The 144,179-nt window shown below is 49.1% G+C and overlaps 4 protein-coding genes across 23 annotated transcripts in view; 3 read left to right on the top strand and 1 right to left on the bottom strand.

Moving 5' to 3' along the window:
- Positions 1-15,453: 15,453 nt before the first annotated feature.
- KIRREL2 (kirre like nephrin family adhesion molecule 2) lies at positions 15,454-43,628 on the top strand. Its single transcript, XM_075606140.1, has 15 exons — positions 15,454-15,867; positions 24,869-25,018; positions 26,269-26,418; positions 28,237-28,394; positions 28,746-28,896; positions 29,974-30,079; positions 30,658-30,803; positions 31,687-31,814; positions 32,678-32,804; positions 33,698-33,798; positions 34,167-34,365; positions 35,064-35,168; positions 35,612-35,709; positions 39,277-39,342; positions 41,348-43,628. Exons 1-15 carry the CDS (start codon positions 15,813-15,815, stop codon positions 41,768-41,770), a joined length of 2,163 nt encoding a protein of 720 aa, XP_075462255.1. The 5' UTR covers positions 15,454-15,812; the 3' UTR covers positions 41,771-43,628.
- Positions 43,629-73,055: 29,427 nt separating this feature from the next.
- APLP1 (amyloid beta precursor like protein 1) lies at positions 73,056-134,203 on the top strand. 2 transcript variants are annotated; one of them, XM_075606138.1, is made up of 17 exons: positions 73,056-73,738; positions 97,540-97,689; positions 98,899-99,028; positions 103,939-104,051; positions 105,280-105,452; positions 107,131-107,309; positions 108,516-108,637; positions 111,052-111,126; positions 111,909-112,067; positions 112,755-112,883; positions 113,395-113,494; positions 117,389-117,523; positions 117,733-117,756; positions 118,090-118,160; positions 118,250-118,309; positions 132,866-133,009; positions 134,090-134,203. In XM_075606138.1, the coding sequence occupies exons 1-17, from the start codon at positions 73,670-73,672 to the stop codon at positions 134,186-134,188; spliced, it is 1,932 nt and encodes a 643-aa protein (XP_075462253.1). In that variant the 5' UTR covers positions 73,056-73,669; the 3' UTR covers positions 134,189-134,203. The 2 variants fall into 2 exon arrangements, with proteins under 2 accessions (XP_075462253.1, XP_075462254.1); XM_075606139.1 differs by lacking the exon at positions 117,733-117,756.
- Positions 134,204-134,238: 35 nt separating this feature from the next.
- Positions 134,239-141,024, top strand: LOC142497797 (uncharacterized). Of its 17 annotated transcripts, none has more exons than XM_075606133.1 (6): positions 134,239-135,244; positions 135,559-136,484; positions 136,549-137,210; positions 137,305-137,624; positions 138,151-139,142; positions 139,175-141,024. In XM_075606133.1, exons 1-6 carry the CDS (start codon positions 134,695-134,697, stop codon positions 139,358-139,360), a joined length of 3,636 nt encoding a protein of 1,211 aa, XP_075462248.1. In that variant the 5' UTR covers positions 134,239-134,694; the 3' UTR covers positions 139,361-141,024. The 17 variants fall into 17 exon arrangements, with proteins under 17 accessions (XP_075462248.1, XP_075462245.1, XP_075462244.1 ...); XM_075606130.1 differs by having other exon boundaries at positions 137,305-138,918; positions 138,983-139,142; XM_075606129.1 differs by having other exon boundaries at positions 137,305-138,950; positions 138,983-141,024.
- A 1,654-nt stretch (positions 141,025-142,678) lies between these two features.
- UPK1A (uroplakin 1A) overlaps positions 142,679-144,179 on the bottom strand; it is a 9,115-nt gene continuing 7,614 nt past the window's right edge. For all 3 annotated transcript variants that reach the window (XM_075606116.1, XM_075606117.1, XM_075606118.1), the window contains exons 6-8: positions 144,029-144,179; positions 143,679-143,762; positions 142,679-143,069 (exon numbers count right to left, since the gene is read on the bottom strand). The exon at positions 144,029-144,179 is cut by the window's right edge and continues 29 nt beyond it. In XM_075606116.1, the coding sequence (XP_075462231.1) occupies positions 143,025-143,069; positions 143,679-143,762; positions 144,029-144,179 (280 nt within the window). In that variant the 3' untranslated portion in view covers positions 142,679-143,024. The remainder of the gene's footprint in view (positions 143,070-143,678; positions 143,763-144,028) is intronic.

The raw sequence follows: 144,179 nt of genomic DNA, 5'->3' as shown, positions 1-144,179 counted from the left end.
AAGGACCACAGCTGCTGCATGGCTGGTATAGGATCAGACACAGCTGCAGTAGGACTGGTATAGGGTCAGACACAGCTGCAGCAGGGCTGGTATAGGATCAGAGAAGGGCCACAGCTGCTGCATTGCTGGTATAGGGTCAGACACAGCTGCAGTAGGACTGGTATAGGATCAGAGAAGGGCCACAGCTGCTGCATGGCTGGTATAGGGTCAGACACAGCTGCAGTAGGACTGGTATAGGATCAGACACAGCTGCAGTAGGACTGGTATAGGGTCAGACACAGCTGCAGTAGGACTGGTATAGGGTCAGACACAGCTGCAGTAGGACTGGTATAGGGTCAGACACAGCTGCAGTAGGACTGGTATAGGGTCAGACACAGCTGCAGTAGGACTGGTATAGGGTCAGACACAGCTGCAGTAGGACTGGTATAGGGTCAGACACAGCTGCAGTAGGACTGGTATAGGGTCAGACACAGCTGCAGTAGGACTGGTATAGGGTCAGACACAGCTGCAGTAGGACTGGTATAGGATCAGACACAGCTGCAGTAGGACTGGTATAGGGTCAGACACAGCTGCAGCAGGACTGGCATAGGATCAGACACAGCTGCAGCAGGGCTGGTATAGGATCAGACACAGCTCCAGTAGGGCTGGTATAGGGTCAGACACACCTGCAGCAGGGCTGGTATAGGGTCAGAGAAGGGCCACAGCTGCAGTAGTACTGGTATTCGGTCAGACACAGCTGCAGTAGTACTGGTATAGGGTCAGACACAGCTGCAGCACGACTGGTATAGGGTCAGACACAGCTGCAGTAGGGCTGGTATAGGGTCAGACACAGCTGCAGCAGGGCTGGTATAGGATCAGACACAGCTGCAGTAGGACTGGTATAGGATCAGAGAAGGGCCACAGCTGCTGCATGGCTGGTATAGGATCAGACACAGATGCTGCATGGCTGGTATAGGGTCAGACACAGCTGTAGCAGGGCTGGTATAGGGTCAGACACAGCTGCAATCGGACTGGTATAGGGTCAGAGAAGGGCCACAGCTGCTGCATGGCTGGTATAGGGTCAGACACAGCAGCAGTAGGACTGGTATAGGATCAGACACAGCTGCAGTAGGACTGGTATAGGGTCAGACACAGCTGCAGCAGGGCTGGTATAGGATCAGACACAGCTGCAGTAGGACTGGTATAGGGTCAGAGAAGGGCCACAGCTGCTGCATGGCTGGTATAGGATCAGACATAGCTGCAGCAGGGCTGGTATAGGATCAGACACAGCTGCAGTAGGACTGGTATAGGGTCAGACACAGCTGCAGTAGGACTGGTATAGGATCAGACACAGCTGCAGTAGGACTGGTATAGGATCAGGCACAGCTGCAGCAGGACTGGTATAGGGTCAGACACAGCTGCAGCAGGGCTGGTATAGGATCAGAGAAGGGCCACAGCTGCTGCAGGGCTGGTATAGGATCAGACACAGCTGCAGTAGGACTGGTATAGGGTCAGACACAGCTGCAGTAGGACTGGTATAGGGTCAGAGAAGGACCACAGCTGCTGCATGGCTGGTATAGGATCAGACACAGCTGCAGTAGGACTGGTATAGGGTCAGACACAGCTGCAGCAGGGCTGGTATAGGATCAGAGAAGGGCCACAGCTGCTACATGGCTGGTATAGGGTCAGACACAGCTGCAGTAGGACTGGTATAGGATCAGAGAAGGGCCACAGCTGCTGCATGGCTGGTATAGGGTCAGACACAGCTGCAGTAGGACTGGTATAGGGTCAGACACAGCTGCAGTAGGACTGGTATAGGATCAGACACAGCTGCAGTAGGACTGGTATAGGGTCAGACACAGCTGCAGCAGGGCTGGTATAGGGTCAGACACAGCTGCTGAATGGCTGGTATAGGATCAGACACAGCTGCAGCAGGACTGGTATAGGGTCAGAGAAGGGCCACAGCTGCTGCATGGCTGGTATAGGATCAGACATAGCTGCAGCAGGGCTGGTATAGGATCAGACACAGCTGCAGTAGGACTGGTATAGGGTCAGACACAGCTGCAGTAGGACTGGTATAGGATCAGACACAGCTGCAGTAGGACTGGTATAGGATCAGGCACAGCTGCAGTAGGACTGGTATAGGGTCAGACACAGCTGCAGCAGGGCTGGTATAGGATCAGAGAAGGACCACAGCTGCTGCAGGGCTGGGATAGGATCAGACACAGCTGCAGTAGGACTGGTATAGGGTCAGAGAAGGGCCACAGCTGCTGCATGGCTGGTATAGGGTCAGACACAGCTGCAGTAGGACTGGTATAGGGTCAGAGAAGGGCCACAGCTGCTGCATGGCTGGTATAGGATCAGACACAGCTGCAGCAGGGCTGGTATAGGATCAGACACAGCTGCAGTAGGACTGGTATAGGGTCAGACACAGCTGCAGCAGGACTGGTATAGGGTCAGAGAAGGACCACAGCTGCAGCAGGGCTGGTATAGGATCAGACACAGCTGCTGAATGGCTGGTATAGGATCAGACACAGCTGCAGTAGGACTGGTATAGGGTCAGAGAAGGGCCACAGCTGCTGCATGGCTGGTATAGGATCAGACACAGCTGCAGCAGGGCTGGTATAGGATCAGACACAGCTGCAGTAGGACTGGTATAGGGTCAGACACAGCTGCAGCAGGACTGGTATAGGATCAGACACAGCTGCAGTAGGACTGGTATAGGGTCAGACACAGCTGCAGTAGGACTGGTATAGGATCAGAGAAGGGCCACAGCTGCTGCATGGCTGGTATAGGGTCAGACACAGCTGCAGTAGGACTGGTATAGGATCAGACACAGCTGCAGTAGGACTGGTATAGGGTCAGACACAGCTGCAGTAGGACTGGTATAGGGTCAGACACAGCTGCAGTAGGACTGGTATAGGGTCAGACACAGCTGCAGTAGGACTGGTATAGGGTCAGACACAGCTGCAGTAGGACTGGTATAGGGTCAGACACAGCTGCAGTAGGACTGGTATAGGGTCAGACACAGCTGCAGTAGGACTGGTATAGGGTCAGACACAGCTGCAGTAGGACTGGTATAGGGTCAGACACAGCTGCAGTAGGACTGGTATAGGATCAGACACAGCTGCAGTAGGACTGGTATAGGGTCAGACACAGCTGCAGCAGGACTGGTATAGGATCAGACACAGCTGCAGCAGGGCTGGTATAGGATCAGACACAGCTCCAGTAGGGCTGGTATAGGGTCATACACACCTGCAGCAGGGCTGGTATAGGGTCAGAGAAGGGCCACAGCTGCAGTAGTACTGGTATTCGGTCAGACACAGCTGCAGTAGTACTGGTATAGGGTCAGACACAGCTGCAGCACGACTGGTATAGGGTCAGACACAGCTGCAGCAGGGCTGGTATAGGGTCAGACACAGCTGCAGCAGGGCTGGTATAGGATCAGACACAGCTGCAGTAGGACTGGTATAGGATCAGAGAAGGGCCACAGCTGCTGCATGGCTGGTATAGGATCAGACACAGATGCTGCATGGCTGGTATAGGGTCAGACACAGCTGTAGCAGGGCTGGTATAGGGTCAGACACAGCTGCAGTAGGACTGGTATAGGGTCAGAGAAGGGCCACAGCTGCTGCATGGCTGGTATAGGGTCAGACACAGCTGCAGTAGGACTGGTATAGGATCAGACACAGCTGCAGTAGGACTGGTATAGGGTCAGACACAGCTGCAGCAGGGCTGGTATAGGATCAGACACAGCTGCAGTAGGACTGGTATAGGGTCAGAGAAGGGCCACAGCTGCTGCATGGCTGGTATAGGGTCAGACACAGCTGCAGTAGGACTGGTATAGGATCAGACACAGCTGCAGTAGGGCTGGTATAGGGTCAGACACAGCTGCAGTAGGACTGGTATAGGATCAGACACAGCTGCAGTAGGACTGGTATAGGATCAGGCACAGCTGCAGTAGGACTGGTATAGGGTCAGACACAGCTGCAGCAGGGCTGGTATAGGATCAGAGAAGGGCCACAGCTGCTGCAGGGCTGGTATAGGATCAGACACAGCTGCAGTAGGACTGGTATAGGGTCAGACACAGCTGCAGTAGGACTGGTATAGGGTCAGAGAAGGACCACAGCTGCTGCATGGCTGGTATAGGATCAGACACAGCTGCAGTAGGACTGGTATAGGGTCAGACACAGCTGCAGCAGGGCTGGTATAGGATCAGAGAAGGGCCACAGCTGCTGCATGGCTGGTATAGGGTCAGACACAGCTGCAGTAGGACTGGTATAGGATCAGAGAAGGGCCACAGCTGCTGCATGGCTGGTATAGGGTCAGACACAGCTGCAGTAGGACTGGTATAGGATCAGACACAGCTGCAGTAGGACTGGTATAGGGTCAGACACAGCTGCAGTAGGACTGGTATAGGGTCAGACACAGCTGCAGTAGTACTGGTATAGGGTCAGACACAGCTGCAGTAGGACTGGTATAGGGTCAGACACAGCTGCAGTAGGACTGGTATAGGGTCAGACACAGCTGCAGTAGGACTGGTATAGGGTCAGACACAGCTGCAGTAGGACTGGTATAGGATCAGACACAGCTGCAGTAGGACTGGTATAGGGTCAGAGAAGGGCCACAGCTGCTGCATGGCTGGTATAGGATCAGACACAGCTGCAGCAGGGCTGGTATAGGATCAGACACAGCTGCAGTAGGACTGGTATAGGGTCAGAGAAGGGCCACAGCTGCTGCATGGCTGGTATAGGGTCAGACACAGCTGCAGTAGGACTGGTATAGGATCAGACACAGCTGCAGTAGGACTGGTATAGGGTCAGACACAGCTGCAGCAGGGCTGGTATAGGATCAGACACAGCTGCAGTAGGACTGGTATAGGGTCAGAGAAGGGCCACAGCTGCTGCATGGCTGGTATAGGGTCAGACACAGCTGCAGTAGGACTGGTATAGGATCAGACACAGCTGCAGTAGGACTGGTATAGGGTCAGACACAGCTGCAGCAGGGCTGGTATAGGATCAGACACAGCTGCAGTAGGACTGGTATAGGGTTCAGAGAAGGGCCACAGCTGCTGCATGGCTGGTATAGGATCAGACATAGCTGCAGCAGGGCTGGTATAGGATCAGAGAAGGGCCACAGCTGCTGCAGGGCTGGTATAGGATCAGACACAGCTGCAGTAGGACTGGTATAGGGTCAGACACAGCTGCAGTAGGACTGGTATAGGGTCAGAGAAGGACCACAGCTGCTGCATGGCTGGTATAGGATCAGACACAGCTGCAGTAGGACTGGTATAGGGTCAGACACAGCTGCAGCAGGGCTGGTATAGGATCAGAGAAGGGCCACAGCTGCTGCATGGCTGGTATAGGGTCAGACACAGCTGCAGTAGGACTGGTATAGGATCAGAGAAGGGCCACAGCTGCTGCATGGCTGGTATAGGGTCAGACACAGCTGCAGTAGGACTGGTATAGGATCAGACACAGCTGCAGTAGGACTGGTATAGGGTCAGACACAGCTGCAGTAGGACTGGTATAGGATCAGACACAGCTGCAGTAGGACTGGTATAGGGTCAGACACAGCTGCAGCAGGGCTGGTATAGGGTCAGACACAGCTGCTGAATGGCTGGTATAGGATCAGACACAGCTGCAGCAGGACTGGTATAGGGTCAGAGAAGGGCCACAGCTGCTGCATGGCTGGTATAGGATCAGACATAGCTGCAGCAGGGCTGGTATAGGATCAGACACAGCTGCAGTAGGACTGGTATAGGGTCAGACACAGCTGCAGTAGGACTGGTATAGGATCAGACACAGCTGCAGTAGGACTGGTATAGGATCAGGCACAGCTGCAGTAGGACTGGTATAGGGTCAGACACAGCTGCAGCAGGGCTGGTATAGGATCAGAGAAGGACCACAGCTGCTGCAGGGCTGGGATAGGATCAGACACAGCTGCAGTAGGACTGGTATAGGGTCAGAGAAGGGCCACAGCTGCTGCATGGCTGGTATAGGGTCAGACACAGCTGCAGTAGGACTGGTATAGGGTCAGAGAAGGGCCTCAGCTGCTGCATGGCTGGTATAGGATCAGACACAGCTGCAGCAGGGCTGGTATAGGTTCAGACACAGCTGCAGTAGGACTGGTATAGGGTCAGACACAGCTGCAGCAGGACTGGTATAGGGTCAGAGAAGGACCACAGCTGCAGCAGGGCTGGTATAGGATCAGACACAGCTGCTGAATGGCTGGTATAGGATCAGACACATCTGCAGTAGGACTGGTATAGGGTCAGAGAAGGGCCACAGCTGCTGCATGGCTGGTATAGGATCAGACACAGCTGCAGCACGGCTGGTATAGGATCAGACACAGCTGCAGTAGTACTGGTATAGGGTCAGACACAGCTGCAGCAGGACTGGTATAGGATCAGACACAGCTGCAGTATGACTGGTATAGGGTCAGACACAGCTGCAGTAGGACTGGCATAGGGTCAGACACAGCTGCAGTAGGACTGGTATAGGGTCAGAGAAGGACCACAGCTGCTGCATGGCTGGTATAGGATCAGACACAGCTGCAGCAGGGCTAGTATAGTGTCAGACACAGCTGCAGCAGGACTGGTATAGGGTCAGAGAAGGACCACAGCTGCTGCATGGCTGGTATAGGGTCAGACACAGCTGCAGTAGGACTGGTATAGGGTCAGACACAGCTGCAGTAGGACTGGTATAGGGTCAGACACAGCTGCAGTAGTACTGGTATAGGGTCAGACACAGCTGCAGTAGTACTGGTATAGGGTCAGACACAGCTGCAGTAGTACTGGTATAGGGTCAGACACAGCTGCAGTAGGACTGGTATAGGGTCAGACACAGCTGCAGTAGGACTGGTATAGGGTCAGACACAGCTGCAGTAGGACTGGTATAGGATCAGACACAGCTGCAGTAGGACTGGTATAGGATCAGACACAGCTGCAGTAGGACTGGTATAGGATCAGACACAGCTGCATTAGGACTGGTATAGGGTCAGACACAGCTGTACCATGGATGGGAGAGGGTCATACATGGCTGCAGTAGCACTGAGAAGGGATCAGGCAGAAAGAGCCGTATCTGTAAAGATAATCAGACACCTTACCAAACATCCTGGGTTACTCGCACACTCCCGGTTTGCACAGATATGTAGAAAAGTGCAAGAAAGGCAAGAATAACTGCAGACAGCATAGAAAGCTTTTTTAAACCACAGAAATAATGCTTAATTTCAAATAAAGTATCCAAAAATGTTGAGCAGCCTCCCCAACCTGTCTGTGGCATATCGCCGACCCTCGCACACCTGTCCTGACTGAGCATTGCAGTTTGCGGACTTTAATATAGCGACAGTATGACTGGAAACGGGTCCCCTCTGCACGGGACAAAATCTGTGTAACGCCTTCGCTGCCATGTTTAACCTTCATTTCATCATTTAATATGAGCTGCAGAACTTTACATGTACCCCCCAACAACACATTGTGCACACGATGCATTACAGAAGAGGGGCCCTGTTCAATAAGTCCTCTTCCCCTTGCTCGGGAAGATGTCAACGCCATTTTGAGCATGAAACAAACATAAAAGCAGAGAAGGTGCTCCATGGCTGAGCGCTTTCCGTTTGCTGTGTGCCGTGGGCTGCACCTTTCTGTTTGGCTTTAATTTGCCTTAAAGTTGATTCATCTTGTTAGCTTTGTGGCTTGTGCAATTGTGTGTGTCTGATTGAGGTTTGTTGGGACGTTAGTGCAAATTAGCAGGAAGCAAACATGCATGGCTTTGTGTGTTTTGTGAAGGCGGGTGGAGGAGACACTGCCAGACAGGACAATACACGTTTGCTCTAGAAGTGTGTGTATATGTGTGTGTGATCCACGTAATGTGTGTACTGTATATGCGTGTGATCCAGGTAATGTGTGTATATGCGTGTGATCCAGGTAATGTGTGTATATGTGTGTGATTCAGGTAATGTGTGTATATGTGTGTGATCCAGGTAATGTGTGTATATGCGTGTGATCCAGGTAATGTGTGTATATGCGTGTGATCCAGGTAATGTGTGTATATGCGTGTGATCCCGGTAATGTGTGTATATGTGTGTGATCCAGGTAATGTGTGTATGTGCGTGTGATTCAGGTAATGTGTGTATACTGTATGTGTGTGATCCAGGTAATGTGTGTATGTGTGTGTGATTCAGGTAATGTGTGTATATGTGTGTGATCCAGGTAATGTGTGTATATGTGTGTGATCCAGGTAATGTGTGTATGTGCGTGTGATTCAGGTAATGTGTGTATATGTGTGTGATCCAGGTAATGTGTGTATGTGCGTGTGATCCAGGTAATGTGTGTATATGCGTCTGATCCCGGTAATGTGTGTATGTGTGTGTGATCCCGGTAATGTGTGTATATGAGTGTGATCCCGTTAATGTGTGTATATTCGTGTGATACAGGTAATGTGTGTGTATATGCGTGTGATCCCGGTAATGTGTGTATATGCGTGTGATACAGGTAATGTGTGTTAATGTTGGATCTGAATACAGTGTTTACAGGAAAGGATTAGTAGAAGAGAAGGGACATAGTGAGGGAAGCAGGTGAAATACACACGTACTGTAAGATGCTCCCAACAAAATATTTTCTTTCTTTTTTATAAATGCAGCTCAACCCCTTATAACGCTGTGCTTTGGGACCAAAGAATCACATCGCGCTATAAGTGGATCGCGTTAGAAATAATGTACAATTATATGCATTGTACAATAAAGTATGTAAGATACCAATAATCGTGTTGTAAAGTATTCATATATACGAAAATTGGGAGCCACGCTTGCATTGCGTTATAAGCGGATTCGCGTTGTAACGGATCACATTATAACGGGGTTGAGCTGTATAAGTTTTGTTTTATACATGTAAATGTCCTTTACGTTTAATGTGCATCTGAGCTTCACAGATAAATGGTTTAAACTACTATTTACAGGGATTCCTAAAAATGGTGATTGTTGTAAAGTTTCTGTCATCGCTTAGAATAGCAGTAATATTTCCTCCTGTTATCTATTTACATGTATTTCTGAACGATACAGTGGATAGAGTAATTATATAATAATGTTTTTTTTACATAGCGCTGTATATAGAATTGTGTAAGCACATGCAGTCTCTGCCCCGTTGAGCTTACAATCTTATTCTGTGCCTGACACGCAGGGAGATCATTTGACTTGCCCAAGGAGCTGACACTTGGATTTGAACTGGACTCACGTGTTTCAGACAGTGACGTTGTTTTTCAGAGGTAGTGTCTTTACTTACCGAGCCACTGTCCTCATGATATAGTATGTATTGTTCTGCTCTTCCGAGTCAGAGTTTTATTGACCTGACTGTGTGTGTGTGTGTGTGTGTGTGTGTGTGTGTGTGTGTGTGTGTGTGTGTGTGTGTGTGTGTGTGTGTGTGTGTGTGTGTGTGTGTGTGTGTGTGTGTGTGTGTGTGTGTGTGTGTGTGTGTGTGTGTGTGTGTGTGTGTGTGTGTGTGTGTGTAATAAAGTAAAAGAAGGCACTCCAGGGCTTGTTGGAAATTTAATAAGTTTATTACACAAGGTCAACATTTCGAAACGTGCAATAAACTTATTATTTTTTCCAACAAGCCCCGGACTGCCTGCTATTACTTTCTTCTGTGCCTTATCCCCTAGCAGCTAATACACCCAGGCAGTTAACCATATTTTAGGGCAGTGCGACTATAATCAATGAAACACTGCATTGTAATATAAATAAATAAATAAATAATTGTGCACTATAGGTATTATATACAGAGCTGTATACACTGCCAGCATCATACACTAGCATTGAATATGTTATGAAGTCCCTTTAGTGCTAGAGAAGTATAAACTCCATTCAAATAAATTGCACATCTTCTCCATCAGGGGAAATATAACTTCATACCATATTGAAAAGGATCTATAAACACTCAGCATTTGTTATGTATTTGTTTTAGCAGGGAAGATACACATACTGTAATTATAAGTCTTACTTTCCGCAATGGCATAAATATAGCACCCTGCATACTGCCAGCATTACACATGCATCCTGCGTGTCCAGAACGGTGTACACTACACGCATATGCATATATAAGTACACACTTACTTATATGTATATAAATATGCTCTCCAAATTTGGGTGAAAGCTATCAAATATGTATTTGCCCTGCAGCTGAAACACCACTCAATGTATAAATTAAAATATCCCAGGACTTTTATTGCCAAATGAGTCTTTATCATCATTTGAACTGGAGCAGAAAATTGACAAATCCTCATTATTCCCATAATGAGAGATAATAAAATGCTGGCTGCATCTTACAGTGAGAGACTGGAAGTATAGCATGGGGAGACGTGCCAAGTGAATTGGAGAGAAGGCAGAACATGAATAACACACAGTGTAAATTCCCCTGACTCCTCTGTAATTTTAGCTCCTCAGGATAAGTATGTGCTGTTGTCACCTTGTGATGTTGTTTGCTGTTGTTTTTGGATGATCTTGCCCGTAGCTTTTTCCACTCTGTGCAGGAGGTGCTGGGAAGGTTAGGGCTGTGTTTAGCTTTGAAGGGTGAGGCAATAGAACCAGTGAGGTCCTAGTTACCTGTCCCAGTGAGGGCCTTGTTACCTGTCCCAGTGAGGGCCTTGTTACCTGTCCCAGTGAGGGTCTTGTTACCTGTCCCACGGAGGGTCTTGTTACCTGTCCCAGTGAGGGTCTTGTTACCTGTCTCGCAGAGGGTCTTGTTACCTGTCTCGCGGAGGGTCTTGTTACCTGTCCCAGTGAGGCCTTGTTACCTGTCCCAGTGAGGACCTTGTTACCTGTCCCAGTGAGGGCCTTGTTACCTGTCCCAGTGAGGCCCTTGTTACCTGTCCCAGTGAGGGTCTTGTTACCTGTCCCAGTGAGGCCTTGTTACCTGTCCCAGTGAGGACCTTGTTACCTGTCCCATTGAGGGTCTTGTTACCTGTCCCAGTGAGGGCTTGTTACCTGTCTCGCGGAGGGTCTTGTTACCTGTGCCACGAGGGTCTTGTTACCTGTCCCAGTGAGGGCTTGTTACCTGTCTCGCGGAGGGTCTTGTTACCTGTCCCACGGAGGGTCTTGTTACCTGTCTCGCGGAGGGTCTTGTTACCTGTCCCAGTGAGGACCTTGTTACCTGTCCCAGTGAGGGTCTTGTTACCTGTCCCAGTGAGGGTCTTGTTACCTGTCTTGCAGAGGGTCTTGTTACCTGTCTCGCAGAGGGTCTTGGTACCTGTCTCGCGGAGGGTCTTGTTACCTGTCCCAGTGAGGCCCTTGTTACCTGTCCCAGTGAGGGCCTTGTTACCTGTCACACAAAGGGTCTTGTTACCTGTCCCAGTGAGGCCTTGTTACCTGTCCCAGTGAGGACCTTGTTACCTGTCCCAGTGAGGACCTTGTTACCTGTCCCAGTGAGGGCCTGGTTACCTGTCCCAGCGAGGGCCTGTTACCTGTCCCAGCGAGGGCCTTGTTACCTGTCCAAGCGACGGCCTTGTTACCTGTCCCAGCGAGGGCCTTGTTACCTGTCCCAGTGAGGGCCTTGTTACCTGTCCCAGTGAGGATGTTGTTATCTGTCACAGCGAGAGCCTTGTTACCTGTCCGAACGAGAGCCTTTTTACCGGTCTCAACAATGACTGAGTTACCTGTCCCAGTGAGAGCCTTGTTACCTGTCCCAGCGAGGGCCTTGTTACCTGTCCCAGCGAGGGCCTGGTTACCTGTCCCAGCGAGGGCCTTGTTACCTGTCCCAGAGAGGGCCTGGTTACATGTCCCAGCGAGGGCCTGGTTACCTGTCCCAGCGAGGGCCTTGTTACCTTTCCCAGTGAGGGCCTTGTTACCTGTCCCAGCGAGGGCCTGGTTACCTGTCCCAGCAGGGGCCTGGTTACCTTTCCCAGTGAGGGCCTGGTTACCTGTCCCAGCGAGGGCCTTGTTACCTGTCCCAGCGAGGGCCTGGTTACCTGTCCCAGCGAGGGCCTGGTTACCTGTCCCAGCAGGGGCCTGGTTACCTGTCCCAGCGAGGGCCTGGTTACCTGTCCCTGCTTGGGCCTTGTTACCTGTCCCAGCGAGGGCCTGGTTACCTGTCCCAGTGAGGGCCTTGTTACCTGTCCCAGCAAGGGCCTTGTTACCTTTCCCAGCGAGGGCCTGGTTACCTGTCCCAGCGAGGGCCTGGTTACCTGTCCCAGCAGGGGCCTGGTTACCTGTCCCAGCGAGGGCCTGGTTACCTGTCCCTGCTAGGGCCTTGTTACCTGTCCCAGCGAGGGCCTGGTTACCTGTCCCAGCGAGGGCCTATTACCTTTCCCTCCTAAAGCTCTACAGCCAGTGGTAAAAAAACAATATCCAAATGATATCTCCCTTTTTATCCTCACTTGGTGAAATTCTCCTGTAGCTTCCTGGATAAATATTAATGAATGAACATGTTTTGTGGGAACTATTGGGATTTCCTCAAATCTACTTTGCTCGCCAGCCCTGATCATTGCTACTTTGGAACTGTTACATAATTCTTTCACCCAGATAACTATGAAAACCCAATTGTCCCCCCCATAAAAGCAGGAAAATAATAGTTTTTTTTGGCTAAGGGGATATGGGTAAGGGGTTTATGACAAGGGGGTTTATGATAAGGGGTTTTTATGGGAAGGGGTTTAGGATAAGGAGTTTTATGGGAAAGGGGCTTAGGATAAGGAGTTTTATGGGAAGGGGCTTAGGATAAGGAGTTTTATGGGAAGAGTTTTTTAGGGTAGGGGGTTTGGGATAAGGAGTTTTAGAGTAAGGGGTTTATGATAAGGGATTAAATATTTTAGGGTATGGGGTAGCATTAGTACTAGAGGTTAAGATTAGGGGTCTCAAGGCTTAGGGGTAAGGTTAGGGACTCACCTTGGCGAAACAGCTCGCGGCGAGATGTCCCTGCAGCGAGGTGAGTGACGGCTAAACGCCGGCAGCGACTTGGTTGTTGTAAAACAGCAGTGACCAAATGTCCTAGACCTAGACCATGCACTGCTGGCCTCTCATGCACTGCTGGCCTCTTATGCACATCTGGCCTCTCATGCATAGCTGGCCTCTCATGCACAGCTGGCCACTCATGCACAGCTGATTTCTCATGCACAGCTGGCCTCTCATGCACAGCTGGCCTCTCTTGTACATCTGGCCTCTCATTCACTGCTGGCCTCTCATGCACTGCTGGCCTCTCATGCACTGCTGGCCTCTCATGCACTGCTGGCCTCTCTTGCACAGCTGGCCTCTCATGCACTGCTGGCCTCTCTTGCACAACTGGCCTCTCTTGCACAGCTGGCCTCTCATGCACTGCTGGCCTCTCATGCACTGACCGGCTTCACAACATCCGCGTGGAGACGCAGGATGACCTATTACTAATAATAAATCATTAGCAATAGGGTTTTATATAGAGCAGGCAGCTTACACCAACCTGTACATAGAATTTACAGACAGAATAAATCCCTGCCCTGAAGAGCTTGCAATCTAAATTTGATTCCCAGACTGCAAGGAGATAAAGTCAATTACTAATGATCACTGGTACAGCGACTGAGTGTCAAACCATGTCATACCACCTCAAAGACCAGTATGAAACTCCCTACATACCCCTATGTATTACCCACTGTGCTGCCCTCCCCTCGCCCCCTTTGCCCCTGAAGGTTATTAGGAGAGGTGCAGGCCACTCTCTCCACATCATCCCGTTCCCCCCTCCCTTCTGACTCCGGCCCCGGGGGTATCAGCGAATGGAAAATGATGTCTACGGGTGTTACATTTGCAGCTTGCCCCTGGGGTTTTACATCATGGTATTTTGCTAGTGAGTTTATTATTAGATCTCCGGATCTGTGTGACACGCCAGGGACACAAGCCCCAGTCACAGAATTTATCAATGCGCAACTTTCCGAGCATGCGTCAGTGCGTTTGTGCTGCCTGATGGAGACGGACAGTGCCTTAGTGTAACTAGACGTAGGGACCTCTGCATATAACCAATTCCTGGGGACCCACTTTATAAGGTGCTGTATCTACTGTGCGTGGCCAGGTCTCTGACAGTGACAATGACACGGCTCTAGAATTTTATTTTTGGTATTTTGTGTTTTATGTACCACCAACAGCCAACATGTTCCATACAACATATACACAGACTGTGAGCTCTTGAGGCAAAATTGTACATTTCCTATACAGTCTATGCACTGGACTGGGTACATTGACAGAACTATATAGCTATCACTGATTATGTATTAATATTAAAGGTGCATTTATAGTGTGATGTCTCGCTCGCTAAACATGCACTGCTGGCTGAAGGCATCGGCTGTGACGTCACGTGAGCCGTTCGCCCTCATTGGCTGGACCGCTCACGTGATGCGGCCGTCGCGCTACAAAAAACAATTTCATTTGTCTCCTCACCAGTCTGTTGCTCTGCAGCTCTTGGTCGCGCGCACCATGTGCGCCTTCATTGGCCACCATTAGTTTGTTCCGGCGGTGCAAGCATTGTGCGCACGCATGCCGCGAGTATAATCGCGGCCTTTACACAGAACGTTTTTATGTGTGATAAACTGCGCAGGCTAAGGCAGCGGTGCGCAAACTGAGGGGCGCAAATTTTCTTTAGGGGGGGCGCAGGCGGTTGCAGAGGCCCCGCGCTCTTCCCCAAGGCATTTAAATTAAATGCCGGGGTATCGCGCGAGGCCTCTGCGACTTCACTTACCGTGGTTCAGAAGCTTGGTGTCAGGCGTCGGCATGGCAACGTGGCGTCAAATGACGCAGTGGGGTCATGTGACATCATGGTTGCCAGGGTAATGTGATGTCAAATGACGCCGCGGGTGACGTGATGTCACACGACCCCGCAGCGTCACATGATGCCGCGCGGGGTAACGGGGGTGGGGGGGGGGGGAGGCGGTGCAAATAAACTTTGCGTGCCCCTGTGTTAGGGGATTGCTTGTTAGTATCTCTGGCTAACACAAGTAGAGAAGCGACAATATACTCACAAAATGTTGCAGGGTCTGCAATATATAACAATATGTAGAATAAGCATAACTACCCCCTGCCCTTTTACTGCCATTTAACCCATCTCTAATCAGACCTGACAAAACTCTGGATTGTTCTCAAGTGAAGACATTTGGGGGAACTGGTTGTATAAATATACTCAATATATACAATGTATCGTGTTAACCATTAAATTAAGTTTCTGCTGCAGATCAGTTCCAATTTTGTATCACAATATCAGGAAACACTAAGAAAGTTTTATTGCGTTAAAAATGTTGCAACTTTCTGCTGTTTGACTCAGTTTTTGTTTGATCTGGAATAGGATATGGTAACTTTGTGAGAGATAATGTAGGGGAGGGATGAAAGATCACAGGAAAAGAGAGAGGGAGGAAAGGCTAAGGAGGAGGGTGACAGACACCCCCAGGAGGGAGGAGGAGGAGGAACAGAGGAAAAAAATAAGGGACTGAAGAGACTCCTTTTATTCTATAATAGGATGAACTTTCTCACCAATGGGCAGAGAGGAGAGGAGGGGACAGCCCCAAACCTAGATCCACTGCAGAGAGAGGGAGTGAAGGAGACAGGAGAGAGTTGGGGAATAGAGAAGATGCAGACAGCAGGAGAATTAAAGTGAACCATTCAACCACAGGGAGACAGAGAAAGTGAAGAAGAGAAATAGCAATATATATAAAACTGCATATGCCCCAATAAAGTGGCAGAGAAGAGACGCTCTGGGGTGTCTTCTCCTCTCTGCAGCACCGGTTATTCTGCACTGGTGTTTTAGAGACTCAGGGACCAGTACCAAGGAATCCAATTGCTTTGGGGCTTTTTTTATATTTGGTGGGGTAAAGTGGACATAGAGCAAAGAAGAATTAAGGATGGAGGTGCAGTCCCTGCTACCCTGTGTCCTTCTCATCTCCCTGCTGGGGAAAAGTAAGTGCTTTATCACTATTTTTAAGGAGAGGGGTGATAGTATTTTATTGAGTCCATCTTAAAACTGGGGGGGTGTTGTAATAACGTTTTTTCCCCTATATAGGAGTAAAGCATGATGGTTTGTATGTTATAATGTGTGTTGCTGCAAATTGAACTTCTTGTTATCCCATAGGATCAACGTGTATTGGTTGTCAGACATGTTCTTATAATGGTTTTATTTCTATAAAAAGGTCCATAATGTATTGTATGTCTTTATTTATATAGTGCCAAAAGTGTACTCAGCGCTTCACAAAGAATACAGTACAGGGAATTTAAAAATACAATATGTGCAGCAAAATCAGACAATGGGAAAGGAAATCCCTGCCCCAAAGAGCTTACAATCTAATGGACATGTGGTTATATTTCTATACATAGAGAATAACAAGAATTTCTTATAACAAACATTTTCCTATAAAAGAGACGTACCCCCAAAGGGGTGAGTATGTTGGGGTCAGGGATTTGGTCATATACAATAGATTTGTTAATGTGTGATAGGGGTTGACCTTAGCAGTGGCACTTTCAGGCTAGGAGCTGATGTCCTTAGAGAGATGTTTTTACTTCTTATAATATCCCCAAATTGGTGCAGAAACGGGGACTTTGGCAAACAGGAACATATCAGAGATGTTCTTAGGACAGGGGACGTTGGAGTTTTACCATATATCCATGAAGGAGAGATGGGGTTATTTCTTAAGAACTCAATGCTGTATTAATAAAACAGCACCGGATTGATAAAATATGAAAACCCCACTGAAAGGCATGAGAATGTTTTTCTATACTAAATCTGGGGCTGTTTTTTATGCTTCATAATACACCCATTGCCTTATTACCGAAATTTCTCCCTCAATAGTGGGTTCATTTGGGCCCTATAAGAGAGTTGTTCTTATACTGATGTGTCTCCCATAGGAAGGAGCACATCCTTATCATACAATCTAATACTAATTAGATTCTGCTATTCACCTGCCAAGTTCTACTGCAGTAATTAAGCCCTGTGCTGCTGGAGACCTGCAGGGGATTACAGTTTCCATTGCGGTTATGGTGCACTTTGGACGGTTGGTTACCATCAGGATCTCACACATTTTCCTGCGCTGGTGCCTTATTGCCATGCTAGTTAGTAGTATATGACATGGCAGCGTGCAGTGCTGTCTATAAGCATGTGTATGTATGTATGATTATCTAGTACCTTGACTTCGTTGCTTCGGGGGCTTACAAGGAATAGTTCTGCAGCACATTCCCAGTGTCACACTGCATGTGGGACCCTGCAGGACTGAAGTACTTACAGTATATAAAGCATGAAGCACGTTGCTGTCACTGCAGGGCTGCTCTGGCAGTGAGAGGTTTAACCCCATCAAATAAATAGGATGTGGATTGTGTACTCTGCTCTTTATTCTTACCACTTACCTGTATGCGTACAGCAAAGACATGTGTATATATATATATATATATATTTATATATATTTATATTTATATATATTTATATATATATATATATATATATATATATATATATATATATATATATGTATATATAGTAATGGGAAAGTCTGTATGCAGTGCTGTATATGTATTTCCCCTGTACAACATACTGTAGCTGTGACTTCTTATTGTACTGCTTGTGCACCAGTGATGTTCCTTATGATGATGTAGGTATAGTGCTGGTCTGTACAGCGTGTGCTGACCAGATACTCATCACTGTATTATAGTGTAGCCATGTTCATAGTACTGGTTTGTACATTGCTCTATATCTGTGTTCATACTACTAGTGTACAGTAAGTGTCTGTGTACATATGTGCTCTTTGTGCTGCCAGTGTATATGGCACTAAATTCGTTTTTCCAATACAAGAAAATATAATCCATTCTGAACACTGGCACACAATATTGTAGTATTGTATACACTGTGTAGTAGATTATATGTCTTACGTTTACTGGTTCAATATAGACTATTCAGAGGGTCACCGTGTACCTGTATATTTATTTTCTGGTCCCAAGAGGAATATCTACTTGCACTCACTCTTCCACAAACAAAGTTTGGGTTGTCCAATTAGTGCCCACACATTGCTGGGCATTCAGCTGGGAGAAGAGACGGGGTCACCTTATCTGAGACAAGAGACAGGTGGGGGCAATAGGTCACATTGCAGAAATGCCTGCCCTTCACTCTGGCAGAGACCCTGCAAGAGATAACAGTGGCTCTCAGACAGACCCATGAAGAGGGTCTTTCATCTAAGGGGAGAAGAGGGGGAGAGCTAATATTAGAAGAGGAATGGGTTAGCTGCAGATAACACAAAGACTGCTGGGAGACAGCAGTTATGCGAGACAGAGAACAAGCCATGCTTATCAGCACTTGAAATAGTTTGGTCCCAGGAGAGTTAGGTGACAGTAACAATGCCACTGATTGTGCCCAGCAAGTCTGTGACATGCTGTATTATTGCAGCTCTGAGATGAGATTCTCATATGCAGAGCTGCTTGGAGATCACCTCAAACCCTTTCCCAGCCAGGGGGGCCTGTAACTCATTGTGTGACTGTGCAGTCCCACCAACTCTACCCACGCCTGAATTAAATAAACAAAAACTCCTCATTGTATCCTACCTTATAAAACCAACACCCAGGTGTTGTATGGCTGAGTGGGTTCACTTTACAGCATCTTGCTGCTATATGGGACGGAAAAACCCTGTATCATTATCTTTCCCTTAGGAATGATAGGCTGGGCCTTTTATTCCACACGCCTCGCACCTATTCCAGCTATTAGGGGACACAAGGCAGAAAAGACTTCCACATGGCAACATGAGACACACACAAGAAACACGTTCTAATTAGAGAGAGAGGGAAGCTATTGGATGCAGCTCCCGATGGTGCGAAAGGGTTTAAATTAAGCATATGTTGTAGATGGCAGAAAAGGTGTTACGTGGGCGAGTGCATTCACACAACTGAATCTGTTTTACACTTTGCTGCTCTAACTCCCTCCGTATATACGAGGCCTGTGGTGCGGACTCTCCTGTGCCAAATGGGTTAATGTGAAAGTGCGCTCTCATTTCTTCTTACAAGGCAGGGGCTCTCAACTCCCCCCCTCCCAAACAGGTCAGGTTTTCAGGATATCCCAAGACTGAGCCACTGATGGAGCCACCTGTGCTGAAGCAGGGGCTGATGGAGCCACCTGTGCGGAAGCAGGGACTGATGGAGCCACCTGTGCTGAATCGGGGGGCTGATGGAGCCACCTGTGCTGAATCAGGGGCTGATGGAGCCACCTGTGCGGAAGCAGGGACTGATGGAGCCACCTGTGCTGAAGCAGAGGCTGATGGAGCCACCTGTGCTGAATCAGGGGCTGATGGAGCCACCTGTGCTGAAGCAGGGACTGATGGAGCCACCTGTGCTGAAGCAGGGACTGATGGAGCCACCTGTGCTGAAGCTGGGATAACCTGAAAACCTGACCTGTTGGGGGGTGTCTTGAGGCCTGCCTTTGAGAGCTCCTGTTATAAGGGCCTTTGTATCACTTGAGTGGGGGAATGATTTAAGGCTCAGGATGTGCCAGCTCCTCTCACTCTAATCCCATTGACATCATGCTGGGCCCTGTTCATTTCTTTCTATAAGTGGAACCGCTCAACCCCTCACTGAGCAGGATCACCGCTCTGAATGGGAAGAGAAAGGGGCAGAGATCCTCTCCACACAGACATGAGGTCCCCCTCCTAATGAGAGGCCCTCCCTGCTATAAGGACATCCCATTATAACAGCATTACCTAATAGCCTTAACCCCTTTGCTTCCAGAGTGACCCACACTGCATTGCATCTGCTATAATGTCACTCCAGGGGCGGCCCATTTGACAATTCCCTGATATAAGAACACTTCCCTCCATTATAAGGATATATCTGTCCCAGGCCTAACATTTTTCATAGAGGAAGAATCCCTTTTATAAGAACACCCACAGCATACACACATCTCTGTATTACATCTGCCCCATTTGTATTAGCAAAGGAAACGGGCTGTGGTTTATGTGGCAATACCAGGAGATAGGAAGTTAGCCCTTTGATGTGCAGGTAACAGGGAAAGGTGCTGGTTTTATAGTCATGGTTTCCCCTTTTTCATTAACCCCTTCTCTGCTTTGCAATGCGTTGCTGAACCATCTGGCAGCAGAGGGGTTAAATGGTCAGGTCTAGCTTGCTTACTAACCGAGACCGACTTATAATCTCGTGTTAAACATCATAAAACTCACATTTTAAGGATGACACAGATAATATTTATTCAACATGCTGCAAAGTGGCTTCTCTGTGCTGGGGAAGAGTTCAGCTCCATTCTAACGAATGGGACTAAAATCTTCTCCAGAACGGGAAGAACAGCATATGAAATCAGGCCCTGACTGACCGTAAGGAATATTGTAGGTATATTGCAAGGCATGCAGACTCTTCCTTACACAGTCTCTCTCTCTCCCCCCCCTCTCTGTCTCTCTCCCCCCCCCCTATCCCCCCCCCCTCTCTGTCTCTCTCCACCCCCCCTCTGTCTCTCTCCCCCCTCTGTCTCTCTCCCCCCTCTGTCTCTCTCCCCCCTCTGTCTCTCTCCCCCCTCTGTCTCTCTCCCTCCCCCATCTCTCACCCTCCCCCCCATCTCTCACCCTCCCCCCCATCTCTCACCCTCCCCCCCATCTCTCAACCTCCACCCCCCCATCTCTCACCCTCCCCCCCAACTCTCAACCTCCCCCCATCTCTCTCCCTCCCCCATCTCTCCCTAGCCCCCCATCTCTCTCTGTCTCTCTGTCTCTCTCTCTGGGCCTCATGCAGAGAGCAGCGCTATTTACAATCTCGCCATTTTCCGGCGAAAATCGCGCTAAAAACAGCCGAAAATGGCGAGGTAGGAAAAAAGCGCCATTTTTTTTTCTATTTATAAATCTCGCCGCGCGGCTGGCGAGAACCTACATCTCGCCAGTCTGAAAAATATCCAAATTCAGAAAGGCGCGCTCGCCATCTAGCGGCTGTTTTTGGCGCGATTTTCGTCAATTTTCTCCGCCAACTAAAGTTGGCAAGAAGCAGGAGCTCGCCGGCTATAGGGAAAAAAAAATGCGCGATTTTTTTTTCTCCCTTTCAGCTGCGCGCATCTCCTCATTTACAATTCTCCACATGCAGTAATGCTAAAAATAGCGGATTTCGCCCATTTCTGCATATGGAGAATAAAACTCTCCATTAAAGCTACTTTTTCTTAAACTCTCCAATTTATTCTAGCGCTGCTCTCTGCATAGGCCCCTCTGTCTCTCTCTCCCACTCCCTCTGCTTCACCCCCCTCTGTCTCTCTCTCCCCCCCTCTGTCTCTCTCTCCCCCCCTCTGTCTCTCTCTCCCCCTGTCTCTCTCCCCCGTCTGTCTCTCTGTCTCTCTCTCTCCCCCATCTGTCTCTCTCTCTCTCTCTCCCCTCTGTCTCTCTCTCTCTCCCTCCCCCCTCTGTCTCTCTCTCTTTCCCCCCTCTATCTCTCTCCCCCCCCTCTGTCTCTCTTTCCCCTCTTCTCTCTCCCCCATCCCATCTCTCTCCCTCCCCTCCCCCACCCCATCTCTCTCCCTCCCCCACCCCATCTCTCTTCCTCCCCATCCCTCTCCCCCCATCCCATCTCTCTCCCTCCCCATCCCTCTCCCCCCATCCCATCTCTCTCCCTCCCCCCATCTCTCACCGTCCCCCCCATCTCTCACCCTCCCCCCCCCCATCTCTCACCCCCCCCATCTCTCACCCTCCCCCCCATCTCTCCCCATCCCCCCCATCTCTCAACCTCCCCCCATCTCTCTCCCTAGCCCCCCCTCTCTCTGTCTCTCTCTCCCACTCCCTCTGCCTCACCCCCCTCTGTCTCTCTCTCCCCCCCTCTGTCTCACCCCCCTCTGTCTCTCTCCTCCCCCCCTCTGTCTCTCCCCCCTCTGTTTCTCCCCCCCCCCCCCTCTGTCTCTCCCCCCCCCCCTCTGTCTCTCCCCCCCCCCTCTGTCTCTCCCCCCCTCTGTTTCTCCCCCCCCCCTCTGTCTCTCCCCCCCCCCCTCTGTCTCTCCCCCCCCTCTGTCTCTCCCCCCCCCGTCTGTCTCTCTCCCCCCCCCCCCGTCTGTCTCTCTCTCTCCCCCCCTCCCCCCCTCTCTGTCTCTCTCTCTCCCCCTCTTCCCCCTCTCTCCTCCTCCCCCCCTCTCCTGCTCCCCCCCCCCTCTCCTGCTCCCCCCCCCCTCTCCTGCTCCCCCCCCCCTCTCCTGCTCCCCCCCCCTCTCCTGCTCCCCCCCCCTCTGTCTCTCTCCTCTCCCCCTCTGTATCTGTATGGAAGGAGAGGCCCCTGACCCCTGCAGTATATCGGTGAATAGGAGGCATCACGCTCCAATAAACATACCACAAGGAACACAAGCAGCAAACAAGACAAACTGTCTCTTTATAAACACCATATGGTGCATTAACTTCCACTTAACACACCGCAACCCCCCACAGGCAGGGCTGGGAACAATGGCACTCAGTCCCTGTCCTGCAGAGCTTGCAATTACATTTCAGCCTGTACCTAATCAGTTTAGCAGGACAAGGACTAAAGGAAAGTGCTCTTAGCATCGTCAGAGATAGCTGAACATCATAGAGTGACATGAGAGATAGCTGTGTATTTAGTAACTCAAGTTACTGCATAATAGCCTACAATTGGAGATACAGGCGAAGAGATAGCTAGGCATGCTATAGATCACGGGTGGTCAACTCTAGTCCTGATGCCCCCTCAACAGGTCAGGTTTTCAGGATATTCCCGCTTCAGCACAGGTTCCTCACTCATTCCCTGCTTCATCACAGATTTCTCAATCAGACGCTCAGTCTTTGACCGAGCCTCTGTGCCACCAGTGCTGAAGCTGGGATATCCTGAAAACCTGGCCTGTTTGGGGGGTGGGGGGGGGGGGGGCTTGAAGGGCTGGAGTTGAACGCCCCTGTTACAGATAACGAGAGAGTGGGAGATAGCTACGCACCTCGGGATAATCAGAGGGAGAGATACATGTATGTCACTAAGCAGAGTGGCATAGCGTCTCACTGAGGGACAGATGCATGTCTAATATTGCTGCAGGTAACTGTGACTTCATTATAATAAGATGCTGGGGGAGAGAGCTGTGCACCTTATAATAAAAGCCAGAGCTGTGCACACGCATCTCATTTATCCCCAGGAAAGGCAGAGAGAGAGATTTTATAGAGAGAGTGTGAGGGAGAGATAGCTGAGCACCTCCATACTCAAAGAAACAGCTGCAAATTCTTTGGTGTCTCCACACAACTGTGTTCTTCTCTCCAGCAGAGGTGGGTTAAGCCCCATATTTGCACCATGAGGCTTCCTTTTCACGCCCTGAGAGATTAGGACCCCCCCCTTTCTTCAGCTCTCATTCACCCCTCAGTCCCATGCTGTCACTTTACACAAAGGCCCAGAGAGCATGAAAAGGGGAAAGTGGATTAACTCGGGAAAAACAGCTTTTAAAAATCTGTTAAAGCCACTCGGGGGACAGGAAGGGCTTAAGAGACAGACAGTGACACAAAGAGAGAGGCTGCACACAAAGTGAGAGACCCGCACAAAGAGAGGCGCTTTACAGAGATAGAGAACGGCGGGGTTTTTTCCGGAACATTCATCACACGGAGACATTCCATTTTGAAAACGCAAAACTCCAAAGTCCCCATCTCTACTACTCCCTCGCCGATCTGTCACAAGGTGTCCCAACCTGCCACGGACCCCTAACAGCGACTAGTACAACGACAGTATCGTCAGATACACCATCTCTTTATACGTCTCTGTCTGGGGTCGGTTTATCAAGCTCAGGAAAAGTGTTGTTTTCAACTGGTCAAAAAAAAATATATATATATATATTTGGTTTTGTTAGTGACTTTGTCAATTGTAGTAGCGTTGGTTACTCCAGATCAGAGGCCAACTCGGTCTTCAAGGGCCAGCAGCAGGTCAGGTTGTAAGGATATCTCTGCTTCAGCACAGGTGGCTCAGTCAAAGACTGAGCTACTGATTGAGCCACCTGTGCTGAAGCAGGGACTGATTGAGCCATCTGTGCTGAAGCAGGGACTGATTGAGCCATCTGTGCTGAAGCAGGGACTGATTGAGCCACCTGTGCTGAAGCAGGGATATCCTTAAAACCTGACCTGTTGGTGGCCCTTGAGGACAGGGGTTGGCCATCCCTGCTCCAGACGATTGCATTTGATGCACCCATTCGATGAAAGGCTTTTAAAAAAAGTAGTGACACTGCCTTACTACTTGTTAAATAAGAAGCAAGGGTATGTCCAGAGTGCCAGAGCATGTATGTGATATTATGCAGTAAGGAGAGAAAGAGCTGCTGCCCGCTTTTTTTAATTTCCTTTTTTTACCCTTTAATATGTGCATTAATACAATCCACACAATGATAAGTAATTAGCTAAGTTTGCAGATCGATCCGTTCTCCTGTGATCGATCAGTGAAGATTCGACTCGTGGGTACACTAAATGGCTGTCAGTGCAGCAGAAGAGGACCAAAGATGCAAAGTTCTGTGGGGAAGATCATGTGACCAGGCAGTCACTAGATACAATTGGTGCTCTGCTCTAGAGAGGGCAGGGCTCAAAAAGGGGTGTGCCAGAGCCTGTTCCAGAAGAGGAAGAGGATGTGACTTTGTAAATGGTTGCTATGGAAACAAAAAATGCTTGATACATTATAATACATTAAAAATGTCATTCTGAGTTTTTTTTTGTATAAGTATTTTCTCATAGTACAGAGCCGATTTATTTTAAAAAACAAAACACATAGGATATTGCTTGGTCGGCAGCTTTAAAGGGGCAGTTCAATGTAGCGGGTCAAAAAATATAAAGTACATTGCCTTAGAAGTGAGTTTTAGTGTGAAAAAGAGTACATTTAGCTGCTTGGGCAACTACAATAAAATGAAAAGTGGACAGTCCAGGGGCCACTCGATGACCCTCTGCAGGCCGCCCGCGAGGGAGCCTGGTCCTAGGACATTATTGACCTTTCCCCTTCTCTCTGGCAGGTTACGGGGCGCATTTCTCCCAGCAGCCCTCGGATCAGGTGATCGTAGCTGGGAAATCAGTCATTCTACCCTGTGTGGTGATTGGCTACCGAGGAGTGGTCCAGTGGACAATGGATGGATTGGCGCTGGGGGCGGAGAGAGACCTGCCAGGTAACACAGACACCCTTCCTAAAAGATAAATGCTCCATGTTTGTACTGTCCTAGAATAAGCAGGAGCCACAGAGACTGGCGATCAATCTCAACGCACTTCTTCCTCTCTGATACTCCAGTGTTATCAACAGCATCACATGGCTTCTCCCGAGACGAGACGCAAACACAGATATCTCAATTATTTGGGGTCATTCCTACAGATTACCCATGTGTGTGGGTTTTTTTTTGTTTTTTTTTAACCATTTTGTATCTGAAGATGAAAAATACAGACCATTAAAAACATTACGGGCCATATTTCCTAAGCAGTGCTACTCTGTGAGATATCTTCCAGCATGGGAGGTATCTTATGGAGTAACACCGCTTAGAAAATATGCCCCTATATCTGTGTCTCTTTCTGTCTTACTCATGATCATTGCACAATGATTTAGGTGTGTATCCCTTCACTGCCAGAGACCAGCGAGGCACTTACCAGAGCAAGGTTTTCCTGTGCCCCTGGCAGCGCAGGGGTTAATATGTATTCATTAGCATTTTTTTTCCTTTAATATTGAAACCTCCCAGTGATTAGTTTCCGTAGTGACTTTGCGCACGAGATGAGCGGTAACACACACTTTGCTTTAGAGGCACGGCTACCACCTTCTCCGAAAGACTTCCTGTTAACCCCGCGCCTCCCGTCTGGGATGCCCTTCCTGCAGCTGACGCTTTTGCTCGCGCTCAGCGGCAATGTCACTGCCTTTAGAGAGGTCGAACCCAGTTCAAATCCCCATTTGACCCATTGAGAGAGCTCCCTGTGACCTCGGGCAACAGATTTGGGGCCATATTTACTCAGCAGTAATTTTAGAAATATAAACTTTTGGTTTAACCCCAAAGTTTCTAAATAATAATAATGATAATAAAAATAATGATAATTAGTGGGCGAACCTTTCCTGCGTTTAGCTTGAAAATTCGTTCCGAAACCCACGAACCTGCCCGCCCTCACTGCATAGTAAGTATGTAGCAGGGGATCACAGCTATACATTAGGATAACACCATGCTTGTTTTCTCCTGGAATAACAGGGCCCTGTGTACCATTTACCCTTTCACTGCCAAACAGGTCAGTAATATGCATTGTAAGGGCCCCGCTGGAAGCCAAAGCGTTAATGGAACCGATAGCATTGCAGGGTTTTATTCCGTATCTCCCAGTGCACAATATATGCTGCAGCCCCCGCCCGTGGCAGGGAAGGTGTTAAACAGGTTGTGGGACTCTGTTCTAGGGTGGTCCCGTTATTCTGTCACCGGAGACCCTGCATTAGGGGAACATAACCTGCACATCGAGGGAGTGGAGCTCAGCGACGATGCTATCTACGAGTGCCAAGCAACGCAGGCAGCGCTGAGGTCACAGCGAGCCCGTCTTACCGTGCTGAGTAAGTGACAGGGCTCTGCTGTTTGACACTGTGATAGGACACTGCTGGGGGGAGGGGGGTGACACTGTGACAGGACACTGCTGGGGGGTGACACTGTGACCGGACACTGCTGGGGGGTGACACTGTGACCGGACACTGCTGGGGGGTGACACTGTGACAGGACACTGCTGGGGGGAAGCTGGTGACACTGTGACAGGACACTGCTGGGGGGAAGGGGGTGACACTGTGACAGGACATTGCTGGGGGGAGGGGGGTGACACTGTGACAGGACACTGCTGGGGGGTGGGGGGTGACAGTGACAGGACACTGCTGGGGGGAGGGGGGTGACATTGTGACAGGACACTGTTGGGGGGTGGGGGGTGACACTGTGACAGGACACTGCTGGGGGGAGGGGGGGTGACACTGTGACAGGACACTGCTGGGGGGTGGGGGTGACACAGTGACAGGACACTGCTGGGTGGTGGGGGGTGACACTGTGACAGGACACTGCTGGGGGGTGGGGGGTGACACTGTGACAGGACACTGCTGGGGGGAGGGGGGTGACACTGTGACAGGACACTGCTGGGGGGAGGGGGTGACACTGTGACAGGACACTGCTGGGGGGAGGGGGTGACACTGTGACAGGACACTGCTGGGGGGAGGGGGTGACACTGTGACAGGACACTGCTGGGGGGAGAGGGGTGACACTGTGACAGGGCGCAGTAGAAGAAATCCACGAAGGAGTGAAGCGCAGCACAGCAATAAAGTTGGGGGCTAGACACCGGTAGGTATAAAGTTAAAAATCCTTTAATCCATGGTTGACATCATGGTATGGTGGTAAGTAAATCTCTAACGCGTTTCGGGACGTCGCCCTTTGGCGAAACGCGTTAGAGATTTACTTACCACCATACCATGATGTCAACCATGGATTAAAGGATTTTTAACTTCATACCTACCGGTGTCTAGCCCCCAACTTTATTGCTGTGCTGCGCTTCATCCTTCGTGGATTTCTTCTACTGCTTCACATATTATGCGTGATGCACGCTGACGGACCGACCACCTCTCAATCGTGAGTACCCCCACTCCTTCAGCTAGTTTGTGGGGTCTTATTACTACCATATGTGTGCCATATGAGACCACTTATTACATTGGTGTATACATTGAGTCATGCATATATACAGCTGACTGGAAGAATTGATGACACACACCACAGGTCCCCCACATGTTAGGAGACTCAGACAGACACACTGGAAGCTGATTTACTCCAGAGGGTGGATTTCATTGGTTTCTCACAGACTATCCAATTTTAGTATTGTTCAAGATATTATTGCAATACAGTGACCCTGGACAGCTGAGCATCAATTGCTGGAATCATTTTCCCATTTTTTGCTGTGACAGGACACTGCTGGGGGGGGGCGGGTGTGACACTGTGACAGGGCAGTGCTGGGTGGTGACACTGTGACAGGGCAGTGCTGGGTTGTGACACTGTGACAGGTCAGTGCTGGGTGGTGACACTGTGACAGGGCAGTGCTGGGGGGGTGACACTGTGACAGGGCAGTGCTGGGTTGTGACACTGTGACAGGTCAGTGCTGGGTGGTGACACTGTGACAGGGCAGTGCTGGGGGGGTGACACCGTGACAGGTCAGTGCTGGGGGGTGACACTGTGACAGGTCAGTGCTGGGGGGGTGACACTGTGACAGGTCAGTGCTGGGGGGGTCACACTGTGACAGGTCAGTGCTGGGGGGGGTGACACTGTGACAGGTCAGTACTTTCTTCTTCCTTTCTCTCAGAGCCGCTATATAACTAGTCTTACTGACACCTCTCTCTGCTCTCACTCAGTTCCCCCGGGAGAGCCGCTGGTCCCAGGCTCCCCTGTGCTCAGTCTCCTGGTGAATGTCCCATACAATCTGACCTGCCTCGCTCCTGTGGCAAAACCAGCGGCAGAGATTACATGGTACCGCGACGGGAAGCAGGTGGATGGCGCAGTTTACTCCAAGGTCAGAGGTCAAACTACCTGACTCTTGCCCTATATGTCTACCTACTCTTTGGGGATTTAATACTCATTGGCTGTCTCTCTCAATCTGCCTTTTATTCCTTCTCTCTTGCTCTTTATCACTAGTGTTCTCTCTCTCTCTCTCTCTCTATCTATCTCTCTCTCTCTCTCTCATGCCATTATTTAGCATTTTCTTTCTCATTGGTCTCTCTCTTTCTCATTTGTGTAACACTCTCTTGCTGTCTCTTTCTTAAATGCTGTTTATCAGTCTTTACCCACCATTGCATTGCTTTCTTTTACTCTTACCTTATTCGGACCCTATCAGCTCACGTGACTGTCTCTCTGTTTTCTGCAGGAGCTGCTATCGGATGGTAGGAGTGAGAGCGCCTCTAGCAGTCTCTTGATAACTCCAAGTTTTGGTGACACCGGATCCAGCTATGTTTGTCATGTCAGGAACGCTGCACTTCTGGAGGGACGAGAGAAAGCGGTGGCACTGAGCGTGCAGTGTGAGTGCAACCCCAAACCAGGGCCTGTGACGTCACACTGCACCCCCAAACCAGAGCCTGTGATCTCATACTGCAACCCCAAACCAGAGCCTGTGACCTCATACTGCAACCCCAAACCAGAGCATGTAATCTCATACTGCATCCTCAAATCAGAGCCTGTGACCTCATACTGCAACCCCAAACCAGAGCCTGTGATCTCATATTGCCCCCTCAAACCAGAGCCTGTGATCTCACACTGCACCCCCAAACCAGAGCCTGTAATCTCATACTGCATCCTCAAACCAGAGCCTGTAATCTCATACTGCATCCTCAAACCAGAGCCTGTAATCTCATACTGCATCCTCAAACCAGAGCCTGTGATCTCATACTGAACCCCTTAACCAGAGCCTGTGATCTCACACTGCACCCCCAAACCAGAGCCTGCAATCTCATACTGCATCCTCAAACCAGAGCCTGTGATCTCATACTGAACCCCCAAACCATAGCCTGTGATCTCATACTGCACCCTCAAACCAGAGCTTGTGACCTCCCACTGCAACCCCAAACCAGAGCCTGTGACCTCATACTGCACCCCCAAACCAGAGCCTGTGATCTCATACTGCATCCTCAAACCAGAGCCTGTGATCTCATACTGCACCCCCAAACCAGAGCCTGTGATCTCATACTGCATCCTCAAACCAGAGCCTGTGATCTCATACTGCACCCCCAAACCAGAGCCTGTGATCTCATACTGCACCCCCAAACCAGAGCCTGTGATCTCATACTGCACCCTCAAACCAGAGCCTGTGACATCACACCTCACCCAAAAAGCAGAGCCTGTGGCCTCACACTGCACCCCCAACCAGAGCCTGTGACCACTCACTGCACCCCCAAATTAGACCCTGTAATCTAATACTAAACCCTTAAACCAGATTCTCTGATTGCAAACTATACCCAGATACAGGCTCTGTGACCTCACACTGCTCAGAAACCAGGTCCTGTACCTGTACACAGGTGAAACGAGGCCCCCTTACCGCAGCCCAATCTCCGTGACTCCGCACTGTCTCGTTCTAACCCCCGGCTCTTATCCTCTCGCAGACCTCCCCAGAGTGACGCTCTCCGTGGATCCTCCCACAGTCTCTGAAGGAGGCGCGGTCACTTTCCAGTGCAGCGCCGTCTCCAACCCGGAGGTGACGGGATATAGGTGAGGAGCGGTGGCGCGGATACTGTACAGCGCAGCGCGCCTGGCGGGAACATGGCTGGTGTCTTCTCGGTCACACGTGTATCCGGCTCTCGTGGGCTCCAGCTTACACGTGAGAGCACTGCTCATTATTTAACCTGTTCGCTGCCAGCCAAAATGCGTTGGAAGCCCCCCTGGCAGCGAAAGGGTCAGCATCAGTTTCCTACCCATTAATGCCACCCGGCATGATGGCCCTTACACGGTAAAGAGTACCACTACTCTTACTGTCACAAACAGTACCACTACTTTTTATCTTGGCACCAATAGTACCACTAATTTTTTTATTGACTAATTCACAATTCCGCTTTATTTTGACAAAATACATAGATTGCTTAAATCTTTCTACACGCCGTCCAATGAGCGGTACCCCAAAGGTAAATAAATGTAGCTCTTTTGTAAATTAGTACCGCTACTTTTTTTTTAACCCCGTCACTGATGCCGCCGCAGACCCGAACGAATGAATTGGACGGGAATAAAGTCAGCCTCTCCGTGTCTTGTATCCTGAAAGATGACGTCTTCCTGCTCTTTCTCTCTCTCCATAGATGGGCCAAGGGGGGCGAACCCCTGCCCGTGTCGGGCGATCGCTATCATGTGACCGTGGATCACACGTTTTTCACGGCTCCGGTCTCGTGCGAGGCCACGAACAGCGTGGGAGCCAGCAACATGAGCACGGCGGTCAATGTGCTGTGTGAGTATGGCGTGCGGGTCCAAGCTCTTGTATGGGTTGAAGGTGCAGCCTAGTGGTCCGGGGGCCGGTAAATCTTGCTCAGGTCCCAGTGTCTTCTTGTGGCCTCTGAGCTATGATGTGTATTTGGGGTCTGTGCACTTCATGTACCAGAATTAGATTGTAAACTCATTGGGACAGAAACCCAATGTGTCTACAACAGAGCTTCTCAACTCCAGTCCTCAAGACCCCCTACCCCACCCCACCCCTAACAGATCAGGTGTTGAGGATATCCAGCTTCAGCACAGGTGGCCCAATCCTGTGCTGAAGCTGGGATAGCCTCCAAACCTGACCTCTTGGGGGGTCTTGAGGACTGGAGTTCAGAACCCCTGGTCTACAAGATTCAATATATATGAAAAGTATTATTATCCCTCGGATGTACTAATATGTCACATTTATAACATTGAAAGGTGCAGACAGTAATACACTTGGTTTGTCGGCTTTTTAATAATTGTTTATTGATCATTTAACATTTGTAATTACCGCAGATTAACAAAAGGTAGCTCGTTTTATGCTGTGGCACTCTTGGTATATCTGTTCAATGTTTTGGAGAGTGTGTAAAATGGCTATATAGCAAGTAATGATGTTTCTGTCTATTGGCAAGAAGACTTTGCTGTGTTTTGCATGAGATAAAGGTAGAGAACGTATTACACGGCTGAGTGTTTCCATTTTGGGGCCTCTAATTTACCTTGCCAAGTGTGGCTGATTCATAAATAGCCCGATGTTCAAGTCCAACATCTCAATTGTGTTGGATGGGTAATTGACCCCCTCCCGTGGTTTTCGTTGGGAGGGTGCAAAGTTCCATCCAGTTGACCTATAACCCCTATGATTCTTCTGACCCTTGCAGTTGGGCCACGCCTCCTCACAGAGCCCCGCCCCATGACTGTGGATGTAGGTGGAGACGCGTCGTTCTTCTGCGGGTGGACTGGGAATCCCACTCCCACCCAGGTCTGGAACAAGAGAGGATCCGTGGAGGTGAGTCCCATGCAGGAGAACGGATCCCTGAAGAAGTTCCTGAGTGGCCCTAGCATTGAAAAACACATTACAGCTCTAAATATCCTGGATGCTGCATAGAGGGCCATATTTACTAAGATGTATTATGCCATAAGGCACCTTCTTTGGAGAATACATTAATATTCAAAGTCAATAGGCTCTCCTCAAAACCCCCCAGCAGGTCAGGTTTTCAGGATATCCCAGCTTCAGTGCAGGTGGTGCAGTCTTCTACTGAGCCTCTGATTAAGCCACCTGTGCTGAAGCTGGGATATCCTTAAGACCTGAACTTTTGGGGGTTCTTGAGGACTGGAGTTGAGAACCCCTGCATTAGGCTACAGACCTAGTGTTCACGGCTGCACGTGTGCAGTTGAGTTGAAGAGCAGGAGATCCGACGGGGGTGGGAGAGGGTGGGAGAGGGTGGGGGGGGGGGGCGGTGTGGTAGTAGTAACAAAGGAGGGAGAGGGAATAGGGGTATGATACCTTTTATTGGACCAACAAGTCGTTGATATGTTACAAGATTTCAAACCTCTCAGACTCCTTCATCGGGTTATCCTGAGAGGTTTGAAAGCTTCTTGCATATCAAGTCCTTGTTGGTCCAACAAAAGGTATCGTACCGCCTAGTCCCTCTCCCTCCTTTGTTACTACACCATATGTCTGGATCTATGCTGAATTTAGTCTGAGATTGGGTTGGTTTTACCCTTCACAAAGCTTGACTCATTTTTCTACTGAGTACATCGGATTGATACTTAGGGTCAAGCTCTTTGTATCTCTCTACATGAGGTTCAGGTGGTCACCATAGTTGGTGTGCGTCACTGTCTCAGGAGACCTTCTCTGCTGTCTCGCAGGTGCTGAGTAATGGAAACAGCCTGTCCATGACCAAGGTCACTAATGAGGACGCTGGAACATATGTGTGCAAAGCCATAGTACCACGAATAGGGACGATGGAGAGGGAAGTGACGCTCACTGTGAGAGGTAGGAAACTGCACGTTCAGACGGAACTGGGAAGAGAGACCACATGGGACTATCTACATGAAGAGAGACATGCTGAACTATCACAAGGGAATCCATTACTAAAGTCTCTCGGCAGCAGGACTCGGACACATGCAGAGCAGAAATAGCCCCATATTAATCAAAGGAGGATATTTATTATATAGCAAAGAAAATGAATTACGTTCAAAGCAATTGGAGTTGTTCTTTGATAAATATGGTACAATTAGCTTGCACTGGTTCTGTCCCAGTTTTCCAGCAGGGAGATTTGAGTAAATAACTCCCACGGTGTCTCTTAAAAGGTGGCGGGGTGAGAAACCCCTACTTTTTACATAATAATGTTGTGTCTAATGCTGTGTTTTTGGAAGAGACGAGGGCTGAGCTTTTGAAGTTGTAGAAAAGCAGAAGGTCAATCCTGTTATAGAACAGGGGTTTATTCCACCAATAGCGTCATTTATTATAATTCGTGGTCCCTGCGCACAAACATGAAAGACAACGTGTGTTTTTGAACATAAGTGGAACCATATATATCGGGGGCTGTTTTACAGGGAGACACAGTAATGGTTCCAAATTCATCAGAGTGAGACGATCAGAGCGCTCCACTTCTGAGAGTTCAGTGGATTAGACAGTTAGTAGGCAAACAACACAAAAGGAAAACCCCAAGAGAGGGATGAAAGGCCCCTACTGCGTACATAAGCCCTGGAGAGATGCCTGACAGATTAATCTGTAGACATTTCTGACTTCCATGTTGACATTAACAGGCTGAGTGAGGGACACCTGTCTGTTCTCAGTAGATAAACGAGACAGTAGGGTCTGTGAGCTTTGCTTCGAGGAGCACTCTGCTCAGTTAAGCTCACTGACTTGTAATCTTGTTTCAGGCCCTCCTGTCATCACAAGTGACACCCACTACGAGACCGCTCTAGGAGGAAAGGCACGACTGCAGTGTCTCGTTGAGACTACACCCGTTCCAGATAAGATTGTAAGTCTGACTATCTCCCCGCCTTTTCACCCTTCTCTCTCCCTACCTTCTTTTTTTCCCCAAGGCACTGTCAATATTTGATTCTCTCTCTCTGCCACTCATGTGCTCTCTCTCTCTCTCTCTGCCACTCATGTGCTCTCTCTCTCTCATTCTGCCACTCATGTGCTCTCTCTCTCTCTCTCTCTCTCTCATTCTGACACTCATGTGCTCTCTCTCTCTCTCATTCTACCACTCATGTTCTCTCTCTCTCTCTCATTCTGCCACTCATGTGCTCTCTCTCTCTTTCAAATACTTGCTACCATCCTACTTTCTTGCTCTCTACCCGTATCCTCCTCCCCCCTCCGTCGCTGATGGTCTCTGTTTCGTAGGTCTGGTCATGGGATGAGCACAGTCTCGAGGAGGGCTCATGGGGACGCTTCTCGGTGGAGACGCGAGTGACTGATGGGGGTGCCGTCTCATTCCTGATTGTTGATGGAACGGAGCAGTCTGATTTCCTGACTGAGTATAACTGCAGTGCTCAAAATCTATTTGGGGAGGACTCTGTTCTCATCTCTCTTAGACAGCAAGGTGAGCGCTCTTGCAGAGTGTCTGCCTGTCCCACTCAGGATGTCTCTGTGTCTCTCCCAAAACTCTCCAACCTAAAGCAAAGTTTCAACTCGAATAACTAGAGATGTGTGAACCGTTTCCAGATCTTTTCACGAAAGTTCCCGCAAATTTATAAATAAGTGACCGGCTCAGTCAGATGTTGGAGCGAAGGCTACTTATTGATTAGCAGATTTAAAGATGAGCTCTTCTCAATTATGATATTTGAAAAAAAATCACCAATGCAGGCTTGTATATTCGCCAATGTTCACCATCCATTTTGGCAAAACATTTGCCAAAGTTGGCACACGGTGGTCCCTCACTAACATTCGCAGGTGAGGATTTCTGGTGAAGTTTCACATCTTTGCAAATTTTTCCACCAGGTGCAAATGTGCAGAATTGGCCAAACTCACAAACTTGCACCAAGGTTTCGCAGACCTCAACCAATAACCATTATTGATTGTTAGCAACTTTTTAAGGCAATACCCGTGAACAATGGATAATGGCTGTTTCACACTAAATAAACTCGACCGTCTCCTCCACATATCTCCAGAAAAATGACGTCACTTGTCATTTCTGCCACGTCCCATTTGCCCCAGATTCTCTACCCCTTCGCTTCTCCATATTCATAACCCCCTGCGCCATAGCGACATGTCTCATTGGTCTGTGTCTCTCTCCCACAGCCGCTCTGCCTCTGACTCTTCTGGCCATCGCTCTGGGCTCCGGGATGCTTTGTCTCTTTGTCCTAGTGATGATCTCAGTGCTCTGCTGCCGGCGGCCCCGGAAAGGTGAGGACTTTATAACTTTCTCTCTAATGACATCCGGCATTCTCACTCTGACAGACTCTGTCTCTCTGATGGTCTGAAGCTGTCTCTATGATGGTCTACCTATGATGGTCATTAGCTGTTTCACGTATGTTTTCTGTCTCTCTCTCTCTCTTACAGTCTCTCTGCTTTTTTGAAGGCCTTGCGCTGATGTTCTCTATCAGTCTTTGATGTCCTCTATCTGTCTCTCCGATGGCCGGTTGCAGGGGTGGCCAACTTCAGTACTCAAGGGTCAGGGTTTTCAGGATATCCCTGCTTCAGAACAGGTGGCTCAATCAATGACTGAGCCACCTGTGCTGAAGCTGGGATATCTTTAAAACCTAACCTGTTAGTCTCCCTTGAGGACTGGAGTTGGCCGCCCCTGGTCAATTCCTTCCCTCTGACAGTCTCTCTGTTCCTCTCCCTAGCTGTGAAGGACACTCAGATTCTGGCTGTGGAGGTGTCGGGGAGTTCGCCCAGCGACAGGCACCCCAGTGATTCCGAGGATGACCTGAAGGAGCCACTGGTGAGAGAGCTTGAGCAACGAGGGGAGACTACATGATGGGGGAAGGAAAAGGGAAGGGAGCACGTGCGAGGAAAGGGGAAGGAGTGAAAGAAAGAGCAAAAAGAGACACGAGTGAGAAAAAACATAAAGGGAGAAGGGATGGAGTGAAATGGAGAGGGAGAAGGTGCACAGGGAGACAGTCAGAGACGGAAGGTGAAGAGACATTGTGAGGAGAGGAAAGATCCGTTGGGAGAAGGAAGGAGGAGAGAGGAGGGAGAAGACATGGGATGAGAGCAGGAAAAAAGACATGTTATGTGAGGTTGTGGAAGGGAGGAGATATAGATATATATATATATATATATATATATATATATATATATATATATATATATATATATATATATATATATATATATATATATATATATATATATATATATATATATATATGCAAATACAACTGTATGCTCATCTGCATGTCTTAGGCAGGTCTGCTACCCCGCCTTTCCCCATTATCACCCAGCATACAGCACTTTTTAACATGGTTCCTTGGCTGTGCTCAAAGCTGTGACCATGCAGCAAGCTTAAGCCTATAGGGAACCATGTAAAAATGGTTTTTGAGGCAAAAAGTGACACTGTGTGCTCATTTGCATGTCATTTCCCAGAATCCCTTGCTGCAGTGGAAGTGCTGTATGCTGGGTGATAATGGGGAAAGGCGGGGTTGCAGACCTGCCTAAGACATGCAGATGAGCATACAGTTGTATTTGCATATTTGCTTTCCTGTGGAGGGTTTTTGTCACTTTTTTTACTCACCATAACTTAACTCAGTATTATGGGATAGCCTATCCCATAGCCTCTCATGCATACCCAGTTAAAATCAACCCCACACTGATGAGACCCATCAAGGTCGAAACAGCTGTCTGTGGGTGGTTTTCTGGGTATGCACCTTAACCCTGGCTGTGCTCAAAGCTGTGACCATGCAGCAAGCTTAAGCCTATAGGGAACCATGTTAAAAATGGTTTTTGAGGCAAAAAGTGACACTGTGTGCTCATTTGCATGTCATTTCCCAGAATCCCTTGCTGCAGTGGAAGTGCTGTATGCTGGGTGATAATGGGGAAAGGCGGGGTTGCAGACCTGCCTAAGACATGCAGATGAGCATACAGTTGTATTTGCATATTTGCTTTCCTGTGGAGGGTTTTTGTCACTTTTTTTACTCACCATAACTTAACTCAGTATTATGGTATAGCCTATCCCATAGCCTCTCATGCATACCCAGTTAAAATCAACCCCACACTGATGAGACCCATCAAGGTCGAAACAGCTGTCTGTGGGTGGTTTTCTGGGTATGCACCTTAACCCTGGCTGTGCTCAAAGCTGTGACCATGCAGCAAGCTTAAGCCTATAGGGAACCATGTTAAAAATGGTTTTTGAGGCAAAAAGTGACACTGTGTGCTCATTTGCATGTCATTTCCCAGAATCCCTTGCTGCAGTGGAAGTGCTGTATGCTGGGTGATAATGGGGAAAGCGGGGTTGCAGACCTGCCTAAGACATGCAGATGAGCATACAGTTGTATTTGCATATTTGCTTTCCTGTGGAGGGTTTTTGTCACTTTTTTTACTCACCATAACTTAACTCAATATTATGGTTTATATATATATATATATATATATAAATATATAAATATATATATATATATATATATATATAAATATATATATATATATATATATATATATATATATATATATATATATATATATATATATATATATATATATATATACACACACAGTGTTCGACAAACCTATACATTTGCTCGCCCCAGGCGAGTGGATTTATATATATATATATATGTGTGTGTATATGTATATATTTATATGTAACGGGTATTCCCCCACCCAATCGCAGATAGTGTGTAATTGCGGAGAACTTGGCGTTACCAGGTGTGGTGCGTTACCTGTTAGGCTCACAGGAGGGCTGAGCTTCCGCTGCTGGGAACCTGGGGCACGTATAATACTATGAGTAACCGTGTACTCGGTGCAGCGCCTCCACCTGCGATGGCTCCCACCAGAGGGGGGGTGGTTCCTCGCAGGACAATATATATATATATCACTACACACACAGCATGTAAACCAACCAATGACTTTACTATTGCAAACGTACTTGTGCATATGATAAACAGGTGTCCCTCCCTAGAGGAGACACTAACTATGGCGTCTCGCAGGACGCAACCTCCTTCCACCGGGTGATCCCACCCTGTGTCCAGTAACCCCACACAATATGTCCCGTCAAGTGATATAGATGTGTGTGACTGCGCAGCCACTAGTCCCGTGTGAGTACTCTGTTGGTGCACTTTACAACGATACCTGCCCTGGCTCCAGCCACGGGTGCCGCTATGCCACTGGGGTTGAATCCGCCGTGATGTCCTCCTACACGTGGGGTGAATTCCAGCGTGGATAATATCACCGCAGCTCCGCACCGTCTGTAGCTTGGCGGGGGTCCGTCTGCCGCTGGGAGGCCGCAGTCACTGTTTGGCGTGGCCTCCGGGAAGATAGTCTTCCATATAATATATGTGGGTCTGAGCCCAGACCTCTAGGGACGTGCAGCGTCCACTGTGTCCCTAACTAACGGCTAAATGATATTAAAGGGGCAGGGTCCCTAACCTGGGGCCTGTCCCTTAAACAACACAGCACTACTGGTGGCTCAGGGCTATCTGGGGCCTAGGGGGCTGCTGGCCTAGTACAGGGAGTCACTGACTCCTGCACCCTACCTCCTTCCCCTAGCTGCTCCGGTCACCAACTGACCAACATGCTCAGAGCCCGCAAAATGTATCAATCCCTCTGTGCAGGGAGATACTCTAGCCCTATTGGCTCCCTGACGTCACGTGGGGCGCTTCTGAGGCTCATGGGACTTGTAGTCCCTTCCAAGAGCCTGTCCCTGGTAGGCTAGGGTTCGCGCGCTTGCTGCTCGCGCATGCGCAACTGTCCCGGCCAAGATGGCGGTGCCCTGCACGGGGAGCCGCCGAGAGCCCTAGCGACGCGCCCGCAGCCCTGACAACCGGCCGCTCGCGTCCCCGGCAACCTCCGCTCCGGTTCCCATCTGCCCCTCACCCCTGCAATCGCCGACGGGTCCGCCATTGGGCTCCACGGCACCCGCGATCGCCAGCCAGGTGAGGGAGGGCGACGGGCAGAGGGGGACCTGGCTACATATATATATACAGTCAAATAGAACTGTTGGCACTCCATAGGTGCTGATAGGCTGTAGGTGCTTGTCCCATATGGATAATATAGACATACGTTACCGTTCCGAGGTCTGGTAAAGCAAGAGACAGCACTCAATTGTAGAAAACTTCACAAAGTGTATTAGTGAAAATAGTGGTACATCAAGAAACCCAACGTTTCGGTCCTCCATTTTCATTCACCTAAGTGCTTTCTCCTTTTTGCTTCTATGCGGTAATGTATACTTTATATATATATATATATAGGAAAAGAGGAAGTATCAGGGGCATGTTTGCCATTATTAGAGGTTTGTGGTGGGCCTGCGGGCCTCAGTGAATTGTAGCGGCTAATTCCTGTGTCCCCCCCTCAGCACACGGACACAGAGTCTCGAGGAACATCACAGACGGAGCACAGCGATATCCCTGAGGAGACGCAGGTATAGCTATCTATCAATATATCGAACTGCAACAGGGGTGGGTACCTCCAGTCCTCAAGGGCCATCAACCGCTCAGGTTTTCAGGATATCCCTGCTTCAGCACACTGAGCCACCTGTGCTGAAGCAGGGATATCCTGATAAACCTGTCCTGTCGGTGGCCCTTGAGGACTGGAGTTGCCCACCCCTGATCTACAACAACAACCACACATGTAGCACTTTGCAGTCTAAGGGCCAGATGCAGTGCTAATGTACTTAACACAATGCAGTGCCAACGTACATAATACAAAGTAGTGCTAACATACATAACAAAATGCAGTGCTAACATACATAACAAAATGCAGTGCTAACATACATAACAAAATGCAGTGCTAACATACATAAGAAAATGCAGTGCTAACATACTTGACACAATGCAGTGCTAACGTACATAATACAATGCAGTGCTAACGTACATAATACAATGCAGTGCTAACGTACATAATACAATGCAGTGCTAACGTACATAATACAATGCAGTGCTAACGTACATAATACAATGCAGTGCTAACGTACATAATACAATGCAGTGCTAACGTACATAATACAATGCAGTGCTAACGTACATAATACAATGCAGTGCTAACGTTCATAATACAATGCAGTGCTAACGTTCATAATACAATGCAGTGCTAACGTTCATAATACAATGCAGTGCTAACGTACATAATACAATGCAGTGCTAACGTACATAATACAATGCAGTGCTAATGTGCATAATACAATGCAGTGCTAACGTACATAATACAATGCAGTGTTAACGTACTTGACACAATGCATTGCTAACGTACATAATACAATGCAGTGCTAACGTACATAATACAATGCAGTGCTAACGTACATAATACAATGCAGTGCTAATGTGCATAACACAATGCAGTGCTAACGTACATAATACAATGCAGTGTTAACGTACTTGACACAATGCATTGCTAACGTACATAATACAATGCAGTGCTAACGTACATAATACAATGCAGTGCTAACGTACATAATACAATGCAGTGCTAACGTACATAATACAATGCAGTGCTAACGTACATAATACAATGCAGTGCTAACGTACATAATACAATGCAGTGCTAATGTGCATAATACAATGCAGTGCTAACGTACATAATACAATGCAGTGTTAACGTACTTGACACAATGCATTGCTAACGTACATAATACAATGCAGTGCTAACGTACATAATACAATGCAGTGCTAACGTACATAATACAATGCAGTGCTAACGTACTTGACACAATGCATTGCTAACGTACATAATACAATGCAGTGCTAACGTACATAATACAATGCAGTGCTAACGTACATAATACAATGCAGTGCTAATGTGCATAACACAATGCAGTGCTAACGTACATAATACAATGCAGTGCTAACGTACATAACACAATGCAGTGCTAACGTACATAATACAATGCAGTGCTAACGTTCATAATACAATGCAGTGCTAACGTACATAATACAATGCAGTGCTAACGTACATAATACAATGCAGTGCTAACGTGCATAATACAATGCAGTGTTAACGTACTTGACACAATGCAGTGCTAACGTACATAATACAATGTAGTGCTAACGTAGATAATATAAGGTAGTGCTAAGTTAACCTGACGTTAAGCCTATGCTATTGGGCTATATAGCGGACCTTTTTTGTATATAATTGCCTTTGTGCAGATGAGTTAAACTCAGGGAAATATAGTCTGTTACTAATATAGGTAACCTGGCGTTATTGGACCTGATGAGCTTAGTGTACCTGGGCCTAAGCCACTGGAACAGTTATAATGCAGGGGAATATTCATATACTGCAGGGATAACATTAGCAGATGTAACAGTCATTCTAGCTCTGCAGAGCTTACATTCTAAGTAAATCCTGTCCGCTTCACCTCCCACCACACGGGGCCGCCACTCTGCCCGCGCTTCCTCTGGATGTCTTAGTAACTGGCTTCTTGTTTCTTCCAGGATCCGACCAACGGTTACTACAAAGTCCGAGCTCAGGAAGACTCCCGCCCTCCACCTGTCACTTACCCAGAATTCTCCTCTCCGCCACGTCCTCTCTACTCTGCTCCTCCTCCTCTCACCCCGCTCTGCCATACCGCATCCTTACCAGGACCTCCCAAACTCTATGACTACTCGCACCGCTATGCCACCACGCCCCGTCCTGGAGGTGAGCGCACCCACATTCCAAAAGGCCCCACTCAGATGCCGCCAGGCGCGGGCCACCTTCCTGCACCGTACGCTCGCGCCTTCTGCAGCTACATCCGTCCGGAGCGCTACGATTCGTTAGAAGCGGTGCCTACCCCCTCGCGCCTCTCCTACGCCTCTCTCTCCACACATTCTGACTATGGCCGACCCGCACAACAACGCATGCAGACTCACGTGTGACCTTCAACCCCAGCGTCTTTTCCCCCACCCCCCTCTCGTACCAAACAGGCCAAAATGGCTACCTTTTCTTATGGCTGAGGAGGCTCAAGTAAAGTGACTGTGGGATGGAAAGGAGGGGCAGGCCTGTGGCCATCTCATGTCTAAGAGGGTACAAAATGACTGCTTCGTGTCTTCCTGAGGACAAAATTGGGAAACTGCACTGACCAATTCTTTTTGCCCAGGTCAAATAGCTGTAATAATGACACAGGTTACGGGAGGTATGGCCAGCCTCGTGTATATAGCAAGGCTTGTGATGAACCTAACATAGAACAGGGGACAATGGATTGAAGACTTGCAGGAGCGAGTTCCAGGGCCCAAAATACAGCTTCTTTTATACAATCATCGTCCTATGGTGGAACAAGGAATTCCGTACTGAAAGTGTAGCCCCAACTTGGCTTGTACAAGGCGAGAAACACCCAATCCATGGAAAACATAGTATTCATCAGCTGTCCTGAGCAGTGTCACAGAAGAAAACCAATGATATGTCTCAGAGGGTATCCTGACACAACAGTGACACTCTGTGGCCACTCTGCGTATTTCTGCGTTAAATGCCCCTAATGTATGAAGATGAGATAGCAGCGCCCCCCGTGACTACTGTGTGTATTGCAGGCTTCATTATGCAGTTCTAGCTGTTTTTTTAATCCAATCCTTTTTTTTGTTTATATTACGATCCCTTGAAAAATAGCACAAACTGCAGGGATACATGTGAATTACCAATAGAGCCGTTTTCTTGAACAAGTGGAGGAGTGAAGAGGATAGGATCAATCTGGTGCACATAGGATGTTGTTTCTCATGCTGTTACATTTTTGGGGGGGTTATTTCTCGCCCACCTGCTCATCCAAAAGATCCGTACTTGTAAACAAATAATAGTTACCCGAACCCCTTCAGAGCCAGAGCATGCTGCAACGCATATAACATGACATATCGCTTTGGCTCATAGAGATGGCCCTCCCCAAAGACAGGAAACATTGAGAATTGGTGGTTCGGGGTCAAAAAAGAGCATCTTAATGGGAAGTAATGACTGTTAGCAGCGAGATCCCTCTGAAGTCTGCGAGATGCTGAGTCTAAATAATAAGTGAGACCGACTCCCAAGTCAGTGGGAGTTGACGTCTGCGGCACGGAACTGGTTAAATCTACAATCCCCAACCCTCCAAAAAACAAAAACAAAAATGAGGCCTGGATAGTTCATGTTTGTGTTGTGTTGATCTATGTCTTAAGTTTTCATTTTTTACGAAGTCTTCACTTTTGAGGAGTTTTCACCCCTTTATTATTTCGCTGACTTCAGCAGTTACCATGGCAGCCCCTGTTGTCCTAAGAAGCGTGGATGACAGTGGCCATTTTAAACTCCCAGTGAGGCCCATTTTCAGCTACAAATAACTTGGTAAAAAGAGCCAGAAAAGGACCATGCAATGGTAAAAAGAAAGGTTTATTTTTATAATGGGTAGAGCGGATTGTTGATTTATACGGATGTCACACACATTACACACACGCTGTAGGAATAATACAGAGTTACAAATGGCCTGCACAAAAGCATTATCCATATAGTGGAGGTGTACCTTTTATATAGGGTGAACTTCTCAGTGAATTTTGCACCTTTCTTTGATTGTTTTCCCCATTTCACTTTCCTGCCTTAATTGTTTTGCTCCTTTATTTGTATAGAATGAAATTCTGGCTATAAATATTATATTATATATATATAAATCATATTTCGGGCATTCCCTGGTATTTTCATATGCGTGTATTTTAAGACGCAAAGATGATGATGATTGTTTGGGTTTTTTTACATGTAAAGTTATGAAATATTTATATTTAATAAAAAAAATACTGCGAAAGCTGAACTTTTTGTTTTTTGTTTTGCCGGGTCTGTAGTGGGAGACGTACCTGGCTCACTGTGTGTGACCGTTTATGGGAAAGGTCTGACATACGTTTTACTGATGTCTCTGCTGGAAAGTTAGACGTATGGGCCCCTAATAGGGAATGGTCAGAGAAATGTGTACTTATGGGATGGATGGGAAGAGTGTGAGGTATGTGTCCCTAATGTCTATGGGATGGGAGAGTGAGAAGTATGTGTCCCTGATGTCTATGGGATGGGAGAGTGAGAGGTATGTGTCCCTAATGTCTGGAATGGATAAGTGAGAGGTAAGTGTCCCTAATGTCTGGAATGGATAAGTGAGAGGCAAGTGTCCCGAATGTCTATGGGATGGGAGAGTGAGAGGTATGTGTCCCTAATGTCTATGGGATGGGAGAGTGAGAGGTATGTGTCCCTAATGTCTGGAATGGATAAGTGAGAGGTATGTGTCCCGAATGTCTATGGGATGGGAGAGTGAGAAGTATGTGTCCCTGATGTCTATGGGATGGGAGAGTGAGAGGTATGTGTCCCTAATGTCTGGAATGGATAAGTGAGAGGTAAGTGTCCCTAATGTCTGGAATGGATAAGTGAGAGGCAAGTGTCCCGAATGTCTATGGGATGGGAGAGTGAGAGGTATGTGTCCCTAATGTCTGGAATGGATAAGTGAGAGGCAAGTGTCCCGAATGTCTATGGGATGGGAGAGTGAGAGGTATGTGTCCCTAATGTCTATGGGATGGGAGAGTGAGAGGTATGTGTCCCTAATGTCTGGAATGGATAAGTGAGAGGTAAGTGTCCCAAATGTCTATAGGATGGGAGAGTGAGAGGTATGTGTCCCTAATGTCTATGGGATGGGAGAGTGAGAGGTATGTGTCCCTAATGTCTGGAATGGATAAGTGAGAAGTATGTGTCCCGAATGTCTATGGGATGGGAGAGTGAGAGGTATGTGTCCCTAATGTCTGGAATGGATAAGTGAGAGGTATGTGTCCCGAATGTCTATGGGATGGGAGAGTGAGAGGTATGTGTCCCTAATGTCTATGGGGTGGGAGAGTGAGAGGTATGTGTCCCTAATGTCTGGAATGGATAAGTGAGAGGTAAGTGTCCCGAATGCCTATGGGATGGGAGAGTGAGAGGTATGTGTCCCTAATGTCTATGGGATGAGAGAGTGAGAGATATGTGTCCTTAATGTCTATGGGATGGGAGAGTGAGAGGTATGTGTCCCTAATGTCTATGGGATGGGAGAGTGAGAGGTATGTGTCCCTAATGTCTATGGGATGGGAGAGTGAGAGGTATGTGTCCCTAATAAAAAAAAATGGTACCGGGCACTTCTAATAGTGAATTAATTACAATTGTAAAAGTGATATAAACGTGATATATAAATGTGAACTTTAAGAAAATATACAAATATATATAGTGCATAAAAAAATCCTTCACCAAATGTGGAAAAAAATATATAAACAGCAGCTCTACACCCTTAAAGGACTGTCCAGGTCCAAAGTTCTTGCGTTGTCTTCCAGGTGGGGGGAGCGCTCAATTCTTGAGATAATATGCAGGGAAAAATGTGGAATAAATAATAGTGCAGACCATATAAATAATATGTGCAAACAGTAATCTCTAAATAGGTCTCACTCACAATAAATGGATAGGTAACAGACGTCTCAGAGATCCTTCTCTCTCTGACTGGAGCCCTTGTATAATAGAAGCCCTCTGATAATGGTGATATTAGGCCTGTGTATCTGGTGGGCTAGATGGGTCCATAAATGCTGAGTGTACCTCCCGAGGATATGATAAAGAGAGCACACAATGGTATAGTACATAAGGGTATAATGTGGCACAAACACACACAGGTAATGCACTCACATTTGTACAGTGATATCGGTCGTTGGAGAGAGCCGTAGGTGTCTCGTGGGAGGATGCCGCTGGTACAGTCACTCAGAGATTCTTCCGCATGCATCACGTCCGGTGACGTCACTTCCTGTGATGCGGCGGTCAGGGCGGAAGACGCTGTCTACCGCTGCGATCTCTCCAGCTCGTTTGCCAGCACCTCCTCACGTCAATATTCCCCAAACTTCATCATGATGATTCCTGAAGAAGTGGCAACAGCTACGAAACACGTAGAATCTAACGTAGCCGGTTGGAGGACACTGTTTGGGGAATATTGACGTCTCTAGGAGAAGGTGAGTGGTACTGTATGTGTACCTGATGTCTCTAGGAGAAGGTGAGTGGTACTATATGTGTACCTGATGTCTCTAGGAGAAGGTGAGTGGTACTGTATGTGTACCTGATGTCTCTAGGAGAAGGTGAGTGGTACTGTATGTGTACCTGATGTCTCTAGGAGAAGGTGACTGGTACTGTATGTGTACCTGATGTCTCTAGGAGACGGTGAGAGGTACTGTATGTGTACCTGATGTCTCTAGGAGAAGGTGAGTGGTACTGTATGTGTACCTGATGTCTCTAGGAGAAGGTGAGTGGTACTGTATGTGTACCTGATGTCTCTAGGAGAAGGTGAGTTGTACTGTATGTGTACCTGATGTCTCTAGGAGAAGGTGAGTGGTACTGTATGTGTACCTGATGTCTCTAGGAGACAGTGAGAGGTACTGTATGTGTACCTGATGTCTCTAGGAGAAGGTGAGTGGTACTGTATGTGTACCTGATGTCTCTAGGAGAAGGTGAGAGGTACTGTATGTGTGTCACGGGAGACTCCTGTGGCGGGTAGGATCTCGGTGGCCGGAACAGAAGGAGCGTAGTAGGGGTCACAAGCAGAGATCAGAGACAGGCGGCAGATAGCGAAGTCAGGTAACAAGCAGGGGTCCGAGGCAGGCGGCAGGTAGCGAAGTCAGGTAACAAGCAGAGGTCGGCAATGAGGAGACTGGAACAGGACAGGCGAGCAGGGACAGGTCTGGGAGCAGGGACTGAGAACGGGAACAAACAGGGACAAGCCAGATTACCAGCAAGGGCCTTACTGCGAACAGACTCAAATACAGGTACAGGAACAGGAACAGATCAGGATCAGAGGCATGTGCATAGGAGTCTGACTTGAAACAGAGGCAAGGGAGGAACAGGAATGGGAGGTTTATATAGGCAGGCTGGGAGGTGGAGCACAGGTGCAGAGGTGTCAGGTATCAGAGTCTTTAATGTTCCTTAGTTTAGCAGCAGCAATCCCGGTGGACAAGTATAGGTACTGCAGGCTAGAACAAGACATTGAGAGTGGCAGCAGTCCCGGTGGCCAAGCATGGGTACAGCAGGCTACAGAATATGACATTACTCCCCCCTCCCAAGAGCGTTCTCCGGACGATCCTCCAGGCTCTTCCCGGAGGCCTTGATGAAAAGTGGACTCAAGGTGACCCACCTCTGGTGGTTTGTCAGCGGGCAGAGGGTACTCCACAGGTACATTGGGTGCTGCAGGGAACCTCCGAATGGGTGCGCTCAACCCAAAAGCAGGGGCAGAGACATCAGGAACGTGGGCATCAAGGACGGGTGCAGCCTTTCCACATGAGTCAGTGGGGACACAGAGTTCGCTCTCCATGGTCTCCTCTTGCGACTGCCGTTTCGTGGCATCACCGAATGAAAGACCAGCTATTTGAGTTTTCGGCTCTTGAAGCTGTCCTTCTGCACTTCTTTTCCCACTCAAAGCAGTTGTCAGTTCAGCTTCTTTGGAGTTGAGTCGCGACTCCATATCTCCCAGCTGACTTAGAACAAGGCTTAAATGTATTTCGTTTTCTTTATTTCTGACCTGTAGCTGCCGGTACTCCTCCCAGACCTTGTCCAGCTCCAGCTGCAGCCGGGCCTTCTCTTGGGCTGTGTGATTCAACACTTTGCAGGCCTCAGCCATCTTGACCTGAAGCGCAGTGTCAGGCCAACCACTTGACGGACGGACACCTCCTCCCTCTTTTTTGGCAAGCTGTGTCTTGAGCTCAGCGATCAGCAGCGCTGTGAGATGCTGTGATGTGTGTTCAGCTGTCAGCTTTAGCTCTTCCTTTTTTAGGTATTGTTGCAATTTCCACTCCTCAGTGAGAGATCCCTGGTTAAGTGCATACTGCAATTCTCTTCTCAGGACTTTCATCTCTTCAATGAGATCATTTTGAACTCGCTTCCATGCATCCCTCATCACGTCTTGGAGCTCTGCAAATTCCTTTGCTATGATCTCAGCAGCTTGTCTTTTCCAGGTCTCTTTCTCTTGGGTGTACTGGCTGTTAGGGATGGAGCAGTGTCTCTGCTCCTCTAAGTCTTGCTTCAGTGTCTGGACCGCCTTGTGTTCCCTGGGTTACCTGGGCTCTAAGCTCCTCCTCCAGAGAGGCTCTGGTTATGCTCAGTGTGGCCTTCAGCTCCTCATGCTGCTCTTTGGGGACACAGTGGGTACTCAGATACTCTTGCAGCATTTTTACCTTGTAGGCAGTCTGGAAACTTTCTTCCTGCAGAACTCGCTGCTTTTCCTCAGCATTCACCCATTTCTCTTTCGTGTCCTGCAGATGTGTATGCAGTTCTTGCAGCTGACTCTGTAGCATATTTTCTGCTCGTGTGCGCTGCTCCAGGGAGACACGTTCTTCTTGCAGCACTCTCTCTGCATCCTGCAGTGCTGTCTGCACATCTATTTTATCCCGGGCCAACTGTTTCTTCTCCTCTCCTAATTCATGGAGTTTCTTATCTCCTTCACTGACTTGGACATAGAGATTCTTGCACTCTTGGGTTACAGTTTCAAAACTGATATTTAACCCTTCGAAGATTTCTCTCAATGAACATAGTTCTGTATTGAAGTGGCAACTCTTCTCCTTAGAGGCTTCCAGCTCTGTAGTAAGCCTGTGAACCTCTTTCTGAGATGCTTCCAGTGCTGCATCAACTTGAGCCATGAAAGTCTGGTACTGGGCAGAAACAGCGTAGGCCTTCTCCAGCTTACTTGACAAGATCACCCTGTCATTCTCCAACTGATATTTTTATTTTTCCCAGTCACCCTCTGCTTTTTTCAGTGCTAATTGCATCCTTGACTTTTCTTCAATCAATAGTCTCTTCTCCTCTTCTAATTCATGGAGTCTTTTATCTCCTTCACTGGCTTGGACAGAGAAGTTCTTACTCATTTGGTTTATAGTTTCAAACCTACTATTTAACTCTTCGGAGGCGTCTCTCATAGAACGTATCTCTGTTTTCAAGTAGCATCTCTCCTCCCGAACGACTTCCATCTCTTTTTTGAAGTAGTCAATCTCCTCCTGGGAGACTTTAAGCTCTGTATTAAGCCTGTCAATTTCCTTCATAGAGATTTCCAGGAATTCGTTACTTTTAGAAGCGAGGCGCTGATCCTCAGCAGCATCAGCATATGCCCTCTCCAGCTCACCTGACATGACATCCAGGTCACTCTCTAACTGGTGCTTTTCTTTTTCCTGGAGAACACACTTAGCAATTGCTGAGGATAGACAGCTCTGTAGTGCAGCCTTGGCTTCTTGCGCTTTATCTAAACGTCCATGAAGACAATAAATCTCTTTTCGTGCAGATTGAAGTGTCTGAGTTAGGGCATCTTTTCCTGGATTAAATACATCGTTCTTTTCTTCCACTATTCTTGGGATAAGTCTGTGAATTGCCTTAAACTGCAGCATATCGCTTTCATCAAATGCAGACTCTGGGGTTAAAGGTTCATCCTTAATTTCAACTTCCACAGTAATACCTACCTTCTTTTTCCTCTTCTTCCTTGCTTTGAGAAGTTCTGAAGAATCAGTGGTACTGTGTTCACATTTATTGCTAAAGACTGTTTTTTTGAGTGGGAGCCATAATTTCAGACATGGGGAAACCACACTTCCCAAGAAACCAGTAAAGAGGAAATGTGTCTTAAATAGAAATGTGAGTCTGAAAATCTGCAGTGGCCCACCCACAATGCAGAGACAATTCTTGTCCAGGTAATGAAAGTCTGAAAATGGCAAAAACAGGTACTGCAGGGAGGGGTTGTTTTTTTTTGTAAAAGGGAATTCTTCTCAGGGAGAAAGTGGCACAAAAAACCCTGCAGAAACCTTTGCAGCAACAAAATCTTCAGGATCCCAACTGGGATTTCAAAAAAACAAAAAAAAAGTACTTATCTTCCTCCAAGCGGATGGGGTTTGCTGAGGCAGGAATGCAGAGAATCTGTTCCAGCGAGATCCAGAAGTGCCTCTGTTTTCTGTCACGGGAGACTCCTGTGGCGGGTAGGATCTCGGTGGCCGGAACAGAAGGAGCGTAGTAGGGGTCACAAGCAGAGATCAGAGACAGGCGGCAGATAGCGAAGTCAGGTAACAAGCAGGGGTCCGAGGCAGGCGGCAGGTAGCGAAGTCAGGTAACAAGCAGAGGTCGGCAATGAGGAGACTGGAACTGGACAGGCGAGCAGGGACAGGTCTGGGAGCAGGGACTGAGAACGGGAACAAACAGGGACAAGCCAGATTACCAGCAAGGGCCTTACTGCGAACAGACTCAAATACAGGTACAGGAACAGATCAGGATCAGAGGCATGTGCATAGGAGTCTGACTTGAAACAGAGGCAAGGGAGGAACAGGAATGGGAGGTTTATATAGGCAGGCTGGGAGGTGGAGCACAGGTGCAGAGGTGTCAGGTATCAGAGTCTGGAATGTTCCTTAGTTTAGCAGCAGCAATCCCGGTGGACAAGTATAGGTACTGCAGGCTAGAACAAGACATTGAGAGTGGCAGCAGTCCCGGTGGCCAAGCATGGGTACAGCAGGCTACAGAATATGACAATGTGTTCCTGATGTCTCTAGGAGAAGGTGAGTGGTACTGTATGTGTACCTGATGTCTCTAGGAGAAGGTGAGTGGTACTGTATGTGTACCTGATGTCTCTAGGAGAAGGTGAGAGGTATGTGCCATTCATTTCTCTGCATACGGAGGGGTTAGAAATGTTCTTATGGTAGAGGATGCCTACTATCTAGGCAGAAGTGGAGTGGTCTCTGTACGTTCTCCCCACCAATTAGATTGTAAGCTCCCCGGAGCACGGACTCCTGTTCCGAAATGTAACTTATGTCTAACGCACTTATTCCCATGATCTGTTATTTGTATTATTTGTTATTTATGATTGTCACGTGTATTACTAATGTGAAGCGCTATGTACACTAATGGTGCTATATAAATAAAGACATACATATATAAATACATACAATTCCGGGGCAAAAAACCTGCACCGCATGTATCAAAGAAAAAAATCCTATTAAAAGTAATAGGGCTTTTTTTTTCTTCAATAAACCTGATGCAGTATTTTTGCCCCACATTTGCCTTGCCACATTTGCACCAAATATACGCCCCATCGTATGCTTCCTTTATAAGAACAGGTAGGGGACCCTCAGTCGCCAGCCGCTTCTACTACAAGGCACGTTTTAGGGAAGGCGCTTAACTTTAGGGGTTTTAACGGTTAGGGGTTAACTTTAGGGTTTTTAGCAGGTAGGGTATGGGGTTAATTTAAGGGGTTTTAGTGGTTAGGGTACGGGGTTAACTTTAGGGTTTTAGTGGTTAGGGTACGAGGTTAACTTTAGGGGTTTTAGTGGTTAGGGTACGGGGTTAACAAGGGTTTTAACTGCATGGGTAGGAGGTTAACTTTAGGGTTTTAGCGGTAAGGGTAGGGGGTTAATTTAAGGAGTTTTAGCGGATAGGGGGTTAACTTTAGGGGTTTTAGCGGGTAGGGGGTTAATTTAAGGGTTTTGGTTAGGGTAGGGGGTTAACTTTAGGGGTTTTAGCAGGTAGGGGGTTAACGTTATGGGTTTTAATGGTTAGGGTACATGGTAAACTTTAGGGTTTTGATTGGGGTAGGGGGATAACTTTAGGGGGTTTAGCAGTTAGGGTAGGGGTTAACTTTAGTGTTTTTTGGGTGTGGTTATGGTTTTGAGGGTAGGGGGTAGCGTTAGTATTCGGGGTTAAGATTAGGGAGTTTTAGGGTACGGGTTAGGGTTAGGAACTTACCTTGATGGCGAAGTGGCCGGCGGCGGCAGAGTGTCCCTGCGGCGAGGTCACTGGCGGAGATTTGGTCGCGGCGAAATGGTCGCGACCAAATGTCCTCGACCGGAGGTAGGGGTATGTATGTAGTTTTGTAGGAGAGGGGGGCGAGATGTATGGGTCCCTCCTTTGTGTTAGGAATGGCTCGAATTGTTCCTATAAGAGAGTGAGATGCGTAATACATGAAGCTCGCTGGTCTTGTGGGTGAGAGCTATGGGTGAGGACGAGGAATGATAGGTATGTGTGCCATGATGTGAGGGGTGTGTGTAATGTCTGGGGGGGTAGAGATTATGTATGTAGCTGAGGTGTGTGTGAGGAAGGGGTGATCTGTATATGTGCCTGATGTCGCTCCGGGAGAGGGTGTAAGGTATCTCTCCGGGAGAGGGTGTCGGGTATCTCTCTGGGAGAGGGTGTCGGGTATCTCTCCGGGAGAGGGTGTAAGGTATCTCCCTGGGAGAGGGTGTAAGGTATCTCTCTGGGAGAGGGTGTAAGATTTCTCTCTGGGAGAGGGTGTAAGTTATCTCTCTGGGAGAGGGTGTAAGGTATTTCTCTGGGAGAGGGTGTAAGGTATCTCTCTGGGAGAGGGTGTAAGGTATCTCTCTGGGAGAGGGTGTAAGGTATTTCTCTGGGAGAGGGTGTAAGGTATCTCTCTGGGAGAGGGTGTAAGGTATCTCTCTGGGAGAGGGTGTAAGGTATCTCTCTGGGAGAGGGTGTAAGGTATCTCTCCGGGAGAGGGTGTAAGGTATCTCTCCGGGAGAGGGTGTAAGGTATCTCTCCGGGAGAGGGTGTAAGGTATCTCTCTGGGAGAGGGTGTAAGGTATCTCCCTGGGAAAGGGTGTAAGGTATCTCTCTGGGAGAGGGTGTAAGGTATCTCTCTGGGAGAGGGTGTAAGGTATCTCTCTGGGAGAGGGTGTAAGGTATCTCTCTGGGAGAGGGTGTAAGATATCTCTCTGGGAGAGGGTGTAAGAAGGTATCTCTCTGGGAGAGGGTGTAAGAAGGTATCTATCTGGGAGAGGGTATAAGAAGGTATCTCTCTGGGAGAGGGTGTAAGGTATCTCTCTGGGAGAGGGTGTAAGAAGGTATCTCTCTGGGAGAGGGTGTAAGAAGGTATCTCTCTGGGAGAGGGTGTAAGAAGGTATCTCTCTGGGAGAGGGTGTAAGAAGGTATCTCTCTGGGAGAGGGTGTAAGGTATCTCTCTGGGAGAGGGTGTAAGAAGGTATCTCTCTGGGAGAGGGTGTAAGATTTCTCTCTGGGAGAGGGTGTAAGGTATCTCCCTGGGAGAGGGTGTAAGGTATCTCTCTGGGAGAGGGTGTAAGGTATCTCTCTGGGAGAGGGTGTAAGGTATCTCTCTGGGAGAGGGTGTAAGGTATCTCTCTGGGAGAGGGTGTAAGGTATCTCTCTGGGAGAGGGTGTATGGTATCTCTCTGGGAGAGGGTGTAAGGTATCTCTGGGAGACGGTGTAAGGTATCTCTCTGGGAGACGTATAAGGTATCTCTCTGGGAGAGGGTGTAAGGTATCTCCCTGGGAGAGGGTGTAAGGTATCTCTCCGGGAGAGGGTGTAAGGTATCTCTTTGGGAGAGGGTGTAAGGTATCTCTCCGGGAGAGGGTGTCGGGTATCTCTCTGGGAGAGGGTATAAGGTATCTCTCTGGGAGAGGGTGTAAGGTATCTCTCTGGGAGAGGGTGTAAGGTATCTCTCTGGGAGAGGGTGTAAGAAGGTATCTCTCTGGGAGAGGGTGTAAGAAGGTATCTCTCTGGGAGAGGGTGTAAGAAGGTATCTCTCTGGGAGAGGGTGTAAGGTATCTCTCTGGGAGAGGGTGTAAGAAGGTATCTCTCTGGGAGAGGGTGTAAGAAGGTATCTCTCTGGGAGAGGGTGTAAGAAGGTATCTCTCTGGGAGAGGGTGTAAGATTTCTCTCTGGGAGAGGGTGTAAGGTATCTCTCTGGGAGAGGGTGTAAGGTATCTCTCTGGGAGAGGGTGTAAGGTATCTCTCTGGGAGAGGGTGTAAGGTATTTCTCTGGGAGAGGGTGTAAGGTATCTCTCTGGGAGAGGGTGTAAGGTATCTCTCTGGGAGAGGGTTTAAGATATCTCTCTGGGAGAGGGTGTAAGGTATCTCTCTGGGAGAGGGTGTAAGGTATCTCTCTGGGAGAGGGTGTAAGGTATCTCTCTGGGAGAGGGTGTAAGATTTCTCTCTGGGAGAGGGTGTAAGATTTCTCTCTGGGAGAGGGTGTAAGGTATCTCTCTGGGAGAGGGTGTAAGATTTCTCTCTGGGAGAGGGTGTAAGGTATCTCTCTGGGAGAGGGTGTAAGGTATCTCTCTGGGAGAGGGTGTAAGATTTCTCTCTGGGAGAGGGTGTAAGGTATCTCTCTGGGAGAGGGTGTAAGAAGGTATCTCTCTGGGAGAGGGTGTAAGGTATCTCTCTGGGAGAGGGTGTAAGGTATCTCTCTGGGAGAGGGTGTAAGAAGGTATCTCTCTGGGAGAGGGTGTAAGAAGGTATCTCTCTGGGAGAGGGTGTAAGGTATCTCTCTGGGAGAGGGTGTAAGAAGGTATCTCTCTGGGAGAGGGTGTAAGAAGGTATCTCTCTGGGAGAGGGTGTAAGAAGGTATCTCTCTGGGAGAGGGTGTAAGATTTCTCTCTGGGAGAGGGTGTAAGGTATCTCTCTGGGAGAGGGTGTAAGGTATCTCTCTGGGAGAGGGTGTAAGGTATCTCTCTGGGAGAGGGTGTAAGGTATCTCTCTGGGAGAGGGTGTAAGGTATCTCTCTGGGAGAGGGTTTAAGATTTCTCTCTGGGAGAGGGTGTAAGGTATCTCTCTGGGAGAGGGTGTAAGGTATCTCTCTGGGAGAGGGTGTAAGGTATCTCTCTGGGAGAGGGTGTAAGATTTCTCTCTGGGAGAGGGTGTAAGGTATCTCTCTGGGAGAGGGTGTAAGGTATCTCTCTGGGAGAGGGTGTAAGATTTCTCTCTGGCAGAGGGTGTAAGGTATCTCTCTGGGAGAGGGTGTAAGGTATCTCTGGGAGAGGGTGTAAGATGGTATCTCTCTGGGAGAGGGTGTAAGAAGGTATCTCTCTGGGAGAGGGTGTAAGGTATCTCTCTGGGAGAGGGTGTAAGGTATCTCTCTGTGAGAGGGTGTAAGGTATCTCTCTGGGAGAGGGTGTAAGGTATCTCTCTGGGAGAGGGTGTAAGGTATCTCTCTGGGAGAGGGTGTAAGGTATCTCTCTGGGAGAGGGTGTAAGGCAAGGGTGGAGAACGTCAGGCCCTAGGGCCGTATAAGGCCCTCAAAATCATTTGGTCTGGCCCTGCTAAGGCAACTGCTATAACCGGGGTCACGCTAATTTAAAAAAAAAATGGCCGCCACGCACCCGATCGGGTGGAGGTGGTGTGAGGCGCCGGCAGCCCTACACGATCCCCAGCAGCCACCGTACCAGCCCCAGCGATCCCCCAGCAGCCACCGTACTTCCCCCGCACTCCCCCCGCACTCCCCCCGCAGCAGTCCCCGCAGCATTCCCTGCACTTCCCCCATGATTCTCCAGCAGTTCCCCCCGCACTTACCCCAGCATCCGCCCTACACGATCCCCCCAGCAGCAGCAACTACTACCAGAGGTAGGGGGCGGGGTTCTGTGTGCCTGCAGTGTGCCTGCCTGTCTGTGTCTGTATGGCCCGTGAACGATGTTATAAATATCCAAATGGCCCTTGGCAAAAAAAGGTTCCCCACTCCTGGTGTAAGGTATCACTAGGAGAGGGTGTAAGGTATCTCTCCGGGAGAGGGTGTAAGGTATTGCTCTGGGAGATGGTGTAAGGTATCTCTGGGAGAGGGTGTAAGGTATCACTAGGAGAGGGTGTAAGGTATCTCTCCGGGAGAGGGTGTAAGGTATTGCTCTGGAAGATGGTGTAAGGTATCTCTGGGAGAGGGTGTAAGGTATCTCTGGGAGAGGGTGTAAGGTATCTCTGGGAGAGGATGTAAGGTATCTCTCTGGCAGAAGGTGTAAGGTATCTCTCTGGGAGAGGGTGTAAGGTATCTCTCTGTGAGAGGGTGTAAGGTATCTCCCTGGGAGAGGGTGTAAGGTATCTCTCTGGGAGAGGGTGTAAGGTATCTCTGGGAGAGGGTGTAAGGTATCTCTCTGGGAGAGGGTGTAAGGTATCTCTCTGGGAGAGGGTGTAAGGTATCTCTTTGGGAGAGGGTGTAAGGTATCTCTCTGGGAGAGGGTGTAAGGTATCTCTGGGAGACGGTGTAAGGTATCTCTCTGGGAGAGGGTGTAAGGTATCTCTCTGGGAGAGGGTGTAAGGTATCTATCTGGGAGAGGGTGTAAGGTATCTCTGGGAGAGGGTGTAAGGTATCTCTGGGAGAGGGTGTAAGGTATCTCTCTGGGAGAGGGTGTAAGGTATCTCTCTGGGAGAGGGTGTAAGGTATCTCTCTGGGAGAGGGTGTAAGGTATCTTTGGGAGAGGGTGTAAGGTATCTTTGGGAGAGGGTGTAAGGTATCTCTGGGAGAGGGTGTAAGGTATCTCTCTGGGAGAGGGTGTAAGATATCTCTGGGAGAGGGTGTAAGGTATCTCTCTGGGAGAGGGTGTAAGGTATCTCTCTGGGAGAGGGTGTAAGAAGGTATCTCTCTGGGAGAGGGTGTAAGAAGGTATCTCTCTGGGAGAGGGTGTAAGAAGGTATCTCTCTGGGAGAGGGTGTAAGGTATCTCTCTGGGAGAAGGTGTAAGGTATCTCTCTGGGAGAGGGTGTAAGGTATCTCTCTGGGAGAGGGTGTAAGAAGGTATCTCTATGGGAGAGGGTGTAAGATTTCTCTCTGGGAGAGGGTGTAAGGTATCTCTCTGGGAGAGGGTGTAAGAAGGTATCTCTCTTGGAGAGGGTGTAAGGTATCTCTCTGGGAGAGGGTGTAAGGTATCTCTGGGAGAGGGTGTAAGGTATCTCTCTGGGAGAGGGTGTAAGGTATCTCTCTGGGAGAGGGTGTAAGGTATCTCTCTTGGAGAGGGTGTAAGGTATCTCTCTGGGAGAGGGTGTAAGGTATCTCTGGGAGAGGGTGTAAGGTATCTCTCTGGGAGAGGGTGTCAGGTATCTCCCTGGGAGAGGGTGTAAGAAGGTATCTCTTTGGGAGAGGGTGTAAGGTATCTCTCTGGGAGAGGGTGTAAGGTATCTCTGGGAGAGGGTGTAAGGTATCTCTCTTGGAGAGGGTGTAAGGTATCTCTCTGGGAGAGGGTTTAAGGTATCTCTCTGGGAGAGGGTGTAAGGTATCTCTCTGGGAGAGGGTGTAAGGTATCTCTCTTGGAGAGGGTGTAAGGTATCTCTCTGGGAGAGGGTGTAAGGTATCTCTGGGAGAGGGTGTAAGGTATCTCTCTGGGAGAGGGTGTCAGGTATCTCCCTGGGAGAGGGTGTAAGAAGGTATCTCTTTGGGAGAGGGTGTAAGGTATCTCTCTGGGAGAGGGTGTAAGGTATCTCTCTGGGAGAGGGTGTCAGGTATCTCCCTGGGAGAGGGTGTAAGGTATCTCTGGGAGAGGGTGTAAGGTATCTCTCTGGGAGAGGGTGTAAGGTATCTCTCTGGGAGAGGGTGTAAGGTATCTCTGGGAGAGGGTGTAAGGTATCTCTCTGGGAGAGGGTTTAAGGTATCTCTCTGGGAGAGGGTGTAAGGTATCTCTCTGTGAGAGGGTGTAAGGTATCTCCCTGGGAGAGGGTGTAAGGTATCTCTCTGGGAGAGGGTGTAAGGTATCTCTGGGAGAGGGTGTAAGGTATCTCTCTGGGAGAGGGTGTAAGGTATCTCTCTGGGAGAGGGTGTAAGGTATCTCTTTGGGAGAGGGTGTAAGGTATCTCTCTGGGAGAGGGTGTAAGGTATCTCTGGGAGACGGTGTAAGGTATCTCTCTGGGAGAGGGTGTAAGGTATCTCTCTGGGAGAGGGTGTAAGGTATCTATCTGGGAGAGGGTGTAAGGTATCTCTGGGAGAGGGTGTAAGGTATCTCTGGGAGAGGGTGTAAGGTATCTCTCTGGGAGAGGGTGTAAGGTATCTCTCTGGGAGAGGGTGTAAGGTATCTCTCTGGGAGAGGGTGTAAGGTATCTTTGGGAGAGGGTGTAAGGTATCTTTGGGAGAGGGTGTAAGGTATCTCTGGGAGAGGGTGTAAGGTATCTCTCTGGGAGAGGGTGTAAGATATCTCTGGGAGAGGGTGTAAGGTATCTCTCTGGGAGAGGGTGTAAGGTATCTCTCTGGGAGAGGGTGTAAGAAGGTATCTCTCTGGGAGAGGGTGTAAGAAGGTATCTCTCTGGGAGAGGGTGTAAGAAGGTATCTCTCTGGGAGAGGGTGTAAGGTATCTCTCTGGGAGAAGGTGTAAGGTATCTCTCTGGGAGAGGGTGTAAGGTATCTCTCTGGGAGAGGGTGTAAGAAGGTATCTCTATGGGAGAGGGTGTAAGATTTCTCTCTGGGAGAGGGTGTAAGGTATCTCTCTGGGAGAGGGTGTAAGAAGGTATCTCTCTTGGAGAGGGTGTAAGGTATCTCTCTGGGAGAGGGTGTAAGGTATCTCTGGGAGAGGGTGTAAGGTATCTCTCTGGGAGAGGGTGTAAGGTATCTCTCTGGGAGAGGGTGTAAGGTATCTCTCTTGGAGAGGGTGTAAGGTATCTCTCTGGGAGAGGGTGTAAGGTATCTCTGGGAGAGGGTGTAAGGTATCTCTCTGGGAGAGGGTGTCAGGTATCTCCCTGGGAGAGGGTGTAAGAAGGTATCTCTCTGGGAGAGGGTGTAAGGTATCTCTCTGGGAGAGGGTGTAAGGTATCTCTGGGAGAGGGTGTAAGGTATCTCTCTTGGAGAGGGTGTAAGGTATCTCTCTGGGAGAGGGTTTAAGGTATCTCTCTGGGAGAGGGTGTAAGGTATCTCTCTGGGAGAGGGTGTAAGGTATCTCTCTTGGAGAGGGTGTAAGGTATCTCTCTGGGAGAGGGTGTAAGGTATCTCTGGGAGAGGGTGTAAGGTATCTCTCTGGGAGAGGGTGTCAGGTATCTCCCTGGGAGAGGGTGTAAGAAGGTATCTCTTTGGGAGAGGGTGTAAGGTATCTCTCTGGGAGAGGGTGTAAGGTATCTCTCTGGGAGAGGGTGTCAGGTATCTCCCTGGGAGAGGGTGTAAGGTATCTCTGGGAGAGGGTGTAAGGTATCTCTCTGGGAGAGGGTGTAAGGTATCTCTCTGGGAGAGGGTGTAAGGTATCTCTCTTGGAGAGGGTGTAAGGTATCTCTCTGGGAGAGGGTGTAAGGTATCTCTGGGAGAGGGTGTAAGGTATCTCTCTGGGAGAGGGTGTAAGGTATCTCTCTGGGAGAGGGTGTAAGGTATCTCTGGGAGAGGGTGTAAGGTATCTCTCTGGGAGAGGGTGTCAGGTATCTCCCTGGGAGAGGGTGTAAGAAGGTATCTCTTTGGGAGAGGGTGTAAGGTATCTCTCTGGGAGAGGGTGTAAGGTATCTCTGGGAGAGGGTGTAAGGTATCTCTCTGGGAGAGGGTGTAAGGTATCTCTCTGGGAGAGGGTGTAAGGTATCTCTCTGGGAGAGGGTGTAAGGTATCTCTCTTGGAGAGGGTGTAAGGTATCTCTCTGGGAGAGGGTGTAAGGTATCTCTCTGGGAGAGGTTGTAAGGTATCTCTGGGAGAGGGTGTAAGGTATCTCTCTGGGAGAGGGTGTCAGGTATCTCCCTGGGAGAGGGTGTAAGAAGGTATCTCTTTGGGAGAGGGTGTAAGGTATCTCTCTGGGAGAGGGTGTAAGGTATCTCTCTGGGAGAGGGTGTCAGGTATCTCCCTGGGAGAGGGTGTAAGGTATCTCTGGGAGAGGGTGTAAGGTATCTCTCTGGGAGAGGGTGTAAGGTATCTCTCTGGGAGAGGGTGTAAGGTATCTCTCTTGGAGAGGGTGTAAGGTATCTCTCTGGGAGAGGGTGTAAGGTATCTCTGGGAGAGGGTGTAAGGTATCTCTCTGGGAGAGGGTGTCAGGTATCTCCCTGGGAGAGGGTGTAAGAAGGTATCTCTTTGGGAGAGGGTGTAAGGTATCTCTCTGGGAGAGGGTGTAAGGTATCTCTCTGGGAGAGGGTGTAAGGTATCTCTCTGGGAGACGGTGTAAGGTATCTCTCTGGGAGACGGTGTAAGGTATCTCTCTGGGAGAGGGTGTAAGGTATCTCTCTGGGAGAGGGTGTAAGGTATCTCTCTGGGAGAGGGTGTAAGATTTCTCTCTGGGAGAGGGTGTAAGGTATCTCTCTGGGAGAGGGTGTAAGGTATCTCTCTGGGAGAGGGTGTAAGGTATCTCTCTGGGAGACGGTGTAAGGTATCTCTCTGGGAGACGGTGTAAGGTATCTCTCTGGGAGAGGGTGTAAGGTATCTCTCTGGGAGAGGGTGTAAGGTATCTCTCTGGGAGAGGGTGTAAGATTTCTCTCTGGGAGAGGGTGTAAGGTATCTCTCTGGGAGAGGGTGTAAGGTATCTCTCTGGGAGAGGGTGTAAGATTTCTCTCTGGGAGAGGGTGTAAGGTATTGCTCTGGGAGATGGGGTAAGGTATCGCTGGGAGAGGGTGTAAGGTATCTCTGGGAGAGGGTGTAGGGTATCTCCCTGGGAGAGGGTGTAAGGTATCTCTCTGGGAGAGGGTGTAAGGTATCTCTCTGGGAGAGGGTGTAAGGTATCTCTGGGAGAGGGTGTAAGGTATCTCTCTGGGAGAGGGTGTAAGGTATCTCTCTGGGAGAGGGTGTAAGGTATCTCTCTGGGAGAGGGTGTAAGATTTCTCTCTGGGAGAGGGTGTAAGGTATCTCTCTGGGAGAGGGTGTAATGTATCTCTCTGGGAGAGGGTGTAAGATGGTATCTCTCTGGGAGAGGGTGTAAGAAGGTATCTCTCTGGGAGAGGGTGTAAGGTATCTCTCTGGGAGAGGGTGTAAGGTATCTCTCTGGGAGAGGGTGTAAGGTATCTCTGGGAGAGGGTGTAAGGTGTCGCTCTGGGAGAGGGTGTAAGGTATCTCTCTTGGAGAGGGTGTAAGGTATCTCTCTGGGAGAGGGTGTAAGGCAAGGGTGGGGAACGTCAGGCCCTAGGGCCGTATAAGGCCCTCAAAATCATTTGGTCTGGCCCTGCTAAGGCAACTGCTATAACCGGGGTCACGCTAATTTTAAAAAAAAATGGCCGCCACGCACCCGATCGGGAGGAGGTGGTGTGAGGCGCCGGCAGCCCTACACGATCCCCAGCAGCCACCGTACCAGCCCCAGCGATCCCCCAGCAGCCACCGTACTTCCCCCGCACTCCCCCCGCAGCAGTCCCCGCAGCATTCCCTGCACTTCCCCCATGATTCTCCAGCAGTTCCCCCCGCACTTACCCCAGCATCCGCCCTACACGATCCCCCCAGCAGCAGCAACTACTACCAGAGGTAGGGGGCGGGGTTCTGTGTGCCTGCAGTGTGCCTGCCTGTCTGTGTCTGTATGGCCCGTGAACGATGTTATAAATATCCAAATGGCCCTTGGCAAAAAAAGGTTCCCCACCCCTGGTGTAAGGTATCACTAGGAGAGGGTGTAAGGTATCTCTCTGGGAGAGGGTGTAAGGTATCTCTGGGAGATGGTGTAAGGTATCTCTCTGGGAGAGGGTGTAAGGTATTGCTCTGGGAGAGGGTGTAAGGTATCTCTGGGAGAGGGTGTAAGGTATCTCTGGGAGAGGGTGTAAGGTATCTCTGGGAGAGGGTGTAAGGTATCTCTCTGGGAGAGGGTGTAAGGTATCTCTCTGGGAGAGGATGTAAGGTATCTCTCTGGGAGAGGGTGTTAGGTATCTCTCTGGGAGAGGATGTAAGGTATCTCTCTGGGAGAGGATGTAATGGATCTCTCTGGGAGAGGGTGTAAGGTATCTCTCTGGGAGAGGGTGTAAGGTATCTCTGGGAGAGGGTGTAAGGTATCTCTGGGAGAGGGTGTAAGGTATCTCTGGGAGAGGGTGTAAGGTATCTCTGGGAGAGGGTGTAAGGTATCTCTCTGGGAGAGGATGTCAGGTATCTCTCTGGGAGAGGATGTAATGGATCTCTCTGGGAGAGGGTGTAAGGTATCTCCCTGGGAGAGGGTGTAAGGTATCTCTCTGGGAGAAGGTGTAAGGTATCTCTCTGGGAGAGGTTGTAAGGTATCTCTCTGGTAGAGGGTGTAAGGTATCTCTCTGGGAGAGGGTGTAAGGTATCTCTCTGGGAGAGGGTGTAAGGTATCTCTGGGAGATGGTGTAAGGTATCTCTCTGGGAGAGGGTGTAAGGTATCTCTGGGAGATGGTGTAAGGTATCTCTCTGGGAGAGGGTGTAAGGTATCTCTCTGGGAGAGGGTGTAAGGTATCTCTGGGAGATGGTGTAAGGTATCTCTCTGGGAGAGGGTGTAAGGTATCTCTCTGGGAGAGGATGTAAGGTATCTCTGGGAGAAGGTGTAAGGTATCTCTGGGAGAGGGTGTAAGGTATCTCTCTGGGAGAGGGTGTAAGGTATCTCTCTGGGAGAGGGTGTAAGGTATCTCCCTGGCAGAGGGTGTAAGGTATCTCTCTGGGAGAGGGTGTAAGGTATCTCTCTGGGAGAGGGTGTAAGGTATCTCTCTGGGAGAGGGTGTAGGGTATCTCTCTGGGAGAGGGTGTAAGGTATCTCTCTGGGAGAGGGGGTAAGGTATCTCTGGGAGAGGGTGTAAGGTATCTCTCTGGGAGAGGGTGTAAGGTATCTCTGGGAGAGGGTGTAAGGTATCTCTCTGGGAGAGGGTGTAAGGTATCTCTCTGGGAGAGGGTGTAAGGTATCTCTGGGAGAGGGTGTAAGGTATCTCTGGGAGAGGGTGTAAGGTATCTCTGGGAGAGGATGTAAGGTATCTCTGGGAGAGGGTGTAAGGTATCTCTGGGAGAGGGTGTAAGGTATCTCTGGGAGAGGATGCAAGGTATCTCTGGGAGAAGGTGTAAGGTATCTCTGGGAGAGGGTGTAAGGTATCTCTGGGAGAGGGTGTAAGGTATCTCTCTGGGAGAGGGTGTCAGGTATCTCTCTGGGAGAGGGTGTAGGGTATTTATCACTGATATCTCTCTGGGAGAGGGTGTAAGGTATCTCTCTGGGAGAGGGTGTAAGGTATCTCTCTGGGAGAGGGTGTAAGGTATTTATCACTGATATCTCTCTGGGAGAGGGTGTAAGGTATTTCTCTGGGAGAGGGTGTAAGGTATCTCTCCGGGAGAGGGTGTAGGGTATCTCTCCGGGAAAGGGTGTAAGGTATCTCTCCGGGAGAGGGTGTAAGGTATCTCCCTAGGAGAGAGTTTAAGGTATCTCCCTGGCAGAGGGTGTAAGGTATCTCTGGGAGAGGGTGTAAGGTATCTCTGGGAGAGGTGTAAGAAGGTATCTCTCTGGGAGAGGGTGTAAGATATCTCTCTGGGAGAGGGTGTAAGGTATCTCCCTGGGAGAGGGTGTAAGGTATCTCTCTGGGAGAGGGTGTAAGGTATCTCTCTGGGAGAGGGTGTAAGGTATCTCTCTGGGAGAGGGTGTAAGGTATCTCTCCGGGACAGGGTGTAATGTATCTCCCTGGGAGAGGGTATAAGGTATCTCTCTGGGAGAGGGTGTAAGGTATCTCTCTGGGAGAGGGTGTAAGGTATCTCTCTGGGAGAGAGTGTAAGGTGTCTCTCCGGGAGAGGGTGTAAGGTATCTCTGGGAGAGGGTGTAAGGTATCTCTCTGGGAGAGGGTGTAAGGTATCTCTCTGGGAGAGGGTGTCAGGTATCTCCCTGGGAGAGGGTGTAAGGTATCTCTGGGAGAGGGTGTAAGGTATCTCTCTGGGAGAGGGTGTAAGGTATCTCTGGGAGAGGGTGTAAGGTATCTCTCTGGGAGAGGGTGTAAGGTATCTCTCTGGGAGAGGGTGTAAGGTATCTCTCTTGGAGAGGGTGTAAGGTATCTCTCTGGGAGAGGGTGTAAGGTATCTCTGGGAGAGGGTGTAAGGTATCTCTCTGGGAGAGGGTGTCAGGTATCTCCCTGGGAGAGGGTGTAAGAAGGTATCTCTTTGGGAGAGGGTGTAAGGTATCTCTCTGGGAGAGGGTGTAAGGTATCTCTGGGAGAGGGTGTAAGGTATCTCTCTTGGAGAGGGTGTAAGGTATCTCTCTGGGAGAGGGTTTAAGGTATCTCTCTGGGAGAGGGTGTAAGGTATCTCTCTGGGAGAGGGTGTAAGGTATCTCTCTTGGAGAGGGTGTAAGGTATCTCTCTGGGAGAGGGTGTAAGGTATCTCTGGGAGAGGGTGTAAGGTATCTCTCTGGGAGAGGGTGTCAGGTATCTCCCTGGGAGAGGGTGTAAGAAGGTATCTCTTTGGGAGAGGGTGTAAGGTATCTCTCTGGGAGAGGGTGTAAGGTATCTCTCTGGGAGAGGGTGTCAGGTATCTCCCTGGGAGAGGGTGTAAGGTATCTCTGGGAGAGGGTGTACGGTATCTCTCTGGGAGAGGGTGTAAGGTATCTCTCTGGGAGAGGGTGTAAGGTATCTCTCTTGGAGAGGGTGTAAGGTATCTCTCTGGGAGAGGGTGTAAGGTATCTCTGGGAGAGGGTGTAAGGTATCTCTCTGGGAGAGGGTGTAAGGTATCTCTCTGGGAGAGGGTGTAAGGTATCTCTGGGAGAGGGTGTAAGGTATCTCTCTGGGAGAGGGTGTCAGGTATCTCCCTGGGAGAGGGTGTAAGAAGGTATCTCTTTGGGAGAGGGTGTAAGGTATCTCTCTGGGAGAGGGTGTAAGGTATCTCTGGGAGAGGGTGTAAGGTATCTCTCTGGGAGAGGGTGTAAGGTATCTCTCTGGGAGAGGGTGTAAGGTATCTCTCTGGGAGAGGGTGTAAGGTATCTCTCTTGGAGAGGGTGTAAGGTATCTCTCTGGGAGAGGGTGTAAGGTATCTCTCTGGGAGAGGTTGTAAGGTATCTCTGGGAGAGGGTGTAAGGTATCTCTCTGGGAGAGGGTGTCAGGTATCTCCCTGGGAGAGGGTGTAAGAAGGTATCTCTTTGGGAGAGGGTGTAAGGTATCTCTCTGGGAGAGGGTGTAAGGTATCTCTCTGGGAGAGGGTGTCAGGTATCTCCCTGGGAGAGGGTGTAAGGTATCTCTGGGAGAGGGTGTAAGGTATCTCTCTGGGAGAGGGTGTAAGGTATCTCTCTGGGAGAGGGTGTAAGGTATCTCTCTTGGAGAGGGTGTAAGGTATCTCTCTGGGAGAGGGTGTAAGGTATCTCTGGGAGAGGGTGTAAGGTATCTCTCTGGGAGAGGGTGTCAGGTATCTCCCTGGGAGAGGGTGTAAGAAGGTATCTCTTTGGGAGAGGGTGTAAGGTATCTCTCTGGGAGAGGGTGTAAGGTATCTCTCTGGGAGAGGGTGTAAGGTATCTCTCTGGGAGACGGTGTAAGGTATCTCTCTGGGAGACGGTGTAAGGTATCTCTCTGGGAGAGGGTGTAAGGTATCTCTCTGGGAGAGGGTGTAAGGTATCTCTCTGGGAGAGGGTGTAAGATTTCTCTCTGGGAGAGGGTGTAAGGTATCTCTCTGGGAGAGGGTGTAAGGTATCTCTCTGGGAGAGGGTGTAAGGTATCTCTCTGGGAGACGGTGTAAGGTATCTCTCTGGGAGACGGTGTAAGGTATCTCTCTGGGAGAGGGTGTAAGGTATCTCTCTGGGAGAGGGTGTAAGGTATCTCTCTGGGAGAGGGTGTAAGATTTCTCTCTGGGAGAGGGTGTAAGGTATCTCTCTGGGAGAGGGTGTAAGGTATCTCTCTGGGAGAGGGTGTAAGATTTCTCTCTGGGAGAGGGTGTAAGGTATTGCTCTGGGAGATGGTGTAAGGTATCGCTGGGAGAGGGTGTAAGGTATCTCTGGGAGAGGGTGTAGGGTATCTCCCTGGGAGAGGGTGTAAGGTATCTCTCTGGGAGAGGGTGTAAGGTATCTCTCTGGGAGAGGGTGTAAGGTATCTCTGGGAGAGGGTGTAAGGTATCTCTCTGGGAGAGGGTGTAAGGTATCTCTCTGGGAGAGGGTGTAAGGTATCTCTCTGGGAGAGGGTGTAAGATTTCTCTCTGGGAGAGGGTGTAAGGTATCTCTCTGGGAGAGGGTGTAATGTATCTCTCTGGGAGAGGGTGTAAGATGGTATCTCTCTGGGAGAGGGTGTAAGAAGGTATCTCTCTGGGAGAGGGTGTAAGGTATCTCTCTGGGAGAGGGTGTAAGGTATCTCTCTGGGAGAGGGTGTAAGGTATCTCTGGGAGAGGGTGTAAGGTATCGCTCTGGGAGAGGGTGTAAGGTATCTCTCTTGGAGAGGGTGTAAGGTATCTCTCTGGGAGAGGGTGTAAGGCAAGGGTGGGGAACGTCAGGCCCTAGGGCCGTATAAGGCCCTCAAAATCATTTGGTCTGGCCCTGCTAAGGCAACTGCTATAACCGGGGTCACGCTAATTTAAAAAAAAAATGGCCGCCACGCACCCGATCGGGAGGAGGTGGTGTGAGGCGCCGGCAGCCCTACACGATCCCCAGCAGCCACCGTACCAGCCCAAGCGATCCCCCAGCAGCCACCGTACTTCCCCCGCACTCCCCCCGCAGCAGTCCCCGCAGCATTCCCTGCACTTCCCCCATGATTCTCCAGCAGTTCCCCCCGCACTTACCCCAGCATCCGCCCTACACGATCCCCCCAGCAGCAGCAACTACTACCAGAGGTAGGGGGCGGGGTTCTGTGTGCCTGCAGTGTGCCTGCCTGTCTGTGTCTGTATGGCCCGTGAACGATGTTATAAATATCCAAATGGCCCTTGGCAAAAAAAGGTTCCCCACCCCTGGTGTAAGGTATCACTAGGAGAGGGTGTAAGGTATCTCTCTGGGAGAGGGTGTAAGGTATCTCTGGGAGATGGTGTAAGGTATCTCTGGGAGAGGGTGTAAGGTATCTCTGGGAGAGGGTGTAAGGTATCTCTGGGAGAGGGTGTAAGGTATCTCTCTGGGAGAGGGTGTAAGGTATCTCTCTGGGAGAGGATGTAAGGTATCTCTCTGGGAGAGGGTGTTAGGTATCTCTCTGGGAGAGGATGTAAGGTATCTCTCTGGGAGAGGATGTAATGGATCTCTCTGGGAGAGGGTGTAAGGTATCTCTCTGGGAGAGGGTGTAAGGTATCTCTGGGAGAGGGTGTAAGGTATCTCTGGGAGAGGGTGTAAGGTATCTCTGGGAGAGGGTGTAAGGTATCTCTGGGAGAGGGTGTAAGGTATCTCTCTGGGAGAGGAGGTCAGGTATCTCTCTGGGAGAGGATGTAATGGATCTCTCTGGGAGAGGGTGTAAGGTATCTCCCTGGGAGAGGGTGTAAGGTATCTCTCTGGGAGAAGGTGTAAGGTATCTCTCTGGGAGAGGTTGTAAGGTATCTCTCTGGTAGAGGGTGTAAGGTATCTCTCTGGGAGAGGGTGTAAGGTATCTCTCTGGAAGAGGGTGTAAGGTATCTCTGGGAGATGGTGTAAGGTATCTCTCTGGGAGAGGGTGTAAGGTATCTCTGGGAGATGGTGTAAGGTATCTCTCTGGGAGAGGGTGTAAGGTATCTCTCTGGGAGAGGGTGTAAGGTATCTCTGGGAGATGGTGTAAGGTATCTCTCTGGGAGAGGGTGTAAGGTATCTCTCTGGGAGAGGATGTAAGGTATCTCTGGGAGAAGGTGTAAGGTATCTCTGGGAGAGGGTGTAAGGTATCTCTCTGGGAGAGGGTGTAAGGTATCTCTCTGGGAGAGGGTGTAAGGTATCTCCCTGGCAGAGGGTGTAAGGTATCTCTCTGGGAGAGGGTGTAAGGTATCTCTCTGGGAGAGGGTGTAAGGTATCTCTCTGGGAGAGGGTGTAGGGTATCTCTCTGGGAGAGGGTGTAAGGTATCTCTCTGGGAGAGGGGGTAAGGTATCTCTGGGAGACGGTGTAAGGTATCTCTCTGGGAGAGGGTGTAAGGTATCTCTGGGAGAGGGTGTAAGGTATCTCTCTGGGAGAGGGTGTAAGGTATCTCTCTGGGAGAGGGTGTAAGGTATCTCTGGGAGAGGGTGTAAGGTATCTCTGGGAGAGGATGTAAGGTATCTCTGGGAGAGGGTGTAAGGTATCTCTGGGAGAGGGTGTAAGGTATCTCTGGGAGAGGATGCAAGGTATCTCTGGGAGAAGGTGTAAGGTATCTCTGGGAGAGGGTGTAAGGTATCTCTGGGAGAGGGTGTAAGGTATCTCTCTGGGAGAGGGTGTAAGGTATCTCTCTGGGAGAGGGTGTAAGGTATCTCTCTGGGAGAGGGTGTAAGGTATCTCTCTGGGAGAGGGTGTAAGGTATTTATCACTGATATCTCTCTGGGAGAGGGTGTAAGGTATTTCTCTGGGAGAGGGTGTAAGGTATCTCTCCGGGAGAGGGTGTAGGGTATCTCTCCGGGAAAGGGTGTAAGGTATCTCTCCGGGAGAGGGTGTAAGGTATCTCCCTAGGAGAGAGTTTAAGGTATCTCCCTGGCAGAGGGTGTAAGGTATCTCTGGGAGAGGGTGTAAGGTATCTCTGGGAGAGGTGTAAGAAGGTATCTCTCTGGGAGAGGGTGTAAGATATCTCTCTGGGAGAGGGTGTAAGGTATCTCCCTGGGAGAGGGTGTAAGGTATCTCTCTGGGAGAGGGTGTAAGGTATCTCTCTGGGAGAGGGTGTAAGGTATCTCTCTGGGAGAGGGTGTAAGGTATCTCTCCGGGACAGGGTGTAATGTATCTCCCTGGGAGAGGGTATAAGGTATCTCTCTGGGAGAGGGTGTAAGGTATCTCTCTGGGAGAGGGTGTAAGGTATCTCTCTGGGAGAGAGTGTAAGGTGTCTCTCCGGGAGAGGGTGTAAGGTATCTCTGGGAGAGGGTGTAAGGTATCTCTCTGGGAGAGGGTGTAAGGTATCTCTCTGGGAGAGGGTGTCAGGTATCTCCCTGGGAGAGGGTGTAAGGTATCTCTGGGAGAGGGTGTAAGGTATCTCTCTGGGAGAGGGTGTCAGGTATCTCCCTGGGAGAGGGTGTAAGGTATCTCTGGGAGAGGGTGTAAGGTATCTCTCTGGGAGAGGGTGTAAGGTATCTCTCTGGGAGAGGGTGTAAGGTATCTCTCTGGGAGAGGGTGTAAGGTATCTCTCTGGGAGAGGGTGTAAGGTATCTCTCTGGGAGAGGGTGTAAGGTATCTCTCTGGGAGAGGGTGTAAGGTATCTCTCTGGGAGAGGGTGTAAGGTATCTCTCTGGGAGAGGGTGTCAGGTATCTCCCTGGGAGAGGGTGTAAGGTATCTCTGGGAGAGGGTGTAAGGTATCTCTCTGGGAGAGGGTGTAAGGTATCTCTCCGGGAGAGGGTGTAAGGTATCTCTGCGGGAGAGGTTGTAAGGTATCTCTCCGGGAGAGGGTGTAAGGTATCTCTGCGGGAGAGGGTGTAAGGTATCTCTCTGGGAGAGGGTGTCAGGTATCTCTGGGACAGGGTGTCAGGTATCTCTCTGGAGAGGGTGTAAGGTATCTCTCTGGGAGAGGGTGTAAGGTATCTCTGGGACAGGGTGTCAGGTATCTCTCTGGGAGAGGGTGTAAGGTATCTTTCTGGGAGAGGGTGTAAGGTATCTCTGGGAGAGGGTGTAAGGTATCTCTCTGGGAGAGGGTGTAAGGTATCTCTCCGGGAGAGGGTGTCAGGTATCTCTCCGGGAGAGGGTGTCAGGTATCTCTCCGGGAGAGGGTGTCAGGTATCTCTCTGGGAGAGGGTGTAAGGTATCTCTCTGGGAGAGGGTGTCAATTATCTCTGGGACAGGGTGTAAGGTATCTCTCTGGGAGAGGGTGTAAGGTATCTCTCTGGGAGAGGGTGTAAGGTATCTCTCCGGGAGAGGGTGTCAGGTATTTCTCCGGGAGAGGGTGTCAGGTATCTCTCCGGGAGAGGGTGTCAGGTATCTCTCCGGGAGAGGGTGTAAGGTATCTCTCTGGGAGAGGGTGTAAGGTATCTCTCTGGGAGAGGGTGTAAAGTATCTCTCTGGGAGAGGGTGTAAGGTATCTCTGTGGGAGAGGGTGTAAGGTATCTCTGGGAGAGGGTGTAAGGTATCTCTGGGAGAGGGTGTAAGGTATCTCTGTGGGAGAGGGTGTAAGAAGGTATCTCTCTGGGAGAGGGTGTAAGGTATCTCTCTGGGAGAGGGTGTAAGGTATCTCTCTGGGAGAGGGTGTAAGGTATCTCTCTGGGAGAGGGTGTAAGGTATCTCTCTGGGAGAGGGTGTAAGGTATCTCCCTGGGAGAGGGTGTAAGGTATCTCTCTGGGAGAAGGTGTAAGGTATCTCTCTGGGAGAGGTTGTAAGGTATCTCTCTGGTAGAGGGTGTAAGGTATCTCTCTGGGAGAGGGTGTAAGGTATCTCTCTGGAAGAGGGTGTAAGGTATCTCTGGGAGATGGTGTAAGGTATCTCTCTGGGAGAGGGTGTAAGGTATCTCTGGGAGATGGTGTAAGGTATCTCTCTGGGAGAGGGTGTAAGGTATCTCTCTGGGAGAGGGTGTAAGGTATCTCTGGGAGATGGTGTAAGGTATCTCTCTGGGAGAGGGTGTAAGGTATCTCTCTGGGAGAGGATGTAAGGTATCTCTGGGAGAAGGTGTAAGGTATCTCTGGGAGAGGGTGTAAGGTATCTCTCTGGGAGAGGGTGTAAGGTATCTCTCTGGGAGAGGGTGTAAGGTATCTCCCTGGCAGAGGGTGTAAGGTATCTCTCTGGGAGAGGGTGTAAGGTATCTCTCTGGGAGAGGGTGTAAGGTATCTCTCTGGGAGAGGGTGTAGGGTATCTCTCTGGGAGAGGGTGTAAGGTATCTCTCTGGGAGAGGGGGTAAGGTATCTCTGGGAGACGGTGTAAGGTATCTCTCTGGGAGAGGGTGTAAGGTATCTCTGGGAGAGGGTGTAAGGTATCTCTCTGGGAGAGGGTGTAAGGTATCTCTCTGGGAGAGGGTGTAAGGTATCTCTGGGAGAGGGTGTAAGGTATCTCTGGGAGAGGATGTAAGGTATCTCTGGGAGAGGGTGTAAGGTATCTCTGGGAGAGGGTGTAAGGTATCTCTGGGAGAGGATGCAAGGTATCTCTGGGAGAAGGTGTAAGGTATCTCTGGGAGAGGGTGTAAGGTATCTCTGGGAGAGGGTGTAAGGTATCTCTCTGGGAGAGGGTGTAAGGTATCTCTCTGGGAGAGGGTGTAAGGTATCTCTCTGGGAGAGGGTGTAAGGTATCTCTCTGGGAGAGGGTGTAAGGTATTTATCACTGATATCTCTCTGGGAGAGGGTGTAAGGTATTTCTCTGGGAGAGGGTGTAAGGTATCTCTCCGGGAGAGGGTGTAGGGTATCTCTCCGGGAAAGGGTGTAAGGTATCTCTCCGGGAGAGGGTGTAAGGTATCTCCCTAGGAGAGAGTTTAAGGTATCTCCCTGGCAGAGGGTGTAAGGTATCTCTGGGAGAGGGTGTAAGGTATCTCTGGGAGAGGTGTAAGAAGGTATCTCTCTGGGAGAGGGTGTAAGATATCTCTCTGGGAGAGGGTGTAAGGTATCTCCCTGGGAGAGGGTGTAAGGTATCTCTCTGGGAGAGGGTGTAAGGTATCTCTCTGGGAGAGGGTGTAAGGTATCTCTCTGGGAGAGGGTGTAAGGTATCTCTCCGGGACAGGGTGTAATGTATCTCCCTGGGAGAGGGTATAAGGTATCTCTCTGGGAGAGGGTGTAAGGTATCTCTCTGGGAGAGGGTGTAAGGTATCTCTCTGGGAGAGAGTGTAAGGTGTCTCTCCGGGAGAGGGTGTAAGGTATCTCTGGGAGAGGGTGTAAGGTATCTCTCTGGGAGAGGGTGTAAGGTATCTCTCTGGGAGAGGGTGTCAGGTATCTCCCTGGGAGAGGGTGTAAGGTATCTCTGGGAGAGGGTGTAAGGTATCTCTCTGGGAGAGGGTGTCAGGTATCTCCCTGGGAGAGGGTGTAAGGTATCTCTGGGAGAGGGTGTAAGGTATCTCTCTGGGAGAGGGTGTAAGGTATCTCTCTGGGAGAGGGTGTAAGGTATCTCTCTGGGAGAGGGTGTAAGGTATCTCTCTGGGAGAGGGTGTAAGGTATCTCTCTGGGAGAGGGTGTAAGGTATCTCTCTGGGAGAGGGTGTAAGGTATCTCTCTGGGAGAGGGTGTAAGGTATCTCTCTGGGAGAGGGTGTCAGGTATCTCCCTGGGAGAGGGTGTAAGGTATCTCTGGGAGAGGGTGTAAGGTATCTCTCTGGGAGAGGGTGTAAGGTATCTCTCCGGGAGAGGGTGTAAGGTATCTCTGCGGGAGAGGTTGTAAGGTATCTCTCCGGGAGAGGGTGTAAGGTATCTCTGCGGGAGAGGGTGTAAGGTATCTCTCTGGGAGAGGGTGTCAGGTATCTCTGGGACAGGGTGTCAGGTATCTCTCTGGAGAGGGTGTAAGGTATCTCTCTGGGAGAGGGTGTAAGGTATCTCTGGGACAGGGTGTCAGGTATCTCTCTGGGAGAGGGTGTAAGGTATCTTTCTGGGAGAGGGTGTAAGGTATCTCTGGGAGAGGGTGTAAGGTATCTCTCTGGGAGAGGGTGTAAGGTATCTCTCCGGGAGAGGGTGTCAGGTATCTCTCCGGGAGAGGGTGTCAGGTATCTCTCCGGGAGAGGGTGTCAGGTATCTCTCTGGGAGAGGGTGTAAGGTATCTCTCTGGGAGAGGGTGTCAATTATCTCTGGGACAGGGTGTAAGGTATCTCTCTGGGAGAGGGTGTAAGGTATCTCTCTGGGAGAGGGTGTAAGGTATCTCTCCGGGAGAGGGTGTCAGGTATTTCTCCGGGAGAGGGTGTCAGGTATCTCTCCGGGAGAGGGTGTCAGGTATCTCTCCGGGAGAGGGTGTAAGGTATCTCTCTGGGAGAGGGTGTAAGGTATCTCTCTGGGAGAGGGTGTAAGGTATCTCTGTGGGAGAGGGTGTAAGGTATCTCTGGGAGAGGGTGTAAGGTATCTCTGGGAGAGGGTGTAAGGTATCTCTGTGGGAGAGGGTGTAAGAAGGTATCTCTCTGGGAGAGGGTGTAAGGTATCTCTCTGGGAGAGGGTGTAAGGTATCTCTCTGGGAGAGGGTGTAAGGTATCTCTCTGGGAGAGGGTGTAAGGTATCTCTCTGGGAGAGGGTGTAAAGTATCTCTCTGGGAGAGGGTGTCAGGTATCTCACTGGGAGAGGGCGCGGCTGTGGGAGGTGTGTGTCACTTGTCTGTGTATATGAGGTTGGGCGCCCTGTATGTCTCATGTCACCCTACTGAGGATGTGGCCTTTTGTGCCCCGCTGACACTAATGTATCAAACTCTGCTAAAGTGGAGCAAGAAACAGCAGCAGATTTGTATTTGATCCTTTTCTTTGATACATTTGGAGCTGTCTTTATGCAGAATTTTCGCCTCCGTTTTGCAGCCGGGATAACTGCACCTCTGGTTGCCCGCAGGTCTGCGTGCTGTCCCTTTGCCTGGTCCCTATGTTGCACATGCAGTCTCTTCCTGGTGAGAGAGAGATCTCCACGGGAGAAGGGAGGGTGGAGAAAGAGAGGGAGGGGAGAATGATAGAGAGACGGATGGGAGGAGAGAGAGAAAGAAGACAGAGGGGAGGAGAGAGAGAGACAGATGAGGAGGGGGGATGGGGTTGGTCTTTGTATAGCAAAACGAGGCTTCAGCAGAGAGACAGAGACAGACATACAGATGCAGATACAGATACTCAACATCTGCGTGACATAAACACAGAGACAGAGACATCCCCAGCATCTGTGAGAGAGACACACACAGACTGTGGCAGAGACATCCCCAGACCAGAGAGACACCCTGATACAGCAGACCAGAGAGACACCCTGATACAGCAGACCAGAGAGACACCCTGATACATCACAGCAGAGAGACACCCTGATACATCACAGCAGAGAGACACCCTGATACAGCAGACCAGAGAGACACCCTGATACATCACAGCAGAGAGACACCCTGATACATCACAGCAGAGAGACACCCGGATACAGCAGACCAGAGAGACACCCTGATACAGCACAACAGAGAGACACCCTGATACAGCACAACAGAGAGACACCGTGATACAGCACAGCAGAGACACCCTGATACAGCACAGCAGAGAGACACCCTGATACAGCACAGCAGAGAGACACTCTGATACAGCAGCATCACTGAGGCAGCCAGACCCAGCACCCACAGGAGAAGAAGAGAGGAGGAAGGATGGGTGCATCCGAGAGGGCAAAACCCGCCCTGCTGTGCATGAGCTGTCTCCTGCTGCTGAGTGTACAGGTGAGGGGGCCTGACTGGAATAGCAGAGGGTGCACAGGGGCAGGAAAAATCCGGGGGGTAGGGCTGTGTGTGCGCAGACATGTCCTGGGGGTGAGACAGAGCTGTAGTGGGTAAAGCTGTATTGGGTGGAGCTCTTTTATTTGAATAGTAGGGGGTGCTGTATAGCAGTGATGAGCTGAAGAGGTAGAGCTGTGTATGTTGGGGACTGCACTGGAATATTAGGGGGTGCTGCATGGCAGATGAGCTGAAGAGGTAGAGCTGTGTATATTGGGGACTGCACTGGAATAGTAGGGGGTGCTGCACTGGCAGTGATGAGCTGAAGAGGTAGAGCTGTGTATGTTGGGGACTGCACTGGAATAGTAGGGGGTGCTGCACTGGCAGTGATGAGCTGAAGAGGTAGAGCTGTGTATGTTGGGGACTGCACTGGAATAGTAGGGGGTGCTGCACTGGCAGTGATGAGCTGAAGAGGTAGAGCTGTGTATGTTGGGGACTGCACTGGAATAGTAGGGGGTGCTGCATGGCAGATGAGCCACAGAGGTAGAGCTGTGTATATTGGGGACTGCACTGGAATAGTAGGGGGTGCTGCATGGCTGGATTGAGGTCATTCATATAACTGTGTGTGCAATAGTTCAGCAATAGACTAGCAGGAGGTTCTGCATAATTAAGGAGCAGAAGCAGTGCTGTATGTATTCAACTGGAATAGCAGAAGGTTCCAGTAATGAGAACATTGGCAGTACTGTGTGAGTGGTGGGTCAGTAGTGGAATGGATGCTGGATGAAAGGATTGAGGTGCGGTGGGAAAACTGAGTTTTTCTGGACTGTTCTGGAAGAGCAAATGGTGCTGTATACAGTAGCAGGACTGAGGTTCTGTGGCAGAACCATATGTGGGTTGTGTACTGCACTGGAATAGCAGAGACTACTGCATAACGTGATTGAGGTCATACTGTAGGCAAAGCTGTGTATGACAGGTTAAGTAATAGAGTCCAGGCAATGTTTGAGGTCACTGGAACAGCTGTGCGGGGTGTCTCAGTAAAGTAATAACGGGATGGTGCATGACGGGAACAGACTTAGGGACATTGATATACCTGCTCTTACCCTATACACTGTACTGGAATAGCAGAGCTTGCTATTCCAAGGCCGGGGTTATAGCTGTAAGTGATGGGTCAATAATAGGATAGCAAAGGATGCTGCATGGCAGAATAGAGGTGGTATGTGGCAGAGTTGTATGTTTGTGTTGGAACCGCAGAAGGTGGTGCAGTGGCAAAGCTGTGTGTGTGTTGTAGACTCTACTGAAATAGCTTGGGGTGCTAGATGGCAGGATTCAGATTAATGGCCTAAAACTGATTGTGTGATGGGCCACTAATGGAATAGTAGGGACTGCTGCGTACCAGGAGTAGGACGCTGTAGCAGAGCTAGTTGTGTGGTGTATGCTGTTCTGGTATAGGAGGGGAAAGATGGCATAGTTGCGTGTGAGGTGGACAGAATACTAAATGGTTCTACATACAGTAGCAGGGCTCAGGTGCAGCGACAGCTGTGACCTGTACTCAAATACTAGGAGATGCTAACATGGCAATGCTGTGTGGTATTTATGGACTATACTGGAATAGTAGGGGCTCTGCAGGGTAGAATGTGGTATTTGTCAGGCCTGTGTAGTGGGCCAACAATAAGGATGCACGGGTTCTGCACGGCAGGAGTGAGGTGCCTGAGATGCTGCATAGCGTGGGTACAAGTGCTTCAGTTTACAGTTACATTGCAAGATAATAGGAGCAATCCCACAGAGCTCGGTACGTGCAAAGAGCTGCAAGCTCAGCGATGGCTGAGAGCAACAGGTGGCTGCATGTTGTGCTGGGAGTAGTCGGAGGCAGATCATAGTAACCTTGCTCCGTCTCCCCCTGGCACTGCCCTCCTCTCTCTGGGGAACACAAGCAGACCTTTCTTACAAAAGAACAAGGGCACTGTGTGTCCCAAGGGATCATGTGATATGCAGACAATGGTTGTAGTGGTGAGGGGTACACAGACAGATACCTTGTTTTGATCCACGTTAACCATTTCTCTATGAGAGGACTGAATACAGAGATTAACTGCTCTATATACACGTTGTATACTGTAAGGATATTGTTGGGAGGACACAAACACACACGTTATATACATTGTAAGGATATTGTTGGGAGGACACAAACACACACGTTATATACATTGTAAGGACATTGTTGGGAGGACACAAACACACACGTTATATACATTGTAAGGATATTGTTGGGAGGTCACAAACACACACGTTATATACATTGTAAGGATATTGTTGGGAGGACACAAACACACACGTTATATACATTGTAAGGACATTGTTGGGAGGACACAAACACACACGTTATATACATTGTAAGGATATTGTTGGGAGGACACAAACACACACGTTATATACATTGTAAGGATATTGTTGGGAGGACACAAACACACACGTTATATACATTGTAAGGACATTGTTGGGAGGACACAAACACACACGTTATATACATTGTAAGGACATTGTTGGGAGGACACAAACACACACGTTATATACATTGTAAGGACATTGTTGGGAGGACACAAACACACACGTTATATACATTGTAAGGACATTGTTGGGAGGACACAAACACACACGTTATATACATTGTAAGGACATTGTTGGGAGGACACAAACACACACGTTATATACATTGTAAGGACATTGTTGGGAGGACACAAACACACACGTTATATACATTGTAAGGATATTGTTGGGAGGTCACAAACACACACGTTATATACATTGTAAGGACATTGTTGGGAGGACACAAACACACACGTTATATACATTGTAAGGATATTGTTGGGAGGACACAAACACACACGTTATATACATTGTAAGGACATTGTTGGGAGGACACAAACACACACGTTATATACATTGTAAGGATATTGTTGGGAGGACACAAACACACACGTTATATACATTGTAAGGATATTGTTGGGAGGACACAAACACACACGTTATATACATTGTAAGGACATTGTTGGGAGGACACAAACACACACGTTATATACATTGTAAGGATATTGTTGGGAGGACACAAACACACACGTTATATACATTGTAAGGATATTGTTGGGAGGACACAAACACACACGTTATATACATTGTAAGGACATTGTTGGGAGGACACAAACACACACGTTATATACATTGTAAGGACATTGTTGGGAGGACACAAACACACACGTTATATACATTGTAAGGATATTGTTGGGAGGTCACAAACACACACGTTATATACATTGTAAGGATATTGTTGGGAGGACACAAACACACACGTTATATACATTGTAAGGACATTGTTGGGAGGACACAAACACACACGTTATATACATTGTAAGGATATTGTTGGGAGGACACAAACACACACGTTATATACATTGTAAGGACATTGTTGGGAGGTCACAAACACACACGTTATATACATTGTAAGGACATTGTTGGGAGGTCACAAACACACACGTTATATACATTGTAAGGACATTGTTGGGAGGACACAAACACACACGTTATATACATTGTAAGGATATTGTCGGGAGGACACAAACACACACGTTATATACATTGTAAGGACATTGTTGGGAGGACACAAACACACACGTTATATACATTGTAAGGATATTGTTGGGAGGACACAAACACACACGTTATATACATTGTAAGGACATTGTTGGGAGGTCACAAACACACACGTTATATACATTGTAAGGACATTGTTGGGAGGACACAAACACACACGTTATATACATTGTAAGGACATTGTTGGGAGGTCACAAACACACACGTTATACACATTGTAAGGATATTGTTGGGAGGACACAAACACACACACGTTATATACATTGTAAGGACATTGTTGGGAGGACACAAACACACACGTTATATACATTGTAAGGATATTGTTGGGAGGACACAAACACACACGTTATACACATTGTAAGGACATTGTTGGGAGGACACAAACACACACGTTATATACATTGTAAGGACATTGTTGGGAGGACACAAACACACACGTTATATACATTGTAAGGACATTGTTGGGAGGTCACAAACATACACACGTTATATACATTGTAAGGACATTGTTGGGAGGTCACAAACACACACGTTATATACATTGTAAGGATATTGTTGGGAGGTCACAAACATACACGTGTTATGTACATCGTAAGGATATTGTTGGGAGGTCACAAACATACACGTGTTATGTACATCGTAAGGATATTGTTGGGATGACGCAAACACACACACATGTTATATACATTGTAAGGACATTGTTGGGATGACACAAACACACGTTATACACATTGTAAGGACATTGTTGGGATGACACAAACACACGTTATACACATTGTAAGGACATTGTTGGGAGGTCACAAACACACACGTTATACACATTGTAAGGACATTGTTGGGATGACACAAACACACGTTATACACATTGTAAGGACATTGTTGGGATGACACAACACACACGTGAGCTTAATTATGAAACCCAAAAACGGCGCAAAAAAACTGCACCAGATTTTATTAGGGAAAAAACATTCCCATTGAAACCAGTTGCATTGTGTTTTTTGATAAATCTGGTGCTGTGTTTTGCACGAGTTTGGTAAATAACCATCATAGTGCCTATAACGTTGCAAAAAGTGGTGTAAAAACGGCGTTCAATTGAAGAAAAATGAAAAGAAATGCTATTGAAAGCGAAGGGAGTCTCGTTGTCTGTGATAAACCTGGTGCCGTTTTCTGCAGCGGTTTTGCTTCAGTTATGCAGATGGGAGAACTTAACAAACAACCCCACACGCGCACCGTAGGGACTGTGTATTGTGGCAAAAGTGGGGCAGTTCTGGGGCCAAAAGTTGCACCACGCGTAGCAAAGTAAAACATTCTATTGATACATATGGGGCACATTGAATGTATAGGTAGGGTGACCATATTTGTCACAGCAGAACCGGGACAAATGTCACGCATGGGCAATCGGCCACTGCGCGTGCGTGAAGAGGGCCTGCCGGCTGCTCGACTGCGCATGCGTGAACTGCGTTTGCCGGGCGCTCTTGCGCGATCGGAGCTTGCCAGTTGCGTATGCGCTCGAGCAGCCGGTAAGTGCCGAACGCGGTTGCGAGGTCGGCAAACGCACTTCGCGCAGGGGCAGTCGGCGCTTGTCGGCAGGATTGGAAACTGGGCCAGCACTACACCCTATGTATAACGGGACATCTGATCACCCTATGTATATGAATTCCATGGTTTTACATATCAGGACATAATAACAATCATCTATTCCTTAACAGGTCTTAACATTAGGTAGATACAACCTCAGATGAACAACAACACATAACATATTACACCGTGTCATGATTTATTTAACAAAAATAAAGCCAAAATGGCTTACTCTAGTCCTACTTTAATTGGGCAACAGTAGGACAAATAACTTACCATTTTGGAGCAGGGTGCCCAAAGTCATTAACCTCATAGTGTGCTCTATCTGCTAGGACAATAGCATTTAGCTATTATGATATCATTATGCAAGTTGTTACGTTCACTATCTGCACACAGCTCCGTTTGGGAGGACGAAAAATTGCGTTTTTAAATACAGGGGGGGGGGGGTTGCTTTTTGTCCCTCTGGAGCCACCATAGTAGAGTCAGCTGTGTGTTTGGCGCCGAATTACAATGTCTAATGCACTATATTTAAACCCAGTGTGAGGCACACTGCTGTAGGGGCTTGACAAAGGACCGGGAGGTCTGAAACATTGCTCCATTTTTTCCTGTAGTTCACCCCTGATGTTAGATTGATGCATTAAACCTTTTTTACATTGGATATTTACCAGAGAGTGCTGCGGATCTTTTATATATATATATATATATATATATATATATAGATATATATATAGATATATATATATAGATATATATATATATATATATATATATATATATATATATATATATATACATATACAAATGTAAATACAACTGTATGCTCATCTGCATGCATGTCTTAGGCAGTTCTGCAACCCCGCCTTTCACCATTATCACCCAGCACACAGCACTTCCACTGCAGCAAGGGATTCTGGGAAATGACATGCAAATGAGCACACAGTGCCACTTTTTGCTTCAAAAACCATTTTTAACATGGTTCCCTATAGGCTTAAGCTTGCTGCATGGTCACAGCTTTGAGCACAGCCAGGGTTATTATTATTTATTTATTTATAAAATATTTTACCAGGACGTAATACATTGAGAGTTACCTCTCGTTTTCAAGTATGTCCTGGGCATAGAGTAAAACAAATAGTACATGGTTACAAGTACAGTTACATAAATGAACAGGGTATACATTATATACAAGACATTGCATGCACCGTTAAAGAAAATATATATTATGAGCGTATGAAACAGTTACAGACCAGGTTAAAATGTGAGAGCCTTAGATTTGAAAGAACTTAAACTGGTGGTGGATGTGAGAGTCTCTGGTAGGTTGTTCCAGTTTTGGGGTGCATGGTAGGAGAAGGAGGAACGTCCGGATACTTTGTTGAGCCTTGGGACCATGAATAGTCTTTTGGAGTCTGATCTCAGGTGATAAGTGCTGCATGTGGTGGGGGTGAGGAGCTTGTTCAGGTAGCTGGGTAGCTTGCCCAGAAAGTATTTGACGGTGAGACAGGAAAGGTGAACTTTGCGCCTAGACTCGAGTGATGACCAATGTAGTTCTTTGAGCATTTCGCAGTGATGTGTGTTGTAGTTGCATTGGAGAACAAAACGACAAATTGAATTGTAGAGGGTGTCAAGTTTGCTAAGGTGGGTTTGAGGAGCCGAGCCATATACTATGTCTCCATAGTCAATAATTGGCATTAGCATCTGCTGTGCAATACGCTTTCTGACCAGGAGACTTAGGGAGGATTTGTTCCTGTAAAGTACCCTTAGTTTGGCGTAGGTCTTGGTTGTCAGGGTATCAATGTGCATCCCGGTTAAGGTGCATAGCCAGAAAACCCACCCACAGACAGCTGTTTCGACCTTAATGGTCTCATCAGTGTGAAACTTACATGTGAGTATCTGTACTGGTATATACCAGTTTTTAATTGCACTAGGTTATACAAGCATATGCTTTGATATTTTAACCCCTTCTGGGCTTATTTCACATAACACTAGTATGCATTTAGCGTAGGGACCTGCTGAAGAGACTTACCTTGACGTGGTTAGCAGGCTTGGCATTATTTGATCAAAGGATGTATACCAAAAGTCTCCTTTTTTCTTATAGATATTTACACCATACATATATATATATATATATATATATTCCCCATTGATTGCTATCCCTATGGGAGAAGCGCAGGGATTCACTTTCTGTTTTGCACATTTGTATGGCCATTTCCTTCACTAGCTGCATGCTCTTTACATGGAGAAGCGCAGTGATTATATTTGTTTCTCATCAGTGTGAGGTTGATTAACTGGCTATGCAAAGAAGCTAAAGGATGGGGTTTACCATACTGAGTTAAGTTATTGTATTGTATTGTATTGTATGTCTTTATTTATATAGCGCCATTAATGTACATAGCGCTTCACAGCAGTAATACATGTGGTAATCCAATAAATAACAGATAATATAAATAACAGATCATGGGAATAAGTGCTTTAGACATTAAGGAAGAGGAGTCACTGCTCCGAGGAGCTTACAGTCTAATTGGTAGGTAGGGAGAACGTACAGAGACAGTAGGAGGGAGTTCTGGTAAGTGCATCTGCAGGGGGCCAAGCTTTATGTGCCATGTTTTCAGAATAGCCACAGTCCTATTCATATGCTTCTTTAAGCAAGTGTGTCTTAAGTTATGGTGAGTAAAAAAAGTGACAAAAACTTATATATATATATACATGTAGAGGTATCAGTACCGTGTTAGCCGAGCTTCAATAATCAAAAAATAAATAGATGATACCGTTCTGTGGCTAACGAAATGCTTTCACACTGATACACACTCTTTCATCACTTGCTTTCAGGAACCTTTTGACACCTCCAGCCATAAAACACATCCACACCGGGGGAAGGACCAGCACAGATAACATTCCAATAGACACTGTTTATAGTATAGCTTTTGCTTGCTTCATTCATTGTAACATCGCCGGAAGAAGAGATCAGTGTATCTCGAAAGCTCGCACAAATAAAAGCATTTCGTTAGCCACAGAACGGTATCATCTATTTATTTTTTGATTGTATATATATATATATATATCTCATGTTCTTATACAGCGCTGCTAGTTTTACGTAGCGCTTTACAGAGACATTTTGCAGGCACAAGTCCCTGCCCCGTGGAGCTTACAATCTATGTGTTTGGTGCCTGAGGCACAGGGAGATAAAGTGACTTGCCCAAGTTCACAAGGAGTCGACACCGGGAATTGAACCAGGTTCCCCTGATTCAAACTCAATGCCAGTCAGTGTCTTTACTCTTTGAGATATATATATAATTATATATATAGCAACTGTAAATATTACTGTATGTTCATTTGCATGTCTTAGACAGGTCTGCAACCCTGTCTTTCCCCATTGTCGCCCAGCATACAGCGCTTCCACTGCAGCAAGGGATTCTGGGAAATGACAATGCTGCACTGGAAGCGCTGTATGCTGGGTGATAATGGGGAAAGACAGGGTTGCAGGCCTGTCTAAGACATGCAAATGAACATACAGTAATATTTACAGTTGCTTTATGCTTTTCTGTGGAGGGTTTTTGTCACTTTTTTTACCCACCATAACCTTAATAATACTGATATATATATATAACATACATGTGTATCACACCATAACATTTAAAAACATATAATATTTATCACACCAGGTCTATATAAAATGTGTGTATATATATATATATATATATATATGTATATGTGTATATATGTATCACACCAGGTGTATATATATAGTGTATCACACCAGGTATATATCAAATGTATATCAGACCTCTGAAAATGGTGCGGGTATTACGGCCTTGTTTACACCTCCCGCACCCTGCGGGCCAATAGGAAGCTGTGACATCATCAGGCTCAGCTTCCTATTGGCCCCCGTGACACGGGAGCTTTAAACTTGGCCGCGATACCCGCACTCCCCCCCCCCCCTCTGTATCTCGGGAAGCAGGGGGTCCCCAGAACTGAAATGAATGGGGTTCAGCTCCGAAGACCCCCTGCTTCAACCCTACGTAAAGAAAAACATTTCAGAAAAAATACAAGGCCGATTGGCTCACTCCTGTAGCAGCTCTGTTCTCCGGGAACATTGGAAAGGCACGTCAAGCTTTAGGGGCGTCAGTATCAGGGCAGACATGGGGCAATTGTGGGCTACAAAAGCTGCCCTACAAAGCCAAATCCCAATCAAATCAATGGGGTCTGGTGCACTTTGTTTTACCACAAAATTGCTCCACTTTTGCCTTGATACAATATAGATATATGTAAAGACCCCTTATATCAGGGGTGCGCAAATTGGATGGGGGGGGGGGGGGCATGGCGCTTTCAGAGGCCCCGCGCTTTTCCCCGCAACATTGAGATAAAATGCAGGTGGAGCGCGCGGGGCCTCTGTATGTCTCTTACCTTCTCTCCAGTGGCTTCCGGCGACGCACTGCCATGACAAGGCAGAGTCAAATGACGCCGCGGGGGTCAAATGGAGGTGCGTTGCCATGGCAACGCGATGTCACATGCCATTGTGACGTCAAATGATGCCGCTAATGCCGGAGGAAAGGTAAGGGTGGGGGGGGGAGCGGGCAGGGCGTTTACGCACCCCCTGCCTTATATGATCTGGGAGAATGTCCAGAACGTGTTCAAGCTGTAATCTTTTGCACAAGTGTGGCACTAGTTTTGCAGCTGGCAAAGAACCACAAAGTATATTCCGGGGGATCCGTGTTCTAGAGGCGGCGTTTGTCCAGCTGCCCATTTGTTCATTTTACTCCTGGTAACAAATTCAGCATTAGAAAACAAACACAAAAAGAACTATCCCGAGGTCATATTGTCTGCCTCTAACAGGATTTTTTAATTTTAATTGGCAGAGCCAGGAGTGTATGACCTAGAAAAATACCCTGCTGTGTTTATCATTCATAGGCTTAATATGTAAGAAGTTTGTGGTTCAATGTACCCACCATATGCCCAGTTGCAGGCATGCCAAGGCTCTATATCAGGGGTGCTGAACTCCAGCCCTCAAGCTCCCCCCCTCCCCCCCCCCCAGCAGGTCAGCTTTTCAGGATATCCCTGCTTCAGCATAGGTGGCTCAATCAGAGGCTCAGTCTTTGATTGAGCCACCTGTGCTGAAGCAGGGACTGATTGAGCCACCTGTGCTGATGCAGGTACTGATTGAGCCACCTGTGCGGAAGCAGGAACTGATTGAGCCACCTGTGCTGAAGCAGGGACTGATTGAGCCACCTGTGCTGATGCAGGTAATGATTGAGCCACCTGTGCTGAATCAGAGACTGATTGATCCGCCTGTGTTGAAGCAGGGATATCCTTAAAACCTGTCCTGTTGGGGGGCCTTGAGACCTGGAGTTGAGCACCCTTGTTCTGTATCAGCAAGCTGTCTGCTAGTAGTGAGAGAAACAGAAAAAGGGGGAGTGAGGCGGACGGAAGGGGGAGAACAAGAGGTAGAAAAAGGGGGAGTGAGGCGGACGGAAGGGGGAGAACAAGAGGTAGAAAAAGGGGGAGTGAGGCGGGCGGAAGAGGGAGAACAAGAGATAGAAAAGGGGGAGTGAGGCGGATGGAAGGGGGAGAACAAGAGGTAGAAAAAGGGGGAGTGAGGCGGACGGAAGAGGGAGAACAAGAGATAGAAAAAGGGGGAGTGAGGCGGACGGGAGAGGGAGAACAAGAGGTAGAAAAAGGGGGAGTGAGGCGGACGGAAGAGGGAGAACAAGAGGTAGAAAAAGGGGGAGTGAGGCGGACGGAAGAGGGAGAACAAGAGATAGAAAAAGGGGGAGTGAGGCGGACGGGAGAGGGAGAACAAGAGGTAGAAAAAGGGGGAGTGAGGCGGATGGAAGGGGGAGAACAAGAGGTAGAAAAAGGGGGAGTGAGGCGGATGGAAGGGGGAGAACAAGAGATGGAAAAAAGGGGAGAACAAGAGATGGAAAAAAGGGGAGAACAAGAGATGGAAAAAGGGGGAGTGAGGCGGACGGAAGGGGGAGAACAAGAGATAGAAAAAGGGGGAGTGAGGCGGACGGAAGAGGGAGAACAAGAGATGGAAAAAGGGGGAGTGAGGCGGACGGAAGGGGGAGAACAAGAGGTAGAAAAAGGGGGAGTGAGGCGGACGGAAGAGGGAGAACAAGAGATGGAAAAAGGGGGAGTGAGGCGGACGGAAGAGGGAGAACAAGAGATGGAAAAAGGGGGAGTGAGGCGGGCGGAAGAGGGAGAACAAGAGATAGAAAAAGATGAGACTGTGAAAAGGATGGATAAAAAAAAAGTGAGATGAGTGGGAGACATGGAATAATGACAGGTATGATGGATTCATGAGAGATAGAGTGAAACATGAGGTAGAAAGATAATAGAGGGAAGGAGAGTGAGAAATGAGAGAGGGTGACAAGGTAGATAGATGACGGGTGGAAAGAATGTGGCAAATTGGTTGGAGAGACGAGATGAGGGACAGAACTTAGAGAGCGACGGAGGGATGAAATAGAGAGGCGTAGAAGGAAGGAATAGGAGATGGAAAGATGAGACATGGACAGAGGTAAAGGAGATGTGAGATTCAGGGGGACAGGGCAGGAGGCATGGGAAAAGGAAGGGAAAATTAAAGGGCAAAGGGAGAGATGAGGGGGTGAGGTGGATGGATTAGAGGTAGAGAGAGGGAAAGATGAGGGGGTCAGGTGGATGGATAAGAGGGAGAGAGGGAAAGATGAGGGGTGAGATGGATGGATTAGAGGGAGAGAGAGGGAAAGGTGAGGGGGTCAGATGGATGGATAAGAGGGAGAGAGGGAAAGAGGAGGGGGTGAGATGGATGGCTAAGAGGGAGAGAGAGGGAAAGATGAGGGGTGAGAAGGATGGATAAGAGGGAGAGAGGGAAAGATGAGGGGTGAGATGGATGGATAAGAGGGAGAGCGAGGGATAGATGATAGGGGTGAGATGGATGGATAAGAGGGAGAGAGGGAAAGATGAGTGGGTGAGATGGATGGATAAGAGGGAGAGCGAGGGATAGATGAGGGGGGTGAAATGGATGGATAAGAGGGAGAGGGGGAAAGATGAGGGGGTGAGATGGATGGATAAGAGGGAGAGAGAGGGAAAGATGAGTGGGTGAGATGGATGGATAAGAGGGTGAGCGAGGGAAAGATGAGGGGGTGAGATGGATGGATAAGAGGGAGAGAGGATGAAAGATGAGGGGGGTCAGATGGATGGATAAGAGGGAGAGAGGGAAAGAGGAGGGGGTTAGATGGATGGATAAGAGGGAGAGAGGGAAAGATGAGGGGTGAGATGGATGGATTAGAGGTAGAGAGAGGGAAAGATGAGGGGGTCAGATGGATGGATAAGAGGGAGAGAGGGAAAGATGAGGGGTGAGATGGATAGATTAGAGGGAGAGAGAGGGAAAGATGAGGGGTTCAGATGGATGGATAAGAGGGAGAGAGGGAAAGATGAGGGGGTCAGATGGATGGATAAGAGGGAGAGAGGGAAAGATGAGGGGTGAGATGGATGGATTAGAGGGAGAGAGAGGGAAAGATGAGGGGTTCAGATGGATGGATAAGAGGGAGAGAGGGAAAGATGAGGGGGTCAGATGGATGGATAAGAGGGAGAGAGGGAAAGATGAGGGGTGAGATGGATGGATAAGAGGGAGAGAGAGGGAAAGATGAGGGGGTGAGATGGATGGATAAGAGGGAGAGAAGGAAAGATGAGGGGGTGAGAAGGATGGATAAGAGGGAGAGAGGGAAAGATGAGGGGATGAGATTGATGGATAAGAGGGAGGGGGGAAAGATGAGGGGGTGAGATGGATGGTTAAGAGCGAGAAAGGGGGAAAGGTGAGGGGGTGAGATAGATGGATGGATAAGAGGGGGAGAGGGAAAGATTAGGGGGGTCAGATGGATAAGAGGGAGAGAGGGAATGATGAGGGGTGAGATGGATGGATAAGAGGGAGAGAGGGAAAGATGAGGGGGTGATAAGGATGGATAAGAGGGAGAGAGGATGAAAGATGAGGGGGGTCAGATGGATGGATTAGAGGGAGAGAGGGAAAGATGAGGGGGTTAGATGGATGGATAAGAGGGAGAGAGGGAAAGATGAGGGAGTGAGATGGATGGATTAGAGGGAGAGAGAGGGATAGATATGGGGGGTGAGATGGATGGATAAGAGGGAGAGAGAGAGAGGGACAGATGAGGGGGTGAGATGGATGGATAAGAGGGAGAGAAGGAAAGATGAGGGGGTGAGAAGGATGGATAAGAGGGAGAGAGGGAAAGATGAGGGGGTGAGATTGATGGATAAGAGGGAGGGGGGAAAGATGAGGGGGTGAGATGGATGGTTAAGAGCGAGAAAGGGGGAAAGGTGAGGGGGTGAGATAGATGGATGGATAAGAGGGGGAGAGGGAAAGATGAGGGGGGTCAGATGGATAAGAGGGAGAGAGGGAATGATGAGGGGTGAGATGGATGGATAAGAGGGAGAGAGGGAAAGATGAGGGGGTGATAAGGATGGATAAGAGGGAGAGAGGATGAAAGATGAGGGGGGTCAGATGGATGGATTAGAGGGAGAGAGGGAAAGATGAGGGGGTTAGATGGATGGATAAGAGGGAGAGAGGGAAAGATGAGGGAGTGAGATGGATGGATTAGAGGGAGAGAGAGGGATAGATATGGGGGGTGAGATGGATGGATAAGAGGGAGAGAGAGAGAGGGAAAGATGAGGGGGTTAGATGGATGGATAAGAGGGAGAGCAAGGGAAAGATGAGGGGATGAGATGGATGATAAGAAGGAGAGAGAGGAAAAGATGAGGGCTCAGATAGATAAAAGGGAGAGAGGGAATGATGAGGGGGTGAGATGGATGGATAAGAGGGAGGGAGAGGAAAATATAAGGGGGTTTAGATGGATGGATAAGAGGGAGAAAGGGAAAGATGAGGGGGTGAGATGGATGGATAAGAGGGAGAGGAGGGAAGATGAGGGGGTGAGATGGATGGATAAGATGGAGAGAGAGGGAAAGATGAGGGGTGAGATGGATGGATAAGAGGGAGACAGGGAAAGATGAGGGGGTGAGATGGATGGATAAGAGGGAGAGAGAGGGAAAGATGAGGGGGGTGAGATGGATGGATAAGAGGGAGAGAAGGAAAGATGAGGGGGTGAGAAGGATGGATAAGAGGGAGAGAGGGAAAGATGAGGGGTGAGATGGATGGATAAGAGGGAGACAGGGAAAGATGAGGGGGTGAGATGGATGGATAAGAGGGAGAGAGAGGGAAAGATGAGGGGGGTGAGATGGATGGATAAGAGGGAGAGAGGGAAAGATGAGGGGGTGAGAAGGATGGATAAGATGGAGAGAGGATGAAAGATGAGGGGGGTCAGATGGATGGATTAGAGAGAGAGAGGGAAAGATGAGGGGGTTAGATGGATGGATAAGAGGGAGAGAGGGGGAAATATATGGGGGGTGAGATGGATGGATAAGAGGGAGAGAGAGGGAAAGATGAGGGGGGTGAGATGGATGGATAAGAGGGAGAGAGGGAAAGATGAGGTGGTGAGATGGATGAATAAGAGGGAGAGAGAGGGAAAGATGAGGGGTGAGATGGATGGGTAAGAGGGAGAGAGGGAAAGATGAGGGGGTTAGATGGATGGATTAGAGGGAGAGAGAGGGAAAGATGAGGGGGTGAGATGGATGGATAAGAGGGAGAGGGGAAAAGATGAGGGGGTCAGATGGATGGATGAGGGAGGGAAAGATGAGGGGTGAGATGGATGGATTAGAGGGAGAGAGAGGAAAAGATGAGGGGGTCAGATGGATGGATAAGAGGGAGAGAGAGGGAAAGATGAGGGGGTCAGATGGATGGATAAGAGGGAGAGAGGGAAAGAGGAGGGGGTTAGATGGATGGATAAGAGGGAGAGAGGGAAAGATGAGGGGGTGAGATGGATGGATTAGAGAGAGAGAAAGAAAGATGAGGGGGTGAGAAGGATGGATAAGAGGGAGAGAGGGAAAGATGAGGGGGTGATATGGATGGATAAGAGGGAGAGGGGGAAAGATGAGGGGGTGAGATGGATGGATATGAGCGAGAGAGGGGGAAAGGTGAGGGGGTGAGATGGATGGATAAGAGGGAGAGAGGGAAAGATGAGGGGGGTCAGATGGATAAGAGGGAGAGAGGGAATGATGAGGGGTGAGATGGATGGATAAGAGGGAGAGAGGGAAAGATGAGGGGGTGATAAGGATGGATAAGAGGGAGGGAGGATGAAAGATGAGGGGGTCAGATGGATGGATTAGAGGGAGAGCGGGAAAGATGAGGGGGTTAGATGGATGGATAAGAGGGAGAGAGGGAAAGATGAGGGGGTGAGATGGATGGATAAGAGGGAGAGAGAGGGATAGATATGGGGGGTGAGATGGATGGATAAGAGGGAGAGAGGGAAAGATGAGGGGGTTAGATGGAGGGATAAGAGGGAGAGGGAGAGGTAAAGATGAGGGGGGTGAGATGGATGAATAAGAGGGAGAGAGGGAAAGATGAAGGGGTTAGATGGAGGGATAAGAGGGAGAGAGGGAAAGATGAGGGGTGAGTTGGATGGATAAGAGGGAGAGAGAGGGAAAGATGAGGGGATGAGATGGATGATAAGAAGGAGAGAGGGAAAGATGAGGGGGGCCAGATAGATAAAAGGGAGAGAGGGAATGATGAGGGGGTGAGATGGATGGATAAGAGAGAGGGAGAGGAAAAGATAAGGGGGTTGAGATGGATGGATAAGAGGGAGAGAGAGGGAACTATAAAGGGGGTGAGATGGATGGATAAGAGGGAGAGAGGGAAAGATGAGGTGGTGAGATGGATGAATAAGAGGGAGAGAGAGGGAAAGATGAGGGGTGAGATGGATGGGTAAGAGGGAGAGAGGGAAAGATGAGGGGGTTAGATGGATGGATTAGAGGGAGAGAGAGGGAAAGATGAGGGGGTGAGATGGAGGGATAAGAGGGAGAGAGGGAAAGATGAGAGGGTGAGATGGATGGATAAGAGGGAGACAGGGAAAGATGAGGGGGTGAGATGGATGGATAAGAGGGAGAGAGATGGAAAGATGAGGGGGGTGAGATGGATGGATAAGAGGGAGAGAGGGAAAGATGAGGGGGTGAGATGGATGGATAAGAGGGAGACAGGGAAAGATGAGGGGGTGAGATGGATGGATAAGAGGGAGACAGGGAAAGATGAGGGGGTGAGATGGATGGATAAGAGGGAGACAGGGAAAGATGAGGGGGTGAGATGGATAGATAAGAGGGAGAGAGGGAAAGATGAGGGGGTGAGAAGGATGGATAAGAAGGAGAGAGGATGAAAGATGAGGGGGGTCAGATGGATGGATTAGAGGGAGAGAGAGGGAAAGATGAGGTGGGTCAGATGGATAGATTAGAGGGAGAGGGAGGGAAAGATAAGGGGTTAGATGGATGGATTAGAGGGAGAGAGATGGAAAGATGAGGGGGTTAGATGGATGGATAAGAGGGAGAGAGGGAAAGATGAGGGGGTGAGATGGATGGATAAGAGGGAGAGAGGGAAAGATGAGGGGGGTCAGATGGATAAGAGGGAGAGAGGGAATGATGAGGGGTGAGATGGATGGATAAGAGGGAGAGAGGGAAAGATGAGGGGGTGAGAATGATGGATAAGAGGGGTAGAGGATGAAAGATGAGGGGGGTCAGATGGATGGATTAGAGGGAGAGAGAGGGAAAGATGAGGGGGTTAGATGGATGGATAAGAGGGGGAGAGGGAAAGATGAGGGGGTGAGATGGATGGATAAGAGGGAGAGAGAGGGAAAGATGAGGGGGTGAGATGGATGGATAAGAGGGAGAAAGGGAAAGATATGGGGGGTGATATGGATGGATAAGAGGGAGAGATAGAGGGAAAGATGAGGGGGTGAGATGGATGGATAAGAGGGAGAGAGGGAAAGATGAGGGGGTTAGATGAATGGATAAGAGGGAGAGAGGGAAAGATGAGGGGGTGAGATGGATGGATAAGATGGAGAGAGAGGGAAAGATGAGGGGTGAGATGGATGGATAAGAGGGAGAGAGAGGGGGTGAGATGGATGGATAAGAGGGAGAGAGGGAAAGATGAGGGGTGAGATGGATGGATAAGAGGGAGACAGGGAAAGATGAGGGGGTGAGATGGATGGATAAGAGGGAAAGAGAGGGAAAGATGAAGGGGGGAGATGGATGGATAAGAGGGAGAGAGATGAAGCAGCCTACACATTCTTTTGGGAAAGTGTCGTCATGGCAACAAGAAAGATAGAACATCTCCACTGGGAAGCGTTTCCATAGCAACCCATCTCTGAGAGAGAGAGAGAGAGAGAGAGAGAGAAAGTGTGCAATCCAGAGAAAGACAGGAATACATATACATGTAGAAAAGAGTGTGAGATTTAACAATAGGGAGTGCCAGAGAGAGAGAGTGTGTGAGTGTGTGAGTGTGTGAGAGTGTGTGAGAGTGTGTGAGAGTGTGTGAGAGTGTGTGAGAGTGTGTGAGAGTGTGTGAGAGTGTGTGAGAGAGTGTGAGAGTGTGAGAGTGTGAGAGTGTGTGTGTGTGTAGTGAGTGACAAGAATACAGGTACATGTAGAAAAGAGTGTGAGGTATAACATTAGGGAGTGCCAGAGGCTGAAGAAATGAGAGAGAGAGAGAGAGAGAGAGAGAGAGAGAGAGAGAGAGAGAGAGAGAGAGAGAGAGAGAGACACACACACAGTGAGAGAGAGTGAGTGAGAGAGAGTGAGAGAGGGTGAGAGTGAGGGAGTGAGATTATATGAGAAACCTTGAGGCACACAGAGGAATATGATAACATGAAATACTGGAGAGGCTTAGTGGTAACAGCTCTTGCTTGGGGGGGTTGAAGCTTTCAGCTCCTTCTGACCTTGAGCAGGTCACTTCCTCTCCTTATGCCTGGGGCACCCAAAAAAATGAGATTAACCTTTTTATGGAAACATCCTTAAGCGGTGTTTTTGAAATGTTCCTGGTACAGCAGAGGTTTCTAGGCCAGAACTGTGCTAACCGCCTGTGTTCTGCATTTCTGTCTGTTGTCTTTTTATGTGTTTGCTTATAGATCAAATAACATGCAGAACAATTGTATCATATGCAAAGCAATCTAATAATGCACAGCAATATTATCACATGGAAAGCAATCTAATAATGCACAGCAATATTATCACATGGAAAGCACTCTAATAACACGCAGAGCAATATTATCACATGGAAAGCAATCTAATAACATGCAGAGCAATATTATCACATGCAAAGCAATCTAATAATGCACAGCAATATTATCACATGGATCTCATCCTACCTCTCCCATTGTACTTTCAGTGTCTCTTCTGCTAACACCTCCTCCTCCTCTATTGATCTCTCTGTGGGGGTACCCCAGGGCTCTGTCCTGGGACCTCTTCTCTTTTCTCTGTACACACTCTCTCTAGGTGACCTAATAACATCTTTTGGGTTTAATTATCACCTCTATGCCGACGACACACAAATATACTTTTCAACACCTGTCCTTACACCTGCTGTACAAACCAAAGTTTCTGAATGTCTCTCTGCTATATCATCCTGGATGGCCCTCCGCCGTCTTAAACTCAACATGGCTAAAACAGAGCTCCTCATACTTCCTCCCAAACCTGGCCCTACTACCTCCTTCCACATTACTGTTGGAACTACAATCATTCACCCAGTAGCCCAAGCACGCTGCCTTGGGGTCACACTCGACTTCTCTCTCACATTCGCCCCTCACATTCAAAACATTTCTAAAACTTGTCGCTTTTTCCTCCGCAATATAACAAAGATACGCCCTTTCCTCTGTTGCTCGACTGCTAAAACTCTGACTCAGGCCCTCATTCTCTCCTGTCTTGATTACTGTAACCTCCTGCTGTCCGGCCTTCCTGCCTCTCACCTGTCTCCCCTACAATCTATCCTAAACGCTGCTGCCAAAATCACTCTACTCTTTCCTAGATCTGTCTCAGCATCTCCCCTCATGAAATCCCTCTCCTGGCTTCCGATCAAATCCCGCATCTCACATTCCATTCTTCTCCTCACTTTTAAAGCTTTACATTCTTCTGCCCTCCTTACATCTCATCCCTAATTTCTCGTTATGCACCATCCAGACTCTTGCGTTCTTCTCAAGGATGTCTTCTTTCTACCCCCTTTGTATCTAAAGCCCTCTCCCGCCTTAAACCTTTCTCACTTTCTGCCCCACACCTCTGGAATGCCCTTCCCCTCAGTACCCGACTAGCACCCTCTCTATCCACCTTTAAGACCCACTTTAAGACACACTTGCTTAAAGAAGCATATGAATAGCACTGTGGATATTCTGAACACGATACATAAAGCTTGGCCCCCTGCAGACGCACTTACCAGAACTCCCTCCTACTGTCTCTGTACGTTCTACCTACCAATTAGACTGTAAGCTCCTCGGGGCAGGGACTCCTCTTCCGAAATGTTACTTTTATGTCTAAAGCACTTATTCCCATGATCTGTTATTTATATTATCTGTTATTTATTTGATTACCACATGTATTACTACTGTGAAGCGCTATGTACATTAATGGCGCTATATAAATAAAGACATACAATACAATACAATACATGGAAAGCAATCTAATAATGCACAGCAATATTATCACATGGAAAGCAATCTAATAATGCACAGCAATATTATCACATGGAAAGCAATCTAATAATGCACAGCAATATTATCACATGCAAAGCAATCTAATAACACGCAGAGCAATATTATCACATGGAAAGCAATCTAATAACACGCAGAGCAATATTATCACATGGAAAGCAATCTAATAACACGCAGAGCAATATTATCACATGGAAAGCAATCTAATAACATGCAGAGCAATATTATCACATGGAAAGCAATCTAATAACATGCAGAGCAAAATTATCACATGGAAAGCAATCTAATAACATGCAGAGCAATATTATCACATGGAAAGCAATCTAATAACATGCAGAGCAATATTATCACATGGAAAGCAATTTAATAACACGCAGAGCAATATTATCACATGCAGAGCAATCTAATAACATGCAGAGCAATATTATCACATGGAAAGCACTCTAATAACATGCAGAGCAATATTATCTCATGCAAAGCACTCTAATAACATGCAGAGCAATATTATCACATGCAAAGCAATCTAATAACACGCAGAGCAATATTATCACATGCAGAGCAATATTATCACATGCAGAGCAATCTAATAACACGCAGAGAAATATTATCACATGCAAAGCAATCTAATAACATGCAGAGCAATGTTATCACATGCAAAGCAATCTAATAGCACGCAGAGCAATATTATCACATGGAAAGCACTCTAATAACATGCAGAGCAATATTATCACATGGAAAGCAATCTAATAACATGCAGAGCAATATTATCACATGGAAAGCAATCTAATAACACGCAGAGCAATATTATCACATGCAGAGCAATTTAATAACATGCAGAGCAATATTATCACAGGGAAAGCACTCTAATAACATGCAGAGCAATATTATCACAGGGAAAGCACTCTAATAACATGCAGAGCAATATTATCAAATGCAAAGCAATCTAATAACACGCAGAGCAATAGTATCACATGCAAAGCAATCTAATAACACGCAGAGCAATATTATCACATGGAAAGCACTCTAATAACACGCAGAGCAATATTATCACATGCAAACCACTCTAATAACACGCAGAGCAATATTATCACATGCAAAGCACTCTACTAACACGCAGAGCAATATTATCACATGCAAAGCACTCTAATAACATGCAGAGCAATATTATCACATGCAAAGCAATCTAATAACACGCAGAAAAATATTATCACATGCAGAGCAATCTAATAACACGCAGAGCAATATTATCACATGCAGAGCAATATTATCACATGCAGAGCAATCTAATAACACGCAGAGAAATATTATCACATGCAAAGCAATCTAATAACATGCAGAGCAATGTTATCACATGCAAAGCAATCTAATAGCACGCAGAGCAATATTATCACATGGAAAGCACTCTAATAACACGCAGAGCAATATTATCACATGCAAAGCACTCTAATAACACGCAGAGCAATATTATCACATGCAAAGCAATCTAATAACATGCAGAGCAATATTATCACATGCAAAGCAATCTAATAGCATAAAAATCAATCATAACATACAGAGCAATCTTATAATATCAGAGCAACTGAACAATTTCACTTACAAACACTAATACACACACGCTGAAGCCCATGTAAAGATACACATGACACAATGATACATGTAGCGGCATATGTGTCAGAATGATTAATGCGCATTCTATGAGGCACGTGTATGACACACGTTAATCTTTGCTTCTGACCCCTTAGGTGCAGACATAAACCTGGCTGATTTATTTTACTCAAAGTTAAAGGCAAACTGCCCCTGTTTCAGGCTCAAATTGTAATACATTGGATTCTAATCTTACACTGACTATCTCCTCTACACCCGAACACTGACTATCTCCTCTACACCCGAATGACTGAGTGGTGGAAGGAGAGAAACATTGCAGTAAAGCACCTTGATACATTGATGCAGAGTCCAGATACAGGAATGCCACTTGCACCTGTTATGAAGCAGAGCTCCGGTTTGCAACACTTGATACTAATGCCCTAAAGTCAGACACACAGATACACTTCTATAAACCGTGATATACAGAGATATACTGTACACACATGCAGATACACACAGACCCACACATCCTTATTATATACAGTTATATACTGCTCTTATATACAGTACTGCTTACATGCACCTAAAAACGACTGTTCTCCTACAATGAATCACAGAACTACTGTTTTTAAAGTGTTAAAACATCTGGAAACGATTGGCTAACACAGCGGTGCGCAAACTGGGGGAGCGTGACCCCCAGGGGGGGCGCGAGACTGAGTGCGGGGGGCGCAGGGTTTACAGAGGCCCCGCGCGCTTCCCGAAGGCACTTAAATTAAGTGCCGGGGGAGCTGCAGGGCCTCTGTAAACCTAACTTACCTTGGCTCCGGCAGCTTCTCACACGCGTCGTCATTGCAACGTGGCGGCAAATGACACCGCAAGGTCATGGGAGGTCACGTTGCTATGGCAACTTGCCATCATGCCGCCGGAGCCGACGCCGGTGAGGAGGGCGCGGAGGTGAGGGGACTGCCGGCAGGGGGGCGCAGGAAAAAAAGTTTGCGCCCCCCTGGGCTAACATGCTAGACGAGAGGAGATGGTGCTATACAGTATGTATGCCAACTACTGGCACTGATTGGCTGGTATACTAGAAATAATGATATTTTTAAAGCCAATCCGATGACTTACAATAAATGATCACTGTGTGTGAGCCACTGTATAAAACGTTTATATTGTCTCATCTGAGCAGCAAACAGCTTAAGGACACGTACCATGGGAATGTGCAATAATTACCAGGGAAAAAAACAACACATCAACATCTTGACAGCACTTTTTATCCTACATCGAGTTGATAAGCCTAAAGCACCAATCTGATTACTGAAATAGTGTCAGACCCAACGGGGCTAGAGCCCGCAGCCACGGCTTTCCTACACCACAGCTCTAGCAGTGTGAGCTAAACCAGCTGATTTGTATCCTGCATAGAACACTACTTCAGTTTCACAAAAGAAGATATGTTGTCCGTGTGAGGGTATATGTTCAAATATTATTTGCATTAATTAAATGGGACTACAGCCTTAAACCAGCAAAATAATAATAGTAATAATCGGAATGAGGCATGTTGTTAACCCCTTCACTGTCACAAGGGCCTGTGACTCTGTGCAAGGCCATGCGTTGCAAGCCCTTCTGTCAGTGAAAGGGTTAAGAGTCCCTGCCTGCGTGAGTAATTCTATAACGTGGGACATTTGGAGGAGATGATTTTACACAGGCGGATAAAATAGGGGACGTCACAGGCGGAAATCCTACGGCTTCCACTGGGGTTCCTTTTCTGTGGTTAATCGGGGGGCTGTTTTGTACGCTGGTTTCACCGCCGGGAGATTTGAGGAAAGACACCCCCAAGCATGGTGCAAAAATAGCCCCCAGTGTGTGCAAATGGCAAAATCCCATTAAAATCAGTGGGGTTCATCATTTTTTTTTAACACTTTCACAGCCCGAGGGGCCAGCTTCATTGGCCCCTCTGCCGTTCAGGTAATGTATGTATGTCTTTATATAGCGCCATTATTGTACATAGCGCTTCACAGCCGTAAGAACAACTAATAATATCGGTGGAATTTCTTATTGAATTGTATTGTATTGTATGTCTTTATTTATATAGCGCCAAAAGTGTACTCAGCGCTTCACAAAGAATACAGTACAGGGGATTATAATAATACAATAAGTGCAGCAAAATCAGACAATAGGAAAGGAAATCCCTGCCCCGAAGAGCTTACAATCTAAGAGGCATGATGGGAGACACAGAGACAGCAGGTGAGGGAGTAAGTGCTGTAGATGGCAGTGCTTGGCCACAATGGGTGGTAGGAGTGACTGAGTGTGGGACAGTAGCCATGAGTGCAGACTGTTGGGATGCTTGATTTGTGGGGCAGGTTTTAAGGTTAGTCAGTATTAAAATGAGAGGGTTAACACCATTTACAGGGGAATTGCTTTTCCCATCAGCGTCTCTCTCTCTCTCCCCAGGGTCTCTCGGCATGGCGCCCCCAGCTTGCGCTGTTCTGCGGGCGTGTGCCCCTGCACATGGATCTGATGAAGGGGGAGTGGGTGTCGGACCCTCGTGGGACCCACAGCTGCCTGGGGAGCAGAGAGGAGATCTTGCAGTACTGCAGACAGGTGAGAGGGGACCACAGGGGCATCTCAGCTTATCCACCTGCCCTGAGTAAGAGAGAGAGGCCCTGTGTTAACCCCTTCCCTGCCAGTGAAGGCTTCAGTGTCCCACTATGACTCCCTGCCCTAAGCAGACCTCATTAACCACTTCCCTGCCAGCGAGGGATGCAGACAGTACCACGTTGTCTCCCTGCCCTAAACAGACATCGTTAACCCCTTCCCTGCAAGCGAGGGCTGCAGAGAGTCCCACTATGTCTCCCTGCCCTAAGCAGACCTCATTAACCCCTTCCCTGCCAGCGAGGGATGCAGAGAGTACCCCTATGTCTTCCTGCCCTAAGCAGACCTCGTTAACCCCTTCCCTGCCAGCGAGTGCTGCAGAGTCCCACTAGGTCTCCCTGCCCTAAGCAGACCTCGTTAACCCCTTCCCTGCCAGCGAGTGCTGCAGAGAGTCCCACTATGTCTCCCTGCCCTGAGCAGACCTCGTTAACCCCTTCCCTGCATACTTTGGTTATCCCACCAGTGGCCACACTGCTTGCAAATACGTAAAGCACTCTTAACCCTTTGGCTTCCAGGCGGGGCCTGTAATGCAGGGTTAACTCTCCCAATGAGGGGGTCTCCATTAAAGAGCCGGACCCTCTGGCGTCGCAGTGGTTAAAAATAAAAACCTCATTATTATTATGATCTTTTCTTTGTAAGGTGCCAACATACTCGGCAGCGCAGTAGAATGTGGGAGGGACAATAGCATACACAAGTAATACACATCAGTGTTTGTCCCCGTAACCCTACATATGGAACTATTATCTTTGCTAAATGACCTTTGGAGTCTCTCTATGTCCCCTCCTTTGCAATATGTGTGAAGCCACTTTCCTGCGCTGGAGGAGGGGACAGCTCCATTTAAATGAATGGGTCTACGGCAGAGGTTCTCAACTCCAGTCCTCAAGAGACCCCCAAACAGGTCAGGTTTTCAGGATATCCCAGCTTCAGCACAGGTGGCTCAATCAGAGACTCAGTCGAAGACTGAGCCACCTGTGCTGATACAGGGATATCCTAAAAACCTGACCTGTTTGGGGGTCTCTTGAGGACTGGAGTTGAGAACCTCTGCTCTGCAGGGAAGTGACTTCATTGTGAATAAGTGCCTCTAAGTTGCCCTGTTACCCACCACCTGTCTCTTCTTCCCCCCTCCCCGTCTCTTCTCTCTCCCCCCCCCCCCTGCAGATTTACACCGAGCTGCAAATCACAGGAGTTACAGAAGCGGCTCAGCCGGTCACAGTGACAAACTGGTGCCCGAACCAGAGGTCAGAGTGCAAAGGTCACCAGCATATTGTGGTCCCCTACCACTGCCTGGGTGAGTGTCTGTGATGGGTTTCTGTCTGTCTTCTCTCTCTTCTCTCTCTTCTCTCTTCTCTCTCCCTCTCTCCCTCTCTCCCTCTCTCTCTCCCTCTTTCTCCCTCTTTCTCCCTCTTTCTCCCTCTTTCTCTCTCTTTCCCTACCTCCTTATTTATCTTCATCCACCACAACCTCTCTTCCCCTTTTCTATCGTATGTAAAAACAGGAAAAGCGCAGAAATTTCATAGAAAAGAGAGGGAAAAAAAGGTCAGATAGGCCTCGGAGTTTGCACTCACAAACCCGGGTATGAAAAAAGCGCTTAGCTATATACAGGCATACCCCGCATTAACGTACACAATGGGACCGGAGCATGTATGTAAAGCGAAAATGTACTTAAAGTGAAGCACTACCTTTTTCCACTTATTGATGCATTTACTGTACGGCAATCGCCATATACGTGCATAACTGATGTAAATAACGCATTTGTAACAGGCTCTATAGTCTCCCCGCTTGCGCACAGCTTCGGTACAGGTAGGGAGCCGGTATTGCTGTTCAGGACGTGATGACAGGCGCATGCGCGAGCTGCCGTTTGCCTATTGGGCGATATGTCCTTACTCGCGAGTGTACTTAAAGTGAGTGTACTTAAAGCGGGGTGTGCCTGTAGCGGGGGGGGGGCAAACCTCAGCCGGACGGTAGATGCTAATCGCTCGCTGCTCCGCGTCTGTAGGGTGGTCGCGACCCCTCTCTGCGTCACAGACTCTCTTCCCGCTCTGCGTTTCAAGCGCCTGCGCTCCTCAGAGAGTCTTTCCCGTGCTCGGGCCAGGCTCCGCTTCAGGTTAATCGATAGACAGTGTCAGAGGACGCACAGGATCCTGGAGCGTAGTCCTACGCCAGGAGTCTTCAAGGGTCAGGTTAAGGATGTCCCTGCTTCAGCTTAAGTGGCTCACTCAATGACTGGGCCACTGATTGAGCCACCTGTGCTGAAGCAGGGATATCCTTAAAACCGGACCTGTTGGTGGCCCTTGAGGACTGGAGTTGGCCACTCCTGCTCTCCGGTTACATAGCACCTGCTACTTCCTCAGGGGCCGCATGTCTCTCCTCATTGGTTCCATGCTGTCTCGGATGGTCTGTGTCTGTCTCGCTTCCCGGCCTCTACTTGTTTCTCTCAGATGTTCTGAGGCTGTCTCATTGTGTCTTTCTTTGGCTTTATCTCCTTGCTGTCTATGAGAATTGTTACCAGGCTGTCTCTTGGAGTTGGTCTCTGTCTTTCTGCCCCTTAACTCCGACTGTCTTTCTTGCCTGTTTCCAATATATGTGTCTGTCTGGCTTTCTCCCCTGTCTGTCTTTATAAACCGTTTCCAGGCACTGTCTCTGTCTTTCTCTTTCCACCCTCACAGTCTCTCTGAGCTCTCTTTCTCTCTAACAGTACGTCTCCAGATTTCTCTCCTTTGTCTGTCTCTGAGCTGTTTCTCTTGTCTGTCTCTGACTGTTTCTCTTGTCTGTCTCTGACTGTTTCTCTTGTCTGTCTCTGACTGTTTCTCTTGTCTGTCTCTGGCTCCCTTTGTCTGTCTCTGACTGTTTCTCTTGTCTGTCTCTGACTGTTTCTCTTGTCTGTCTCTGACTGTTTCTCTTGTCTGTCTCTGACTGTTTCTCTTGTCTGTCTCTGACTGTTTCTCTTGTCTGTCTCTGACTGTTTCTCTTGTCTGTCTCTGACTGTTTCTCTTGTCTGTCTCTGACTGTTTCTCTTGTCTGTCTCTGACTGTTTCTCTTGTCTGTCTCTGACTGTTTCTCTTGTCTGTCTCTGAGCTGTTTCTCTTGTCTGTCTCTGACTGTTTCTCTTGTCTGTCTCTGACTGTTTCTCTTGTCTGTCTCTGAGCTGTTTCTCTTGTCTGTCTCTGACTGTTTCTCTTGTCTGTCTCTGACTGTTTCTCTTGTCTGTCTCTGACTGTTTATCTTGTCTGTCTCTGACTGTTTCTCTTGTCTGTCTCTGAGCTGTTTCTCTTGTCTGTCTCTGAGCTGTTTCTCTTGTCTGTCTCTGACTGTTTCTCTTGTCTGTCTCTGAGCTGTTTCTCTTGTCTGTCTCTGACTGTTTCTCTTGTCTGTCTCTGACTGTTTCTCTTGTCTGTCTCTGGCTCCCTTTGTCTGTCTCTGACTGTTTCTCTTGTCTGTCTCTGACTGTTTCTCTTGTCTGTCTCTGACTGTTTCTCTTGTCTGTCTCTGACTGTTTCTCTTGTCTGTCTCTGAGCTGTTTCTCTTGTCTGTCTCTGACTGTTTCCCTTGTCTGTCTCTGACTGTTTCTCTTATCTGTCTCTGACTGTTTCTCTTGTCTGTCTCTGAGCTGTTTCTCTTGTCTGTCTCTGACTGTTTCTCTTGTCTGTCTCTGGCTCCCTTTGTCTGTCTCTGAGCTGTTTCTCTTGTCCGTCTCTGACTGTTTCTCTTGTCTGTCTCTGACTGTTTCTCTTGTCTGTCTCTGACTGTTTCTCTTGTCTGTCTCTGACTGTTTCTCTTGTCTGTCTCTGAGCTGTTTCTCTTGTCTGTCTCTGACTGTTTCTCTTGTCTGTCTCTGACTGTTTCTCTTGTCTGTCTCTGGCTCCCTTTGTCTGTCTCTGACTGTTTCTCTTGTCTGTCTCTGACTGTTTCTCTTGTCTGTCTCTGACTGTTTCTCTTGTCTGTCTCTGACTGTTTCTCTTGTCTGTCTCTGAGCTGTTTCTCTTGTCTGTCTCTGACTGTTTCTCTTGTCTGTCTCTGACTGTTTCTCTTATCTGTCTCTGACTGTTTCTCTTGTCTGTCTCTGAGCTGTTTCTCTTGTCTGTCTCTGACTGTTTCTCTTGTCTGTCTCTGGCTCCCTTTGTCTGTCTCTGAGCTGTTTCTCTTGTCTGTCTCTGACTGTTTCTCTTGTCTGTCTCTGACTGTTTCTCTTGTCTGTCTCTGACTGTTTCTCTTGTCTGTCTCAGAGCTGTGTTTGTCTGTCTCTGACCGTCTGTCTCTGAGCTGTTTCTAGGTTATTCCTGCGTCTGTCTATCTGTCTGGCTGTTATCTCGGGACGGTCTACTGAGCTATTTCTTTGCTCTCTCTATCTGTATTTCTCCCCTGGCAGTCCCTCTGAGTTCTCTCTCTGAGTGCTATCTCTCTCGCTGAGCACTCTGTGTATATGAGTGCCTCTGAGTGCTCTCTGTCTGAACGCTCTCTCTCTCTCTCTCTCTCTCTCTCTGAGCGCTCTGTCTCTCTCTCTCTGAGCTCTCTCTCTTTCTCTGAGTGCTCTCTCTCTCTCTCTCTGAGCACTGTCTCTCTGAGCACTCTCTCTTTCTGAATCCTCTCTCACTGAGCACTCCCCCCCCCCTCTCTCTCTGAACGCTCTCCCGGTGTGCTCTCTTTCTTGGAACGCTCTCTCGGTGCGCTCTCTTTCTCGGAACACTCTCTCTCTGAGCATTCTCTCTCTCTCTGAATGCTCTCTCTGAGCACTCTCTCTCTCTCTCTCTCTGAGCACTGTCTCTGTTTCTGAGCTCTCTGTCTCTCTGAGCACTCTCTCTCTCTCTGGCAGTGGGGGAGTTTGTCAGCGATGCTCTCTCTCTCTGAGCGCTCACTCTCTCTCTCTGAGCGCTCACTCTCTCTCTCTCTGAGCACTCACTCTCTCTGAGCGCTCACTCTCTCTCTCTCTGAGCGCTCACTCTCTCTCTCTCTCTCTGAGCGCTCTCTCTCTGAGCGCTCACTCTCTCTGAGCGCTCACTCTCTCTCTGAGCGCTCACTGTCTCTGGCAGTTGGGGAGTTTGTCAGCGATGCTCTGCTCTTTCTCTCTCTCTCTCGCTCTCTCTCTCTGGGCTCTCTCTCTCTCTGAGCTCTCTCTCTCTCTCTCTGAGCACTCTCTCTCTCACTCTCTGGCAGTGGGGGAGTTTGTCAGCGACGCTCTCTCTCTCTGAGCACTCTCTCTCTGAGCACTCTCTCTCTCTCTGGCAGTGGGGGAGTTTGTCAGCGACGCTCTCTCTCTCTGAGCACTCTCTCTCTCTCTCTGAGCACTCTCTCTCTCTCTCTCTCTCTCTCTCTCTGGCAGTGGGGGAGTTTGTCAGTGATGCTCTCTCTCTCTATCTCTCTCTGAGCTCTCTCTCTCTCTCTGGCAGTGGGGGAGTTTGTCAGCGACGCTCTCTCTCTCTCTGAGCACTCTCTCTCTCTCTCTGAGCACTATCTCTCTCTCTCTCTCTCTGGCAGTGGGGGAGTTTGTCAGCGATGCTCTCTCTCTCTCTCTCTCTGAGCTCTCTCTCTCTCTCTCTGGCAGTGGGGGAGTTTGTCAGCGACGCTCTCTCTCTCTCTCTCTCTGAGCGCTCTCTCTCTCTCTCTCTGAGCTTTCTCTCTCTCTGGCAGTGGGGGAGTTTGTCAGTGAAGCTCTCTCTCTCTCTCTGAGCTCTCTCTCTCTCTCTGGCAGTGGGGGAGTTTGTCAGCAACGCTCTCTCTCTCTCTCTCTGAGCTCTCTCTCTCTGAGCTCTCTCTCTCTGAGCTCTCTCTCTCTCTGGCAGTGGGGGAGTTTGTCAGCGAAGCTCGCTCTCTCGCTCTCTCTGGCAGTGGGGGAGTTTGTCAGCGACGCTCTCTCTCTCTCTGAGCACTCTCTCTCTCTCTCTCTCTCTGGCAGTGGGGGAGTTTGTCAGCGATGCTCTCTCTCTCTCTCTCGCTCTCTCTCTCTCTCTCTCTCTCTCTCTGAGCTCTCTCTCTCTCTCTCTTGCAGTGGGGGAGTTTGTCAGCGACGCTCTCTCTCTCTCTCTGAGCTCTGATCTCTCTCTCTCCCTCTCTGAGCTCTCTCTCTCTCTGGCAGTGGGGGAGTTTGTCAGCGAAGCTCTCTCTCTCTCTCTGAGCTCTCTCTCTCTCTCTCTGGCAGTGGGGGAGTTTGTCAGCGAAGCTCTCTCTCTCTCTCTCTCTGAGCTCTCTCTCTCTCTCTGGCAGTGGGGGAGTTTGTCAGCGACGCTCTCTTGGTTCCTGACAAGTGCCGGTTTCTGCACCGCGAGCAGATGGACGTGTGTGAGAGTTACCAGCACTGGCACGAAGCGGCTCGGGGTGTAAGTGACCCTACATAGCTCCTACTACAGGTTATAGGATAATGTACATGTTCCCTAGCGGTCAGTAGAATATGTACATGTTCCCTAGCGGTCAGTAGAATATGTACATGTTCCCTAGCGGTCAGTAGAATATGTACATGTTCCCTAGCGGTCAGTAGAATATGTACATGTTCCCTAGCAGTCAGTAGAATATGTATATGTTCCCTAGCGGTCAGTAGAATATGTACATGTTCCCTAGCGGTCAGTAGAATATGTACATGTTCCCTAGCGGTCAGTAGAATATGTACATGTTCCCTAGCGGTCAGTAGAATATGTATATGTTCCCTAGCGGTCAGTAGAATATGTATATGTTCCCTAGCGGTCAGTAGAATATGTAATGTTCCCTAGTGGTCAGTAGAATATGTACATGTTCCCTAGCGGTCAGTAGAATATGTACATGTTCCCTAGCGGTCAGTAGAATATGTATATGTTCCCTAGCGGTCAGTAGAATATGTACATGTTCCCTAGCGGTCAGTAGAATATGTACATGTTCCCTAGCGGTCAGTAGAATATGTACATGTTCCCTAGCGGTCAGTAGAATATGTACATGTTCCCTAGCGGTCAGTAGAATATGTACATGTTCCCTAGAAGACAGGGTGACCTTCCTTTAGATCAGAGGAGCGATTGTATGTGTGCTGCGTTGGGGTCTCACACTTCATGCTGCTCCTCTGCTCTGTTCTTGCTGCCGCACCTTGTTTATTTTCCATCGTGGCTCCCGAGCATAACGGATCCTAATAATCTCCTTACACAGATCCGCTTCTCCCGCAGATCTTAATGGAATTGCTCTACTGAAAAAGGGGATTCCCCTATTACACACATCAGTTTCCCCTATTACACACATCAGTTTCCCCTATAGACCCCACTAGGCTTCAGACTCAACGTCTCCATCTATTCCCTGCCAAAGGAGCCAGGAACAAGACAGTATTGTCCCAGTATTGCCCCAGTTATAATAGTATTACCCTCCCTGACATGTCTGTTGCCCTATAGACTGTGATAGTGTCAGTCACCCTCTTACACACATCAGCTGCCCCATAGCCTGCAATAGGTCCATACTATTAAGTGCCAGGATCAGCCTGTTACACGTGCGTTGCCCTATAGACTTTAATGTGGCTTATAGACAGGATGCTCCCCTTGCATACTGTACGTTACCTGCGGTATATGGCTGTGCCCCGATGTGCCTCCTCTCCAGGCGTGTGCGGCAGAGGACCTGGATCTGCACAGCTACGGGATGCTGCTCCCCTGCCGTCCTGACCGCTTCCGTGGGGTGGAATATGTGTGCTGCCCCCCTCGTAACCACCCACGGGCAGAACCCACCAAGGGGCAACCCACCGCTGAGCCAGAACTACAGGACACAGAGAAAGGGTAAGGGGGGAGGTGACACTGTGACAGGGCAGTGCTGGGGGGGTGACACTGTGACAGGGCAGTGCTGGGGGGGTGACACTGTGACAGGGCAGTGCTGGGGGGGAGGTGACACTGTGACAGGTCAGTGCTGGGGGTGTGACGCTGTGGCAGGTCAGTGCTGGGGGGGGAGGTGACACTGTGACAGGTCAGTGCTGGGGGTGTGACACTGTGACAGGTCAGGGCAGGGGGGGTGACACTCTGACAGGTCAGTGCTGGGGGGGTGACACTGTGACAGGTCAATGCTGGGGGTGATACTGTGACAGGTCAGTGCTTGGGGGGGGGGTGACACTGTGACAGGTCAGTGCTGGGGGTGTGACGCTGTGGCAGGTCAGTGCTGGGGGTTGACACTGTGACTGGTCAGTGCTGGGGTGGTGACACTGTGACAGGTCAGTGCTGGGGGTGTGACACTGTGACAGGGCAGTGCTGGGGGGGTGACACTGTGACAGGTCAGTGCTGGGGGGGTCACACTGTGACAGGTCAGTGCTGGGGGTGTGACACTGTGACAGGTCAGGGCAGGGGGGGTGACACTGTGACAGGTCAGTGCTGGGGGGGTGACACTGTGACAGGTCAATGCTGGGGGTGATACTGTGACAGGTCAGTGCTGGGGGGGGGTGACACTGTGACAGGTCAGTGCTGGGGGTGTGACGCTGTGGCAGGTCAGTGCTGGGGGTTGACACTGTGACAGGTCAGTGCTGGGGTGGTGACACTGACAGGTCAGTGCTGGGGGTGTGACACTGTGACAGGGCAGTGCTGGCGGGGTGACACTGTGACAGGGCAGTGCTGGGGGGGTGACACTGTGACAGGTCAGTGCTGGGGGGGTCACACTGTGACAGGTCAGTGCTGGGGGTGTGACACTGTGACAGGGCAGTGCTGGCGGGGTGACACTGTGACAGGGCAGTGCTGGCGGGGTGACACTGTGACAGGTCAGTGCTGGGGTGGTGACACTGTGACAGGTCAGTGCTGGGGGTGTGACACTGTGACAGGGCAGTGCTGGCGGGGTGACACTGTGACAGGTCAGTGCTGGGGCGGTGACACTGTGACAGGTCAGTGCTGGGGGGGTGACACTGTGACAGGTCAGTGCTGGTGGGTGACAATGTGACAGGGCAGTGCTGGGGGGTGACACTGTGACAGGGCAGTGCTGGGGGGTGACACTGTGACAGGTCAGTGCTGGGGGGGTGACACTGTGACAGGTCAGTGCTGGGGGTGTGACACTGTGACAGGGCAGTGCTGGGGGTGACACTGTGACAGGGCAGTGCTGGGGGGGTGATGCTGTGACAGGTCAGTGCTTGGGGGGTGACACTGTGACAGGTCAGTGCTGGGGGGGTGACACTGTGACAGGGCAGTGCTGGGGGGGTGACACTGTGACAGGTCAGTGCTGGGGGTGTGACACTGTGACAGGTCAGTGCTGGGGGTGTGACACTGTGACAGGTCAGTGCTGGGGGGGTGACACTGTGACAGGTCAGTGCTGGGGGGGTGACACTGTGACAGGTCAGTGCTGGGGGGGTGACACTGTGACAAGTCAGTGCTGGGGGGGTGACACTGACAGGTCAGTGCTGGGGGTCACACTGTGACAGGTCAGTGCTGGGGGGTGACACTGTGACAGGTCAGTGCTGGGGGGTCACACTCTCTCTCACCGCAGAGATGAAGTGGAGATTGATGAAGACAATGCTGACATTGTAGAGGAGGAGGCAGAGGAGGACCCCGCGGGGGCCGCTCCCGACCAGCGCCCGCCCTCCACCTGGGACGATTACTTTGTGGGACCCGGATTTGAGGAGGAGACAACGAGCGCTGCGCCCACCCCTCCCCCAGAGATCAAAGGTCAGACACCCCTTGGTCTTGCTGCCTCTGCTCCGCTCCCGGTAACACGGGGTCAGTTTCCTGCATTCTGCGCCCATTACTCCCAAAGTTTCCTCCATTTCGGCCTCGGCGGATTTATTGACGCAACTACAATGTAAGAAACCGCAGCGCAGAAACGCAGAATGTGATGCGTCTCTTATAATCTGCGCATTATATAAACCCCCCCCTAACCCTCCATATTTACCCCCTCCAAATCCCCCGAATATTTACCCCCTCCAAAACACCCAAATATTTACCCCCTCCAAAAACCCCGAATATTTACCCCTTCCAAAAACCCCGAATATTTACCCCCTCCAAAAACCCCGAATATTTACCCCTTCCAAAACCCCCGAATATTTACCCCCTCCAAAAGCCCCGAATATTTACCCCTTCCAAAACCCCCGAATATTTACCCCCTCCAAAACACCCAAATATTTACCCCCTCCAAATCCCCCGAATATTTACCCCCTCCAAAACACCCAAATATTTACCCCCTCCAAATCCCCCGAATATTTACCCCCTCCAAATCCCCCAAATATTTACCCCCTCCAAATCCCCCAAATATTTACCCCCTCCAAATCCCCCGAATATTTACCCCCTCCAAAACACCCAAATATTTACCCCCTCCAAAAACCCCGAATATTTACCCCTTCCAAAACCCCCGAATATATACCCCCTCCAAAAGCCCCGAATATTTACCCCCTCCAAAAACCCCAAATATTTGCCCCTTCCAAAAACCCCAAATATTTACCCCCTCCAAAAACCCCAAATATTTTCCCCCTCCAAAACCCCTGAATATTTACCCCCTCCAAAGCCCCCGAATTTTTACCCCCTCCAAAATCCCCGAATATTTACCCACTCCAAAACCCCCGAATATTTACCCCCTTAAATTGCCACATCGATGGCAGATGAAAATAACGCCATTTTTAGCAATTGTGCGCCAAAGCAGCATGGATCCCGTTGTGTCAGTTTTGCCCCCCAAAATTCCCTAACCCCTTCACTGCCAGCGGGGCCTGTACTGCCTCGCCCTGAATTGTACTCTCCGTTATTGGGGCTGTTATGTAATACAGGGCGGCTCAGCTCCAGTCCTCAAGCTGGGATATCCTAAAAACCTGTCCTGTTGGGGGCGGGAGGGGGGGGGGGGTTGGCTGACAGCACAACGGCGCTCTGCTTTCCCCCCCCCCCCAGTCTCTCGTCCCACTGACGGGGTGGATGTATACTTTGAGTCACCGCGCGACGGATCAGAACACGCCAACTTCCTGCGGGCGAAGATGGAGCTGGAGGAGCGTCGCATGAAGCAGATCAACGAGGTCAGGGGGGCGGCTGGGGTCAGGGGGTCTCTCGGGAGATTATTTTCCTTTACAGGTGTCCAGAGGCATCAATGTTGAATTGAGATGTTGTCTATGGCCCTCATGTATGGGAGAGGCTGGCACAAGGCTTGTTACTCGCACTGCTGGCTTCTGCTTCTCCTGGAACAGCACAACCCTCTCCTTTTACAACCTTTCCTTATTAAAGGCATTCTACGTGGAGCAGAGGAGTATATGGAGAGATAGGGCGGTCTTTCTGTTTGTGGTGCCAAATGGCTAAAGGGGCAGTACATTCCAGGACCAAAGTTATTTAATGGCAGTAGTATATTTAATCTTCCCTGGAAGACAAATACTTTGGCAATTTTTACAATCTTTATCTAATCTCTTTTGTGACATGGCTGTTTGTCTCAATTAGGGTATGCCAGGTTTCCGGTAATGAACGGGACTGTCCTGTATTTGGACACTCTGCCGAGTAAAAAATGAGAGGTAATACTGGACATGTATGTGTATACCGCTATTACCTCTCTGGACATAGTGACCTGACCGGCTTGGGGGGCCGCGGGATTTCCCCGAGCAGGGAGAGAGCAGGGCTGTTACTAAGGGGGCTGGGCAGCTTTCTCCATCCTGATTGGCTGCATTACCCATCAGTAGTCAATCAGGAGGAGGTGTCAGGAGCCCTAGCGGAGGGGTCAAAGAGAGGAGGAAACAGCATGGAGCAGAGGTGTGTGTGTGTGTGTGTGTGTGTGTGTGTGTGTGTGTGTGTGTGTGTGTGTGTGTGTGTGTGTGTGTGTGTGTGTGTGTGTGTGTGTCGCACCTTTCACCATGGAGCATGGAGCAGAGAGAGGTGTGTGTGTGTGTGTGTGTGTGTGTGTGTGTGTGTCTGTGTCTGTGTCTGTGTCTGTGTCTGTGTCTGTGTCTGTGTCTGTGTGTGTGTGTGTCTGTGTGTGTCACCTTTCACCATTGTGTCCAGTATTTTTGGAGAAAAATAGTATTTTTGCTTTTGTTTTTTGTTTATCTAGTAATTATGAAGCCATCCTAAGCCAAGTAGATGAATAAATAAAATAAGCAGCTACTAAGCATGAATTCAGCAGACCCGGGGTTTAAGAAAGCTGATCCAGCTCAATGTGTTTGAGATCTGTGGGTGTCTGTGATTTGAAGTGACAGATTCAACAAGGCAGTCTGTTTCTTGGATTTTGCGGGGTCTCAGTTTGATGGGGTCGAGCGGAAAAGTTTTAATAGGGTTTGCACTCATACATAAATATACAGGCTCATACGTGTATTCCCTGGTGCATATATACAAGCGCTCATACATGCATGTACTCGTGCATAAATACACACTCACACATGCGTGCACTCGTGCATAAATACACACTCACACATGCGTGCACTCGTGCATAAATACACACTCACACATGCGTGCACTCGTGCATAAATACACACTCACACGTGTGCACTCGTGCATAAATACACACTCACACATGCGTGCACTCGTGCATAAATACACACTCACACGTGTGCACTCGTGCATAAATACACACTCACACATGCGTGCACTCGTGCATAAATACACACTCACACATGCGTGCACTCGTGCATAAATACACACTCACACATGCGTGCACTCGTGCATAAATACACACTCACACATGCGTGCACTCGTGCATAAATACACACTCACACATGCATGTACTCGTGCATAAATACACACTCACACATGCGTGCACTCGTGCATAAATACACACTCACACATGCGTGCACTCGTGCATAAATACACACTCACACATGCGTGCACTCGTGCATAAATACACACTCACACGTGTGCACTCGTGCATAAATACACACTCACACATGCGTGCACTCGTGCATAAATACACACTCACACATGCGTGCACTCGTGCATAAATACACACTCACACATGCGTGCACTCGTGCATAAATACACACTCACACATGCGTGCACTCGTGCATAAATACACACTCACACATGCATGCACTCGTGCATAAATACACACACACACATGCGTGCACTCGTGCATAAATACACACTCACACATGCGTGCACTCGTGCATAAATACACACTCACACATGCGTGCACTCGTGCATAAATACACACTCACACATGCGTGCACTCGTGCATAAATACACACTCACACATGCGTGCACTCGTGCATAAATACACACACGTATTCACTTGTGCATACATTACTCTCACACATGCGTCCACTCATAAATACACACACACACACAAATAGGCACAGCGCACACTCTACCTGCAGCCACACTCACACTCACACGGTCATTAACAGGACACTGGGCCTGTCTGGATCTGATGCCGGGGCCCAAAGTGGGCAGTCTGAGTTTAGAGGTGTGATGGTATATTTCGGAGGGGTTTCAGGTGTCCTTGTTTCCCTTTCAGGTGATGAAGGAGTGGGCTGAGGCAGATAACCAGGCCAAAAACCTCCCCAAATCTGACCGTCAGGCACTGAATGAGGTCAGTGGTGGGGATATGCCTGAGTGTGAAGCCCAATTATAGTATATTGTATACAGGGGGGGAGGGCCTGAAGCTTTGAGTGGGAGGTGGTCCCTCCGGCATCACTAGTATTAATTATGTAACCCCGGGGTTATGTGGGGTTATGAGACACAGGACCCTGGGAAGTACAAGTTCGCCCCTTAAGGAAACATTACAGTCTTTCCTTCTGTTCATCACCTCCTTCAGTGCCCGGAAGGCTAGCCAAGCAAAGGGCTTAAGTCCTAAGAAGACTTTGCCAAGTTATAAGCAACATTCATGCTTTATTGCCGCCCTGTGTTTGCAGCTCACGTTCCGAGTCGCTGAAACAGTTAAAAAACGAAGTAACACACCCGAATAACACATTTGGTCGCTCGCCGATCTTATCAGGAGATGAGCGTATTCGGGAGCACTTAGGCCCCCGCTCTCGGCTTGTGTTACAGCAGAAGCTGATAGATAACATTACATTTGCACAGGGAGAGAGGATACATTGTGTAATTGAATATGCATTTGCTAGTAAGTGTCATACAAACAGTGTGTGGAACATGGCAACCTGAGAAATAATGAGACTGGTTATAACTAAAGCATGTTCTGTGTCACAATGTCTCATCTCTTTCTTCGTGACATTAGTCGGGCAATACATATTTTAACAACAGTTTTCTATGGGCTATAAACGTACCTGTCCCTACCAGTCACTGCAAATAACGCCTTCTGTTCACTCTCGTTTATCTCGCCCCTGTTCCTCGCCCTCTTGTTCCTCACCGAAGCACTTCCAGTCCATCCTGCAGACCCTGGAGGGTCAGATCTCCGCTCAGCGCCAGCGGCTGGTGGAGACACATCTGGGTCGGGTGGTTGCAGCTCTGAATGACAACCGCAGGGCGGCGCTAGAAAATTACCTGGCAAGCGTGCAGGCCACCCCCCTGGATGTAAGCCCACCCCTATCAGACACACCCACATACACGTCATCTTGGTGCAAAACATCCACAGACTACCCCCATTGCTGATAACCAAAAACAGGACAACGTTACTGCTCTCGCCGGGCGCGTTGTAGTACGACACACGAAACGCGTCAGTGGGAGCTTACACAGTTGTCTCTGTATTGCTGTTTGCAAACAAAGGGCGGGGCTAACACGCTATTGTACATGCCAGCGAGTGCAATAACGTCTGCTACATCTGTATAACAAACCATACTCGTATGTCACGCACCACAGCCGTGTGACACAACGTTATAACACACCACACCTACATTACACACCTGAGCCACAGTTACGGGACAGCCTGGAAGGGCTTTGCATCTTGCTGATGTGATGCCACAGTGTGTTGAGAAAGTCCTTCTCTGCACTTCCAAAGACCCAGGGACCTTCTTTTTGTGGATGAGGCTTGTATCACACAAACACACACACGATTGCACCTCGTCACTGCCAGAGCGCGAGCAACGCATTGTGAAAGTGTTAACATTTGCAAGAGAACCTCCTGGTTTTTATCAGCCACGATAGGATATAAACGGAGTTATTTGGGGGTCGGTGTCACTCATGGATGGAAGATCTCCCAAATGTCATCTCTGTGACCTCTGAGATCTGACACCATTCTTTGCCTCTCTTCTCATTGGTCAGTCGGAGCGCATGCTGCTGGCGCTGAAGCGTTATATCCGTGCGGAGCAGCGTGACCAGCGTCACACAGTGAGGCATTATCAGCACGTGAGCAGCGCGGAGCCTGACAGAGCTGAGACCATCCAGTTCCAGGTATCCGAGAGAAGAGTGAGAGAGCATGGGACTTCATGGCCTTGTGAATGTCCTTCCTGCACGCACCTTCTCTCCCTCTCTCTCTCTCTCTCTCTCTCTCTCTCTCTCATCATTTCAATGGAGCTGTCTCTTTCTTGATCTCTCCTTTTTTCTATGCTCTTTAACTTCTTCCTCTGCAGTTGGGGTCTTCTATTCAAATAAAAGTACTCTACTGTTTAGCATCTTCTTTACCACTTTTAACATTCCCTTCATATTGTATGCAGATGTCTCTTTCTGACAGTCTCTGTCCTTGATGCTCTCTGTCTCTTCCCCTACCCCTCTCTGTATAAAGGCGTCTCTCTCTTTCTGTTAGCCTCTGTCTTTGATGCTGTCTCTCCTCTTGCCTCTCTGTATGGAGATGTCTCTATTTCTCTTTCTGACTGTCTGTTCCTGGTCCGCTCTGTCTCTTCTCCTGATGGTCTCTCCAGGAGCCTCTCCCTCTCTCATATTCACCCTGCTTATCTTCCCTCAGGTTCTCACTCACCTCCGTGTCATTGAGGAGCGAGTGAACCAGTCTCTCTCTCTTCTCTACCGGAACCCACATCTGTCTCCAGAGCTCCGGGACCAGATTGGTTCGTACCCCCCCCCCGCCCCTTCAACCACTGAAAGTGCAGCCCCCTTAGATAAAGCGCTCAATGATGTAACAACTTCTCTACCATTGTAACCAGTCTCCAAGAAGCAAAATAACCAACGTCAATACACCCTGACGCTAGTATTGTTATTGGCTCCTCACGTCCCATTAACTAAATCCAACAATAGCCTGATTAATAATGTGGGTTTCGGGAATCAGCTGGTTTTGAATATCCGGGGTGAAGTAAGAAATCAGTCTACTCTTGATAAAATGTGGGGACTCCTCCAAGATTTGCTGCCCAAGGTGATGGGAAGGGGGGGGGTTCCTCAGAGAGATGATTGCACACAGAATGGGGGGGGTGATAATTTAGACTGTATGGTCATGGTAAAGTGGTATGACTGGTCAAAATGAGAGAGAGGGGAGAGATCTAAAAACGTCCCTCCAATTAAATTAGGGAGACATGCCTGTGCTGAAAAAGGAGCACCTCTGCTGAGGTACTAATGTCTATGCAAAGTGTATTTAAATGAGTCCTGTCCCACAAGCTAGTTTAGCTCACACTGCTAGAGCTGCGGCCTAGAAAAGCAGTGTCTGTGGGTTCTAGTCCTGTTGGGTCTGACACCTTTCCAGCCATTGGATTGGGGCTTTAGGATTATTATTAACTCTTTATAGTGGATATGGAAATCCTTTTAGGAAGAGTGGGAAGGGACTCATTTAAATATACTCTGCAAATCTATTAGCATATCTCCCACTAAGGCACCTCAGAGGTCTCCCTTTTCAGCACAAGCACATCGCCCTAATTTATTTGGAGAGACGTTTGAGGGAATATATATACAACTGGCGACTGCTAATAAAATTAGAAAGATCTCTCGCTCTCTCTTTCGCGCCCGCTCTTCAGGGAAAGATTGGTGGATTGGGGAAATAGCCTATCAACCAAGCTGATAGAGGGTCATACAGAAGTGCTTGGGGTAGAGGTACGGGTATCCTATGTATGGAAAAAGCGGAGGATCAAATAGTGGTTTTACATCAGATGGGAAAATAGGCCTTGCTGTGCTGTGCACAGAGTGGGTGAGATAAGGCTGTGCTGTGCACAGAGTGGGTGAGATAAGGCTGTGTGCACACAGAGTGGGTGAGATAAGGCTGTGTGTGCACAGAGTGGGTGAGATAAGGCTGTGTGCGCACAGAGTGGGTGAGATAAGGCTGTGTGCGCACATAGTGGGTGAGATAAGGCTGTATGCGCACAGAGTTGGTGAGATAAGGCTGTGTGTGCGCAGAGTGGGTGAGATAAGGCTGTGTGTGCACATAGTGGGTGAGATAAGGCTGTGTGTGCACATAGTGGGTGAGATAAGGCTGTGTGTGCGCAGAGTGGGTGAGATAAGCGCAGAGTGGGTGAGATAAGGCTGTGTGCGCACAGAGTGGGTGAGATAAGGCTGTGTGTGCACAGAGTGGGTGAGATAAGGCTGTGTGCACACAGAGTGGGTGAGATAAGGCTGTGTGTGCACAGAGTGGGTGAGATAAGGCTGTGTGCGCACAGAGTGGGTGAGATAAGGCTGTGTGCGCACAGAGTGGGTGAGATAAGGCTGTGTGCGCACAGAGTGGGTGAGATAAGGCTGTGTGTGCACAGAGTGGGTGAGAAGGCTGTGTGTGCGCAGAGTGGTGGGGTGAGAAGCTGTGTGTGCACAGAGTGGTGGGTGAGATAAGGCTGTGTGTGCACAGAGTGGGTGAGATAAGGCTGTGTGTGCACATAGTGGGTGAGATACGGCTGTGGGCGCACAGAGTGGGTGAGATAAGGCTGTGTGCGCGCAAAGTGGGTGAGATAAGGCTGTGTGCGCACATAGTGGGTGAGATACGGCTGTGGGCGCACAGAGTGGGTGAGATAAGGCTGTGTGCGCGCAAAGTGGGTGAGATAAGGCTGTGTGTGCACATAGTGGGTGAGATACGGCTGTGCGCACAGAGTGGGTGAGATAAGGCTGTGTGTGCACAGAGTGGGTGAGATAAGGCTGTGTGCGCACATAGTGGGTGAGATAAGGCTGTGTGTGCACAGAGTGGGTGAGATAAGGCTGTGTGTGCGCAGAGTGGTGGGGTGAGAAGCTGTGTGTGCGCAGAGTGGTGGGGTGAGAAGCTGTGTGTGCGCACAGAGTGGGTGAGATAAGGCTGTGAGCGCACAGAGTGGGTGAGGTAAGGCTGTGCGCACAGAGTGGGTGAGATACGGCTGTGCGCACAGAGTGGGTGAGATAAGGCTGTGTGTGCACAGAGTGGGTGAGATAAGGCTGTGTGCGCACAGAGTGGGTGAGATAAGGCTGTGTGTGCACAGAGTGGGTGAGATAAGGCTGTGTGTGCGCAGAGTGGTGGGGTGAGAAGCTGTGTGTGCGCAGAGTGGTGGGGTGAGATAAGGCTGTGTGTGTGCAGAGTGGGTGAGAAGCTGTGTGTGCACAGAGTGGGTGAGATAAGGCTGTGTGCGCGCAGAGTGGGTGAGATACGGCTGTGTGCGCACAAAGGGGGTGAGATACGGCTGTGTGCGCACAGAGTGGTGGGGTGAGATAAGGCTGTGTGCAGAGTGGTGGGGTGAGATAAGGCTGTGTGTGCAGAGTAGTGGGGTGAGATAAGGCTGTGTGCGCAAAGTGATGGGTGAGATAAGGCTGTGCGTGCAGAGTGGTGGGGTGAGATAAGGCTGTGTGCGCAGAGTGGTGGGGTGAGATAAGGCTGTGTGCGCAGAGTGGTGGGGTGAGATAAGGCTGTGTGCGCAGAGTGGTGGGGTGAGATAGGGCTGTGTGCAGAGTGGCGGGGTGAGATAAGGCTGTGTGCGCAGAGTGGCGGGGTGAGATAAGGCTGTGTGTGCAGAGTAGTGGGGTGAGATAAGGCTGTGTGCGCAAAGTGATGGGTGAGATAAGGCTGTGCGTGCAGAGTGGTGGGGTGAGATAAGACTGTGTGCGCAGAGTGGTGGGGTGAGATAAGGCTGTGTGCGCAGAGTGGTGGGGTGAGATAAGGCTGTGTGCGCAGAGTGGTGGGGTGAGATAGGGCTGTGTGCGCAGAGTGGTGGGGTGAGATAAGGCTGTGTGCGCAGAGTGGTGGGGTGAGATAAGGCTGTGTGCGCAGAGTGGTGGGGTGAGATAGGGCTGTGTGCGCAGAGTGGTGGGGTGAGATAAGGCTGTGTGTGCAGAGTGGTGGGTGAGATAAGGCTGTGTGTGCAGAGTGGTGGGGTGAGATAACAGGAAATATGGAGAACAAAAGCGCACTAGCAAAAACGCTGTGGGGTGAGAAGCTGTGTGTGCGCAGAGTGGTGGGTGAGAAAAGGCTGTGTGTGTGCAGAGTGGGAGAGATAAGGCTGTGTGCGCAGAGTGGGTGAGATAAGGCTGTGTGTGCAGAGTGGTGGGGTGAGATAAGGCTGTGTGCGCAGAGTGGGTGAGATAAGGCTGTGTGTGCAGAGTGGTGGGGTGAGATAAGGCTGTGTGCGCAGAGTGGTGGGGTGAGATAAGGCTGTGTGTGCAGAGGGGTGGGGTGAGATAAGGCTGTGTGTGCAGAGTGGTGGGGTGAGATAAGGCTGTGTGTGCAGAGTGGTGGGGTGAGATAAGGCTGTGTTTGATAGTATATTTGACGCCCGCCGAGAGCTGGCTGCGCACAGAGTGGTGGGTGAGATAAGGCTGTGTGCGCAGAGTGGTGGGGTGAGATAAGGCTGTGTGCGCAGAGTGGTGGGGTGAGATAAGGCTGTGTGTGCGCAGAGTGGTTTGGTGAGATAAGGCTGTGTGCGCAGAGTGGCGGGGTGAGATAAGGCTGTGTGCGCAGAGTGGCGGGGTGAGATAAGGCTGTGTGCGCAGAGTGGCGGGGTGAGATAAGGCTGTGTGCGCAGAGTGGTGGGGTGAGATAAGGCTGTGTTTGATAGTATATTTGACGCCCGCAGAGAGCTGGCTGCGCACAGAGTGGGTTGCAGCTGGCGACCTCCTCAGCTCAACACAGAAGAAACTGAATGAAGACAGTGACTACCCTGAAATTAGAGTGCCACCCCAAAACTCTGCGGAGACATCGCAGGGGGAAGGTGCGGACTGTCTGTGTCTCACTCTGACGCGCTCACTCATTCCTTTCTGTTTTTTCTCTTTCGCTCCTTTCTTTCTTTGCCCAGCCCAGTTGTATTACTGTCTTCTTCCCCTCCATGCTGTCTCTCTCACTGACCTCTTCCCTGTACTTTCTCTCTCCACCTTTCTCTCCTCGCTGTCTCTTGTTGCTGCCTTTCGAACTGTCGGACAGACTCCCAGCAGATTGAAAGAAAAGGTCAGTGCATGGATTGGGGAGTCTCGCGTCTCTGTCTATGTGTCAGTTTGACTGTCCCTGTAATTGTCTTTCCTTTTGTCTCCACATTTTACAGCTTCCCTCTCTCATGGCTGTCTAACTCTAGCTTTTCTTCTAACTGCCTACACGTCTCTTTTTGAGACTGTCTCTTCCTTGCCACTTCTGTTGGCTATCTTGTCTGTCTCTCCCTTTGACTGTCTCTCTAGTACACTCCCTGTTGCTGTCTTTATCTCTCTTTAATTCTTCCTTCCCATCCCCACGGTTGTCTCACCGTCTCTCTGCCCATGTGACTGTCTCTTCCTGTATCTCCTACAGGCTCTGCAGTGTGGGATCTGTACTCCGATTTCTCCCCTAGTGAGCGGACACTCAGTTTCCCAGCACAGAAGGTAACAGACTCTACCCTCTGTATGTGGTAGAAGGAAGTCCTGTACCCCGTAGTGAGGTCATGCTGACGTATATGTCCTTCTGTTTCCAGGATAACGGCTCCGTGAAGCAGGTTCACTACCAATCCAATGACATCCAGCGTGATGAGCTGGTGAGTGCAGCACACATTCAGCCCCATACTCCGTCATGTGCTCACCCTAATGTGGTTACATCACCATCATTCTCATCACATCAGCTACTCCATATAGACTGGAGAAGTATCGCCCTCTGCCGTGAGCTCCACCATCTTTCACATTTCATGATTCCCCATCCACTCCAATGGGATCAGCTTCTGAAAAATATCAGGAGAGCCTATTTACCAACGTCTGGAGCAAAGAAGGAGGGGGTGTGGGGTTGCACTGGGTTTGCTCCAGTTCTGCAGCCAAGAGACTTTGATAACAATACCCCACTGTTACCCCCTTATTCAGAACGTCATTCCCCACATCCATCCATTGTACATGCATCAGTAAACCTTGTTAGATACCCTCAGCCTTCGTATCTCTAAAGGTTAAGACCACCTTCTTGCGCTCATCAGTAACTCAATATTCGGTCCCACCGTGTTGCACACAGCACTAGCCCCCAAATACTTCAAATGAATGACCCTCTAACACATATCATTATCCTCCATACATCTCAAATAGATCACCTTCTTACACACATCACATACTGCCACAGACTTCAGTAGTATCACCTTCTTACACACATCACATACTGCCACAGACTTCAATAGTATCACCTTCTTACACACATCACATACTGCCACAGACTTCAGTAGTATCACCTTGTTACACACATCAGATACTGGCACAGACTTCCATAGTATCACCGTCTTGCACACATACATACTGGCACAGACTTCCATAGTATCACCGTCTTGCACACATCACATACTGGCACAGACTTCCATAGTATCACCGACTTGCACACATCATATACTGGCACAGACTTCCATAGTATCACCGTCTTGCACACATCATATACTGGCACAGACTTCCATAGTATCACAGTCTTGCACACATCACATACTGGCACAGACTTCCATAGTATCACCGTCTTACACACATACATACTGGCACAGACTTCCATAGTATCACCGACTTGCACACATCACATACTGGCACAGACTTCCATAGTATCACTGTCTTGCACACATCACATACTGGCACAGACTTCCATAGTATCACCGTCTCGCACACATCACATACTGGCACAGACTTCCATAGTATCACCGACTTGCACACATCATATACTGGCACAGACTTCCATAGTATCACCGTCTTACACACATACATACTGGCACAGACTTCCATAGTATCACCGTCTTGCACACATCACATACTGGCACAGACTTCCATAGTATCACCGACTTGCACACATCACATACTGGCACAGACTTCCATAGTATCACCGTCTTGCACACATCACATACTGGCACAGACTTCCATAGTATCACCGTCTCGCACACATCACATACTGGCACAGACTTCCATAGTATCACCGTCTTGCACACATCACATACTGGCACAGACTTCCATAGTATCACCGTCTCGCACACATCACATACTGGCACAGACTTCCATAGTATCACCTCCTTACACACATCACATACTGGCACAGACTTCCATAGTATCACCGTCTTGCACACATCACATACTGGCACAGACTTCCATTGTATCACCGTCTTGCACACATCACATACTGGCACAGACTTCCATAGTATCACCGTCTTGCACACATCACATACTGGCACAGACTTCCATGTTATCACCGTCTTGCACACATCACATACTGGCACAGACTTCCATATTATCACCGTCTTGCACACATCACATACTGGCACAGACTTCCATAGTATCACCGTCTTGCACACATCACATACTGGCACAGACTTCCATATTATCACCGTCTTGCACACATCACATACTGGCACAGACTTCCATTGTATCACCGTCTTGCACACATCACATACTGGCACAGACTTCCATAGTATCACCGTCTTGCACACATCACATACTGGCACAGACTTCCATAGTATCACCGTCTTGCACACATCACATACTGGCACAGACTTCCATAGTATCACCGTCTTGCACACATCACATACTGGCACAGACTTCCATAGTATCACCGTCTTGCACACATCACATACTGGCACAGACTTCCATAGTATCACCGTCTTGCACACATCACATACTGGCACAGACTTCCATAGTATCACCGTCTTGCACACATCACATACTGGCACAGACTTCCATAGTATCACCGTCTTGCACACATCACATACTGGCACAGACTTCCATAGTATCACCGTCTTGCACACATCACATACTGGCACAGACTTCCATAGTATCACCGTCTTGCACACATCACATACTGGCACAGACTTCCATAGTATCACCGTCTTGCACACATCACATACTGGCACAGACTTCCATAGTATCACCGTCTTGCACACATCACATACTGGCACAGACTTCCATAGTATCACCGTCTTGCACACATCACATACTGGCACAGACTTCCATAGTATCACCGTCTTGCACACATCACATACTGGCACAGACTTCCATAGTATCACCGTCTTGCACACATCACATACTGGCACAGACTTCCATAGTATCACCGTCTTGCACACATCACATACTGGCACAGACTTCCATAGTATCACCGTCTTGCACACATCACATACTGGCACAGACTTCCATAGTATCACCGTCTTGCACACATCACATACTGGCACAGACTTCCATAGTATCACCGTCTTGCACACATCACATACTGGCACAGACTTCCATAGTATCACCGTATTGCACACATCACATACTGGCACAGACTTCCATAGTATCGCCGTCTTGCACACATCACATACTGGCACAGACTTCCATAGTATCGCCGTCTTGCACACATCACATACTGGCACAGACTTCCATAGTATCACCTCCTTACACACATCACATACTGGCACAGACTTCCATAGTATCACCGTCTTGCACACATCACATACTGGCACAGACTTCCATTGTATCACCGTCTTGCACACATCACATACTGGCACAGACTTCCATAGTATCACCGTCTTGCACACATCACATACTGGCACAGACTTCCATAGTATCACCGTCTTGCACACATCACATACTGGCACAGACTTCCATATTATCACCGTCTTGCACACATCACATACTGGCACAGACTTCCATAGTATCACCGTCTTGCACACATCACATACTGGCACAGACTTCCATATTATCACCGTCTTGCACACATCACATACTGGCACAGACTTCCATTGTATCACCGTCTTGCACACATCACATACTGGCACAGACTTCCATAGTATCACCGTCTTGCACACATCACATACTGGCACAGACTTCCATAGTATCACCGTCTTGCACACATCACATACTGGCACAGACTTCCATAGTATCACCGTCTTGCACACATCACATACTGGCACAGACTTCCATAGTATCACCGTCTTGCACACATCACATACTGGCACAGACTTCCATAGTATCACCGTCTTGCACACATCACATACTGGCACAGACTTCCATAGTATCACCGTCTTGCACACATCACATACTGGCACAGACTTCCATAGTATCACCGTCTTGCACACATCACATACTGGCACAGACTTCCATAGTATCACCGTCTTGCACACATCACATACTGGCACAGACTTCCATAGTATCACCGTCTTGCACACATCACATACTGGCACAGACTTCCATAGTATCACCGTCTTGCACACATCACATACTGGCACAGACTTCCATAGTATCACCGTCTTGCACACATCACATACTGGCACAGACTTCCATAGTATCACCGTCTTGCACACATCACATACTGGCACAGACTTCCATAGTATCACCGTCTTGCACACATCACATACTGGCACAGACTTCCATAGTATCACCGTCTTGCACACATCACATACTGGCACAGACTTCCATAGTATCACCGTCTTGCACACATCACATACTGGCACAGACTTCCATAGTATCACCGTCTTGCACACATCACATACTGGCACAGACTTCCATAGTATCACCGTATTGCACACATCACATACTGGCACAGACTTCCATAGTATCACCGTCTTGCACACATCACATACTGGCACAGACTTCCATAGTATCACCGTCTCGCACACATCACATACTGGCACAGACTTCCATAGTATCACCGTCTTGCACACATCACATACTGGCACAGACTTCCATAGTATCACCGTCTTGCACACATCACATACTGGCACACACTTCCATAGTATCACCGTATTGCACACATCACATACTGGCACAGACTTCCATAGTATCACCGACTTGCACACATCACATACTGGCACACACTTCCATAGTATCACCGTCTTGCACACATCACATACTGGCACACACTTCCATAGTATCACCGTATTGCACACATCACATACTGGCACAGACTTCCATAGTATCACCGACTTGCACACATCACATACTGGCACAGACTTCCATAGTATCACCGTCTTGCACACATCACATACTGGCACAGACTTCCATAGTATCACCGTCTTGCACACATCACATACTGGCACAGACTTCCATAGTATCACCGTCTTGCACACATCACATACTGGCACAGACTTCCATAGTATCACCGTCTTGCACACATCACATACTGGCACAGACTTCCATAGTATCACCGTCTTGCACACATCACATACTGGCACAGACTTCCATAGTATCACCGTCTTGCACACATCACATACTGGCACAGACTTCCATAGTATCACCGTCTTGCACACATCACATACTGGCACAGACTTCCATAGTATCACCGTCTTGCACACATCACATACTGGCACAGACTTCCATAGTATCACCGTCTTGCACACATCACATACTGGCACAGACTTCCATAGTATCACCGTCTTGCACACATCACATACTGGCACAGACTTCCATAGTATCACCGTCTTGCACACATCACATACTGGCACAGACTTCCATAGTATCACCGTCTTGCACACATCACATACTGGCACAGACTTCCCTAGTATCACCATCTTGCACACATCACATACTGGCACAGACTTCCATAGTATCACCGTATTGCACACATCACATACTGGCACAGACTTCCATAGTATCACCGTCTTGCACACATCACATACTGGCACAGACTTCCATAGTATCACCGTCTCGCACACATCACATACTGGCACAGACTTCCATAGTATCACCGTCTTGCACACATCACATACTGGCACAGACTTCCATAGTATCACCGTCTCGCACACATCACATACTGGCACAGACTTCCATAGTATCACCGTCTTGCACACATCACATACTGGCACAGACTTCCATAGTATCACCGTCTTGCACACATCACATACTGGCACAGACTTCCATAGTATCACCGTCTTGCACACATCACATACTGGCACAGACTTCCATAGTATCACCGTCTTGCACACATCACATACTGGCACACACTTCCATAGTATCACCGTATTGCACACATCACATACTGGCACACACTTCCATAGTATCACCGTCTCGCACACATCACATACTGGCACAGACTTCCATAGTATCACCGTCTTGCACACATCACATACTGGCACAGACTTCCATAGTATCACCGTCTTGCACACATCACATACTGGCACAGACTTCCATAGTATCACCGTCTTGCACACATCACATACTGGCACAGACTTCCATAGTATCACCGTCTTGCACACATCACATACTGGCACAGACTTCCATAGTATCACCGTCTTGCACACATCACATACTGGCACAGACTTCCATAGTATCACCGTCTTGCACACATCACATACTGGCACAGACTTCCATAGTATCACCGTCTTGCACACATCACATACTGGCACAGACTTCCATAGTATCACCGTCTTGCACACATCACATACTGGCACACACTTCCATAGTATCACCGTATTGCACACATCACATACTGGCACACACTTCCATAGTATCACCATCTCGCACACATCACATACTGGCACAGACTTCCATAGTATCACCGTATTGCACACATCACATACTGGCACAGACTTCCATAGTATCACCGTCTCGCACACATCACATACTGGCACAGACTTCCATAGTATCACCGTATTGCACACATCACATACTGGCACAGACTTCCATAGTATCACCGTCTCGCACACATCACATACTGGCACAGACTTCCATAGTATCACCGTCTCGCACACATCACATACTGGCACAGACTTCCATAGTATCACCGTCTTGCACACCTCACATACTGGCACAGACTTCCATAGTATCACCGACTTGCACACATCACATACTGGCACAGACTTCCATAGTATCACCGTCTTGCACACATCACATACTGGCACAGACTTCCATAGTATCACCGTCTTGCACACATCACATACTGGCACAGACTTCCATAGTATCACCGTCTTGCACACATCACATACTGGCACAGACTTCCATAGTATCACCTCCTTACACACATCACATACTGGCACAGACTTCCATAGTATCACCGTCTTGCACACATCACATACTGGCACAGACTTCCATAGTATCACCGTCTTGCACACATCACATACTGGCACAGACTTCCATAGTATCACCGTCTTGCACACATCACATACTGGCACAGACTTCCATAGTATCACCGTCTTGCACACATCACATACTGGCACACACTTCCATAGTATCACCGTCTTGCACACATCACATACTGGCACAGACTTCCATAGTATCACCGTCTCGCACACATCACATACTGGCACAGACTTCCATAGTATCACCGTCTTGCACACATCACATACTGGCACAGACTTCCATAGTATCACCGTCTTGCACACATCACATACTGGCACAGACTTCCATAGTATCACCGTCTTGCACACATCACATACTGGCACAGACTTCCATAGTATCACCGTCTTGCACACATCACATACTGGCACACACTTCCATAGTATCACCGTCTTGCACACATCACATACTGGCACAGACTTCCATAGTATCACCGTCTCGCACACATCACATACTGGCACAGACTTCCATAGTATCACCGTCTTGCACACATCACATACTGGCACAGACTTCCATAGTATCACCGTCTTGCACACATCACATACTGGCACAGACTTCCATAGTATCACCGTCTTGCACACATCACATACTGGCACAGACTTCCATAGTATCACCGTCTTGCACACATCACATACTGGCACACACTTCCATAGTATCACCGACTTGCACACATCACATACTGGCACAGACTTCCATAGTATCACCGTCTTGCACACATCACATACTGGCACAGACTTCCATAGTATCACCGTCTTGCACACATCACATACTGGCACAGACTTCCATAGTATCACCGTCTTGCACACATCACATACTGGCACAGACTTCCATAGTATCACCGTCTTGCACACATCACATACTGGCACAGACTTCCATAGTATCACCGTCTTGCACACCTCACATACTGGCACAGACTTCCATAGTATCACCGTCTTGCACACATCACATACTGGCACAGACTTCCCTAGTATCACCATCTTGCACACATCACATACTGGCACAGACTTCCATAGTATCACCGTATTGCACACATCACATACTGGCACAGACTTCCATAGTATCACCGTCTTGCACACATCACATACTGGCACAGACTTCCATAGTATCACCGTCTCGCACACATCACATACTGGCACAGACTTCCATAGTATCACCGTCTCGCACACATCACATACTGGCACAGACTTCCATAGTATCACCGTCTCGCACACATCACATACTGGCACAGACTTCCATAGTATCACCGTCTTGCACACATCACATACTGGCACAGACTTCCATAGTATCACCGTCTTGCACACATCACATACTGGCACAGACTTCCATAGTATCACCGTCTTGCACACATCACATACTGGCACAGACTTCCATAGTATCACCGTCTTGCACACATCACATACTGGCACACACTTCCATAGTATCACCGTATTGCACACATCACATACTGGCACACACTTCCATAGTATCACCGTCTCGCACACATCACATACTGGCACAGACTTCCATAGTATCACCGTCTTGCACACATCACATACTGGCACAGACTTCCATAGTATCACCGTCTTGCACACATCACATACTGGCACAGACTTCCATAGTATCACCGTCTTGCACACATCACATACTGGCACAGACTTCCATAGTATCACCGTCTTGCACACATCACATACTGGCACAGACTTCCATAGTATCACCGTCTTGCACACATCACATACTGGCACAGACTTCCATAGTATCACCGTCTTGCACACATCACATACTGGCACAGACTTCCATAGTATCACCGTCTTGCACACCTCACATACTGGCACAGACTTCCATAGTATCACCGTCTTGCACACATCACATACTGGCACAGACTTCCCTAGTATCACCATCTTGCACACATCACATACTGGCACAGACTTCCATAGTATCACCGTATTGCACACATCACATACTGGCACAGACTTCCATAGTATCACCGTCTTGCACACATCACATACTGGCACAGACTTCCATAGTATCACCGTCTCGCACACATCACATACTGGCACAGACTTCCATAGTATCACCGTCTTGCACACATCACATACTGGCACAGACTTCCATAGTATCACCGTCTCGCACACATCACATACTGGCACAGACTTCCATAGTATCACCGTCTTGCACACATCACATACTGGCACAGACTTCCATAGTATCACCGTCTTGCACACATCACATACTGGCACAGACTTCCATAGTATCACCGTCTTGCACACATCACATACTGGCACAGACTTCCATAGTATCACCGTCTTGCACACATCACATACTGGCACACACTTCCATAGTATCACCGTATTGCACACATCACATACTGGCACACACTTCCATAGTATCACCGTCTCGCACACATCACATACTGGCACAGACTTCCATAGTATCACCGTCTTGCACACATCACATACTGGCACAGACTTCCATAGTATCACCGTCTTGCACACATCACATACTGGCACAGACTTCCATAGTATCACCGTCTTGCACACATCACATACTGGCACAGACTTCCATAGTATCACCGTCTTGCACACATCACATACTGGCACAGACTTCCATAGTATCACCGTCTTGCACACATCACATACTGGCACAGACTTCCATAGTATCACCGTCTTGCACACATCACATACTGGCACAGACTTCCATAGTATCACCGTCTTGCACACATCACATACTGGCACAGACTTCCATAGTATCACCGTCTTGCACACATCACATACTGGCACACACTTCCATAGTATCACCGTATTGCACACATCACATACTGGCACACACTTCCATAGTATCACCATCTCGCACACATCACATACTGGCACAGACTTCCATAGTATCACCGTATTGCACACATCACATACTGGCACAGACTTCCATAGTATCACCGTCTCGCACACATCACATACTGGCACAGACTTCCATAGTATCACCGTCTTGCACACATCACATACTGGCACAGACTTCCATAGTATCACCGTCTCGCACACATCACATACTGGCACAGACTTCCATAGTATCACCGTATTGCACACATCACATACTGGCACAGACTTCCATAGTATCACCGTCTCGCACACATCACATACTGGCACAGACTTCCATAGTATCACCGTCTCGCACACATCACATACTGGCACAGACTTCCATAGTATCACCGTCTTGCACACCTCACATACTGGCACAGACTTCCATAGTATCACCGACTTGCACACATCACATACTGGCACAGACTTCCATAGTATCACCGTCTTGCACACATCACATACTGGCACAGACTTCCATAGTATCACCGTCTTGCACACATCACATACTGGCACAGACTTCCATAGTATCACCGTCTTGCACACATCACATACTGGCACAGACTTCCATAGTATCACCTCCTTACACACATCACATACTGGCACAGACTTCCATAGTATCACCGTCTTGCACACATCACATACTGGCACAGACTTCCATAGTATCACCGTCTTGCACACATCACATACTGGCACAGACTTCCATAGTATCACCGTCTTGCACACATCACATACTGGCACAGACTTCCATAGTATCACCGTCTTGCACACATCACATACTGGCACACACTTCCATAGTATCACCGTCTTGCACACATCACATACTGGCACAGACTTCCATAGTATCACCGTCTCGCACACATCACATACTGGCACAGACTTCCATAGTATCACCGTCTTGCACACATCACATACTGGCACAGACTTCCATAGTATCACCGTCTTGCACACATCACATACTGGCACAGACTTCCATAGTATCACCGTCTTGCACACATCACATACTGGCACAGACTTCCATAGTATCACCGTCTTGCACACATCACATACTGGCACACACTTCCATAGTATCACCGACTTGCACACATCACATACTGGCACACACTTCCATAGTATCACCGTATTGCACACATCACATACTGGCACACACTTCCATAGTATCACCGTCTCGCACACATCACATACTGGCACAGACTTCCATAGTATCACCGTCTTGCACACATCACATACTGGCACAGACTTCCATAGTATCACCGTCTTGCACACATCACATACTGGCACAGACTTCCATAGTATCACCGTCTTGCACACATCACATACTGGCACAGACTTCCATAGTATCACCGTCTCGCACACATCACATACTTGCACAGACTTCCATAGTATCACCGTCTTGCACACATCACATACTGGCACAGACTTCCATAGTATCACCGTCTTGCACACATCACATACTGGCACAGACTTCCATAGTATCACCGTCTTGCACACATCACATACTGGCACAGACTTCCATAGTATCACCGTCTTGCACACATCACATACTGGCACACACTTCCATAGTATCACCGACTTGCACACATCACATACTGGCACAGACTTCCATAGTATCACCGTCTTGCACACATCACATACTGGCACAGACTTCCATAGTATCACCGTCTTGCACACATCACATACTGGCACAGACTTCCATAGTATCACCGTCTTGCACACATCACATACTGGCACAGACTTCCATAGTATCACCGTCTTGCACACATCACATACTGGCACAGACTTCCATAGTATCACCGTCTTGCACACATCACATACTGGCACAGACTTCCATAGTATCACCGTCTTGCACACATCACATACTGGCACACACTTCCATAGTATCACCGACTTGCACACATCACATACTGGCACACACTTCCATAGTATCACCGTATTGCACACATCACATACTGGCACACACTTCCATAGTATCACCGTCTCGCACACATCACATACTGGCACAGACTTCCATAGTATCACCGTCTTGCACACATCACATACTGGCACAGACTTCCATAGTATCACCGTCTTGCACACATCACATACTGGCACAGACTTCCATAGTATCACCGTCTTGCACACATCACATACTGGCACAGACTTCCATAGTATCACCGTCTCGCACACATCACATACTGGCACAGACTTCCATAGTATCACCGTCTTGCACACATCACATACTGGCACAGACTTCCATAGTATCACCGTCTTGCACACATCACATACTGGCACAGACTTCCATAGTATCACCGTCTTGCACACATCACATACTGGCACAGACTTCCATAGTATCACCGTCTTGCACACATCACATACTGGCACACACTTCCATAGTATCACCGACTTGCACACATCACATACTGGCACAGACTTCCATAGTATCACCGTCTTGCACACATCACATACTGGCACAGACTTCCATAGTATCACCGTCTTGCACACATCACATACTGGCACAGACTTCCATAGTATCACCGTCTTGCACACATCACATACTGGCACAGACTTCCATAGTATCACCGTCTTGCACACATCACATACTGGCACAGACTTCCATAGTATCACCGTCTTGCACACATCACATACTGGCACAGACTTCCATAGTATCACCGTCTTGCACACATCACATACTGGCACAGACTTCCATAGTATCACCGTCTTGCACACATCACATACTGGCACAGACTTCCATAGTATCACCGTCTTGCACACATCACATACTGGCACAGACTTCCATAGTATCACCGTCTTGCACACCTCACATACTGGCACAGACTTCCATAGTATCACCGTATTGCACACATCACATACTGGCACAGACTTCCATAGTATCACCGTCTCGCACACATCACATACTGGCACAGACTTCCATAGTATCACCGTCTTGCACACATCACATACTGGCACAGACTTCCATAGTATCACCGTCTCGCACACATCACATACTGGCACAGACTTCCATAGTATCACCGTATTGCACACATCACATACTGGCACAGACTTCCATAGTATCACCGTCTCGCACACATCACATACTGGCACAGACTTCCATAGTATCACCGTCTCGCACACATCACATACTGGCACAGACTTCCATAGTATCACCGTCTTGCACACATCACATACTGGCACAGACTTCCATAGTATCACCGTCTTGCACACATCACATACTGGCACAGACTTCCATAGTATCACCGTATTGCACACATCACATACTGGCACAGACTTCCATAGTATCACCGTCTCGCACACATCACATACTGGCACAGACTTCCATAGTATCACCGTCTTGCACACATCACATACTGGCACAGACTTCCATAGTATCACCGTCTCGCACACATCACATACTGGCACAGACTTCCATAGTATCACCGTATTGCACACATCACATACTGGCACAGACTTCCATAGTATCACCGTCTCGCACACATCACATACTGGCACAGACTTCCATAGTATCACCGTCTCGCACACATCACATACTGGCACAGACTTCCATAGTATCACCGTCTTGCACACCTCACATACTGGCACAGACTTCCATAGTATCACCGACTTGCACACATCACATACTGGCACAGACTTCCATAGTATCACCGTCTTGCACACATCACATACTGGCACAGACTTCCATAGTATCACCGTCTTGCACACATCACATACTGGCACAGACTTCCATAGTATCACCGTCTTGCACACATCACATACTGGCACAGACTTCCATAGTATCACCTCCTTACACACATCACATACTGGCACAGACTTCCATAGTATCACCGTCTTGCACACATCACATACTGGCACAGACTTCCATAGTATCACCGTCTTGCACACATCACATACTGGCACAGACTTCCATAGTATCACCGTCTTGCACACATCACATACTGGCACAGACTTCCATAGTATCACCGACTTGCACACATCACATACTGGCACAGACTTCCATAGTATCACCGTCTCGCACACATCACATACTGGCACAGACTTCCATAGTATCACCGTCTCGCACACATCACATACTGGCACAGACTTCCATAGTATCACCGTCTCGCACACATCACATACTGGCACAGACTTCCATAGTATCACCGTCTTGCACACATCACATACTGGCACAGACTTCCATAGTATCACCGTCTTGCACACATCACATACTGGCACAGACTTCCATAGTATCACCGTCTCGCACACATCACATACTGGCACAGACTTCCATAGTATCACCGACTTGCACACATCACATTCTGGCACAGACTTCCATAGTATCACCGTCTTGCACACATCACATACTGGCACAGACTTCCATAGTATCACCGTCTTGCACATATTAATTATACACCATAGATTTAAAGGGACAATCCGAACAAGCGATTTTTTGTTGTTGCTAATGTTCTAACATAGGATTGAAGCGGGGGGGGTGTCTCCAGAGCTGAACCCCATTCATTTCAGCTTCGAGGACCCCCCGCTTACAGAGATACAGACCTCCAATGGGTGTGCCGGTATCTCTCTGCATTTTAAAGCTGCCGCGTCACGTGGCCAATTGAAAGCCGCGCCTGATGACATCACGACTTCCTAGTGATCTCTGCTAGCCAAGCACCTACTGGCACCCCCTATGGAGGTCGGTATCTCTGGAAGCAGGGAGTCCCCAGAGCTGGAATTTATGGGGTTCAGCTGCAGAGACCCCTGCTTCAATCCTATGTTAAAAAAAAACTTGCCAAAAAAAAATCGCCTGCTTTGATTGCCTCTTTAAAGGGAAAAGCATCTAAATATCATTAGCCCATTAAGGCTTCTTGGTTAATTTTCTACATTTTAAAGCAGAGTTAAATGTAGACTGAGTATCTTGCCCCAAGCATGTTCTGCTCTTTTTTTAGTGGCTGCTCTGGGGGGGACTCCATTTTAACTTCCCAGACACTTAATATTTCAAATGCTTCTGAACAAGGCACCCGTTTTTATCAGCGTTGGAAAGGGCAAAATAAATCATCTCTAAAAATATAAATGCAAAAAATATAAACCAGTCACAATGCTCACACAAGCGCATTAGTTTAGGCTGGAGGTGTGTCACAAATGGAGAACTCTGATTGGCCCAGGTTGTTGTCATAGCTACACTCCGCTTGTCAATCTTTTCCTAGAATGTTACATCCACCCGCGTTTCACGGGGTGGGGGGGAGCTCAGTAATACAGTACCGATTCACTCCGCAGGAACCCGACACCCTGGTCACGTTTAACCGGGGCGCTCTGATTGGTCTGTTGGTGGTGGCCGTTGCCGTGACGATGGTGATAATCATCAGCCTCCTAATGATCCGACGCAAGCCATACGGGACGATCAGCCATGGGATTATAGAGGTGAGCTGTATGGGCTGTTTTAATTGAATGTTGTACATAATTGGAATCGCGTGGGATCCGCTGGAGCTGGACTGGCCTATTTTTAGCTCCACTGACCCCTCCCGGTTTGCGAGATATTACCGGGGAAAGCACTGAGTCTAAAGTTTCCTGCTGGGTAAACAATATGGCCGCCCAATCCACGTGCAAATAGGAAGCTGCAATGGCATCAGACGATAACGGCGAGGCCATGTTTTACCTTCTCGGGAGACCGGCACGCTTCAGTTCTGGAGGACCCCCTGGTTCCAATTATGTAAAAACAAATTAAAAAATAAAATCGATGAACGTTTTTGGTGAGATTGCTGCTTGAGATGCCACACGCTGCCACACGCTGCCACACGCTGCCACACGCTGCCACACGCTACCACACGCTACCACACGCTACCACGTATAGTGACCAGGGCTGGCTGGGAGTTTTGCGGGGTCCGGTGCACAGCGAGTTTGGCTTGGCCTCTCACCCGCTCCGAAGCTGGCATCTCCTCCTGCGGTAACTTGTCACCCTGATGATGTGATGTCACATGATACGTGGGGCCTCTTGCCCACCCTTGCGTCATGTGACGTCCCATTGTCATGGCGACGCGTCAGAGCAGGCAGAGGTGCTGGCACTTACGGAGGCCCCGGCACTCTCGCCCGGGCCCCGGCAGTCGCCGTTTAAATGTTGTGGTGGTTAATTTAACCGGCACAGCATTGAACCGTGATTGCCCTTGTTGTGCCGGGGGAAGAGTGCGGGGCCTCTGTAGCCGTGTGACCAGTTGCAGTCGTACCCATGGCACCGCCATCAAACCGGCACTTCTCCCTTATAATAGGCTGTATCCTTTGAATTGTTGTCAGAAGGGCATGTATCCCCTTCTTCTGGGAGAGAAGGGGTTAATTGTGCCTCTGAAGAATTTTGCACCCTCAACCCCTTACAGATCACATGCTGACCACCTATTAACCTCTATTGCTGTGCAATGCGCTTCTTGCCTCTCTGGCAGCAAAGGTGTTAATGGATCCTGTATCTAACACCATGTGACCTGTCTCCCCTCCTCGTCCCCTATCTTGCAGGTGGAAGCTTCCAGGAGCCCCGAAGATAAGCACCTGAGTAAGATGCAAAACCAGGGCTATGAGAACCCAACATACAGATACCTGGAGGAGTCCAACTGAGCACGAGGGTGGGGGGGTGGGGCGGGATATACTATTTGGGGGCACAGGGGTGGGTCTATACTCCAGGGGAGGTACAATATGGGGTGGGAGAAACACCGGACTACAGGGAAAATTTAATAGGGGGAGGGACCAAATGGTTAGGGAGAATTTTTGCTCCCCCTAAGAGAGAGAAATGTGACAGAGACGCAGCCCATGAGGGAGAGGGGGACAACCTTAGAGAGAAAACAGCCAAAAAAGAGAAAGTGGGAGAAAAGGAGAGAAAGCAAGGGGAAAATATACAGGAGAGGGACCAATATGCTATATAGAGGGAGGGAAATTAAGCAGTGAGAACATGTGTGGTACAGAATAGGGTCATGTGTCAGTCTCTCTCCCCTGTAAATGCACTTAAATTATTTATAATGAAGATGGGAAAAGAGACAGGGTGGCACTGTATCCTACTGCAAGGCACCTGCTAGCGACATTTCACACTCCCCTCCTGTGGCTGCCGTGCTAACAATGCATCCCCAATGCGGCTTAAACCCCTTTCACACCAGAGCAAGAGGTTGCTGGCCCCGCAGGTAGCAAAGAGGTTAACATACAGAGACAGCGTCCTACATCACACACCCTTGTTACCTGCCGCGTCCTACATCACCCACCCTCGTTATCGGCCGCGTCCTACATGCCGCATTCTACATCACACACCCTCGTTACCTGCCGCGTCCTACATCACACACCCTCGTTACCTGCCGCGTCCTACATCACACACCCTCGTTACCTGCCGCGTCCTACATCACACACCCTCGTTACCTGCCGCGTCCTACATCACACACCCTCGTTATCTGCCGCGTCCTACATCACACACCCTCGCTACCTGCCACGTCCTACATCACACACCCTCGTTACCGGCCGCGTCCTACATCACACACCCTCGCTACCTGCCGCGTCCTACATCACACACCCTCGTTACCTGCCGCATCCTACATCACACACCCTCGTTATCTGCCGCGTCCTACATCACACACCCTCGCTACCTGCCGCGTCCTACATCACACACCCTCGTTACCTGCCGCGTCCTACCTGCCGCGTCCTACATCACACACCCTCGTTACCGGCCGCGTCCTACATCACACACCCTCGTTACCGGCCGCGTCCTACATCACACACCCTCGTTACCGGCCGCGTCCTACATCACACACCCTCGTTACCGGCCGCGTCCTACATCACACACCCTCGCTACCTGCCGCGTCCTACATCACACACCCTCGCTACCTGCCGCGTCCTACATCACACCCTCGTTATCGGCCACGTCCTACATCACACACCCTCGTTACCGGCCGCGTCCTACATCACACACCCTCGCTACCTGCCGCGTCCTACCTGCCGCGTCCTACATCACACACCCTCGCTACCTGCCGCATCCTACATCACACACCCTCGTTACCGGCCGCGTCCTACATCACACACCCTCGTTATCGGCCGCGTCCTACATCACAAACCCTCGTTACCGGCCGCGTCCTACATCACACACCCTCGCTACCTGCCGCGTCCTACCTGCCGCGTCCTACATCACACACCCTCGTTACCGGCCGCGTCCTACATCACACCCTCGTTATCGGCCGCGTCCTACATCACACACCCTCGTTACCGGCCACGTCCTACATCACACACCCTCGCTACCTGCCGCGTCCTACATCACACACCCTCGCTACCTGCCGCGTCCTACATCACACACCCTCGTTACCGGCCGCGTCCTACATCACACACCCTCGTTACATGCCGCGTCCCACATCACACACCCTCGTTATCTGCCGCGTCCTACATCACACACCCTCGCTACCTGCCGCGTCCTACATCACACACCCTCGTTACCGGCCGCGTCCTACATCACACACCCTCGTTATCTGCCGCGTCCTACATCACACACCCTCGTTATCTGCCGCGTCCTACATCACACACCCTCATTACCGGCCGCGTCCTACATCACACACCCTCGCTACCTGCCGCGTCCTACATCACACACCCTCGCTACCTGCCGCGTCCTACATCACACACCCTCGTTATCTGCCGCGTCCTACATCACACACCCTCGTTATCTGCCGCGTCCTACATCACACACCCTCGTTATCTGCCGCGTCCTACATCACACACCCTCATTACCGGCCGCGTCCTACATCACACACCCTCGCTACCTGCCGCGTCCTACATCACACACCCTCGCTACCTGCCGCGTCCTACATCACACACCCTCGTTACCGGCCGCGTCCTACATCACACACCCTCGTTATCTGCCGCGTCCTACATCACACACCCTCGTTATCTGCCGCGTCCTACATCACACACCCTCGTTACCGGCCACGTCCTACATCACACACCCTCACTACCTGCCGCGTCCTACATCACACACCCTCGTTTCCTGCCGCGTCCTACATCACACCCTCGCTACCTGCCGCGTCCTACATCACACACCCTCGCTACCTGCCGCGTCCTACATCACACCCTCGTTATCGGCCGCGTCCTACATCACACACCCTCGTTACCTGCCGCGTCCTACATCACACACCCTCGTTATCTGCCGCGTCCTACATCACACACCCTCGCTACCTGCCGCGTCCTACATCACACACCCTCGCTACCTGCCGCGTCCTACATCACACCCTCGTTATCGGCCGCGTCCTACATCACACACCCTCGTTACCGGCCACGTCCTACATCACACACCCTCGTTATCTGCCGCGTCCTACATCACACACCCTCGCTACCTGCCGCGTCCTACATCACACACCCTCGCTACCTGCCGCGTCCTACATCACACCCTCGTTATCGGCCGCGTCCTACATCACACACCCTCGTTACCTGCCGCGTCCTACATCACACACCCTCGTTACCTGCCGCGTCCTACATCACACACCCTCGCTACCTGCCGCGTCCTACATCACACACCCTCGCTACCTGCCGCGTCCTACATCACACCCTCGTTATCGGCCGCGTCCTACATCACACACCCTCGTTACCGGCCACGTCCTACATCACACACCCTCACTACCTGCCGCGTCCTACATCACACCCTCGCTACCTGCCGCGTCCTACATCACACACCCTCGCTACCTGTCGCGTCCTACATCACACACCCTCGCTACCTGCCGCGTCCTACATCACACACCCTCGTTACCGGCCGCGTCCTACATCACACACCCTCGCTACCTGCCGCGTCCCACATCACACACCCTCGCTACCTGCCGCGTCCCACATCACACACCCTCGTTATCTGCCGCGTCCTACATCACACACCCTCGTTACCGGCCGCGTCCTACATCACACACCCTCGTTACCGGCCGCGTCCTACATCACACACCCTCGCTACCTGCCGCGTCCCACATCACACACCCTCGCTACCTGCCGCGTCCTACATCACACACCCTCGTTATCTGCCGCGTCCTACATCACACACCCTCATTACCTGCCGCGTCCTACATCACACACCCTCGTTACCGGCCGCGTCCTACATCACACACCCTCGCTACCTGCCGCGTCCCACATCACACACCCTCGTTATCTGCCGCGTCCTACATCACACACCCTCGTTACCGGCCGCGTCCTACATCACACACCCTCGCTACCTGCCGCATCCTACATCACACACCCTCGCTACATGCCGCGTCCTACATCACACACCCTCGCTACCTGTCGCGTCCTACATCACACACCCTCGCTACATGCCGCGTCCTACATCACACACCCTCGTTACCTGCCGCGTCCTACATCACACACCCTCATTACCGGCCGCATCCTACATCACACACCCTCGTTACCGGCCGCGTCCTACATCACACACCCTCGTTACCTGCTGCGTCCTACATGCCGCGTCCTACATCACACACCCTCGTTACCGTCCGCGTCCTACATCACACACCCTCGTTACCTGCCGCGTCCTACATCACACACCCTCGCTACCTGCCGCGTCCTACATCACACACCCTCGTTACCTGCCGCGTCCTACATCACACACCCTCATTACCTGCCGCGTCCTACATCACACACCCTCATTACCTGCCGCGTCCTACATCACACACCCTCATTACCTGCCGCGTCCTACATCACACACCCTCATTACCTGCCGCGTCCTACATCACACACCCTCGTTACCGGCCGCGTCCTACATCACACACCCTCGCTACCTGCCGCGTCCTACATCACACACCCTCGTTATCTGCCGCATCCTACATCACACACCCTCGCTACCTGCCGCGTCCTACATCACACACCCTCGTTACCTGCCGCGTCCTACATCACACACCCTCGCTACCTGCCGCGTCCTACATCACACACCCTCATTACCTGCCGCGTCCTACATCACACACCCTCATTACCTGCCGCGTCCTACATCACACACCCTCATTACCTGCCGCGTCCTACATCACACACCCTCATTACCTGCCGCGTCCTACATCACACACCCTCGTTACCGGCCGCGTCCTACATCACACACCCTCGCTACCTGCCGCGTCCTACATCACACACCCTCGTTATCTGCCGCATCCTACATCACACACCCTCGCTACCTGCCGCGTCCTACATCACACACCCTCGTTACCTGCCGCGTCCTACATCACACACCTTCGTTACCGGCCGCGTCCTACATCACACACCCTTGTTACCTGCCGCGTCCTACATCACAAACCCTCGTTTCCTGCCGCGTCCTACATCACACACCCTCGTTACCTGCCGCGTCCTACATCACACACCCTCGTTTCCTGCCGCGTCCTACATCACACACCCTCGTTACCTGCCGCGTCCTACATCACAAACCCTCGCTACCTGCCGCGTCCTACATCACACACCCTCATTACCTGCCGCGTCCTACATCACACACCCTCGCTACCTGCCGCGTCCTACATCACACACCCTCATTACCTGCCGCGTCCTACATCACACACCCTCATTACCTGCCGCGTCCTACATCACACACCCTCATTACCTGCCGCGTCCTACATCACACACCCTCACTACCTGCCGCGTCCTACATCACACACCCTCATTACCTGCCGCGTCCTACATCACACACCCTCGTTATCTGCCACGTCCTACATCACACACCCTCGTTACCTGCCGCATCCTACATCACACACCCTCGTTACCTGCCACTTCCTAATTTATTTGACTTTTCTGTGGCCGAGTAGTAATAACCTCCAATAACTGCTCCCACCTGCCTTCCTACCCCCAAGCCACAGTAGCTTCTATTGTCTTTTAAATTCCCTTCTTATCTCTTTACCGGCAGTAGGAGACAAAGGGCCTTTGGGTGCAATCTCTCTAGAGGGAGGCAGAAGATGTGTGAGGGGTGCTCAGTGGGGAACTGGTGGGGGTGGGGGTTCAGGTGTTGGGCATCTCCAGTCCTCAAGAGCCACCAACTGGCCAGGTTTTAATTATATCCCTGCTTCAGCACAGGTGGCTCAAAGTCAAGACTGAGTCAACTGTGCTGGAGCAGGGATATCATAAAAACTTGGCTTCTTGGCGGCCCTTGAGGACTGGGAGTTGCCACCCCTGGGTTACATGCTCCCGTCGTGGCACTTTAGTCTCTGTATTAATCTTTCTGCCGTATTAACAACTTCCTTAAACACTGACAGCGCTGGCTGTGTGTGGGTCTGTGAATCAGGACGTACGAGTGTGTCATTGTGTATATGTGTGTGTGTGGGTGTGCAGCCTTACTCTATATAAGTTACGCTGGCTCCTTCTCCATCCCTCGATCCGCCCACTACTATTTTCTTGATCCAAAAACATTTCCCCCTCAAACTGCATTTTACAGCCTGGAATCTCCACCTGAACTTGCAATGTAGCGTCAGACGGACAGTAAGGCTGGGATTACGCTCCCTGCGCGGCTGCGTGCGAACGAGCGCACTGCCATCGCGCACTCGCCTGCAGCCCAAGCGATTTGTGAACTTGGCTGCAGGAGATTGTGGACGCGTCACGAAGATGGTTCGCCTCATTGGCTGAACCAGCTCACGTGCGCTGATGTCACGCAGCAGCCGCCTGAAGAATATCAAACCGCGGCCGCGTCATCGCGCCTCTTCGGGATAACTTGCGTAGCCCACTACTGAAGAGTGCTTGCCGGGCGCGCGCACGCACGCAGAGACGCCGGCAACATAATCTCAGCCTAATTCAGGAGTAGCCCACTCCAGTCCTCAAGGGCTAGCAACAGGTCAGGTTTTCAGAATCTCTGCTTCAGCACAGGTGACCAAATAAGTGACTCAGTCTTCGACAGCCACTGATTGAGCCACCTGTGCTGAAACAGGGATATCCCCAATAGCTGACCTGTTGGTGAGCCTCGAGGACAGGAGTTGGCCACTTCTAATGTAAATTCAAGAAATTATAGTGAACAAAGCTGTCAAAACATCCCAGGTCCTGTGTGCGACAGACATACGTTGTATGTAGTAGAGACCAACACAATGGGATGTTCTGCATCCATTGGTCCTCTTCCCTGCGGAGGATCTGCAGCATAGAGATACCAGTCTAATGCACTATGTTCACTTCAATTTCACCCCAACAAAACCTACAACTCGGCTTTAACTTCCTGTTCTGGCCCCGACCACGATTGTCCGACGCCTCCACTACAGACGCGGGATAGTTACGTTAGTGGGGCTCAGAATAGGATTTTGAATGAGCTTTTCTCAGCGCTGCTTTGCACCCGCTCCCCAATGTCTCGTTTTGGAATAACTGCAGCCATTGGATGATGCAGATTCAGCCATGGGAAGTCAGTAGATTGCATGTTACTTGTGTTTGCCAGGGTGACGTTCGCAAGACTACGTTCCAGACTAAATTTAACATGTCTTAAACCGAGCATTAAAATGGTAGCATGTGTGTTACTTGGGTAAGTGCCTTCACTTTATTGCTTCTACAGAGTTGAGGGTCTTGATACTAAGGTTGTTTAATACGACAGGACCATTAAACATTCATTCTTGCAATGCCCCATATTGTCTAAGCCAGGGGTGCTCAAAGTTTTCTCCCTATACCCCCCTGCCTGCTCAGCTCAAGCGGCAAATGACATCTCGGGGTCATGTCACATTGCCATGGCAATGTGACGTCACGTTGCCATGGCAATGTGACGTCACGTGACCCCACGGCATCATTTGACGCTGGCTTACCATGGTGACGTCGCCGAGACCATGTAGAAGTTACAGGGGCTCTGTGCGGTCCCCTGGCATTTTATTTAAATGCCTTAGGGAGAGCGCGGGACCTCTGTACCCACCATGCGCCACCGCCCCCCCTCCAGTTTGCACACCCCTGGTCCAAGCAGTGCTATTCCACAAGACACCCGGCACATTTGAAGTACAGTAAAAGGCCTGCAGGGTATCGTATGACAGATCACAGCTTAGTAATTATGGACAAGTACCCGTTCTTCACTCGTCCGCACTTTTTGTAGAGGAACCAGCAACATATTGCTCCAAAATACACTACAGGCCCCACTGGGAGTGAAGGGGTTTAAACATTTTCCACTTACTTTACCTCCAAGTTCCCAAGATGTCTGGTTTCTCCTTCACTACCGACGCTATTTCTCCAAATGGGACAGTGGATTGGTTGTAAGTGGATACTTTTAGGGAACCAACATTATGGTCCTTCATGGATTAAGTTACTGGACAGCGCTCGGCAGCCAAGGTTTCTTCAGATGTACACAAGAAACCTGGGAGGTCCCAATTTCATCTATGAAAAGAACTCTGTTAAAAAAATAATAATTCAGCAATCCACTCGTCCGTTTTCTCACGGGAAATCCATCCCATTAGTCTCCGGGGATACTGCACTCAGTGTTAAAGCCGTCATAGGCCTGCAACGTCCTTTGGCGTCACGAGGAAGGACTCGTAGAACATGGCTTTGCAGTGGGTTACTGGCTCGTATTACAGCAGAAATGGGTGTGTCATTTCCACAGAATTGGGCAAATGTAGAGATGGCGCATATTAATGACCCAACAGTGGGACATGCCAAGGCTTTGTTTGTGAAGGTCACTGTGCCAAGTACAGCTCAGGTGACCATGTCTGCCTTGAAGGCACCAACTACAGTAGTTCCAAACAACTATATAGTCCTCAAGCCCCCCTCCCCCATTAGGTCAGGTTTTAAGGATAACAGCCACCCATGGTGAAGCTGGGATAGCTTTGAGCTTCTTGAGGACTGGAGTTGAGAAGCCTTGGCCAATACATGGGCAAATGTGTCTACACAAGAGATCTGTATTGTGCTCTCCGTCTCAAAAAGTCTTAAGTCTTTCTGGTTTAAGAAGAAACATTTATTTCATAAGAGGCAAACACACACAAACATACAGAAATGTCCTCACGGGATGGGTGGGAGTGGGAAGAGCGACCGGCTTCGTGGAATTACTTTTGGCTTTCGGCTCCCCAACACAACCAAAATCTCTAAAACACATATAAATAGTTTGCCCTTGTAGAAGTGGGGACGGGTGGGCGTGGGTATCAATTAGGGGCTTTTATAATCTATTATAAGAAAGGATTGTAAAAGTAATATGTACGCGTGTGAAATCAGGGGAGTACTTTATTGCAATTAAACAGAATAGGGGTAAACTATACAGTAAAAACAGAACAGCCTGCACGTTCTGTGCAAACATACAACCTGTCCACTCCACACCAGTAGACAAGTATTGGATGGAACACAAGTGTGGGTACTGTCCATTTCAATGGAGCACTTCATATCCTCAAAGTAATGGGGGAGAAATGAGCCATCAGTAAGCTCCTGAGGTCCTTATTGTCAGATGACAGGGAGAAGCGACAAGTCCCAAATATTCCAAGGCAGATTTCATCCCTCCCGAAGCCTCACCGGATGCAACTCTGGTGTCGGTTAAGGAGTTGAAATGGTCACCGCCTCACAGGGTTGCGTAGTGATACATGGTCAATAACATCACCAGCATCTAGAAGGGAAAGCACAGAGATTATACATATGCGGATGGCATCCGTGTGTTTGGCGTGACCTCTTCTGCTGAGGGATAATGGAATAACTGCGTGTATTATACTCCTGAATATAAGAGGAAATCTGAAGCGTCTCTGTATTGGACCACTACAGACAAGACAAGAGCACCAATCCCCATCCTTAAAAATAGTGTTGGGGACAATCCATGCACAACACATTAACAGCCAAAATTAACCAAACCACAGTGCTTTACCATACCTCTGAGAGACCAGGCGTAGCACTATTTAGTAAGCCTTGACCCAAACAGACATGCCCTGCAGTGGTCAACAGGTAATGGTAGGGGTGTTACACCAACTCCTTTTCTTGGTTGCCCAAACTAGCCTTACCCAAAGGTTTAATCCATTTAATCCTCACCCTCATTTTTTCCCTGTGAAGTCATTTGGACACATGAAACATAATATACAGCTATGAGAAATAAATAGGCTCTTTTTCATTTAAAATACGGAGCCACCCCTGTGAAAAACCATTGCAAAAAGATGTGCATCCTTGCAATCTCTTTCATACTACCGTCCCTCCCCCTTCAGATTCCCCCCCCCCTACCCCAACATACCGTCCACATGAGGATAGCAAATCCAAACCAAGAGATGCCCCAAGTGTAGCTGTTAATAGCATGTCCAATGTGAGCAATGCAGCCCTGAAAGAAAGACGGGTTAATTATAACAGACTGTTCTATAGACCAGCTAAATATAGGCATGAGAGTCCAGTATGAGGTACAGGCCAGGATTGTACAGGCCAGGATTGTACAGGCCAGGATTGTACATCTTTCTTTACAGTACAAGATAGTCCGTTTTCTAAATGTCTCCCCTCTACCAAGAACCTGGTACCTTGTATGCATATATGAAGTATAACTCCTGTTGTACACAATTAAAAAGGTGCTGCGCATATTATACCAAGTGTTACCTTATTGTTGATATAAGATGGGTGTCCAACACGACAGCCCTCCTGGTTGATGTACTGGAAGTTGGCATCTCTCTTGCAGCACAGGAATGGCCAGGGGGCGATTGCCTCTTTGTACTGGTGCCGGAAAGTGGAGTCGTACTTAATCCAGTCT

This window comes from Ascaphus truei, chromosome 6 (assembly GCF_040206685.1).
Source record: "Ascaphus truei isolate aAscTru1 chromosome 6, aAscTru1.hap1, whole genome shotgun sequence".
NCBI lineage: Eukaryota > Metazoa > Chordata > Amphibia > Anura > Ascaphidae > Ascaphus > Ascaphus truei.
This window is presented reverse-complemented; position numbering and strand designations above follow the sequence as displayed.

Coding starts and splice junctions, on each gene's coding strand:
- KIRREL2 (XM_075606140.1), top strand. CDS start 15,813: ATGGAGGTGCAGTCCCTGCTACCCTGTGTCCTTCTCATCTCCCTGCTG. Junction 26,419..28,236: donor AGCCCGTCTTACCGTGCTGA/GTAAGTGACAGG, acceptor GCTCTCACTCAG/TTCCCCCGGGAGAGCCGCTG. Junction 35,169..35,611: donor CTGCCGGCGGCCCCGGAAAG/GTGAGGACTTTA, acceptor TCCTCTCCCTAG/CTGTGAAGGACACTCAGATT.
- APLP1 (XM_075606138.1), top strand. CDS start 73,670: ATGGGTGCATCCGAGAGGGCAAAACCCGCCCTGCTGTGCATGAGCTGT. Junction 73,739..97,539: donor TCCTGCTGCTGAGTGTACAG/GTGAGGGGGCCT, acceptor CTCTCTCCCCAG/GGTCTCTCGGCATGGCGCCC. Junction 112,884..113,394: donor CTGAGACCATCCAGTTCCAG/GTATCCGAGAGA, acceptor ATCTTCCCTCAG/GTTCTCACTCACCTCCGTGT.
- LOC142497797 (XM_075606120.1), top strand. CDS start 134,695: ATGCGGCTTAAACCCCTTTCACACCAGAGCAAGAGGTTGCTGGCCCCG. Junction 135,245..135,558: donor CGTTACCTGCCGCGTCCTAC/CTGCCGCGTCCT, acceptor GCCGCGTCCTAC/ATCACACACCCTCGCTACCT. Junction 138,951..138,982: donor ACATCACACACCCTCGTTAC/CTGCCGCGTCCT, acceptor AACCCTCGCTAC/CTGCCGCGTCCTACATCACA.